The sequence below is a fragment of the Coffea arabica genome, chromosome 11c, assembly GCF_036785885.1.
Source record: "Coffea arabica cultivar ET-39 chromosome 11c, Coffea Arabica ET-39 HiFi, whole genome shotgun sequence".
NCBI classification, from domain to species: domain Eukaryota; kingdom Viridiplantae; phylum Streptophyta; class Magnoliopsida; order Gentianales; family Rubiaceae; genus Coffea; species Coffea arabica.
In genome coordinates, this window is record NC_092330.1 from 34,821,329 (window position 1) to 34,965,507 (window position 144,179).

The following is a 144,179-nucleotide window of genomic DNA, read 5'->3' on the forward strand; positions in this document are numbered from 1 at the left end:
CAGATAAGAAAGACAGTTCCGATACTTTGACCAAACTCGAGTTCTTTTTTATTTGGTGTATGGTTGCTGAGGTTAAGATCAACTTGGGTTGTTAGTTTGCTTCTCACCTCCGAACTGTCTTGAGCAAGAAAAATAAGCCGTTAATTCTGGGTTCTTTTATCATTCAATTGGCTATTAATCTTGGGGTTTTGAATTTGACTAATCATAATCTGCATTTGGCTTGTACTATAGAATCTCTTCATTAGTTTGTTTGGAAAAGATGGGTCTAGTGCAACAGGTCAATGGTGTTTTCCAGTTCGTTCTTCCGGGGCCGATCCAGCTTCCTCCTAAGCATAAAACTTCCAGATCTGCCCCTTTTGAGACTGGTGGTTCTTTTATTGACGCCTCTGGGTCTTCCTCTTCTGCACCTCCGCCATCATCCTCGACAGATAGGCAGTCTTCCGACCTTCGCTTCCAGTTACATCAGATGGATTCTCGAATGGAGCGGATCGAGCGCCAGGTTTCTTATATGGCACAGAACTTGGATCAGTATTTCATCCACATGGGCTTTCGTCCACCATTTCCTCCCGAACCTTAGTCATTTTCTACCCTCCTCCGTGTTCAGGGAAGTGTCATTGCCCCATTGCTTTTATTCTTATTCTTTATTGCTTACATTGAGAACAATGTAAGGTTTAGGTGTAGAGGAGGGTTAACTATGCTTTTAGTTGTTTGTTTTGCATTTTCCTTTTAGTAGTTCTTTATGTCAAGCAATGATGGGATTTTCTACTTTTCTTGATGATGGAATTAATTGATGAATATGCTGGATTTAATATTAATTCCTGACCACTTGTGACCACTTGAGAGATTGTTCTGCCTGATTGTGAGCATTATACTCTATTTTTGCTTTATTTTTTTCATTTTTTTCGTTTGTCAAGTGGTTGTACACATGGTTTGGACATTCTAGAACTTGCTTTATTATGCATGTTGAGATCACAATTTTGTTGAGTTGGATGCATTAAAATGATGAGGGCACCTAGGTTTGAACCATTTTTGACTTGGTAAAAAACTTACCTTTATTTTATCTATCTTTAGTGAGCCAAGTTGAGCCTTTAACCCTTTTTCTTCATTTGATACCCTAATTGTTAGCCGAAAAACCTTCTTTTTAGACTTTCTCTTTGTACCTTGTGTTAACGAAATGCTTTGATTTCATTGCATGGAAGTTTGGGATATTATTTGAAAGACAGTGAATCAGAAATGCAAAGTATGACAAGTGAAGTTGATTTCTATGGTGTCAGTATTCAAGAAAAAAGAAAAAAAAAGAGAAGCAATAAAAGAAAAAAAAAGAAAAATAGGCAAAAAAAGAAAAAAAAAGTTGAAATCAAAGTATTTGTGACAAGTACTGAATATTACTTTCACTTGTTGGGTTGTTGATATGCCTTGGTGGTACAAATTTGTAAGAACCTATGTAATGAATTTCTAGACTTTTTTTTTGACATTTTTACACCTTTAAAATCCTTTTTATCCTACCCCTTCACCCGAGTTTAATTACAACCTTGTGAAATTCCTTTGATTCATGCATTTAATTTATAGTTAAGTGGTGGAGATATGATATATAAGCAAGCTTATGGTAATGGCATTCCATTGTGTTGATTTGAGAGCCATCTTATATCCTATACACTTTGGAGTGAATGAGTGTATACTAAATGTGAGAATTGTTAGTTTGGTATATTCTGAATTTGATGGTATTGTTGGAGAATTTAGAATACCTTTATTGGTATGACCTGCTATGAATTGCTTGATATCTTAATTGCACTTCTGAGTTACGTATGTTTGAGGACAAGCATAGTTTAGGTGTAGAAAAAATTGATAGGGTGCATTTTAATGGGTTATTTTGCTAATATTTCATAGCTATTTAGACTAAATATTGCATTATTTGGTAGATTCTACTTAGATTTTGTGTTTGGTGTTAATTACAGAAATTGGTGAAAAAAAGGTGCTGAAAATCAATTTCAGAAAACTTTCTGACAGTTAGACGCGGGCACGCCTAATTCCAGCCTTCAAGTCTGGATTCTCGGGATTTATTGTATGTGAGAGGCTTCCAAAAATGCATCAAGTAGTTGGCTACAAATTAGGAAGCTAGTGGGCCACTCCCAAGAAGAAGGAAAGCTGAGGAAGTTGACTTGTAATAGAGTTTTCTTTTTAGAAGTTAATTGGTATTAGGATACCAATCAATTAGGAGTAAAAGTAGGAAACAGTGGGCAGATATTCCATCATAGTTTTTAGAGGCTAGAAACGAAAAGGAGAGAGGGTACTTTTGGTCTTTGGCTTTTCTTACCTTTTGGCAAAAATTGGGAAGAAAACAACGAAAAAGCAATAGTCTTCTTCTTGTCCTTTACTTTTCCTTTGTTGATCGAATTTTTGTGAGACAAGAAATGACAGCTTTTCCCAGTTCTTTTTCGCATGGCCTGCTCTCCAATATGGAGAACTAATTTCATACTTCTAGTCAAGAAGACAATTGAAGATTTGGTTCAACAATAACTGCGAGATCTAAATTATTTTAATTGCTTCCTTCATTCATTGGAATTTGTATGTTTTCTGTTTCTAGTGATTATAGTTATTGTGTATGATTGAATAGTTGCGCAATATTTAATTATTCACGTAGTTTATTCGCTAATTGGGGGTAGCTGAATCCTTAATTGTTCGATTACTTTTGTCACGGTAGCAACTGGCATAATTGGGTTTGTGTTAGAGAAACGTACAATCTAATTTAAATAAACCCTCGTAGCGTGTTTATTGATTAGAGTAGAGTTTCTCTAGTTTCTAATACAATTGGAGAATCAAATCCTATATCGTACCTAGGGTTATTCCTAAATTAGGGAAATAGTCAATGGTCGTACCTTGACTGTCGAAACGGTAAGGAGGGACTGACTGTCAGATCGTATCGGCAGTTGAATGTTGGATTTATTTGTGAATCGATGATCAGTTACATGAACCAACTCTGAAGTGTATCATTGGCTAGGGTTTTTCCAATTATTTCTCTCAATTAATTATTTTTCGCAGTTAATTTATTTAGTTAGCAATTCATTAGTATTTAATTCTCAAACCTCCCATTTGTCTTGACTTAAAAAAAATGAACTTTTCCCCAGTTCCCGAGGAGACGACCCTGCTTGTCACTGTCTACTAGTTAGTAATTTCGTCAGTTAGTCAATTCTGGTATATCGGATTAAGCAAACTCTTCGGAGTCAGGGTGAATCAAGTAACCCATTGCACATCTAGAGTCCCTACTCCAGTACTTGAATTGATTATTGACTACTTTGGGTGGTAGTTAGGTTTTTATTGTTATTGCACAGGCTCGGATCCTGTCATATATGAATGTTTCGGGTAGACCTGTGTATTCCTATTACTATGATAGTGAATTGTTTTTTACTAGACTAGGTCCTTTTTTTTTCTCTCAATTTGTATTTTTCATGTTAAAAATTTTGGTGTCTTGTACCTTTTATTTTTTTTGCATTTTACTATTACTGTTGACATTGTGGCTTAGTGATTTTGTTTGTTCCTATTTTAATTGATATTTGGAAAAAGAATATTTTGTTTTGGGTTAATTCTAATATTGTATGGCTGCACCAGTATCCCTTTCATAAAAAAGTGGTATCAAAATAGTCAGGATGGCCTACTCATTTGTATTGGTTAAAATAGATGATTCAGATAGTGGTTGTATGTTAAAATTAAATGCAACTAATTATTCGATTTGAAAGCCTAAAATGAAAGACTATTTGTGATACAAACCCCGCCAGAGACGAAACCCATATTTCACAAGTTCCGAATCTAGAAGAGTAATACCTATGGTTTGATAGCGAAAAAACTTAACCCTAATTAATTCTAGAAGTCACAAGTATGTTGACTCAACCCGTAACTAATTGAATTAAAGAACCAAATTTACATGATAAAAGGCGCCAAAATTCAACGTGGTTTTGAATTGATAAGCCAAAATTTGAATACTCAAGAAACTCTAAAATATTCAAGGGGTTGCTTCCAAGAAGCCAAGAGAGAACTCTCTCTTCACACCAATAGTTGGCTGGAAAATATCACTCTTATTCAAATATTGAATATCATTAGACAAGACTTTATTATAACCTTTACAAGACACAAGTATTCTAATCAAATATGGAAACAAATTACTACTTTTCTAAAACTTTAGCTCGACTCCAATATAAGTCAACATGACCTAGCCTTTATTTCCTAATCAAATGACTTAATTTAACTCTTAAACCAACTCTTAACTAATGATTAACAAAGCTGGAAATTTAACTAAGCAAATGACTAAAGCATCAAACTTGGAATAGTTTCGGGTTGCAATTCCTTCACTTGTACCAACATCACTGACTTGATGATAGCCTTTATTCCGTCAACTAATATGGCTAGAAGCTAAAGGAAACAAACGACTTCAAGAGTTTAAAATTGAAACTGGTTTGGCTCAAACTTGGAACAAGTTGGACATAACATGTTCTCGAATCTTCACTAAAAACATGATGCTTGAGAAGTCGGGTTTATATCATTCCCCTCCTCTTGAAAGAAATTTCTCCCCAAATCAATGACTTGTTTGGATAGTATCAACATTGGAAACAACTTTATGATGACTAGCCATTCCATATGTCATTTGTGCAACGGTAGGATGTATGTGAACTCAAAAGGAATATGAAACCAAGCACACAAAGGGGCTTGATTCAGCAAGTTAAGAACATCATTCGGATGGTGCTTGACACAAACATTCATGTCACCCAATATATGAGGCAGCAAAGGATCGAAGTCCACTTCATATGACTCATACGAACTAGCAAAATGTGAAGTAGACAAAAACAATTGGAAACTAGATTCTGAAAGCTGGAATAAGCTTAAAAAACAACGAGGGGAAAGCATCAAATGACATGTGATAAGGGGCAAGGCTGGAATAAGCATCAATTTGTATTGTAGAGATTTTTTTTAGCATGTTTTAGGGGATAAGAATAGACCAAGTGATATGAGTGATTAAAAGTGGGCTGCTATGCATAGAAAAATTGTTGGTAATATTAGAAAGTGGATTGATTAGAGTATTTTTCCAACACTTTGCTAATGAAATTAGAGTTGTTGTTCTGTGATAAAAGTTAAAAAGTATGTATAAATGAAAGACCACTTTAAATCTTGTCTGAAACAAATTACTTGGATCAAATACAAAGATGGTGCAGATATTACTAAGCATTTGAATAATTTTCAGGGCTTGATAAATCAAGCAACTACATTGAACTTGAACTTGGATGATGAGGTACAGGCTTTGCTGTTGTTCAGTTCACTGCCGGATAACTAGGAGAAAATGATGATTTCTATCAGTAATTTAGCTCTGAATGGTTTGTTGACCATGGATATATCAAAAGAGGTTATGATGAATGAAGAACTCAAGAAGAAGGAACAAGGAATTGTGAATGAATCTTAGACCCTGGTGATGGAAAAGAAAGAAGAAAGGGAGAGAAACAAAAGTAGAGCACCCCGCAACAGGAATGATAGTGAAAAAATAATGCATTCTTTTATTGTAAAAAGAAGAGCATTATATGAAGGAGTATAGAATTCTAAAATGGAAACAAGTTGAGAAAAAGGGCAAAGACAAGGCGAACCAAAAACATGATGAAGAGACTACAGTAATTGTGACAACTCATGATTATATGTTTGTGTTTTGTGATGATGGTCATGTGAATATTACCTGCCATGATAGTGATTGAGTAGTTGATGTGAATGCATTCTACCACGTTATCCCTCCAGGCATTTCTTCTCAACCTACATGGAAGGAAACTTCGGTTATGTTAGGATGAGAAATGAGGTCTCCTGCAAAAATTATTAGTATGAGAGACATATATTTGGACACAGATATCAGGTGCCAGTTTCAAAAATTACTCTACCTGTAAAGTTGATCAGGCAAATTGACAATAATCATTAAGCTGAATGTAATATGGTTTTGAAGTCAAAGAAGATCTTAAAAAAATTTTAACTAATTGTTAGTGTAGTATGTTCTAGTGACATGTTTTTGTGCTTAGCCTGGAAAGTGGAAACCTTGTTAAAAATCATCTAATTTCAATGTTAATGATTTTGGGGTCTCTGGAGAAGCAATTTGAACTACCATTTGATCTGCCAGCATGTTTTTTCTAGGAAGCAGGCTTTAAATGCCCTCAGAATTTTGAAAGAGTGAAACTATCAGTTCGTCATGTTGCTGGCCGGTATTTTGGTCTTGTACAAGGAATTGCGACCTTTCAATAGTGCGGAAGAACCAAGCAATTCAGGTTCCATTCTTAAATTGAACAGATCTCCTATTGTCAAGTTTATCTTGGGTAAAGCATCTTCTAGTCTCCCCTCCAGATGCACTCATGCTAGTGATGATAAAATATGTTGATAAAATTTTGTTTCCCCAAAATTCGTCTTTTGAGAGTTGAAGCAGAGCCTTGTCTAGCGTCGGCTCCTAGTTACAAGAACGTCTTATTCCTTTGAGTAAACTTGTTTCTTTCTCATGCCTGAACAATGTAAGTATTTTGCTTTCAAGTGCTATTCAGTTTCGCCTGCATGCTCTCTTCAATTTCCTTTTATTTCACGTATCTTTTTATTCATCAGCATCTCATAGAAAAATGTATAACAAGGAATTGCAAGTCTAGAAATTCATTTCAGCCGGTTGAAGGAACTCGAATTTTTTTTTTTTTAAGAACCAAGAAGATTTGTGTCAAAACAATAGATGCCAAGAACAGCAAAAGGCCTTGGACATGGAATGGATCTTAAAGTACTATTTCTGCATCCACCTGATCAAATCTGCCCATATTGGAGTTACTTGTTAATGGTTGATCCAATTTGATGTATTCATCCACTAGGTAATCGTTGGCTTAAAGAAATTGATGATGCAAAGCAAAGGCATACAGTTCCAGTAATGCTTGCAGAAAGATTAATCAGAAAAGAAGATTGCAGCCACTATGTACACACAGAAGACTAAGATCTTGAAGGCATCGAGTTTGGAATACCATCAGAAAAGAAAAATAGGATGTCAGATCCATTAATACAAGCAACGAGAATGGGAAACTGTGAGGTAGCTCTGGAAATCCTCAGAGTCTACCCTGAAGCTGCGTGTACCTTCAATGAAAAAGGAAGGAATATACTGCAAATGGCAGTGGAGTAGAAAAAAAGGTTCTTGTATGACTACTTGATGACTAGTGGTATTGACAAGGATAGGACGCTAAGTGATACTGATCACGAAGGAAATATCATTATACATCTCACAGCAAGTCTGGGATCCGCTCGCAGCACTCTCCCTGGTGTTAGGATGTCCTCTGGTTTAAGGTACCAAATTAAATTAATACCAATATTGCATTGCCTGTTGTGTATTGTTTAATTTTCTCTTCAGGACTATTTGCAACTTACAATTGAAATTTGGCTCCACAACTAGTGCAGTATGACTCTTTTCCATATCTCTGGCAACTACAAAATTCTGAAGGGAAGACAGCAGCACAAGTATTTGAGACGAACCATGCGAGTGTACGCAAAAAGGCTGAGAAAACTATGAAGGAAATGGCCAACAGTGTGTTGATTGTGTTTGTCCTCATTGGTACCATTCGAGGTGTCAAAATGGATGATTTGGGCGGGTTTGAGTTAGGTAAAATGGGCAATGGGTATAAGTGAGTCAACTCATTTATACCCATTTAATTAGATGGATATAAATGGGTAAGTCAAAAAATAAATTGGGTAACCCAATTATCCATTTATAACCCATTTATTTTAAATTTTTGTAAATTCATTTAAATTCATTTTGCAAACTAAATTATCAGTTTATACCATCCTTTGCACCTATCATTAGTTTTAAATATTTATTTATAATACTCAATAAACCTAATTATCAAAATTTTCCTATATGTACTCTAGGTCGCAAAATTGTATACTATTTAATAATTAAATAATAAGAATATAAAAATTTGAACTAAGTACTATAAAAGTTAACATAAAAACTTAATCAAAAAATTTAGAACCTCTAGTATTTTTTCGTGTGTAAATTTAAAATTTCATTTTGAAAAAATAAGAAAAGAGGCTAAAACTTGTCATAAATTGATAATGGTGAAAAATGAGCAAGTTAATGGGGTGGGGGAAGTGAGAAGGTTTGGGAGAAGACAATTCTAAATGGGTTAATTGGATTTGGTGGATTATCCAATAATACCCATTTAATAAATGGATATTATTGGGTAACCTATTTATATCCATATGCAAAAATTTAACATATCCATACCCATCTATTCATGGACGGGTATGGGTAAACTTAGTGAAATGGGTTTGTTTGATAGCTCTAGGTACCATTAACTTTGCCACAGTTTTTACTATCCCTAGAGGTTTCAATCAAGACAGTGGACACCGTTTATCTCAAGAACCGGAGCTGGGAATTTGGCTTATTGTTGTTCTACTTTGCTGGAGGGCTATTCGTACTGTTAAGAAAACATTAAATAGATATATACATGGGTTTAAAAAAACTATTCGTACACATGATCAATTAGAAATGAAAAAATTCATTTTATAAAATGTGTGGGAGGAAAAAATTTAATTTGTAAATGTGAGAGGCGAAAAAATTTATTTTATGAGATGTGAGAGATGAAAAAATATATTTTGTGAAATTTGAGAGACTATAGATTGGATTATGTAAAATTTGATTTGATAAGCTTGCCATTAGAAAATGATCACGTGTAAGGCACATAGTGAATTTTGGCAAAAAATAGTCAGAAACCTGGATAGGGACCAAATTTGACCAATGTGAATTTATAAGAGATTTAAAATTATACTTTTAAAAGTGAGAAACCGAAAAAGTCATTTTATAAAATGTGAGAAATGTTTTGAACGATTTTTTTTTTTTTGGGAACGATAGATTAAAATAGTATTCGTATTTGAATCTAGATTGATATATTAAATAAGTTGGCTTAGAAACTTGCCCATTTATCATCCATGCCTTTTGTGCACAAACATGTCTATTAAATTGACATAACTCAAAACCATTCATGTAAAGTTATACAATTTCTAATTTTGAAGATTCTCCAATATAGTTTGCCCTGATTATAATATCAATGAGTAAAGCATGAGACAGATATTTCACATATTTCGGGCATATTATTATTACTAATTTCGGTTGAAACTATGAATGATGATGACATTCATAAAGTGGCTAGTTTGTATCATGCAATTGGATTTATCAAAGTTGATAGGTTATGAGGTATCCCACATCGGTAAAAGCAAGAAGAAAGCAAGAGGAAAGGAAAGGTTTAAAGGCTTAGGTCCAATGTATGCATAATAATTTGTGTTAACTGTTTTGGGTTATTGGATTTCAAAACAAAAATTGTTTGTATCAGCCCTTGGACTCGGGTCACTAGAATCAAAGTGAATTTCGCATGATTTTTGCTTGAGTTTTGGATCAGCCCTTAGATTTGAGTCGTGACAATTGGTATCAAAACGAACATCATGATTCCTGTCTGGGATGAATCTAGACCAGCGGCGATTCTTCCTACACAAGAAAGTGCAAAGGGCTAAGTGTCCCTGTTCGACGGGGACCACCTCTAGTCCCACATCTGACATTGAAATGCAAGAGGAAAGGAATTATTTAAAGGTTTAGGTCCAATGGCTACATAGTAAATTACTTGGGTTAGTTCCAAAGGTTTAAAGACTTATGTCCAATGACAAAGGTTTAAAGACATAGATCCAATGACTACATAGTAAATTGCTTGGGTCAGGTCGAAAGGTTTAAAGGCTTAGGTCTAATGGCTACATAGTGTTGGATCAGCCCTTGGACCCGAACGTGGTCTCTGCGTGGAGTGAGTCTGGCCAATAGGTTATGGTTCTTCCTATACAACAAAGTGCAAAGGGCTAAGTGCCCTGTTTGACAGGGACCACCTCTAGTCCTGCATCCCACATCGGTAAAAGCAAGAGGAAAGGAATTGTTTAAAGGCTTAGATCCAATGGTTACATAGCAAATTGCTTGGGTCAGCCCAAAAGGTTTAAAGGCTTAGGTCCAATGGCTATATAGTAAATTGTTCGAATCAATTCTTAGACCGAGTCGTGACAGGTTAGATATATGTAGTTCATTTTAATTATAAAGAATGACAAAGGCCTAAAGGCTTAGGTCCAACTTGACAGGTTAGATGGATCTTTGGCTGTGATATCTGTGGTTATGTGTCGGGCTTTCAGATCCATTTCTGTTCTTGAGTTCGTGAATTAGTTCAGAAATTGGGGAAAGGTTGTGAAGTTTGAGGACGGAGGGAATTGAGAGAGAGGGAAAGTAGAGAGAGAAATTAGCAAAAAAGGGAAGGAAATTCTGTTATGCTTCTTTGATACCTTTCCCACCAATCAGAGCTGTACAAATAGGATGGAATAACCGACTCATTAAGTCGGCAACTAATTCTGTTATTCCTACCGCACGACGTCGTCCTAGCTTGTTCATGCTTAATGCGGCATCGTCCTACTTATTACTAAATCTATTGAATTGCAAGCAAAATGACAACGTAGGGAACTTGGGGAAAAATCAATTGGAACATTTTTACAATTAATTTCTGCGTCCTGACATGGCCACCCTCTTTTCAACAGTCTTGTCCTCAAGACTTGAACTGAGGAAACTGAGCTTGGATGAAGTCCTTGTCTTCCCACGAAGCTTCTTTCTCGCTGAGATGGCATCACTTGATCTAAATGACACGAACTCGATTCTCCAAGGACCACTCGAGAAGAAATCGAATCGACCAGGCAGCGGAAGGATCTATCTTGACCAGGTTATGGATAAATTGGATGGATTCTAGACAATCAAGGACCGCTCGAGATTGGATAGAAGGGTAGAATGGCGCCACAATTCAACATGGTCTTGAATTGATAAGCCAAAACTTGAACAAAGAAAACATGACTCACTTTGTATCAAGGAACGTTCCCAAAGAAACAAGAAAGAGAAAACTCTCAATTTTTTTTCATAATTGTCTTTTTCTCTCAAGTTCTAACTCATACTTCTTTTTGAGTTTCATTTGATTCTCATACACTTGTTTCGGGGTGAGGGGTACAAGAGTCACTTTTCGATTACAATGAGTGAAGACGTATTTGTTGACTCTTCCTTTGAACTCCACATCTCGGTCGTATTGCCAAGGTTGCCCAAGAATGATATGGCTTGCTTGCATTGGCACTACGTCACAAGTGACTTCATCTTCATACTTGTTAATTCGGAATGGCACTTTCACTTGCCGGAATACACTGACCTCCCCTTCATTGTTCAACCATTGAAGGCGATAAGGTTTAGGATGTCTGATGACTGGGAGCCCTAGCTTCTCTACCATGAGTAGACTAGCTACATTGGCACAACTCCCACTATCAATAACAATACTACAAACCTTATCCTTGATATGACATCTCGTGTAGAAAACGTTGTCACGTTGTATCTCTATGTCCTCCTCCTTGGCGCAAGTAGTGAGGACCTTTCGAACCACCAAGCATCCAATCTCCTCATGTGTAGGTATTTCCTCACTCGAATCATTCTCTTTCTCCTCAAGGGTCGGCATCCCTTGGTACTCCTCCTCCTCATCTGATACGAGCTCCCCATTCGGCAACAGTAACATAGCCCTTTGGTTGGCGCATTGCGACTCGATATGGCCAAAACCTTGACACTTAAAGTACTTAGTGTCTCGGCCTCACGGTTTGGAAGCCCTACTATTAGCCTTAAATTCAAGCTTGGCCGTTGCTTTGGATGGAAAAGCATTCGGTCTTGGGGGTTGAGAAGGAGTCATAGGCTTCTCCTTCCTTTTTGGTTGAGGTGTGTGCTAGTTTCTAGCTTGATATGTAGTGTTCGATCTAGCACTACTCCTCCTCTTGAGGCATCATTCAACTGTAACCGCCTTCTCCAACATTTCATTCATGTCGAGGTAGTGTTAGAGTTCCACTACCTCGGCAATCTCAGGTCTCAAGCCATGCAAAAATCGAGCCATTGTGGCCTCACTATTCTCATGCAAATTCGCCTTCATGATCGCCATTTCCATTTCCTTGTAATAGTTCTCGACTGACAAGAAACCTTGTGTGAACGATTGTAATTGCCGGTGCAAGTCTCAGCTATAATAGCTCGGCACGAACCTTTTCCTCGTGAAGCTTCTCATCTCATCCCAAGTCTCCACGGGCCTCTCACGATTTCTCCTTCGGCTTAGTCGTAATTGGTCCCACCAAATGGATGCATAGTCAGTGAACTCCATGACTGCAAGTTTTACCTTTTGTTCCTCCATGTAAGTGTGGCACTCGTAGACCAATTCGATTTTTCGTTCCCATTCCAAGTAAGTTTCGGGATCGGACTTGCTTTGGAAGGAAGGAATTTTGAGTTTGACACCCTTAATGGCGTCCTTTCCTTGCCTTTGTGCACGGTGATCAGTTTGGTACCTCCCCTCAAATGGATCCTCTTCATCATTGGAGTACACCGATTCTTTGCCTTTACTCGAGCTATGTAGATTCCTCGAGTTTTCCAACTGATCAATCCGGTCATGCAATGGTTCAATGGATGTTTTAAGCAATTTCTTGAACTCCCCATCATGGCATCTAGGCGTAGTTGACGGTCCATTGCTTGGTCACCAACTCTACTAGACATGCTTAGGTATACCTGCAAAAGAAAATAAAACAAAGCGACTTCCTCTTGTTTTATACAATATATAGGTCACTCACTCTCGTGTTTCATTCAAGTGTATCACTCTCTAATAATCTTACCAAGCAATTCCTTGGCTTGCTAGTTGCTTGGGTTGAACAAACTGGGCATCATCGCAAGGTTCGTTCTTGACTATTCAACGAGTGACACAAAATAGTGGCAATGAATGGAGGTGAATGAGGGCCTAGACACGACCTAAAACTCGGATTAGGACTAACAATAACGAATGACTCAAAAAGAAAGCAAGACAAATGACTTCAAGGCTGAAATTTTGAGAATCCTAGAAAACTCTACCCTTGAACCCCAATTTCTGGAATTTGGTTGAGCTGCTGGGTCGGGGCCTTTTTGGTCAGTGTTTTGTGGTATTTTGGGTGGCCTTAGGGTGTTCAAATGATGGTAATCTGCTCCCCAAAACTCAGCCCAATCGGGTGTCACAAGGGCTCCAATCGATTTGAGGAAGGTTCAAGAATTCAAGATTTGGAATTTGGAAAGTGTGATCTGATTGGGACACTTGAGGTTGCCAAGGATTGGAAACCTTAGAGTTTGGTCAGATTTGGGCATCCCAAGTTGCTCAAAATTCGAAGTCTTGGGCTGATCAGATTTGGAAGTTAAAGTTTGAAACAGATTTGGTAACTTGGAGGTTGATCAAGAATGGGAAACTTAGAGTTTCTTGGAGAGCCGATTGTTCTTTTCTTTCTTTCTTTCTTTTTTTGTTCTTTTTTTCGTTCTTTCTTTTTTTTTTTTGGCTCAATCAGATCCTTTCAACCATGCAATTCCAGTCCCAAATTCGGTTCTCAAATCACAGCTTGCCAAGGCAATATGGCCGAATGTCTTAAGGGTCAAGAGACCCCAAAAGCTGAAACAAGGCTTCAAGAACTTCCAAGATCAGCCTTTGGTGATCCAAGAACTTCAAGAAATTTGTTCAAAAAGCTCAAGAACTACTCCAAATATGTTTTGGCAATCAAGATTTGTAAGAAACAACACGGCGACAATTCTGGAAACAAGGGCAAAACAGATTCGGCAGCCACACCTAAAGCAGATTCCAGCAATATGTTTCAAGAGCAAGGTATGCAATCACCTCCATTTTTTTTATATTTTTGCTGGGTTGTTTTGCAACCCCAACGACACAAGACAGCAACTAGAATAGACCACAATATCACAGCAAATAACGGAACAAACAAGCTGGACAGATTTGCGATACAAGGACAACCCACGCAAGATGCAATAAGAGGAAACCCTAGCCGCCGCAAAAAAAATATTTTTTTTTCTGGTCAAGACACAAAACACGACTAACCCACAGAGTTATGGACACCAAACAGAAATTCAAGCACCAAAACAAACGACAAGGTTGGGCAGAAGTTTCGGATAGCAACTATCACAACAAACGAACGCGAAGATAAACAAGAACAGATTTCGGACTTGGACAAACAAACCCTAACACGTAAAGGACAGATTTGAAGACAATAAAAAGAAGGATATACGTGATACCTCTACTAGCTCTGATACTAGATGATACGAGATGCGGAAGCTACTTAGGATCTTAGAGGACACGTTGCGGAATTGACGGAGTTGAATCTGAACTTGGACCACTCAAGAACGACTTCAACGGTAGAGGATGCCACAATCAAGTATGTTTGCTTGATTGATAAGTCAAGAAACAACCTAGGAACCACGCTAGGAGGTTCAACTTAGCTTTCACAAGCTAAAGAAATTTGCCCTAATGGAAGACGAAATTCTAGAATTTTATTAATAATATTGCAAAACTGAATGTAAAACATCACTTAAGGCTATTTATAGCCTTGACTAAACCCTAGTAAAGTTTGGAAAACATGAAGAAAATTCGGCCAGCCCTTGGGCTTCTCTCTTGGCCGAAAATTGGCCCAACAATATATATACCGACAGCTCAGCGGAGGGACTTAACTACGGTCCAATCCGCTGTTTAAAACTTGAACACTTGCATCTTCAATTGTAAGCAACACTTTAGTAGTCTTGCAAGGATCTTCTAACTCAATCCCTTCAATGGACGGTTTCTCTTGGGCTTGGACGGCATGAACCAAGACTTGAAGTGACTCCTTGAATCTCTTAATTCGTGTTTGTGTCATTGGGCCTTGGGGCACATTCATAGGGTCCATTTGAGCACCATGGGTCTCGTGCTCAACCGCATCACACCTTCTTTTCAACAGTATTGTCCTCAAGACTTGAATTGAGGAAACTAAGCTTGGATGAAGTCTTTGTCTTCCCACGAAGCTTCTTTCTTGCTGAGATGGCACCACTTGATCAAGTACTGAATGACTGACTGTCCATTCCTCATAATCGCCCTTTTCCTAAGCACCAGTTCAGGTAGTAAGGGGCATTGATAATCCAAGTCAGGTTCAGGTACAGTGGTAGCAACTGACTGTAGGGGATCTATCTTATTTTTGAGTAGCGAGACATGGAATACTGGATGAACGCGTGCTCCAGCAGGTAACTTGAGACAATAAGCTACTGGCCCAATCCTAGCTTCTATCTGGAAAGGACCATAGAATCTGGCAGATAACTTGAGACATTTCTTGATGGCCACTGATTGCTGTCTATAAGGTTGCAGTTTCAAGAAAACCCAGTCACCCACTTCAAAGGTTCTTTCCGTGCATTTCTGGTCAGCAAATGCCTTATTCATTGCTGTGCCTTGATGAGATGATCCTTGATACTACCGGAAATCCTTAACCTCTCCTAGAGTAGCTGAGAGGCTGCTGGAATTATGGTGTCAAGGTGAGGACCAAGGGATAGGGGAGGAGACTTGTAGCCATATAATGCCTCAAAAGGGGTCATTTGCAAGTTGGAGTGGTAAGAGGAGTTGTACCACCATTCTGCCAGGGGCAGCCACTTGCTCTAGTTATGAGGGAACTCCCTAGTCATGCACCTGAGGTAAGTTTCCACACACTGGTTGAGCCTCTTGCTCTGCCTATTTGATTGAGAATGATAAGCAGAGCTATACCTCAATTCTGTCCCAGCCATCTTGAAAAGCTCTTGCCAAAATGTACTAGTGAAGATTCTATCCCTGTCAGTGACAATGGATTCTGGAAGTCCATGCAGTCTAAAGATATTATCCAGGAAGAGCTGAGCCACTTGCTTGGCTGTGAAAGGATGAGCTAGCACTAGGAAATGTCCCACTTTGGTCAGCCTATCAATGATGACCATCACAGTATCATACCCCTGAGATTCTGGTAGGCTCTCTATGAAGTCCATAGTGATGTGAGTCCAGGTTAATCTAGGCACAGGTAGTGGTTGCAGCAGACCAGGATAAAGGACATGTTCAGATTTAAACCTCTGACATGTATCACAGACTTGATCATAGTTAATGACATCCTGCTTCATATTAGGCCAGTAGAATAAAGCTTTCAACCTTTGCCAGCACCCTCTTTGTCCAGAGTGTCCCCCAATGGCAGATGCATGGAGAGCCTGGATCAATGTACCCCTTAGTCCCGTGTTAGACCCCACATACAACTTGCCATTGTACTTTAATAAACCATGATTTCACTCGTACTGAGACTGAGCAGCAGGATCCAGTAATAGTTGGGAAATAATACTTTAGCATTGAGGGTCAGCATTATAACTCCTTTGAAGTTCTTGGATCCATAGGGGTGTAACAGAAGAGATAGCTAAGCAGGACCCTTGCTGAGTTATTTCATCTGCATTCTTATCATACAGTCTGGACAGTGCATCAGCCACTTTATTTGTTGTCCCCTTTTTGTACTAAATCTCATAATCTAGTCCCAACAACTTAGCCAACCATTTGTGCTGCAATGTGGTAGTAGGTTTCTGGTCTAACAAGTACTTCAGAGACTGGTGGTCTATTTTGATAACAAAGTGATATCCTAGTAGGAAGTGTCTCCACTTAGTCACTGCCATCACCAATGCCAACAACTCCTTTTCATAAGCTGACAATCCCACATTCCTAGGTGATAAAGCCTTACTCAGGAATGCTATGGGGTGGCCTTCCTGCATCAGCACTGCTCCAATACCTCCCCCACTAGCATCAGTTTCAATAGTGAAAGTTTTCTTGAAGTCTGGCAGTCTAAGTACAGGAGCCTTACACATAATGTTCTTTAGTGAATCAAATGCTTGCTGTGCCTCTGCTTCCAGACAAAGTTGTCTTTCCTAAGCAAATCTATAAGTGGCCTGCAGATGACTCCATAGTACCTGATGAACCTCCTATAATACCCAGTCAACCCCAGAAAGCCCCTTAACTCCTTGATAGTCTTAGGAGTAGGCCAGTTCATAATCCTTTCTATTTTTGACTGGTCCATAGATACTTCATTTTCAGTGATGGTGTGCCCAAGGTACTCCACCCTCTGCTGGGCAAAGGAGCATTTAGATCTCTTTGCAAATAGACTATGTTTCCTCAAGACAGATAGTATTGTTCTCAAATGTTCCACATGCAACTCAAGTGTAGCACTGTAAACTAAGATGTCATCAAAAAAATACCAGAACAAACTTCCTTAAGTATGGCTGAAAGATCTGGTTCATCAGGGACTGGAATGTTGCTGGTGCGTTGGTCAGCCCAAAGGGCATAACTAGAAACTCATGGTGCCCACAGTGAGTTTGAAAAGCAGTTTTATGAGTATCCTTGGGTTTGACTCTGATTTGGTGGTAACCAGAGGTGAGATCCAACTTGGTTTTATACCTGGATCCTGCTAACTCATTGATCAGTTCATCTACATTTGGGATGGGATATCTATCCTCAATGGTCATTTCATTCAAACGTCTGTAATCTATACAAAACGCCATGTCCCTTCCTTCTTCTTAACCAGTAACACTGGTGAAGCAAATGGACTATTACTGTTAATGATTATCCCATGTTGCAGCATCTCCTTCACCTGCCTTTCAATCTCCTCTTTCTGTGAATGAGGATATCTATAAGGCCTCATTTTAAAAGCCTGAGATCCCTATTTCAAGGGAATCTCATGGTCTATCTCCCTAGTGGGAGGTAACTCAGTAGTGGTTGAAACACATCAGTGAAGTCCTTAAGGACCTGCTGAACCTCAGTAGGCACCTCAGAATTTTCTGGTAACGTTTCTTGTCCCATCCTCAGGGCCAGGCATATTTGCTTCTTATATTCAATGAAGTGTCTCAGGTCACTTCCTTTAATGAGATCCAAATCACATTTTTCTGCTTGTCCCCTTAGTTGCACTACTTCCCCTTGATTATGCAAGGAGATTGTCAACTGATGGATATCAAATGTAATGGGACTAAAATGAGTCATCCAATCTACGCCTAGTATCATGTCCCATCCACTTATGTCCATCACCTTAAGATCAAAACAAAATTTACGCTGGTTAATCTCCCATGTCACCTTGGGACAGACAGCCTTGCCAGTCACACAGGCTTCATTTCCTACAATCACAGAAAATGGTTCTACCAATTGATAAGGGATGTCATATGCAATCACTTTCTCACTACTGATGTAACTATTTGAACTTCCTGTGTCAACTAATATGAGCATGTCCTCTCCATCCCACTTTCCTACCAATGTAATTGTTTTTCTTTTTATGGCTTCTGACAGAGCATGCAGGGACATTTCTATGACTTGTCCTAGATTCCCTGTGGACTCATCTTGCTCTCCTATAGCATCTTCAAACTCAATTTCCTCCTCTTCATCATTAATCAACAGGTTCAACTGGCCAGATTTGCATTGATGAAACTGTCCAAACTTCTCTCCACACTTGAAACAAAGTCCATGGTTCTTTCTGTATTGAAGCTCCTCTGCTGAGAGTCTCCTAGATTCAGCACCTGGAGTAGTCATTGTTTTGCCTTTGAATGGAGTATTCCTGAAGGTGCTAGTGGAAGGTATCTTATAATGAGAACTAATGATCTGGTGTTGGCAAGAGTTCCTAGAGATTCCAAATTTCTCATCAGATGCAGCCTTTCCTCCCTCCTTGAGGGACCTTGTTTGAAGCCTTAATGCCTCTTCCTGTAGTGCAGCCAATTCAAATGCTTCTGACAGGTTTGCAGGTTTTAGCATTCTTATCATGGTTTTGATCTCATCCTCAAGGCCACTGATAAAGTTTGATACAAAATACTCCTCATCCAGATGTGGATTTCTAATCATCATTAAAATTTTAAGCTCCTCAAATCTTTCCTAGTACTTCTCCACCTTACCAGCCTGTCTCAATTTATTAAATTCCTCCATCACATCTCTCCCATTTCTACTGTCAAATCTCCTATACAGCAATTCCTCAAATTTTTTCCAAGACATTCTTGGTTTTTCCAACTTAATTCCTTGGAACTAGATATCTGCCTTTCCTTCCAAATACATTTCTATAACTTCCACTTTCTGATCCTCAGGAATCTAGTAATTTGGACAATATTTGTTGCATTTCCGGATCCATTCCCTCGGATTCTCACTAGTAAACATAGGTAAATCAATTCTAGGAGGATTTGGCACTAGAATCTTACTTGTGTCTTTCCTTGCGGTCCTGTTGTTGTCCGATCCAATCTGCAACCTCTGGTTCAATGGTGGAGTTGGTAAGAGTGGTGCTTGTTCCACTCTTTGCCTGTCATCGTCTGGAACCGCTTTGTCCTTGCTTATCACTACTCTCACGAAGGCACTGAGCTCCTGCTTCATTTCAGCTACCAAATTCTCTACTCTCTTGCCATTTTCTTCTAATTCCATATGGAATTCCCTCTGCATTTGCTGTTGCTATAGTTGCGAGGACTGCAGACCTTCAATTACCTCTTGGATTCTGATCTCTTGCTTCTTGATCTGCTCCTCCAAAGTCTTGAATCTGGTACTTTCTGCAATTAAATTTCCTTCCTTTTAATACTGTTCCGAGGATTCAGCCTGCTCTGACACCACTTGTCAGGCTTTCAGATCCATTTCTGTTCTTGAGTTCGTGAATTAGTTCTGAAATTGGGGAAAGGTTGTTAAGTTTGAGGACGGAGGGAAACAAGGAAGGGAAGGGAATTGAGAGAGAGGGAAAGTAGAGAGAGAAATTAGCAAAAAAGGGAAGGAAATTCTGTTATGCTTCTTTGATACCTTTCCCACCAATCAGAGCTGTACAAATAGGATGGAATAACCGACTCATTAAGTCGGCAACTAATTTTGTTATTCCTACCGTACGACGTCGTCCTAGCTTGTTCATGCTTAATGCGGCGTCATCCTACTTATTACTGAATCTACTGAATTGTAAGCAAAACAACAACATATGGAACTTGGGGAAAAATCAATTGGAACATTTTTACAATTAATTTCTGTGTCCTGACATTATGGTTCACTTGTTCTAATCAGAAGAAAAGAAGAAGAGAAACCAAAAGAAAAAAAAAAGAAAGATGGAAAGGATTTAAGTTTTTACTTGCAATGAGCTCTTAGATACTCTTCCTATAATGGTATGCATTTACAGATTCCCCAGCAAGAAAAACAATAAGAAAAGGACAAAAAACAGCAAATGGTTGATTCAGGCTAGATAGGATGGAGAAAAGTTTCTACTGAATTTTTCCTCACATCTGCTAGAAAACTGTTTTGAACGACTCTCTGGTACCTCTTTTTCCAGGTTCGTGATGGATACGGCTTTCTGTTCAGTCAAGCAGATATTTGTTTAGTTGTTCATTTACATATTACTATAATATTCATTTCTTATATTGTAGAAAATCTCCAGATTCAGGAAGTACAAGAGAGTTGTCCTACAAGAAAAAAGAGAGAGCATGGAAGAGGCGCTGCTGCCAGAAAATGATAAGGAGACAGGATCAACAAGGGTGGCAACTTGGAAGATTTATGTGGAAGAGTTGAAAAGGGTAAATGGCATAGCACTTCTGATGATGGTAGCAGCAGTGAGACAATATCTCTTGAGAGTTTCTCCAATCTTTATGTTAGGCCACCTTGGCCAACTCCAACTCTCTGGTGCCTCCATTGCCACATCTTTTTCCAATGTTACTGGCTTCAGTGTTCTTGTAAGTCCTTTCCCATAATAGATAATACCCCAAAATGTTCATATGATACATGCTGTTGAGATTATCATTTAATTATCCACAAAATTATAGTAAGTCAAATCTTCGTCTTGGACTAGAATATATACTCTGAGATGTATATGCTATATTTTCGATAACCAAAGCAAGGGAAAATTAATTAATATGAGAAAATGTAGTGTATTAGGGAACTGTATGATATAAATCCACCCTACAAGAACTGTGTCTCACAGAAATTGGCTCTTCTTCTTTCTTCTTTTTTTTTTTGTCAACTATCACTGTCTACTCTACTCCTGCTCCTACTCTTGCCTATTCTAGGGAGAAATCCAATTGGACTCAATTGAAGAACCGACAGGATTGAATCATCATCGGACTATATGGGTGCACTATATATCCGTATAGATTTGGAGAAGCCACATATACTGGTAAAGCGATGGGAGGCAAGGTTTGAACCCTTGACCTCCCACCCTACCAAGAAATTGGCTCTTCTTGACTCTGCACTGTTTATGTAGAATGGCCAATGCGGACCAGGGTCTCTAACACCAGATCCAATCATACATAAATTATTAGGTGATGCAGAACCTGTACCACTAAGTTATCACAAGGTATGACTCACTATCATTACTTGGTGAGGTACTGATGCATGCCACATGGTGCACATATAGTATGTCATGCCTTCTCGTTGTTCTACTAGAAAGGTTGAAGTAGTCAAATTAGATACATTGTTGAACACAGGTAACATAGCCTTTTGCATATTTACTTGCAGAAAATACAAGAGAAATGGCTTATTCATAATAGAATTGTCATTAAGATAAAAAAAAATCTAGTAACATTAACAATGATGCTGATGATGATGATGAATACTTACACTGCACATTACAAAGCTTGATTCCATTTATAATCTGTGATTATACTAGATATGTGCTCTTGAAACATGTTTATTAAGAGATGAAACAAATTAACTATCTTGCAATTTGGGATGTCAAGTGCACTGGAGACCTTGTGTGGTTAGGCTTTCGGAGCAGAACAATACCAGAGACTTGGAACCTATACTTTTGGGGCCATCATATGTCTCTTTATAGTTTGTATACCAATATCCCTTCTGTGGATGTTCACTAACAAGCTGTTAATACTCACTGGCCAAGATCCTGCAATTGCAACTGAGGCTGGCAAATACTTGATCTGGCTCATACCTACACTATTCCCTTCTGCCATTCTCCAGTCACTTGTTCGCTTTCTCCAAACTCAGAGTTTAGGCTCCGTTTAATAACACTGAATCTGAATTCTGAATTCTGAATGCTGAAATAATTAATTTGCTGAATTTTAAGTACTGAAAAGGGATTTATGAATGTCTGAATCTTAATGCTGAATCTATTTATACTGTTTGATAAATATTCATAACTTAATACTTAATAAGCTAAATTGTACAATTTTGCCTTTCTATCTTTTAATCCAAAAAGGAATAGAACTTATGATTTAATTAGCTTAAAATTGTTAGGTATGAAAAAGACAATATTTATTTTTAAATCAAATTAATATAAAAGAAGAAATATATTATGCAAAACATTAAAAGAAACATTACAATCCAATAATTCATATAACATATAAATTCGACCTAAAAAATTTAGAAATGATTGTTTGAATAGAGAATATCATATTGTTTTGTTTAATTAGATAAGGATTTTGAATAGAGAATATTATGTTGTTTAATTAGATAAGGATTTTGAATGTAATTAACAAACAGGGATAGATTTGGTAGATAAGATAAAGTAGTTGAAGTAAATCTCTTAATTCTTATCAAATTAAGCATTCAGTTACGATTCTTGTGTTGAAAAAAATACATACAAATTCAGCACCACTTAATAAGTTTAGCAGGAGAATTTTTATTTATCAAACACCTAAAACCTCTTAATGTCTGAATGAATTCAGTTTCAGCACTTTTTTATATTATCAAACAGGCACTTAGTCTTTCCAATGCTGCTTAGTACAGTGCATCGGTATCCTTAGAGCTACCTCTTTGTTGGGTTCTTGTATTCAAGTCAAAGCTAGGGAATGCTGGAGCAGCTTTGTCAATTGGTATATCATATTGGTTAAACTCCATCTTACTTGTGCTGTATGTGAAGTATTCTTCTTCTAGTAGAAAGACTAGCGTTCCTTTCTCAATGGATGCTCTTCAAACAATGGGGGGATTCTTCCGTTTTGCCATCCCTTCCACTGTAATGACTTGGTAAGTTTTAATCCTTAAGCCTTTCCATTTGTCCAGATAGTTCTTGTCCTCTAGTTCTTTTGTTAGGTTTGACCCCAGGAAATTAACAAAAGGATTTATAGCAACCCCAAAGACAAATAACAAAGCAGAAATAAGTAAAACATGAACACAAGAATTTACGTGGTTCGGTCAAATTGACCTACGTCCACGGGCGAAGGAGTAGCAGATTTACTATAACAGAAAAAGAGTACAAAAGAGAGAGTACACGATCTTAGGAAATAATTCTCAGGTCCAAAAGGCACCAAAACTGAAAACACAAAAGAACTTAAATAGCACTAAATGCTTAATGACCCAAGGGCCCATGACTTGCTATTTTGGTTTGATGCCAAACCAAAACCTCTCTTAGACTGGGGCGTGGGCCTCCTAAAACTCTCTTGGACTGGTGCATATGGCACTTGGACTAGTGCCCTTAACACACTTAAACTCACTTAAGTCCACTATATTTATAACCACTAAAAGGAGATACTTCTTTATAAAAGTTCCGATGTGGGATATAAAGACACACTCAACAAATCTCCACATTGGCGTGTATCCAACATCGGTAAATAGTAGAGCAATAGCAAACAAGCTCCACCTTATCCATAAAAGTCCCAACGGATCTCAACGAACCACAAAAGTCCCAAAGAACCAGAACGAGCCACCAACGAACCAAGATGCAAAAGGCTCAACAGGTTCCAACGGGTCAAAACTCACAAATAATTCAATAGATCCCAACGGGTTAAAAGCCACGAACATAGTAATCTTGCTCCACCATCTTCTCAAAACCCTTGACGAGTTCCAACGGGTCAAATAACTCTTCTTCAAAATCCAACTGAACTCCAACAAAATTTTTCTTTCTTTCACTCTCTGTAGCACCCAAAATATGTTATTATCATCAAGAACCCAAAATCTGACCATGATCCAAAACCTAAAGCTGAATCTGGAACCTGAAGCTCTGATACCAATTTGTTAGGTCTGGTCTCAGGAAATTGACCAACGAGAACAATAGAGTTCTTGCCAACTCAATAATGACAATAACAGAACAAATAAATCAAACAGAGAAACATAAAATTTACGTGATTCAGTCCAATTGACCTACGTCCACGGGCGGAGGAGGAGCAATATTTTACTATGAAAAAGAGAGTATAAAAGATGCCTTAGGAAAGTGTTTCTAGGCCCAAAACACCTAATACTAAAATATAAGAGAGCCCAAAAGTATTTAACTAAACAAAAGACTTAATGACCCAAAGGCCCAAATAGCCCACTAATACTCTCTTGGTCTTGGTGCACTTAACCCCATCACAGGTCCACTATATTTATAGGCAACCAAGGAAAAGGTTTCCTTATACAAAAGTCGATGTGGGACAACGCCACACTAACAAATCTCCACCTTGGCGTGTCCCTAATATCAACAGTAGCAAAACTACTCCACCTTCTCCACATAAGCCCCAATGGGCTCACCAACAACGAATACCAACCCAATTCAAGCATTGTTTGAACTGGTAAACTGGAAGAGGTTTCGTGAACATGTCAGCAGGATTCTCCTTGGTACTCATTTTCTGAACAAGGACTTTTCCCTCAGCAATAGTATCTCGAATGAAATGCAATTTCACATCAATGTGCTTCGTCCTCTCATGATACATCTCGTTTTTAGTCAAATGAATAGCAATTTGACTATCATAGTAAATAGTAGTAACACCTTGATACAAACTAAGTTCGCCAAACAGACTCTTCAATCAGAAGATTTCTTTGATTGCCTCAGTCATGGCCATATATTCTGCTTCCGTAGTAGATAAAGCTACAACGGATTGTAAAGTAGCTTTCCAACTAACTGCACAACCACCAATGCAAAATACGTAACCTGAAAGTGGTCTTCTCCTATCAAGATCCCCAGCATAGTTAGAGTCTACAAAACCAACCAAAGTGTCATTATTTCTTTCAAACTCCAAACTACAATTTGAAGTTCATCGCAAGTATCTGAGAATCCACTTCACAGCCTGCCAATGTGCTTTTCCGGGACACGACATATACCTGCTAACCACACTGACTGCTTGTGTAATATCTGAACGAATACAAACCATTGCATACATAATGCTGCCAACTGCGTTGGAATAAGGAACCCGTGCCATATACTCTTCCTCTTCAACTGATTGTGATAACTGAGCAGCAGATAGTCGAACATGACTAGCAAGAGGAGTAGTCACAGGTTTAGCATATTTCATGCCAAACTTCTCCAAAACCTTTTCAAGATAATTTTCTTGAGTCAAGAATAATTTTCCAGCTCCACGGTCTCTTTTGATCTCCATGCCAAGAATTTTTTTAGCTGCTCCCAAATGTTTCATGTCAAATTCACTACTTAACTGCAACTTCAAAGTGTGAATTTCTGACAAATTCTTGGCAGCAATGAGCATGTCATCAACATAAAGCAGCAAATGAATAAAAGAACCATCATCTAACTTCCAGAAGTAAACATAACTATCACACATGCTCCTTGAATAACCATGACTCAACATAAAAGTGTCGAATCTCTTATACCACTATGTTGGAGACTGTTTCAATCCATATAAGGATTTTTTTAACAAACAAACATGATTTTCCTTTCCTTCAATTTCAAATCCCTAAGATTGTTTCATATAAATTTTTTCTTCAAGTTCACCATGAAAAAAAGTTGTCTTAACATCAAGTTGCTCCAACTCCAAATCATACATGGCAACTAAAGTAAGCAAAACATGAATAGAGCTATGCTCAACAACATGTGAAAATACTTCATTAAAATCAACATCTTGTACCTGACTATAGCCCTTTGCAACCAAATGTGCTTTACACCTTGCATCTTCAACTCCTAGAATATCTTTTTTCTTCTTAAAGACCCATTTGCATCTAATAATTTTTTTACCTGGAGGCGGCTTCACAAGAACCCAAGTTCCATTTCGATGGAGAGACTCAATTTCTTCATTCATCGCAACCATCCACTTAGCAGAATCATCACAAGAAATCGCATCTGAATAAGTAGTAGGATCATCAACTACATCAGTTTCTTCTGCGACAGACAAAGTATATGCAACCAAATTTGCGTATCTTTGTGGTGGTCGAATATCCGGTCTATCTCTGGCAATGGAATATTCTTCCTCTTCTGAATTATTTTCATCAGTAGATTCAAATGCATCTACTAGCACTTGTTGAATAGAAGGACCAGAACTACCAATCTCAAGCTCCACCTGCTTCTGCATACTATCATCTGTTTGACAAAAACTAGAAGACTCCTTCTTGTAAGATAACATAGAGAATTCATCAAAAGTAACGTCTCTACTGATTATAAATTTTGGAGATTTAGGATCAAAACACCATAATCTGTATCCTTTCACCCCAGAAGCATACCCAAGGAAAATACACTTTTTAGCACGAGGTTCCAATTTTCTATCATTTACATGCATGTATGCTGGACACCCAAAAATTTTAAAATCAGAATAATCAGCAGGAGTACCTGACCAAATTTCCTCAGGAGTTTTGAAATTAAGAGCAGCAGAAGGAGCACGGTTGACAATATAACAGGCCATAGAAATTGCTTCAGCCCAAAAATCCTTGGCCAACCATGCGTTAGAGATCATGCACCTCGCTCTCTCCAAAAGTGTTCTGTTCATACGTTCGTCCACACCATTTTGCTGAGGCGTCATCCTGACAGTGTGATGCCGAACAATTCCTTCATTCTTGCAAAATTCATCAAATTCTCTTTCACAAAATTTCATACCATTATCTGTTCTAAGCCGCTTGATCTGTTTACCTGTCTATTTCTCAATCAAAACTTTTCATTGCTTGAAAGTGAGGTAAACATCATTCTTATGTTTAAGAAAATAAACTCAAACTTTTCTTGAATAATCATCAATGAAAGTCAACATATATCTGGCACCACCCTTAGACGAAACACGAGATGGACCCCATAAATCTGAATGAATATAATCAAGAATACCTTTCGTTTTATGGATTGCTTGAGAACTGAAGCTAACTCTTTTTTGCTTTCCAAAGATACAACGTTCACAAAACTCCAGTGACCCAGTACTCTGACTGCAAAGAAGTCCCCTTTTGCTTAGTATGCCCAAGTCTTTCTCGCTCATATGTCCTAAACGCATATGCCACAATTTAGTGATGTTAGAATCAGACAAAGATGATGATGACGAAACTGCAACCGAGCCTGTGACAGTAGATCCCTGCAAAACATATAAACTACCAATCCTGCAAGCTTTCATTACAACGAGAGCACCTTTAAAAACCTTTATAATGCCATTTTCTCCTGTGTATTTGCACCCAAGAGCCTCTAGAGTGCCCAAAGAGATGAAATTCTTTTTTAAATCAGGAACATGTCTAACATTAGTGAGCGTTCTCACAATACCATCATGCATTTTAATTCAAATTGTACCCTTACCAACAACCTTACAAGCGGCATTATTACCCATCAAAACAATTCCACCATTGTAAGATTCATAAGTGGAAAATAAATATCTATTGGGACACATGTGATAAGAGCACCCCGAATCTAAAATCCATTCATTTTTAGACCTTGTCCTATCATCAGTCACAAAGAAAATACTTCCTTCATTCTCATCAGCTGCAACACTAGTTTCGGCAATCTCAAAATTTTTCTCACTAGGTTTCCCCTTTTGTTTCAATTTATTTTTCAATTTGAAACAATCTGTCTTAATGTGCCCCATTTTATGACAATAATTGCACTCCATATTTCTATGTCTGGATTTAGATCTAGATTTAGATCTACTTTTATCAAATTCTCTTCTCTCAGTTCTACCCCTAACAACCAGACCTTCTGCATGGCCTCCACTAAATTTCCCAGTAATATCCCTGTCTATCTGCTCCTTAGATTTTAATGAAGATTTAATTTTCGATACGAAATTGTTTCTTTTCCATAAATCATAGTATCGCGAAAATGTTTAAAAGATTGGGGAAGGTAACACAAAAGTAACAGGGTCTGATCCTCATCATCAATTTTTGAATCTATATTTCCCAAATCCATAATAATGGAATCAAATTTATCAAGATGTGAGAGTATAGATGTACCTTCAGTCATGCGAAGCATATACAAACTTTGCTTTAAATAAAGCCGATTCTCAATTGTCTTTTTCATGTACAAGACCTTAAGTTTGTCCCACATGGCCTTTGCCGAAATCTCAGTGGCTAGCTTCCGTAAAACCTCGTCAGAGAGATTTAAGATAATACTGGATCTTGCCTTCTTATTCATCTCAGCAAAATTTGCTTCTGTCACACTCTCTGGCTTTTTCTCAATTCAGTGTATCGCTAGATCAACTCCGTTTTGAACCAAAATGGCCTCCATCTTGAACTGCCACATCCCGAAGTTGACATTCCTGTCGAATTTCTCGACAACAGTCTTTGTTATTGTCATTATTGCCACAAAATTCAAAACTTTCGAAAAAGCTCTGATACCAGTTTGTTAGGTCTAACCCCAGGAAATTGACAAAAGACAAATAACAAAGCAGAAATAAGTACAACAAGAACACAAGAATTTACGTGGTTCGGTCAAATTGACTTACGTCCACGGACGAAGGGGTAGCAGATTTACTATAACAGAAAGAGAGTACAAAAGAGAGAGTACACGACCTTAGGAAATAATTCCCAAGTCCAAAAGGCACCTAAATTGAAAACACAAAATAGTCTAAATAGCACTAAATGCTTAATGGCCCAAGAGCCCATGACTTGCTCTCTTGGTTTGATGCCAAACCAAAACCTCTCTTAGACTGGGGCGTGGGCTTCCTAAAATTCTCTTGGACTGGTGCATATGGCACTTGGGCTGATGCCCTCAGCACACTTAAATTCACTTAAGTCCACTATATTTATAACCACTAAAAGGAGATACTTCTTTATAAAAGTTCCGATATGGGATACAAAGACACACTCAACATCTTTACTATCTGTTAATCTTCCTGATGATGGTAGTTTGGAGTGGTAGGCATATGAGCTAGTTGTGTTGCTGTCTGGCCTGTCACCAAATCCTAAGCTAGAGACCTCTGTGCTATCTATATGGTAAGCTTATTTGTCAGCATTTTCATACTGCGATTAGAACCTGAAAACTAATTCTTACTGATTCTGTATTTCCCTTGAGCAGCTTAACCAATACTTCGCTGCACTACCCCATAGCATCCTCTTTTGGTGTTGCTGCAAGGTTTGCCCTTACACTAAGATGCATTTATAAATTGAATATGGTGCTTTTGCTTATACAACAGAAAAGTGTCATGATTTCAAGCAAGTAAGATTTGTCTAAAATGAATATCTTTTGTATTTTATAGTACACGGATATTAAATGAGCTAGGAGCTGGGAATCCAGTGGCAGCAAGAATTGCTCTTTGTACAGTACTATTGTATTCTGTGTCAGAATTTTTTCTGGCAAGCATAACTTTATTTCTCTGCCGTTCCATACTTGGATATGCCTTCAGTGACGAGAAAGAGTTATTAACTATGTCAAACACATGACTTCTCTTCTATGCATGTCCATCATCATGGATAGCACACAAGCAGTATTATTAGGTATTTTGTTGCCTTGGCTTTAAGCTTTCTTAATCTTTTGACTAGTTGGAAAGACATCCGAGGTGGTATTGCAATTTGGGAAGAACTAACATTATACATATAATGTAAATCTCCCTGACATCATTCAGTAAAGGAAATAGAGTTTGACTTGCAAAATTCATCTCGCTCGTAGTTTTTACTCTTTATCCAGGGAAATTTGGCAGCATAGTTTGAGCCCTGAGAACCCGATATATAATGCATCCCATGTGGACTGAAAATGATAATGGTCCTCTTTGGTCAGGCATAAGTATTGACAGATATACACGTTTCACCATGAAGATGGAACAAAGACAACAGAAGTTGTCAAGGACACAATAATCATATCACTGAACCTAATGAAACGTTCTGAACTGATAAACTTTTTTCACCCGATTGTCTGTTTTCTATTAGCTTAAGGTCTGATTTCATGTTGGCTGATATATAAACAGAATTTCTTCACTATAAAACATATGAATGTTTCCATAGGCAAAAATCCACCATTTTTGGAATTCAGAACTTTAAACGGTAAGCTGAGGACATCATAGAAGAATGTCAAAGTAGGCAAAGACATTGGACATTTTATTTCCTATCATCTTCTAAGGCAATGCCATCTTTTGGCACCAGGGGTAGCAAGAGGAAGTGGATGGCAGCACTTAGGTGCTTATGTAAATCTTGGGGCATATTATCTGGTTGGAATTCCTGTGGCTTTAATACTGGGATTTGCACTACATGTAGGAGGAATGGGTCTCTGGAGTGGACTGGTAGCTGGAGCCACGGTGCAAAGTCTTCTCTTGTCCATCATCACAGGCCTGACAAACTGGGAAAATCAGGTTGGAATGCTAAGTCCACTATATTACTTGAATTTTCTTTCACATTATTTCACTTCAGTTAATTCTAGAACTTAATTCATTAGTGATTGGTAAAATCTTGTTGATACTAAATCAGCTAGCTGCCTCACTTTTACTCGTGTGGATTGATTTATCTGTAACAGGTAATTGAAGCTAGACGCAGAATATATGAAGGGGAAGAAGAAAAGGCCACTCCAGTGTGAGTCAATTGGATGGACAAACTAGCAATTACAGGGCACAAATGAGCTTTCTCATGTGCTTCAACTGCACTACAGTACAACTCTTCAAATGATAACGTTATGTCGAGAAAGTTTAATTGCACGAGGTGTAAGAGATTCAAAGATATGCTATAATTCATTAATGCCTTTTAAATATAGGAGCATAATTTTATCTTTTAAATATAGTATGAACTGCATTCATTCTTTGCAGTTAATTAACTTGAAGGTTTTGGCTCCCTGCTTTTTGGATTTCACTCTTCCCTACTAAAAAAAACTTAAAAAAAAAAAAAAAGATTTGGATGATAACATGAGTTAATTTAATAGTGAAAGTGTCGAAACTCGTTTTACGTAACAAACTATTGCGCCATTAAAGTTACTTGCACCTCTTGTAAGTTTACTCTTTCATTGGCGCCTTTTTGGACTTTTTCCTCCCTGGCAATATTTTTGTTGCACTTTGCCTCCTGTTATTAAGTCACACTAGCTTTTACAGATAAACTCTATAAAGTTTAAATTTTACCTTATCTCCATTTTCCTCTATTCTTCTTTTCCTACCCAACTTTTTCATGTCACCCATTTCTAATGATATTCATTTGTTTTAGAAAATCAAGAATTGAGTTCCCAAAAAAAAAAACCTAATCATATTAAGTAAATTCAAAACTTTGCTATTGTTAAACATATTCTTTCTAAAATTGTGAAATCAATAAATGGAGGTACGACACAACTTTTGGTAAGAAATCTCTTTTGCACGTATCATGAAAATTTGAATTTCAATCGAAAATTTTGTTGTAAAACTTGGATGGTATTCTTTTTTTGCTAATTATTTTATGACTTTTTTATGTATGAAATGATTTGATTTTAGATTATAAAATATATTTCAAGAGCATGTGATTTTCTGAAGTGGTTGGATTCCATTTGTAAGGAGTACGAACATCATCCCGAAATAAAAAAAATGAATATTGTCCACTAATTATTATTTTGAAGTCATTAGTATCTTTTTTGCTCAATCGTTAGTGTTGATCGTTAATCAATGGGTAAAAATGCAACAAAAATATGACACCAAACTTTAGTCGGAGGAGGAGGAGGAGGAGGAGGGGGAGTGGGTGGGCACAATTTAAGTTTATTCTTGGCATTGTTCTTTCCTTGTGTTTGAACGTCAATACAGTAAAAGCAGGCTTGGCAGTTGGTGCGGTCTGAGACTAAGAGCTTCCATTATCACATTTTGGAGGGGCCAATGTTCAAGCTTTTATAGGATTCTTCCAAATCGTGGTAATCTTTTTAGTGTTCGTGGTAATCATTTTAGTGTTTGGCACTAGAGCAATTCCTTGCTTGTCATTTCCTTGCTTGTCATTTCCTTCAAACTTTTCTTTTGTTGAGTGGTACATTATCACTTTGGCATTTCGCATACACGAAATTCTGAAGAATCAGAATTTCGTGTATGCGACATGCCAAATGCTATATATGGATGCTATTTATAACCACCAGCCGCCAAATGCTGTATATGGATGCTATATATAACCACCAGCCTTTGGGCTGGTAACCACTACCAATGCATTAAAATTTAGTAGGTAGGAGGTAAAGATTCAAATCTTGTCTCCCACCAATTTTGCATCATCTTAACCACAAATTTGTGCTTAAAAAATCTAGGCGGGTGCGTAGTACACCTGTCTGGTCCGGTGGTGGTTCAGTCCCCTTCGAATTATCCTAGAACTTCTTCAGACCCTCTCTCTTCCCAAAGTGTAGGAAGGTATCATATCGACAAAATATATATATATATATATATATATATATGTATATATATGGATGATTTACTTGATACAGAAATCTCATAAGAATTTTTTTCTGTGCCTTCAAAAAATGGCAAGCTCAAGAATCAACGAGGATAGGAGCAACCGATCTGCTGCTTATAGAGCAGTCTTAGAGGGAAAAAAACAGTCAGTAGAAACCTTTCGCAGTTTCTGGAGGGAAGAAGGTGTGAAACCACTTGATAAATGTGGTGATACTGTTCTCCATTTTCTGGCCATTTACGGAAATGTGGATGCCTTCAGATTACTTCTCCAGGATGGTCTTGTGACCAGTGAAAATCTGAAGGCAAAGAATGTCAATGGCGACACTGCATTGCATGGAGCTGCAAGATTTGGCCACAAGGATGTTGCAGAGTTCATGTTAAGGACAGAAAAGGATTTAGTGTGTGAGAGAAACAAACTGGGTGAAACCCCTCTTTTTGTGGCTGCTGCATGTGGGAAAAAGGAAGTTTTCTCACTTCTGGAAAAGTACATCAGTGATTGCATGATGAGGAGGAATGATGGATGCACAATCCTTCATGCTGCTGTAATTGGAGGATATTACAGTAAGCTTCTGTATCAAGTAAAATTTTGATTGTCTCTGCAAAAGTAATCAAGTTTGTTGCTGAATTTGAACTCTATGCTTGTTCAGTTTATCAGATTATGCTATCTTATCTTTTGTCTAGGTCTATGCTGGTGGAATATGATGTGCAATGTTGTTGCATTAAATGTTAGTCCTTTTCAAGTTTTCGCTCTATTGTATCAAACAGGTTTGGCAATTGGCATATTGGAGTCGTATCCTGATCTTGCTGGCAAACGTAATGAAAAAGGAAAAACTGCTTTACATCTTTTGGCTGCAAAACCAGAGTCCTTCAGGAGTGTTTCTGCCTACACGCTCAACGATCTTGGCAGGAAGTCCCTCATTCCTCTGCATATACTCCGAGCTATAATCTATTGGTGTAAGTGCTGTATTGTTACCCACATGGAAGTTGCAACATAGTTCTTTTCAAGTACTTGAGTACTCTACCCGCATAGCTGATTAGGCAAATTGACAATAATCATTGGGCTGAATGTGATATGGTTTTGAAGTCAATGCAGATCCTATCAAGCATATGATTATTCCCCTCTTGTAGTATGTTCAGGTGACATGAATTTGTGCTTAGCCTGGAGACCTTGCTAAAAATCATCTAATTTAGTGTTTAATGGTTTTGGGATCCATGGAGAAGCAATTTGAACTACCATTTTATCTGCCAGCTGGTTTTTTTGAGGATGCCCTCAAAATTTTGAAAGAGTGATACTATGAGTTCGTTGTGTTGCTGGCAGGTATTCCGGTCTTGAACAAGGAATCGCAACCTGTCAACAGTGCAGAAGAACCAAGCAATTCAGCTTCCATTCATAAATTGGACAGATCCTCTTCTGTCAATTATATCTTGGGTAAAGCATCTTCTTGATAAAGCAATTCAGGTTCCATTCATAAGCACTCATGCTAGTGATGATAGAATATGTTGATAAAATTTTGTTTTCCCAAACTCTTCTTTTGAGAGTTGAAGCATAGTCTTGTCTAGCCTACCTTCGCAGTTACAAGAACGTCTTATTTCCTTTGAGTAAATTAGTTTCTTTATCATGCCTAACCCATGTAAGAATTTAGTTTTCAAGTGGTATTAAGCTGGGCCTGCATGCTCTCTTCAATTTCCTTTTATTTCACATATCTTTTATTCGTTCGCGAGCTGTAGAAAAAATGTATAAACAAGCAATTGCAACTCTAGAAATTCATTTCAGCCAATTGAACCTCCTCAAACTGTTTCTTTTTAAGAACCGAATAGATTTGTGCCAAAATAATAGATGCTAAGAATAACAAAAAGCCTAGGACATGTAATGGATCTTGAAGTACTCATTAATGGAGTTACTCATTAATGGTTTATCCAATTTGATGTATTTGCTCCCTAGGTTTTCCTTGGCTTAAAGAAATTGATGATGCAAAGCAAAGCCATGCAGTTGCACTAATGCTTGCAGAAAGGTTAATCAGAAGAGAAGATTGGAGCCACTATGTGCATACAGGGAGCAAAGATCTTGCAGGCAGCCAGTTTGGGATATCATCAGAAAAGAAAAATAGGATGCCAGATCCACTAATACAAGCAACGAGACTGGGCATCATTGAGGTAGTTCAGGAAATCCTCCGTGTCAACCCTGAAGCTGCATATACCTTCGATGGAAAAGGAAGGAATATACTGCAAATTGCAGTGGAGGAGAAAAAATGGTTCTTGTACGACTACTTGATGACTAGTGGTGCTAACATGGACATGATGCTAAGTGCTATTGATCACGAAGGAAATAGCATTATACATCTCGCAGCACGCCTGGAATCCCCTCCCAGCACTCCCCCTGGAGTTTTTCAGCAAATGATGTGGGAAGTCCTCTGGTTTAAGGTACCAAATTAAATTAATACCAGTATTGCATTGCCTGTTGTATATTGTTTTATTTTTTTTTCCGGACTATTTGCAACTTATGATTGATCTTTGGCTCAACAGCGGGTTCAATATGACTGTTATCCATATCTCTGGGAACTACAAAATTCTGATGGGAAGACAGCAAAACAAGTATTCGAGACGAAACATGCAAGCCTACGTGAAAGTGCTGAGAAAACTGTGAGAGAATTGGCCAACGCTGTGTTGATTGTGTCTACCCTCATTGGTACCATAAACTTTGCTGCAATTTTTACTGTACCTGGAGGTTTCGATCAAACGACTGGAGAGGCCATTTTTCTCAAGAACCGGCACTGGGAATTCGGCTTGTTGATGTTCTACTTATTTGGAGGACTGTTCTGCGCTCTGTTCACCATGGGGACTCTGCTTGTGATTATCTTTATGCGATTTGAAACTGATGATTTTTATGTTTCCCTGCCCTTCTACTATGTGACGGACATGATTTCCATCTTCTACTCGGCGGTCTTCACAATCGTAGCATGTTGCCAAGCATTAATAGTGCAGAAAGTTGTGATTACCGACTTCACACCCCTTGTGGTGTTCTTCTTTATCTATGGTCTCCTGGCCGTTGTGCTCATGGAAACATCATACGTGATATTCGACTATGTGTATCACCTAATTCGTTATTGCCTTTGTTATAGAGGGCTAGAATTTTAAGCATTGCCCTTGCTTATTCATGTCAATTTCGTGCAGACTGAAAAAGTTTTGAGCAAGTTTGTGAAGAACTTTTGCTCGTCATCAGTATTAATTTAGGTGTCATCCGTTCTCATTGTTTAAACAATGAAATCAGAAAAGCCTGTTAGTTGACCTTTTCTCAAATCAATACTCAGCACATAATTGATTATGACCTGGCGTAGGTGAAATTTTTCGAGGCAAAATTTTGTGAATGAAAGGTTCATAGCAGACTTCTTCAAGGCCTAGCAAATTACTTTTAACATTCAACTGCTGGTAGGTGTTGTTTCCTCTCACACCACCGCAAAGTAATGACGCCTTTAGTTCTGCCATTTGTAAACTGACCATTTACTCAACCTAGCAATCAACAGTGTGTTGATTGTGTCTGTCCTCATTGGTACCATAAACTTCGCTGCATTTTTTACTGTACCTGGAGGTTTCGATCAAGACAATGGAGACCCCGTTTATCTCAAGACCGGGCATTGGGAATTCGGCTTGTTGATGTACTACTTAGCTGGAGGGCTGTTCTCCCCTCTGTTTGCCATGGGTACTCTGATTGGGATTATGTTTTTGCAATTTGAAACTGAGGATTTTTATGCTGCCCTGCCCTTAAAGTGTGTAGTCACCACAATTTCCATCATCTTCTCCACGGGCTCCACAATCCTGGCATGTGGCCAAGCATATATAGTGGAGACAGTTGCGGTTAGCAGCTTCCAAATCCTTCTGGTGCTCTTACTTTCTTACGTTATGATGGCCCTTGTGTTCCTGGACACATCATATCTGATGTTCGACCAAGTATTATGTGATTCGTTATTCACTTTCTTATAGAGGGCAAGACCCTTAAGCACGGGCCTTGTTTATTCATGTCAATTGGATGCACACTGGAAAAGTTTGTGCTAAGTTTGTAAAGAACTTTTGCTTGTCATCTACTTATTTAGTTTAGGGTGAATTTCGATTTGGCCCTCCAAAGCTGACCAAGGTGTCGAGTAAGCACGTACTTGAAAGTGATTGCATCTCAATTAAGCCCTTCAAACACAGAACTATGTTCCAAACCAGCCCTTTGGTCAACTCAAGTTACATGATTAACGTTTCGTTGAGCTCTAAGAGATGAGTTGATGATAATAGGTGCAGCTTAAAAAAAATTAAACTAATTAAGATTTTCAAGATTGAGATTATTGAGTTTTTTTTTTTTTTTATTAATCAGTTTTTGAAGTTGGTGAATAGAGATTGGAAGAGTAGGAGCTTAGAAGTAAAGTAGCAGGAGCATTTAGTAATTGACACTTTTTTTCGTAATTTTTTTTCCCTTGTTCAGCCAAGATGTTAATTGCTTCAAAGTCCCTAACAGTTTGATAAATTTTCATTTATCTCTCAAGCCCACTAAAATTTTAATCACTTGACTTGAGTTGACCAAAAGAATGGTTTGGAATGTAATTCTAGGTATGAAGGGCTTAATTGAGATGTAATAATTTTCGAGGGCTCAATTGACACTTTCGAGGGCCATATCAAAATTCGCCCACTTACCTATTCCTATATACTATTATTCAGTGTTATTCACTGTTACGGGTTGCTCCGGAAGGAAGGAAGGAAGGAAGGAAGGAAAAATGGAGTTCCTTGTTCTCAAATTACTTCTCCATCATGTTCAAGCGCTGCGCCACCTTTTCAGTTGCAGAAGCATAGGGATCATAAACAAATGTTGAGCTAGAAGAAGCAGTCCGGCCCATCTGATCACACTCCAGCGGCTTAGTGATTGATCTGTATGCAGAACAAAAAGGACAGGAATTAAAGTGGAAGACAACAAAGTCAAAAGAAGCTCGAGTTTTTCTATATATTACGACAGAAGGCACCAGATAGAACATGGTTTTTCTTTTTGTTTTGGATTCCATGGTAGTCTGAAGCACCAAATTCTAATCTACGCAGTAGCTCCCCCCACTCAATTGTTCGTGTATTAGCTGGGTTAAGATTGAAGTTTGAACACGAATAATTTACACCATCTAATACACAATTATCAGCCAGCAGCTTATTTCATCAATTCATTCCACCTCCATGATGAAGGTGTAAACTAAATAATCTAAGCCTTAAAATCTCAAATTAAGTAAATCACAACCATCAACCATTCCTTCCCTGACTCAAAAAATAATCATCCCATTAATTCAATTTAAAAGTTCAGGTAGACTTTGAATGCATTGGCTTTGAAAAGGAGGTTCTGTAGTCAAATGAACTCCCAGTTGATTATTCATAAAGAATATCAGTCCACTTTTTGTAATAAAAAAGACACGGTTTTTTCATCAAGAAAGGGTAAATTACTACATATCTCTATGTGGTTTTGTCTATTACTACAAGACTTTCCTAAAGTTTAAAATGTCCACATGAACCCTAGTAATTTTAAGTAAAGTGAAAACTGGATGGAAAATAGCATTTATAATGTCCGTTATTTGATATTTCAGTATTATCCTTAAATACTAAACATATAATAGGAGGTTGACCACATTGCACCAAGCCATACCATAAAAGAATTATGTAGACACATGAGAATAACAGTTAGATTAAGAGGATGTTATAGTTTAAGTACATATGTTTCAAGAGTGTATCTGGGTCAATTAACTAGAGTTACTTTTCACTTTATATAAAAAGTAAAGGAAAATTATGTCGATATTTTAAAACGTTAAAGTGATCGTATGAGAATAGATATAGTTTCAACTTAGTCCTATTCAATAGTCCAACCAATCAAGTTGGCCAATCCACTAGATTTGGAAAAACCTGTTGAGCTTAACAGTGTTCTACTCGCAAATTTAACGAGTGAAAATCAAAATTTCTGTCAATATTTAAAAAAGCTCACAATATTGGGCTAGAAAGTTTGAATGTGCAACCTCTTCCCTAAATGGTATGCTGGAGCTAATAAAGCAAGTAGCAACTACAAAAACACAAGGCTTTTTGGTGTTTAACGGAAAATTTTAATATTTTAAAGGGCAAATTCCACTTTACCCCCCTGTGATTTAACTTTTTTTACAAAATCCTCATATAGTTTCAAAAGCTATACATAACCCCCTTATGGTTTGGATTAAAGTGTCAAAGTAATGGGAATGACCATTCGTAACGAAATCATCTAAAATATCAAAAATACCCTTATGTAAAGTTTATTAACCAGGGGGGTTTATGTATATATTTTGAAAACCATAAGGGGGTTATATGGTAAAGTATTAAACCATAAGGGGGTTATTTAGTAAAATATAAAAATCATATGGGTTAATGTGTCATGTATTTATAAGGGTAATTTCGACATTTTTAGAAGTTCCATTACGAGTGACTATTTTCGTCACTTTGACATTTTAATCCAAACCATGAGGAGGTTATGTATAGATTTTAAAATCATATGGGGGTTATGTAAAAAAATACTAAATTACAGGGGGGTAAAATGTAATTTGCCCTATTTTAAAACATTTGTAATAGCTTATGTATATTGTTTTATTATATTATGGTATCTACTGGTTCAACCAATCGGACCCATAGTTGAACTGCTAGCGTACTATATTGGTCACTTTATGATGTTGATAGCTGTTTTGGATTTAAGAACTAGGGCAATATATGAACTATATGGTCTAAATAGTCATTTACCCAAAAAAAAAACGCACGTTTTTGTGTTTTGCTAACTTTTCTGCTTTGAGGTATCTCCAATGTATGTCTGCAGTAATTCAAAAGAGGTTTCCAAGTAGTGATTAGGTAGGGGTGATAATTTTTAGTACAACATGACAACACAAATCAAACATGACTCAAAATTAACAAGTTTCACATGATTCGTAACTAACAAGTTTAACATGACTTGGATTTATATGAGCTATTGTTTGGTCAACCTGTTAACTGCACAAATGTAATGGGTTGGGTTGACTTAACCTGTAGATTGACTTGCTAACCCTATAGTAATTTAACATTACTAAATCATCCTAGTTCTTGCTATTTTTTTAATCATTTTTTGGTGATAAGTTCTTGCTTTTCTTTGACAAATCCAAAAAATAAAGAGAGAAATGAAGGTATGTAAAATGCATGGTTGCACGGGCTTGCAAGTTTAGTTTAAAATTTTAAATTTGAAAATTTAGAAACTTATAAGTTTTTTGTTTTATTGTGTATGACAATATTAGACTTTTTTTTAAACCTTTAAATATTGAGAATTTTTTTGCTTTAAATATTGAAAATTGGTTTATACTTAGAAGACTTTATTACGTATTACAACTTTATAAACTTTGAAGACTCTTAAGTTTTGTATTTATTCTTACGTATTGTGCCTTTAGAACTTGATTTGTTAGCAAGTTGGTAGCTTGAACTTTGAACGTTCTGTGTCTTTTTTCTTTCCGCCACCAATTATCTGCAAGAAGTAGCATTAAGACAAAACAAACTCTTAGATGCTAAGGAGGTCTTGGTCTAGTGAGATTGCAACATTAGGATTTAGAAATTTTGGATTCAAATCTCTTTACTCCCACCCTACTTAAATCTTACCCCTCCTTTGCTTAAAAAATGGGTAAATTATATTTTACCCCCTGTGATTTGCCCTTTTTTATATAACCCCTCTATAGTTTCAAAAGTTATACATAACCCCTCATGGTTTAGATTAAAGTGTGAAAGTAACGGAAATAGTCACTCGTAATGGAACTTCTAAAAATGTCGAAATTACCCTTATAAATACATGACACATTAACCCGGTATGATTTTTATATTTTACCATATAACTCTCTTATGATTTTCAAAATATACACATAACCCCCCTTGGTTAATACATAAATTTCAACTTTACATAAGGCTATTTTTGACATTTTAGGTGATGCCATTATGAATGATCATTCCCGTCACTTTGACATTTTAATCCAAATCATAAGGGGGTTATGTATAGCTTTTGAAACCATATGGGGTTATGTAAAAAATGCTAAATCACAGGGGGTAAAGTGGAATTTGCCCTTAAAAAATTTTGTTAGAAAAAATCTTGGATGAAAAGTTCCATTTCAAGGGATGAAAATTACTTCCACCAGAAAAGTCGAGAAAAAAGAAACCATAGGACTCTTAAATTAGATTGTTACATTCGATTAACTAAAAAAAAAAAAATCACGACTGAATTTGAAGTTGATTTAGTGAATTACATTGAGTACAAAGCCACATGAAACGTGAAAGAATTCCAGAAAGAAACAGCACCAGTAATTTTCCTTACAACCTAGCAGCACGCATGCAACAAGTCCGGATACCTAGCTTTACAATCTTTCTGAGGTATGCAATGTTATCACATAACTCTCCTACCATTTTTAAATATCTATACAACCTCCTGCAGTTTTAGACAAAGTGAAAGCTTAACTAGAAAGTAGCCTTTGTAATGTTGTTAGTTGAAATGTCAACAAAACATTTACTTAAGTACTAAAAAAAGAGGTTCCATAAATCCACAAGGGGAATACAAATATATGCAAAATTATGGGGAGCTAGGTGAATATTTATGTGAAACGATAGGGGGTTAAGTGGATATTAAAATTTCATAACACGTGTTTCTGTTTTAACATCAAACCATAAGCTAATCTCCCTTTCTTCACCTCGTTGCTCAAATTTCATCCATCCTCGGCTAGGAAAAAGAATTTAAAAAAAAAAACTATAACGGAAATATGGATATAAGGAAAATTGCAGGAGGTTAAGTGACTATTTATGCAAAACAATAGTGGTTAAGTGGATGCTATAAATTCATGATCTGTGATTTTGGAGAGTGAGTTGCTTTACATCCAATTTTTTACTTTATACCAAATTATAGAGAAATTACGTGGATATTTTGAAATGTTAGAAAAGTCGCTGGCAATATGCAACACTACATGAACTTTATTAGCAATTTACCCCTTATATTGAGTTTGCTTGGGCTTGTGCAATGCTGGACAATTGGAATTGGATCCTCTCCTTGACCCTTTTCTCTTTAATTAACCTCCCTCAAAAAAAGTAGTTCCGAGAGTTCAGTTAGCGTAGTTCGAATCAAGGGAGATGGTGATGCATTGAGATCGGACATGAATAAAGTTCAGGACATGAAGAGGTCCTCCATTGGTCACATTCTGACATGGGAGAGACTGGAGCTGTTGTTCAGGAATCGACGATGATGTTGAAATTGATAACGTTTCCGCCCCAGCCTTGGTTGGTTACATCAGAGAAGAAGCCATCTCCTCCCCTCCCTCAGGAAAGTCTATTTCACTTGCACAAAACTACTAAGCTTGGTCGGTTGAATAGCAAAACAATTGGAACATCTTTCTTTTTCACATACGCAACAATATGGCCCAGTCCAACGTCACATCTAGGGGTGTTTCGCGAATCGAGCCACTCGCGAGTCGATTGCGAGCGGCTCGAATACGAGCTCGACTCGAGCTCGAGGCAATTAAGTCGATCTCGAGCTCAAAAACATTAAATTCGTTGTCAATTATATATATATTTTTTATTTTTTATTTTAATAGTAAAATTACATATATATCCCTAATATTTTATTATTTGTTAAAAAAATTATTGTTTTATTCATTTTTAAAAATAAATATTTATTTTTTATTTTTTAAAAATAAAATAATAATAATTATTTTTTTTATTTTTTAAGCTCGAGCTCGAGCTTGATATTTTGAGCTCGTCGAGCTCGAGCTCAAGTTCGAGCTTCACAAAATTAACTCGAGTTTGACTCGATTAGCCAAAACTCGACTCGACCTCGGCTCGTTTGCACCCCTAGTCACATCCAAAGAAGGAACCAAAACTTATATTTGAATTTTGAAACCATGGCTGGACCGGCCGGTTTGCAATCCACGGTCTGTGGTTTGACTGTTCAGACTATAAATCGGCTCCGATTCATATTTTTAGTTGATTGAAATTAAAACCAGTGAGAACCGTATGAAATGGTTCATACCATTGAACTAACTTTTTTTTTTTTCGTCCATTAAATTGAAAAAGAAGAAAAAAAGAATGGGTTCTCCTCAATCTTAAAGGCTAATCACTAAGTGCCATATCCACTTACCCTCTTATCAAGTTTTCATCTCTACTCTCCAATTTTCTTACTTTCTCCAAGCTCCAAGTTTCTTTTTTTCTTTTAATTTAATAAATTTGCAATCTGTAAGTCACAAAAACATAGTTTAAAGTTTAAAGTCAAAGTGTCAAATTCCTAACGACGTGAATTTTGTTTAATTTCAGAATATTGTGGTATTTTTTGGGTAGGATTTAAGATTATTTTTTACAACTGAGATAAAATTTATTTTTTTGAACTTATCATTTAAAAAGTTGATTTGTGAAAGTCCAAGTTCTTTAAAAATATTAAACTTTTTATTTGATGAAGTCTTGAATTAGTTCATTGGATATCTTATTTTGTGCACATATATTTATATAATCTATTTTTAAAAAAATTCATTGAGTTGGAGTTGAATCAGTCCCAGTGATTGAATCGTGATTCAAACACCTCATTGGTTCAATTAATGATCCGAGTTTCAAAACATTAATTGTCTTTGAACAAGATCCACAGTCAAAGGCTGAAGTTGGTTTACGCCAGCATATTGTATACTTAACTCTACTAGACTTAACTCTAGTTGAGCAACACAGAATTTAAGATTATCCAGCCATAGAGGAAACTTCCTTTTTTCTGCTTTAAAACCCCGCAGTTGTTATCACAATTGGGAGGTGACATTCAATACCGAAAGTTTGGAAGAATAGCCCAAATGAAAACAAGGATAAAAAAAGCTTTAATTCTTGTTGAACGTCACATCCAAAGAAGGAACCGAAACTTATCTTTGAACGAGAGCCACAGGCAAAAGCTGAAATTGGTTCACGCTAACATATTATATACTTTAAATCTAGTTCTGCAACGCGTTGCAGAGTTTAAGATTATCCAACCATGGCGGCCTCTTTTGCCCTTTTGAAACCCCGCAGTTGTTATCACAATTGGGAGGTGATATTCAATGCTGAAAATTTGGAAGAGTAACCCAATTGGAAGCAAAGATTGATTAAAAACGAAAAAGCTATAATTATTGTTGCAACCTTCTATTTACGAGATAAAACAATTTATTCTTTTTCATTAACTTCATTCATGCCAGCTAAGTAAGTTTAATTATTTGCACTGATAATCTTTTTAAATTCAAAAGCTTCTCCATTGACTAAATCTACAAATATATATATATATATATATATATATATATATATATATATATATATATATATATGTTTAATTATACCAATTTACCTACTCTCCCAAATAGTCCAATAGTATAATTGTATTGTTGTAATTTTTATATATTACAGATGCTAAACTGAAAAAAAAAAAAGAAAAAAAAACGTTTTTACTAGCTGAATTAGAATTTTATAATTTTATTCAAAAAACTGGGGAACTTTTCATGACTCAATTATTTTTATTCACCGATCAATCTGAGTAAAAAAGTTTTTTTTTTTTTAGCATACTTAGTTTTGAGATGATGGTGCGTGTGGCCCAGGAGTCAGCTGGCTGGTTTATCTTCTACTAGATGAAATTAAATATGCCTTTAGATGATGAAACTTGAGGGACCAATCTCAGTTAACCTTGGTCAATAAACAATTACAAGGGCTGTTGAGCAAAATTGGTTATATAATATGTACCGGATAGGAGGTCGGTCCAGGACAATTTGACAATTATACCAACAATTTTTTTTTTCTCTATCCTGCTACCAAAACTTTGCTTGCAACAATGTCAAACACAGGGAATGACCAGTTTGATCTTAAAGTTGTTAAAGCTCGTAGGATAATCGAATTCCTACAGGACGACCTGAATTGGCTGATGCAAGACCAAAGATCCATTGATCAATTTTTTGGTTTTAACAAAACGAAAATGATATCCCTTCGCAAAGATCTTACATTCCTGATGTCTTTCCTGGAAAGGGTTCAAGAAAATTCCGTTGGTGACCATCCAATTGTTGCAGGTTTGCTCAATGAGATTACTTCTTTGGTTGATCAACTATTAGATGGGGTTTACTCTTATATACACTATAGATATGGAACCATAAAAAATGATGGCATCTTTGGCTATTTTTACTTCAGATTTTTAAAAGAGGTCTACGTCCTTCGGTTGGCTTCGGGCTCTTTTCTCATATGTATATTCAGAAATTTGGCTGAGTTTTCTGGGATGGGCATCCTCCAATATTCTAGAATTAGGACCGCCTTCCATCTGCTGGCTTCTTTCTATCTATTCATCTTTTTTTTCAAATGTATTGATAGAAATTTGATTCAGTATGCTGGGACAGTCTTCCTCCACTATTCTAGAAAATTCCTTCAGAATGCTGGGATGGGCTTCCTCCAATCTTTTATAAATTTCCCTCAGAATTCTGGTTATTACCTTCTGCATGCTCTTTTGTTTATTACGCTTCAGTTTTTTTTCATTCTATTCCCTTTGGTTTTCAATTCCGTGATGCCCTTCCACCAATATTATCGGAAGATTGGTCCTTTGTTGAAGAAGATCAAGTCTGTGAAGCAAAAGGTTTTGGTTACTTTCAACGGCAATGATGCACCTGATAAAGCTGGAAAGCCTTCTGTCAAAATTTCATTGATACACAATCCCAGTTCTTTTATAAAGGAAAAGATAGTGGTTGGACTTCATGAGGAGGCAAGAGAACTGCTACACAAGCTTATTGGTGGGAGAAAACAATTGGAAGTGATTTGCATCACTGGGATGGGAGGAATCGGTAAGACAACTTTGGCACGTAGATTGTACGATGATCCAGCTGTTGTTAATCATTTTCATTTGCGTGCATGGACATCGGTTTCTCAGTTCTGTGAAAAAAGAGAGTTATTCTCTAATATTTTAAGTTCCATCTTGAATGAAAGTGATCCAATATTTTCCATGAGTGATGAGCACATGGGAGAGAAGTTGTATAAGTGCCTAAAGGGAAACAGATATTTGATTGTGGTAGATGACATTTGGGACATTGAAGTGTGGAATGAGATAAAGGTATGTTTTCCAGAGGATGACAATTGTAGCAGAATTTTGATGACTACTCGAAATGAGGATGTGGCTTCAAAAGTTAGAATTAGTAGTAGTCCCCCTCACCGTTTGAGGTTTTTAACTCGTGATGAAAGTTGGGACCTTTTCAAGCAGAAGGTATTTCCTGATAAGAGCTTCCCTGCTGAGTTGGTTGAAATAGGGAATCAAATCGTTGCAGACTGTAAGGGCCTGCCTCTTGCAATTGTTGTTATCGGTGGACTTCTTGTGAAGGAGGTCAAGACACAAGAATGGTGGAGACAGGTTGCTCAAAATATAGGATCTGCTATTAGTAATGGCCCAGAGAATATCATGGATATACTAGCATTGAGTTACGAACACTTGCCGTCTTCACTGAAATCTTGTTTTCTTTATGCTGGATCATTCCCTGAAGATTATGAAATCCCTGTGAAGAGGCTGATAAGGTCTTGGATTGCTGAAGGGTTTATTCAGCACACTGATGAACAGCAGTTGGAGGATGTGTTACCTGAAGAAGGCAAAAAGAATAAGAAGTTGGAAGATACGGCAGAGGATCATCTGATAGATCTCATCAGCAGGAGCCTTCTCATAGCTGCAAAGAAAAGACCTGATGGTGGAATAAAGTCTTGTCGTATGCATGATCTGTTGAGAGATTTATGCCACAGGAGGGGTAAGGAAAAGAAGTTTCTGCAGCCCATTTGCAAGTGTAGACAAAATGATGCTCACAGTCTTCGTACTTTTTCTGATTGTCAATATTTCCACTTCCATAATTCTCATTTTGTCAATCAAGGCAAAGTATTTAACAAAGATACATTGCCAGTATACAAACTTCTCAAAACACTGGATATGAGGCATATCAATCTAAAATCATTTCCTGAGATGGTAGCACGGTTACTTCATTTGAAGTACTTGGCACTTCGGGTTGACCGCATTGAGAAGTTACCACCATCAATATTTGAACTCTGGAGGCTTGAGACTTTCATCCTTGATGGAGATAAAGGAGGCAGAGTTACCTTAACTACTGACATTCTGAAGATGGTGAACTTGAGACATTTTCAAATTTCACAGGAATTGGTACTTCACCAATTTTGGAGGGCATTATCACCCATACTGGGTAAGTTGCAAACCATTTCTCAACTATGTCCTTTAAATTCTGTAGAAAACTTGCTTGCAAGCACTCCCAACCTCAGAAAATTGGGATTTCATTTCACATTATCTGAGAGAAATGAATCCTTTACATTTCCCAATCTTTCTGGTTTAAATCAGCTTGAGGCACTGAAATTTGAATATCAAATTTTGGGCATGATGCCTCTAAGCATTCCTCATCCAAAGATGTTCCCTCCAAGTTTGAAGAAGATGACACTAATAGGTAGTCATTTGAACTGGAAAGAAATGGCAATTATAGGGGAGCTACCTAACTTGGAGGTTCTCAAGATAAAAGACAATTTCTTCAGAGGACCATTGTGGGAAACAAGCGACGATGGATTTTGCAGCCTCAAGTTCTTGAAACTCTCGCATTTGGATCTTCAAAACTGGATTTCCTCAAGCAGTCATTTCCCTAGACTTGAGTGGTTAGTGATAAATGGATGTCTAGATTTGGAGGTTATTCCATTTGAGATGGGAGAGATCCCTACACTGCAGAAAATCGAGGTGTACAAATCATCTGAATCAGCAGTGGAATCAGCAAGGCAAATCCAAGAATCACAGAGATGCTTCGGTAATGATGATTTCAAGGTCTTTATATACCAGCATTTTCAAGAGTACTCTTAAGAATCTGGAGGGTTTCCTAGATTTAGTTACATGTATATATCATGCAAAGCCTCTTATGTATTGGCTGTATTTTTTGTCTTTTTCCTTTTTCCAGATGTGTAGTAACCTGATTCATAGTGTTTCTTACAATAAGAAGTGATTCTGATTCATCTGACTATTACCTGGCTTCTCATTATCAATCTATACTGCTGGTTGTAGCTGGTGCTTTTGCTCACAGTTTATCACAGGCAGTCTATCAGTCCGTGATATGATTTCTCCGAGCCCAATACTGTCCCTGGTCACATTTTTGTTGTTATCCGGGTAGAGCTTAATTGAAGGCAAAAGCTCTGCTGCAGGCATCAAGAATCATGATATTAAATTTTTGAACAAATGTAAATGGCATGCAGATCAGATTAAAAAGATTGCCGTACTTCATTTTTTAAATTTATTAATGCATGCGAGTTGGATGATCAAGAAGTTTAAACATGGATCATTTGTTTTATGATTGCTGATGCTTACTGTACAGGCTTTACTGTTTTAGTTGTGAAATAGCTAGAGATGGAGATCTCATCTTTCACTTCCAATGTGGTTATCTGCTCATATCATATTTTGGTTCTTTTTTATTTCATAAAATCTAGAATTTAGAATAATTCAACAATTACATATAGGCGCAATTGGCACCTAGATGGGCTCCTGTTTCTCTATCACTGCATATAGATGGTATAACAAAACTACTACTTATGGAAATATCTTGCTTCACAAATAACAAAAAGAAAGAAAAAAGAGAATAATGGGAAGGATTTTGCATCATTGCACAGAATTAGATATTTGCTTGAAACATGTAAAGTTAACGTGCAGTAAAACAGAATATAACAAGAATATTTTGCCAAAAGATCATGGTAAATCTGAAAAATTATATATAGACAGGATCAAAGTAAATCAGGAGTAAATTCACCAACTTATGGGTATTTGATCTTTTTTTAAGTCAAGTTTAGAGAAATTCACCTCTACATTACCATGTATTTAACTTCCACTGTCTTTGAATATACTAAGTATTTGAATACCTCGTATAGGCAAAATTAACCTTAACTTGAGATATAGTCATGGCCTAATTCCTTAGGATCATGTGTTTTCTCATTACTAGGATTGATGTTTAAGTTCAACCTACAAGGCAAATGTCATCAAGATGAAATAGTCTTACAAGGAAATATTCAAGTTACATGTGCACTATAACCTCAAAAATCTATAAAAATTCAGTTAGCAGCCATAAAAAATTGACTAATTTATGATGATTAGGTACTATGTAATTATCCATGGCCCCATTGTGGACGAAAGTTCAACCACTCTGTAATGACTCGCACAGAGTGGAATGGTAAGAATCAGAGAAAAGGAAAGAGATTGAGGGAGATAAGGAGATGATCACAGAATAGGGTAGAAAGGAGAGGAAGAGTAGAGAATAGGAGAAAGACTGAGATATTACTGAGGAAGAAGATCTGAATTACAATCAAGCTACTTCTCTGTTAGACAGACCCCTTATTTATACAGATTTCAGTACAAGAATTGATCTGCAATTGGTTAACTAACTTTCCCGCCAAATAACTAACTTTCCAATTCTGTTGTAACAAAGCTCAGTCACGTGACCCTTCCTCTGTTATTCCATTTACTCTGCACAATTCCTTGCTGACTCATCTTGGACGCTTGTACCTGAAGTCTGAACTGATAATGGCCATAACAATACCTCCCCCTAAAAACAATCCTAGTCTCTAGGATTGACTGATTGTGAAGGCAGGAAATTGAGCATGAATGAACGACAGATCCTCCCAAGTAGCCTCCTCAGGTCCCATGTTTTCCCACTGCACCAACACCTGATCAATCTCTTGACTCTTCCTAGAAATAGTTCTCCTATCCAATACTGCTGAGGGCGCTACCTCAAACTCACCATCTGCATTCAAGGTAGGTAAGGTAGTGCTAACTGGAGCCTCCTTAGTGGACTTTTTAAGCAATGAAACATGAAAGACAAGATGGATGTTAGATCCTGCAGGTAGCTACAGCCTATAGGCTACAGTTCCCACTCTCTGCTCCACCTGATAGGGTCCAAAGTACTTGGCAGCCAGTTTTAAATTCCTTCTCACGGCCACAGAAGTTTGTTTGTACGGCTGGAGCTTCAGATAAGCCCACTCCCCCACTTCGAATTCCCTGTCACTCCTCCCCTTATCAGCCAACTGCTTCATTCTATTCTGAGCCTTTAGCAGGTTTTCTCTGAGCAAGGCATTCCACCCCAATCTCTCCTGTGCCCAATCTTCCACTGCAGCGACTAATGTGTCATCAGGCCTCAGATTTAGCTGAACAGGTTTGTAACCATACAAGGCCTGGAAAGGAGACATTTGCAGGCTGCTATGATAGTTGGTGTTATACCACCAATCAGCTGCAGGAAGCCATTTCCTCCACTTCCCTGGTTGATCCATGCATACCCCTCTCAGATAGTTCTCCACACACCTATTAACCCTCTCAGTCTGCCCATCAGTTTGAGGGTGGTAAGCAGAGGAGAGGTTGAGCTCTGTGCCCAATATTTTGAAAAGTTCCTGCCAGAATAAGCTAGTAAAAGCCCTGTCCCTATCAGAGACAATGTGTGTGGGTAATCCATGCAACCTAAAATTTTGATCAAAGAATGCCTCTGCTACACTTTTAGCTGTGTAATGTGTGGTCATAGGAATAAAATGTGCAAATTTAGTAAGCCTATCCACTACCACATAGATGACATTGCAACCAAACGACTTAGGTAACCCCTCAATGAAATCCATAGAAATCTGCTGCCAAGCTTGCTCAGGTATAGCTAGTGGCTGCAGTAGTCCTGGATAAGAACAATTTTCAATCTTACTCCTTTTGCATATATCACAACTCTGTACATATTGTTCCACTTCCTTCTTCATCCCCGGCCAATATACATAACTCTTGATCCTCTGATAAGTTCCATGATTTCCAGAATGCCCTCCCAAGCAAGAGTCATGGAAGCAGGAGATTAACTTTTGTCTTAACTCAGTGCCTGCTCCTATCCATATCCTACCTTTAAACCTCAGAATCCCTTGGTGATAAGAGTAATCAGGCAGTGCATCAGTTCCCATAGCCAACTTCAACAGTACCTCTTTAGCTGTATCATCACCAGCGTAGCTCTCAGCCACCATGGACAGCCATTGGGGCGTAATGGTAGTGAGAGAAAGTGCAGTTGCTTCTGCTGGACCCTCCTGTTCACCTCTTCTGGACAATGCATCTGCAACCACATTGTCCTTACCCTTCTTATACTGAATCTCATAATCCATTCCCATCAATTTAACCAGCCATTTCTGCTGAAGGGAAGTATTTATTTTCTGATCCAGCAAGTATTTGAGGTTCTCATGGTCAGTCTTTATAATGAAATGGTTACCTATCAAGTAATGTTTCCATTTTTGAACTGCAGTGATGAGTGATAGCAGCTCCTTCTCATAAGTGGATCTGGTCTGATTTTTCTGTCCCAACGCTTGACTGTGGTATGCTATAGGCCTCCCTTGTAGCATCAAAACTGCCCCAATAGCTACCTGACTCGCATCAGTTTCCAACAGAAATGGTTTTGAAAAATCAGGTAAAGCTAATACTGGTGTCCTGCTCATGGTCATTTTCAACTGCTGGAATGCAGATTCTGCAGTCGTACTCCATACAAATTGATCCTTCTTCAGCAGCTCAGTGAGAGGTTTGGCAATTTCCCCATACCCCTTAACAAACCTCCTGTAATACCCTGTCAAGCCCAAAAATCCTCTGAGGCCCTTCAAATAGGTAGGGGTTGGCCAGGACATCATAGCCTCTACCTTGGATGGATCAGTTGCCACCCCTTCACTGGTAATTATATGTCCCAGATATTCTACCTGATTCTGGCCAAATGAACACTTTGACATTTTTGCATACAAGGAGTGTTTTCTCAAGGTCTCTAAGATAATGGATAAGTGGTGTAGGTGAGTTTTGTGGTCTGGACTATAGATCAGGATGTCATCAAAGAATACAAGGACAAATTTTCTGATGTAAGGTTCAAAAACTGAATTCATTAGTGCCTGAAAGGTGGCGGGTGCATTGGTGAGTCCAAAAGGCATTACAAGAAACTCATATAGTCCAGAATGAGTCCTGAAGGCAGTTTTGGAAATGTCATCAGAGTTCATTCTGATTTGGTGATAACCTGATCGCAGGTCAATCTTAGAAAAAACCTTGGCTCCATGTAATTCATCTAGCAGGTCATCTATAATAGGAATTGGAAATTTATCTTTTATTGTAAGATTGTTTAGCTGCCTGTAATCAATACAAAGTCTCCAACTCCTATCCTTTTTTTTGACTAATAGAGCAGGGGATGCAAAGGGGCTATGGCTAATTTGTATAAGGCCAGAAGCTAGCATATCCTTCACTTGCCTGTCAATTTCATTTTTTTGAAAATGAGGGTATCTGTATGGGGGAATTTTGAAAGGTTTGGCATCTGGTTTAAGGGGAATATGGTGGTCATGGCATCTGTTAGGAGGGAGAGTTTTAGGTTCTGTAAAAATGTCATCATATTTGGCCAACAATTCAGTGAGAGAATCTGGTACATACATTACCTGTGAGTTGTGGATTTTCACCATGCAAGACTGCTACAGAGCCCTCCTGATCTTATGCCTGACATACTTGTGAGCTGATGAGCCTTGCTGCATCCTGACGTTGGCAGTGCTGGAGTCTCCTCTTAGCACCACCTGCTCACCTTCCTTTTCAAAAGACAGGTGTAATTTCTTGAAGTCGAAAGTGATAGGACTGTAGGATTTCATCCAATCCACTCCCAATATCAAATCATAAGGTTCCAGGTCCAAGACAAACACATCATGAGTAAAGGTGTGGCCCTGCATATCCCACTGCATCCCAGGAATCCAGTGGTCACAATGCAACTCCTTGCCATCAGCTATCTTAACCATAAAAGGCCTATGCCCCTGCACCATCTCTGGATACATCTGAGCCACAGAGCTCTTGATAAAGCAGTTAGTACTGCCCCCATCAAGGAGGATGGTCAGTTGACGTCCTCTATACTGCCCCAGCATTTTGATGATGCTAGATGATAATTCTCCTGACATTGCATGCAAGGTCAGCTCCACCTCATGTTCAGGCTGGTTCCCCTTGTACTCAATAATTTCCTCCTCTTCTGCTATCTGATCTGCCTCACCTTTTTCCCCATCGTCTGCTAACAACATGTGGATTCCCTTACTTTTGCAGTTATGCCCTGGACTAAATTTTTCCCCACATCTAAAACACAGGTTATGGTCCTTCCTGTATTGAAATTCAGTAGGGGAGATCCTCTTGAAAACCTGTTGTGAGTTGGATCTCCTACTGTAATCTGGGGACAGAGTACCAGTCTGCCTAACTCCAGGATCCTGCACTCCCTTGGTAGAACCATAAGAATTTGACTGGGGGGCACTTTTGAGTGAAATTCTGTTGGACTTGTGTAGTAGCTCCAGGTGGTGTTCCTGCCATCTAGCCATTTCAAATGCAGCTTGCAGACTAAGAGGCCTATGCATCTTTACAGCAGATTTGATTTCCCCCCTCAATCCACTTAGAAAACTAGCAATGTAATAAGATTCTGTCAGTTCAGGTATCTGGAGCATTACAATTGACCTCAATTCACTACAAGAAAAAAGGTCATTAGTGACAACATTTCTTTGTGACGACAAAAAGTCGTCACAAAATGAGGTTGTTTAGTCACGACTTTGAAGGTTGTCACAATTGACTCAAAGCAACTCAGTTTTCAGTGACAACTTTTAATTGTCGTCACAAAACTACTTCGCGCCATGGGACTTGGAAGGCGCGAGTTTTGCGATAGTGACGACTTGATAAAAGTTGTCAGTAATTCTACCACTTTCTTTGACAACTTTTCGTTGTTGTCACTGTTTATGTTTATTGACGACCAATTTTTGTCAATAAAACTATAGTGTAGTTAGTGACAACATAAGTATCATCACTAACTTGAACATCTCTAATGCATTTATTTAATTGTGAGCCTCAATATTAATTTATTTTTTTTAAATTTGATGATTTATTAACTATGACTTTATTTAATTGTGAGCCTCAATATTAATTTAATTTTTTTTTTAAAATTTGATGATTTATTAAACTAGTCATAGTTACTTAAATATTAATTTAAGTTATTTACGGACGACTTTTTGTTGTCGTCACTGATCACTAAAAAAAAAGTTATTAGTGATGACAATAAGTCGTCACAAAAGGAGCTTCTTTAGTCGCGACACCTAAAGTTGTCACAATTGTATCAAAGCAACTAAATGTTTAGTGACGACCCATTATTTTCGTCACAAACTACACTGCAAGAAATATGGTCATTAGTGACAACATTTTTTTGTGACGACAAAAGTCGTCACAAAACGTGGTTGTTTAGTGACGACAAGGAAAGTTGTCATAATTCCTCAAAGCAACTAAGTCTTCAGTGACGACCTTGAAAAAGTTGTCACTAAAATGATCTCTATAGTGACAACTTCTAATATCATCACTGTCACTCTACCGATTCGGATTTAGTGACAAGAATTAATTGTCACTGTTTAAAGTAATTATTTTTAAGTCACTTTCATTAATTCTACTGTGTCACCCTAACTTTTGCGATTTAGCCCCAAATGTTGTAAAAAATTCCATTAATTCCATTATGATACCTTAACTTTTACAATTTAGCTCCATATGTAGTACACCATTTTCTTTAATTCTATTATTACTCCCTAACTTTTGTAATTTAGCCCCATATGTAATTCATCAATTTCATTAATTATATTATGGCACTCTAACTTTTGCAATTTAACCCCATTATGTAATACACCAATTTTATTATTTCTATTATGGCACCCTAGCTTTTACAATTTAGCCCCTATTTTTTATTATTTCTATTATTGCGAATGGTATCTTGATAAACTATGCATAAATATTTTATAATTTTCTCAAAGTTAAGTAATAATTTGTTATAAACTCTAAAGATATATCTTTCATTACAATAGTTATAAGGCAGGTAGGTCTTTTTATCAATGGAATAAGAAATTTATGCCAGATTTATCTTTTGTACTACATGCCAAGTAGTATTAGCAAAGGAATAACAAAGTACTACAAAGTAATTAACAAAATAGCCTTCAGGGAGTGTAGTTTATGGGCAAATGAGCATTATCTATTCAAAGTACCAACTTTTTATGGGTATTTTACTTTCAAACATATAATTTATGATAAATTTATAAATGTTTGTAAGTAAAATTCAAAAAGTGTTACACTGATTTCTTACAAAACGAAAACTGGCAGGTTATCTTTTCAACATAAATTAAATTTTTTTAAAAAAAGAAATGACCCATAAAGTACCAACTCTTCGTGGGTTTCCTCCATTACATGAACAAATATTCTGCTCTTTATGGGCATTTCACTCTGAATCATTTAATTTATGTTAAATACATAAATGTTTGTAAGTAAAATTCAAAAAGTGTTGCACTAATATTTTTATGAAAGGGAAACTGGTAGGTTTTGTATTTAACATAAATTAAATATGTGAAAGCAAAAAAAAAAAAAAGAAATTACCCATAAATCTATGTCTTGCAAATCTAAACTAGTAAAATAGTTTCAAACAAAATTAAACATTAAAATAAACTGTAATTTATACACATTAAAATATCTGTAATTAATACACATTTTGCAACTACTACTTTGTGTTTTCTCTGTAATGAATTTTTTAACTATTGAGAACTTAAGTTTTGTCTTGCAAATCTATACTAGTACAATAGTTTTAAACAAAATTAAACATTAAAATAAATGTTTGAAAAAGAACAAAAGCACATTTATTACTTGCAGTAATGTACCAAAATTTTCTCAACCATTATCAATATTTTCACAAAACTATTAAAAACTAGCAATTGACAATATTAAAAACTAGCAATTTAATTAGTGACGACTTTTCTTGTCATTATAATCTTGAATAAATTAGTGATAACATTATGTCATCACTAAATTTTCTTTGATTTTGACTTAACAATAATGTCTTATTAATAGCATTTGATTATTTTTAATGAAAGTCTGTTATAACCATATGTAGACACCAAATTTTTGGTGTAATTTTATTTTTCATGTTAGTTTTATTTATTACTTTTATTTTCTTTAGTCTTTTATTATTTTTATTTATTTTATTTAAGTCATTTTAGCATAAAACTTGAAAAAAGAAGAAAAAGATGAAAATGAAAGAAAAAGAAATGACAAAAAGGAATTTTTGGAAAAAGAAAATGAGAGGAAAAGGCTTGCGGCAAGCCGCGGATAAAAAAAAGGAAAGACGGGAAAATTTGAAAAAAAAGAGGTAAGGAAGCAAAAACAGAAAAATCTGAGAGAAGGGCAAGAGGGGAGACGGATGGAAGAGAAAAGGGGGCTACGGCAAGCTGGAAATTTGGGGGTTACGAGAAAAGAAACAAGGGGGGGCTCGGCTGAGAAAAAACCAGGGAGGATTACGGCTGGAAAATCTGATGAGGAAGGAACCGAACAAAGGAAAACTGAGAAGGAACCCGCGGCTGAAGATCTGAAATTAGGAGGAGGAGCTTCTCGGCAAAGGCTGAACCAAAAACAGAAAAAAAGAGAGGACAAGAGTGGCAGCGGCTAGAGAAAAATCTGGGAGGAGGGGGAGACAACGAAAAACAGAGCAAGGAAGGGAACAAGGAAAAACAGAGAGGAGCTCTCGGTTGCGGCTGAAAGAAAAAAAACAGAGAGAAAGGCAGGGGCTCGTCAATAAAGGGGGGTCGGCTAAAAAACAAGAAAAGGGAGGAAATGGGGAGCTGGGGCCGAACAGAGGAAAATCTGAGAAGGGAAATAGCGAAGGGAAGAAACAGAAAAAAAGAGCAAGGCAGCCAAGGACTGGAGGGGCCTTCGCGTCGCCATTGAGTTCACCGTTCAGAACCGCCAGGCCAAAGTGGCGGTGGTTCCCTCCGTTGCCGCTCTGGTCATCAAGGCCCTGAAGGAGCCCAAGACGACAGCGACGACGAAGAACCTAATAGAAAATCCAAAGCAGAGGCGCAAAGCTGCAATAACAATCGAGCAAGGAAGATACGTCCGTAGAGTTGCCGGAACCACCAGTCCGCATCCGCCGCTGTTTGCTCCCTCCGTCGACCACCACCAGCGCTGCCATCATCCAGATTCGATTCAACCTCAGAAATTGAAAGCACTGTAAGTTTCCTCCTTAAGTTTCAGCCCTTTTCAATCTTGTGAAGCATGTCTGCCGTGACTTCACTCGTGGCTATGTTTCTGAATTTGAAGTATCTGCTTCTTATGATTTTGGTTGGGTTAAATTGTCTTGGGTTGCTGATAAAGTTCTGGGCTAGTTATAGTTTCAATTTGAGCAAAAATCTAGTAAAATGTTAATGCCCGTTTGTTGCTCGATAGAATGCCTAGCCGAAAGTCCTGCTTGGGAAAAATGATTTTGCCGCACTTTGTTAGAACAGCCCACCGTTTGGAGTTTTCATACGACTCATTACTTGATGTTTGTTTATGGGGGACAAAGCCAAGAGATGTTGGAGTCTTTTGTTTCTATTTTGCTGTCTTGCAATGTTTAGTGTGTGTTTGTACGTATGGGATGAAAAGAAAAATTCCAGTCAGTCCAACGTCGGCTGAAGTGATGATTTCTAGTCTTGTTGAAGTCTCGTTGAAGTGATAATTTCCAGTCCAGCCTTTCTTGTCATTTTAGTTGCTAGAATCTGTTTAGGATCTGTTTTCTCTCCGTATGGTATGATAACTTTTTGGATGGCTTGAAAGGTTGCTGTTTATTTGGGGTTTTGTTACCTGCGTCTGACCTGAAATGTTCCGTTGCAAAGTTGCAGATGTTTGAATAAGAAAGCTCCTTCGAATTAGATTTGCATGCTCCTTTGTGAATAAGTTTTCCAGTTTTGCATGTTACTCTTTTCGGAATTTTTGTGCTTAAGTCCAAGGATTTCTATGTCGAAAATTATGAGAAATATTTGATGATCCTGTCGCTTGGATTTAGTTTGCCTTGCACTTAGTTTGGCACACAAGAATCTGGACAGACCCTTTTCTTTCCTTTACTTGTTGAAGTTCAGGCTTTGTTTGAACTGTTTGGTCCGTTTGTGGCTTGATAGGTATACCACCTATGCATTCACCCCAAGCTGTCTTCTTGTTGTCTAGTCGTATGGTTGGGTCTTTTGGGTAGAGGCTGTTGCATTTGGGCAGCCTTTCTTCTTTTTTTATTCGCTGGTGTTTTGATCAATCGAGATTGTGATTTGCTAGTCATTTTTAGAACACCATGTTATAGTTTCATTGTCCTGTGTGATGCTGAAATTTCTTGACTTGTTAGAAGTGTTCATGTTGGCTTGATATTTGACTGCAATGAACTATCCAAACTTCCTGCAAGTTTCACTTCTTCTGGGCTGCATTTTTTTCGGCTGCTGAATTTTTGCGTGTTGCTTGGCACGTTTGTTTTGTCCGTCATTTGGGCTGAGATGTCGTGAGAATGTTTGGGAATTTAATAGTAGAGGCCAACAGTTTGCTTGATTTGTAGTTACCGAAAGGAAAAATCTGCTGCAATAAGTCTGAAGTTTTTTTTAGTTTTGTCGCAGCAGAGGAACAAATAACCTCTTTTCGTATGTTCTCATGCTTTGGTTTTGGGTTGGAGTAGTTCAGGATCTTTTATGTCATTTAGTTGAGCTGTTTTTTCCTTTTTACCTCTCCTTAATTCCATGCTCCTATGGTGGGTAATTGAACGAATAAACTAGAATTCGTTTGAGTTGGAATGCATGAATGTAGCTAAGCTGGAAGAGCAGAGACGGTCTTAATTTGGTTTATTTTCTTTTTCTTTCGGCTCATGTTTGTCTTCCTGCGCATATATAGAAGCTGAGACATCACAGAAATAGACCCATGAATGATTGCTAACTTGCTCGCTTTTCATAGTTTTTCCCTCCTCTCTTTGTTTGCATGTCACGGCTATGTCTCATTTGAGCTGTGTGGGCTGCTAAATGGTTTGAGTTGCAGGAAGTTCTCTTTAGTTGCTACATTTGTTTCGGCAAAAGGCTTCGCCTGAATTCCGTTTGCATGAAGATTTTCAGCATTTCTGATTTTTGTCATTCATTTGCAATGCATGATTAAGAATTTGAGTTCGGGTTTTGGTTTGAGAAATCTGTGAACCTGCCAATGCAAAAAATAGCAGAATCTTAGCATGAGAAACAATGTAAAGGACTTGGCTGCATTTTTTTGTTTTCTTTTCGGTCAGTTCAAGTGATTTATGGGAACACCCTTTTGCACAATAAAAGTATTTGGATGACCGGAGAGATTTTTGTCTACTTTTTCAGTGTCTCCGGTTCAATGCATAACATAATTAGGAAAATACCCATGTTTTTGGTTGATAGGAATGTGGAATCGTTTGTTGCTGTCCTTTGACATCTTATTAAAATAAAGAAGTGGAACAATTCTGCCCATATAATCCTTGGCTCTTAATGAATGTTATTAAACTTCCATCCTCTAGTAGACTCTATTTCCGAACTACCCATATAATGTCTCTTTTTCTACTCTTTGTATAGCCACTATCTAGATGAGACTTAAAACAAATGATTCACTTTATTTTTTGGTGACTCCTTAACTAATTTTCCTTGTTTTAATTTTTCTATCATCTACTAATAACTTTACTATTTTATTGCAGATATATTGCTCATTTTAGAGGTTTGGAAGATTAGCAGTACGGCTTACGTGTCGACTCAAAAACTATGGTTATAGTGCTATCTTAAGTTTAGAAAATGTTTCGGTAGCACGGAAAATGTTTTGGGACTTGGAATTGTTTTTTAGTGTAGCCTTGACTTATATGGCAAATTTTGCTCTATTGAAACTTATCAAACTATTTGTAGTGTGATGTTGCACTTATTTATGACATTTGAATATTTAATATGTTATTATGGCATTTCCTATTGTAACGGGTGTCTACGTTTGTTATTTATTAAACATTGCTGATGTTTTCATTTTTTAGATATTATTGTAGTAGGAAAATCATCAAACTACACATTGCAAGGTGTTGTAAATGAGTAGCATTTCTCAAGCAGGCTGTCTTTATTGACAATTGTTGTTGTCACTGAATCAAAACTATTCATTGATAAGAAGTTGTTGTCACAGTTGATAAGGGGTTTATTGACAACAAAGTTGTCACTAATTAATAGATACACTGACTATGTTGCTTCATGCATCATTGACAAGAAAGCATGTCGTCACTAAATTTGTAGCTTTTATTGACAACATATCTTGTCATAAAAAAGTTTTTATTCACTGACGACTTTAAAGTCGTCACTGTATTTGTAGCTTTTATTGACAACATATCTTGTCATAAAAAAGTTTTTATTCACTGACGACTTTAAAGTCGTCACTGTATACTTTTACCGACGGAGATTCAGTGACGACTCTGTGACAACCGAAATGTTGTCAATAAAAGTCATCAGTGACGACTTTTTGTTTTTTTGTGACGAAAAGTAGTTGTCATTGAAGACCAAAATTCTTGTAGTGATTCTTCGAACTTTTCTTGATAAGCCAGCACAGAGGAGGATTGGCTAAGCTTGCTGAATTCCTCTACTGCGTCTGCTTCACCTACATTGCTGAATCTTCTACACACCTCCAAACCAAAATCCTTCCATTGAACCACTCCTCTGTCTTTTTTAAAATTTTGATACCAGAGATTTGCCTTGCCATCTAAGTGTAATTCCACCAGATCCATCTGCTGATCCTCAGGAGTGTGGAATAGGTGAAAAAATTTTTCACACTTCCTGATTCATTCCTTGGGACTGTGGCCTTCAAACCTGGGAAAATCTAACCTGGGAACCCCCATTGGCCAATGCTGACCATCTCCTCTGGTCGAATGACCAAATTCACCTTGTCGAACACCTTGTGCTCCAATACTTCTATTATTAGGAGTTCTCTCTGCTGAGCTTGTAGGATTCCCCAAAATGCCCCTATCACCTTGTAGACTTCTCAAAATGGAACTGAGTTGAGTACTCATGAAGCTTTTCAGCTCTGTGCTATTGGTTTCCATCAGAGCTCGCATCTCTCTTTGATTACCTTCCAACCGCTCCTCCATAGCCTGTTTGTCAGCAACCAAGGAATCAATGACCGCTTGAATCCTGGCCTCTTGTTTCCTGAGTTGCTCTTCGAAGCTCTTCATTCTAGTACCTTCTGCCATAATCTTCAGCAGTGCGAAGCTTGCAATCCAAGGATCGCAAGCTCTGATACCACTGTAATGACTCGCACAGAGTGGAATGGTAAGAATCAGAGAAAAGGAAAGAGATTGAGGGAGATAAGGAGATGATCACAGAATAGGGTAGAAAGGAGAGGAAGAGTAGAGAATAGGAGAAAGACTGAGATATTACTGAGGAAGAAGATCTGAATTACAATCAAGCTACTTCTCTGTTAGACAGACCCCTTATTTATACAGATTTCAGTACAAGAATTGATCTGCAATTGGTTAACTAACTTTCCCGCCAAATAACTAACTTTCCAATTCTGTTGTAACAAAGCTCAGTCACGTGACCCTTCCTCTGTTATCCCATTTACTCTGCACAATTCCTTGCTGACTCATCTTGGACGCTTGTACCTGAAGTCTGAACTGATAATGGCCATAACACACTCAGCAGATTGTTATTACTTCTTCAAAGAAGCGAATTAACAAAGGAAGAAGAAAAGTCAATTTTGATTGGATTTCGAATCTCCATGAATGCAAAAATATGGCCTGAATGAGAATACAACTATTTCATTCCAACACTTGCTTAAAGAAACTAGTCATCTCAACTCCACCACTGAAGTCAGATGGATGAAGCTAAGATTCTTGTGGACTTGCTACTTGAGGACCTTGAATTGGCACTGAGAGATAACTCATATTCGGTCCTTTCTGGAGAGAGTCCAATGGTGATTTCACTCTATGAAGATCTCAAAATCATAAAATCTTTTCTGGAAAGAATTCAACATGCCCCCATTGATCAAAAGCAACTCCAATCTTTCTTTGTCACAGAGATTAGAGATGTGGTCTTGAAGATGTTGGTGGATGTTGACTCTTATATCGTCAATACTTTCACAAAGAATGAAGGAAATTTTGGAACGGAGATTGGCAGTCTCTTTCAGCTTTCACCTGAGCTTTCCTTTCGAGCAAAACAGATTGACTTGTACAAGAAAGAGATTTTGGAAATTCACAATGATGCCTTAATTGGTCCCTCTGTGACAACAATCAAAGATGTTGGAGAAGTTTCATTGAAAACCAGGAGCAGAACTCTCAGCTTTCTAATGGATGAAAAGATGGTAGGCTTTCAGGATGAGGCAACTGCACTGCTGGACAGGCTTACTGGCGGGGAACAGATGCAGCTTGAAGTGATTTCCATTGTTGGGATGGCAGGAATTGGCAAGACAAAATTGGCAAAAACATTGTACAATGATCCAGTTGTTGTTCATCACTTCCATGTACGTGGATGGGCAACCACTAGTGATAGTGGTCTACTTGAGGTAAACAATATATTGCAGGACATCTTAAGTTGCATTATCAATGCCAAAGAAAACGTAAATAAAATGACTTACAAGCAAATGGAAGAGAAGTTAATGAACTGTTTAAAGGGGAAGAGATATTTGGTTGTGATTGATGGTTTAAGGAACTGGGATCCATTTTCTCTGAGGGGCTTTGGTAGATTCTTCCCAAATGATTGTGCTGGTAGTAAAATTTTGTTGACTAGCAGGACCAAAGAAGTAGCTTTGAGATTGAACCCAAGCAGCCCCCTTCATTTTTTGCGCTATTTAAGCCATAGTGAGAGTTGGAGATTATTTGAGAGTAAAGTATTTACCAATACGAGATGCCCCCTTGAGTTGATGGAAGTTGGAAAGGAAATTCTTTCAAAGTGCTGTGGACTCCCACTTTCAATTGTTGTTTTAGCTGGAGTTCTACAGAAAGATATCTCGCGAGAGTGGTGGATGCATATTGCTGAAGATATGACTTCGGCTGTTGGGGGTGAAGAAGAACAACTCATGCATATTTTAGCCATTGGTTATGAGCACTTGCCTGACTGGTTGAAACCATGCTTTCTTCATCCAGGATCATTTCCTAAAGGCTATGAAATCCCTGTCAAGAAATTAGTCCGGTCATGGACTGCTGGGAGATTCATAAAGCATAATGGTGAAAACAAAACGGAAGATGTAGCCGACGATTATCTGTCGTATCTAGTTGACAGAAGTCTAGTTATAGTTTCCAAGAGAAGATCCAATGGTGGGATAAAGACTTGCTATATCCATGATTTCTTGTGGGATTTATGTCTCAAGAAAGCTAAGGATAACATGCTGCTGAGGCCAATTTGTATTTATGAACAAACTTCTCTTTTCTCAACTGCTCAGTTAACTTTTCTTCTCTACTATGCTCAAGGTGTACCAGATCTAGATCCACCTTATCATTTCTTTGATTCTCTGAAAGACTTGAGGATAAGTTTTCCTAAGACGGAATCATTAGTGACAAAACTTCTCATAGTGTTGGATTTAGAAAACATCATCCTACAAGTCTTTCCTCAAGAGATATTAGTGATGGTTCATTTGAAGTACTTGTCACTTAATATTCCTTCCCTGAGGAAGCTTCCACTCCTGTGTAACTTTTGGAACCTGGAAACCTTCATTCTTGTCACAGAAAAGGGGGCAACTGTCACCTTACCACATGACATTTGGAAAATGGTAAACCTAAGGCATTTGCACATTTCAGGGGAGCTGGAATTTGAAAGAGCCTGTTCAAGTTCTTCAAGTCCCTTTATGCTGGACAATCTGCAAACCATTTCTCAGTTATGTCCTTCAAGTTGTATCAAGGATATATTGGCAAAGATGCCCAACCTAGTAAACTTAGGATGCAATCTATCTTTTTCAAACACTGCTAAAGATTTTCTGTTCCCTGATCTTTCCATTTTAAAACTACTGGAAACATTAAAATTTGATATTCAAACTTGGGGAACACTACAGTTCTGTTACAGTAGTCCTCAGCCAACTTCATTTCCTCCAAGCTTGAAGAAGCTGACTCTGATAGGTAGTCTGGATTGGAAAGAGATGTCAACCATTGGGAGGTTGCCAAACTTAGAAGTTCTAAAAGTGAAAAACAATTTCTTCAATGGACAGCAATGGGAAACTAGTGATGAGGGGTTTCATCATCTCAAATTCTTGAAACTTTCACATACAAATCTTCAACGCTGGATTGCCTCGAGTAGCAGCTTCCCTTGCCTCGAGCACTTGGTGCTGCATAGATGTCTCGTACTGGAGGAAATACCACCTAGCATTGGAGATATCCAAACTCTGCAGGTGATTGAGGTCAGTCATTCATCACCAGCTGCAGCAGATTCTGTTTGGCAAATTCAAGAATCACAGAAGTATATGGGTAATTTTGAACTCAAGGTCTTTACTCAACCCCTTTGTGAAGTGGAATAGAGGGATCTTTCAGTCTTTGATGTCTGAGCATTTATGGAAATAGAAAAGAATTTTCAGAAAGTTTGAAATGGCTTCTTAGGTTTCAATCATTCGCTGCATAAATTGTTGTTAGGGGTGTGATATGATATTTAAAGTTCAGCAATTCCAGTTTTGGTTTCATTTTAATGACAGGAATTGAATCAAACTGTTGTCAACATTTTGCCTGGTTTCTCAGCTCTGCAAGTTTTGGTCTTACTTCGACCAATGCCATCTGCCAATAGCATGTAAATAAATAACTACAATTTTCAGCTGCTGTTAAAATTTTTTGTACGGTGTTTCTCCATATGTTCATTCCCTCATGATTCTTGTAAAAAAATTTCATAATTGTTAAACCAAGTTTATTAGTTTAGAAGGCACCGTATATATTTTTTCAGCATTTCATTCTCAAGCAAAGTTTTCAGTTGCTTTCTGGTTTTAATAGTTTGAATGTAATATATTGTGTTTTTTTTCCCATGTGATAACATCTATACTATTTCTAATCCATTCCAAATTAGAAGGAAGAACACAATTGAGTCATGTAAGGGGCTAAAGGGAAAATTTTATCCAACTCATATGAATGCACTATCCTACCTTCTACGGATTTTTTCATCAATAGGTGCTGGATTTTTAACATTCGACCGATAGGCCAAAGACAAGTTGGTTTGTCTCATCATTAATTTATTGGGTTTAATTTGTTTCTTACTCACCGAATCGTGGGGTGTAAGTAGGATACTTTTTGTTGGTATATTCAATTGACAAAGTTGAAGAGCATCTTGTTCCAATGGTTCAACAAAGCGCCATATATTATTACATTCCTAGTTTCCTCCATTGAAAGGGGGAAAACGGAGGGAAAACTTTGGGAAGCAAAGGTGCAAAAAGATAGTTTTTTTGGGGGGTAAAATACATTTTATCTTCTTGTGATTTGGTGACTTTTCACATAATCTCCATATAGTTTTAAAATCTGTACATGATCTCTTATGATTTGGATAAAAGTGTCAAATAACGGAAATGATTCTCTGTAACGAAATCCAAGAAAATGTCAAGATTACCTTTGTTTAAACTAAAATGGTTGAAGTGACTAAAATATATAAACATAATATACATGACACTTTAACCCCCTTTATAATTTTATAGTTTATCACATAACTCTCTTATAGTTTAGTGTTTTTCTATATAATTCTCTTATAATTTTCAAAATATATACATAACCATAACCCCTTATGGTTAACAAAATATTTTCAACTTTATATAGGGGTACTTTTGATATTTGAGTTGATTTCATTATGAAATGTAAATTCTATCACTTTAACGTTTTAGTTCAAACTATGAGACTATGAGAAGATTGTATATAACTTTTGAAATCATAGGAGAATTAAGTGGAAAAGTGCTAAACCACATGGAGGTAAACGGAAGTAAAGTGTGACTTACCTTTTTTTTTTTTTTTTTGGATAACTCTCTCATGTTGGAGGAAGACAAGATGGTAGGTTTTGATGATGAAGCAATCACACTGCTGAACAGGCTTACAGGGGATCAGAAACAACTGGAAGTGATTTCCCTTGTTGGGATGGCAGGAATTGGGAAGACGACTTTGGCTAAAAGATTGTACAATGATCCCCGAGTTGTTTATCACTTCCATGTTCGCGGATGGGCTTGTCTAGCAGAAGGACAGAAGGTAAAGAATGTGCTTTATAACCTATTAAGTTCAGTTATCCTTGACAAAGCCTCTCTGCATAAAATGACTAATCAGGAAATGGGAGATAAATTATACGAGTATTTAAAAGGGAAGAAATACTTTATTGTCCTTGATGCTATATGGGGTTCATTCATTTGGAATTCATGGTTGAAACAGTATCTTCCAGATGATAATACTGGTTGCAAAATTCTTGTTACTTGTCGTATGCAAAATGTGGTTTTAGAAATAAGTGCTCCTGTTTCCATCCATAATTTGCAGTTTCTTGGTCAGAATGAAAGTTGGAATTTATTTGTGTGTAAAGTTTTTGCTCCCAATGAAAGCTGTCCTAGAGAGCTAATGGAATTAGGCAGTGAAATTGTTGGAAGAAGCAAGGGACTGCCCCTTGCAATTGTAGTTTTGGCTGGAATAGCAAAGAAAGATAAGACGACAGAGTGGTGGACTTATATTGTCCAAAATATTGGTTCATGTATGCATGGTGAAGAGGGACAGTTCATAGATATTTTAGCATCAAGTTATGAGCACTTGCCTAATCACCTAAAATCCTGCTTTCTTCATATTGCATCATTTCCACAAAACTATGAAATCCCTGTGAAGAAGTTAGTGTGGTCGTGGATTGCAGAGGGGTTTATAAAGGACACTAGAGAAGAGAAACTAGAAGATGTGGCAGAGGATTATCTGAGAGATCTTGTTGATAGAAGTTTAGTTGTTGTATCCAAGAGAAGGTTCGATGGTGGGATAAAGACGTGCTATATCCACGATCTGTTGAGATATTTATGTTTCAAGAAAGGCAAAGATAGCAAATTGTTGTGGCCAATTTGCAGATATCGACAACTTTCTCTCTTCTCACCTTCCCATCCTACCTTGTATAACTACTTTTTTGCATGTGCTGCAGAAAATAAATTGATCCATTGCCGCAAGAAGCAAGAGCCAACTTCTGAATGCTTCCATTCTTACAGTTTCCACCATGTCCAGTCAAATCATGTCAATACCACCCACTTAAATATATATCTTGATGAACAAAAGTCCCTTGTATATAAGCTTCTCAGAGTGCTGGATTTAGAGTACATCATCCTAGAAAACTTCCCCATGGAGATACTGCAGCTAGTTCACCTAAAGTACTTGGCACTCTGGATTTTTTGCCTCAGATATCTATCCCTGCTGTCAAACATTTGGAACTTAGAAACTTTCATTCTTTGTACTGAAAAAGGAAGTGTGACTTTGCAACAAGATATTTGGAAACTGGTAAAACTAAGGCACTTGCATATCTCAAGTGAGCTGGAATTTGAAGATGCTGGTTCGAGCTCCTCAAGTCCTTTGATGTTGTATAATCTGCAAACAATTTCCCAAGTATGTCCTTCAGGTGGTTCTTTCCAGAACATATTGGCGAGAATGCCAAACCTTATAAGGATGGGATTGCATCAAACTTTGTCAAACAATGCCAAAGATTTTGAGTCCCCTGATCTTTCTAGTCTAAATTTGTTAAAGAGCTTAAAATTTGAGTATCAAACTTTAGGTATGATAAAATTCTGCCTTCCTCAGCCAAGTAAATTTCCTCCTAACCTAAAGAAGCTGACTCTGGTAGGTAGTCACTTAGATTGGAAAGAAATGTCAATCATTGCAATGCTACCAAACTTGGAGATTCTGAAAATAAAGGACAATTTCTTTAGTGGACCACTATGGGAAGGAAGCGACAAGGAATTTTGTCGTCTCAAGTTCTTGAAACTTTCACACATAAATCTTCAACAGTGGATTGCCTCAAGTAGCAGCTTCCCTTACCTCGAGCAATTGGTGCTTAATGGATGTCTAGCTCTGGAGGAAATTCCATCCAGATTTAGAGAGAACCGTACACTGGACAGAATTGAGGTGTATCGTTCATCACAGTCTGCAGTAGATTCGGCTTGGCAAATTCGAGAATCACAGAAATACATGGGGAATGACAAATTGAAGGTCATCATTCACCCATACTTCAAAGAAAACTAGAGAAACTTTCTAGTTAAAGATGTTTTCATCCAAGCATCGTAAGATAGCAAGTAGAAGTGCATTGCATTTCATTTCGAGATCCATCTTTCTTTTGATGTATGGCATTTAAAAGTTCAGCTTTCAGCTATTTGAATGGAAGAGTCATCAACTTGTAATCTGGCTTCTCAATCAGCTCTACTGGATCCTCCTCAATGCGTCAAGATCTTGTGATGTCATGAGCCAACTACATTTAAACATTCATCAGTTGTTGCCGAAGTCTCTTGCTCAATACATTGCATGCTCATCACCTCATGATCATTTCCCAATATGTAATTCAGAAAACTGAATCGAAAACCTTGGTAGTTTCACTTCTTTATTATTCTGCTTTTTGTTTATCCTTGGCCTTTGTCTATACCATATTTTGATTTGCTTCACTTAATTCTTTATCTTATTTCAATTTATCTTTTCTAACATGTCAAGAGCGTAAAATCATACCAATTTAAAGAAAAGGACATAAATAACAAAGTTTGAAGGCTAACTTTAGCACGTACCTGTATCTATATTCATCGATACTCCTAAAGAAATGCATGCTATGTCTAGCAGCTTTGGTCTTAGTTTGTTATTCTGAATTTTACCTTAATCGCAACATCTTTCCAGGCTGCTCCAGTTCTGATCATTCATATGATGTCTTTCTCTACTACTTAGAAGGAGAATTGTGGCTCCATCTAGTACAAGTGGGAGAGTAGTGAATCTTCATAAAATCTGAGGTTCTTTCAGGCTTTACAGGAGTTCACAAGTCAATGAATTATTTCACACATGTAATCTTATTCATATCTCCTGTTTTTTAGTCTTGTAAACTGCAAGCCCTAGCTAGACAGCGTGTGCTACACTAGCTCATGTAGTGGAAAGTAGAAACTACTATAGAGCTGCAGAAGTTTAGCCAACTTTCTGCATCCAGAAACAAAAACAGAAGAATCAGAATGTTCGACCGCAGAATTTTAAGGAAATATAAGCACTATAGAGCTGATAAATGAAATCACTGAAACATACAATTGCGTCATATAAAATAGCAGGAAAAATCAATCGTAATCAGACACATTAAACTTGCAGAACTTGTCTGAATAATTGGCCAATTTGTTTTCAGATTATTTATATTATGTTGGAGTATTTTAATAAAATAGTCAAACTCCCAATTAAAGGTGTAAGTTACAAGGAAATAAATTGGTCTTTGAATGTTTTTTTTTTTACTAAAGATTTATTATATGAAATTATGGCTTTTCAATTACCATAAGTTTTTGTAACCTACAATACAAATTTCAATGTGTTTTGAATGGCCAATAATTTCAGTATTTACTTTGTGTCTTATTAGTAGTAAAGGTTATCTTTGTCTAATTTTTCTTCACCTATAAATATGCATAGTTGGGTATGTCTTGTGAGCTACAATTCATAAGAGAAAACTATCCACTCCTTTGTTATTTTCTATCTCAGAGTTAGGCAAGAAAAACCAGTGTTAGTGGAGCTATACTCTCTTACTTGTGCAGACTAATGAGAGTGACAGCAAGTGTGGCTAAGCTGTTGTATCCTAGAGGTGACAAGCCGGAGATTCTGATGTACCTGAGTTGATTCTTCCGCAGAGGCTTGAATCACCTTAAAGAAAGGGAGATATCTATGCCTCAACCCTCCACATTGCACATTATTATATTTTAACTATTTTATTATAAGTAATTTTATTATTGTTATAATTATTACTATAACTATTGTTGATTTTGTTATTTAACAATTGTAACTTTGTTCTAGCGGAACAACATATTATTACTCGTGGCTTAGAAATATATCAACTACACTGACCATTCAGAGAAGTTTGGCTATGAGATGTGATCCGTGTTCGACAATGTGAACTGATATTCCTAAGATTTCTCCAAATTGACATACATTTTGTATATGCAATCAGGATTATTTTTCTGACAGGTTCTGCTTATGGCTTCTATGATACTTGCAGTTCAACTGCCAACAGAGAAAGGATCACTTTTCCTGTTGTTTTTAATGTATTCTGGCATACTTGACAAAGGCTACCTATTGAGTTGAGAAAGTCATGGAATAATCCTTTTGAATTATCTAGCACATATAGTAGGATTAATATCTTAGGATTAATCAATCCCTTACATCTTATTCTGTAAGTACAACCGGGGAGATTAATATGATCAGATGAACTAGTCTTACAAGGAAAATTACCAAAGTCAACCATGTACCATAATTTACCAAAAGTAAGTTAGCATTTATTAAGAATTCATCTCAGAGTATAAACTGATTGTTCCCTTGCTTAAATATAGTGATTAGATTGTGGTAATTTTCCATGATCTGATGGCTATCCAATCAGTCATTTTAGCTTCAAGAAGAAATCTTGTGGCATTTTAGCATCTGAAGTAGCAGGTCATTGGGTTTTTCTCATAACAGACTTAGTACAAATATAGCTAAATCAGAGTAACAAATTGCCCTTTGATCTTGGAACGTTTCCTCAAAACCATGAAATCCCTGTGAAGAAATTAATCTGATCATGGATGGCAAAGGGATTTACCTTGTCTAATGAAGAAAAGAAAGTGGAAAATGCAGAAGAAGGTAATTTGAAAGATCTTGTTGACAGAACACTAGTGATTTGCTATTTTTACAAACGCACTGAGTCATCATGGAATATTCTAAGGGTCGAATCGGGACAAGTCAATTTTTTCTACTTTAATTATTTTAGAAAATAATAAAACTCACATTCAAATATAACTAAAAAGTATAAATAAATAATCATGACAAATTAAATAGAGTTGAGAAAACAGTTGACAAAAATTAAGGTTTCATATTTTGATCTAGAGTTTTAATTAATTATCTAATTATTTTTCTTAACATGGCAAGAATGTATCACGCATAGATACTTTCAATTATCTCTCTATACATCTAAATTGTGTTCAATTAAATCTCACATCTCTCTTGAGATCATAAGTATTTAATTAAACCCTTTAAGATCTTATATGATTTAATTACAGCATACAAATCCTAATCTACTCTCATTATTGCGTTAAGTATGTTTATTTATCTAGTACACGATTGTATATCTCTTCTTAGTTGAATACAAATCTTAAGAGCACGTGTATGGTGGCTAAATACAAGCATGTAATTAAAATAAAACGGATAAATCAAGACAAAAGTAAAGAATTTAACTAAAATAATTAACCAATACTCTTTCACAAAATCCTAACCCTAGTAACAAAGTAGTTCAACATAAACATGATTTGAATTCAAGAAAGAAATACAATTTAAAAAATAAAGTAAGAAAAACTTCTCAATTTTTGATTCTCTAGTCCCCGTGTTGATTGCTCATTGATTCCTGCTTGTGTTCTCTTGATCTTGATCTCTCTAACATACTTTCTCATCTTAAGAACATTCTAAGTAAACCAAATCTAATGTTTTTTCATCCTAAAAGCGTTCTAGCTAATTCTAATTTTTTAAAGTTCTAACCAAATATGATAGGACTGGGCGTCTTGGAACCAAAACTAGTCGCATTTGTGCCAAATTCCAATGAAGTCCAGCCCAATGGCGGTCCTGCTGTTTGGCGCCTGCCATTGGGCGAAGCTGAAACTAGAACAAGATTGGCCTGATGTCCAATTTCACGTCTGGCGTTGGTTATGGTGAATCGGCCCACGGATCCAAATGAAACTAGCAGCCCTCGTTTGTTTATTGTTCCATCTTGCACTACTGCTTCTTCACCAAATTGAGTTCAAATTGGGTCCAAGATTGGTTCATTTTCTCTCAAATTGGGCTCTCCTCCTTTTTTTTTTTTAAAAAAAAATATATATCCTATACTATTACAAGGAGGGATTTTGGAGAAGGGGAAATCCCATTCTATTACAAAGGGAACGTCTTTTGCTACTCCTACCTACCGACCTAATAAGTTGCAATAAATTTTGTAAACTTGGGATCGTCTCCTACTACTCCTGCTTGTCGACCTAGCAAGTTGTAATAAAATTTGTAAATTTGAGGAAGGTAATAATCGAACCCGTGACCACTAGGAATGAGCCACAAAGGACAAATGGCTCGATCCACTATTTGTTCCTAACTCTCCTCTTATTAGAACAATATAATAACAAAATTTAAGTAGTTTCTATTCAAATTGTAGCTCAACTATCACCATTAACTAGCAATTTATACATATAAAGATAAAGGAAAATCGTTCAAAACTTTTTTCATATTTTGTAAAATGACTTTTTTCGTCTCTCACTTTTAAATATATATGTTTACATCCTTTACAAATTCACATTAGTTAAATTTGGTCCCTACCTAACTTTTTGACTAATTTTTATTCAAAATTCTTCACGTACCTTACATGTGATCATTTTTTATGGGCAAAATGTAAGGAACTATAGATCGGAGGAATGAAAAAAGTCATTTTTCAAAATGATCACGTTCATTTTTTTTCACTATGTCAGCCCAAGAGGAGGAATTTTCCTGCAAACTCCTGCTTCACTGAAATTGGACCACATTGGCCTTGCTATAATTACCAGTTAATTGGACTGTAAGATGCCATCCCTTTGTAGATCCACAATGGCCAAATTTCCAGAGGCGTATGTTAGCAGAGTAACTTCCTTTGCGCACGTTAGCATATGTCACACATGTTATGACATGACCCTGTAAAGCTTTGACAAACTGATTTAAATGACCAAAACTATCTGAGGAAAATCCAGCTTGAACAGAGCGTCTCCAGAAGTAATCACAAATTTTGGTGAACTTTGGGGTCAAATAACAAACTCACAGGCAGCGATAAAATTCTTTCCCATCTCATGATATTCAGCGTCAATTTTGCCCAATTCGGATTGCATTTCCTCCCTGCCGATGAAGCGCAACTTGTAGAAAGAGTATATGAATATTGTGAGGAAATCATACTCCAATTTGAACCTCTTGATCCTGGACATTGCTAAATATGTCACGGATGGGTTGCTCTGAAAGGAAGAAAAGATTGAATTCCTTCTTGTTAAATTGCTTCTTGAGTACGTTTAATCACTTTTCCACCTCCTCAATTGCAGAAACATAGGGGTCATAATCAGATTTGACCAAACTGACGAATTGGAATTCACCAGGTCACCAAATAGCATGTATCAAGAACCAAAGCACCAGCTTTCCAATCCAGCTGCATCAGCACATGGTTGATGATTCCATAGTTAGCAGTAATCTACCATCCCACTTGATTGCAAACTCACCCCCAACCACAATCCTCCTGGATTAGGTGGAAGTTTGAATTTTGAATACACAATTTACAGCCCACAAGCTTCTTTTCTGATGATCAATAAAATTAGAGTTTTTCGCTCAAAAAAGAAAAACCAAATTCGTCCTGAGTTCAAATTCTTCATTCCCTATTTTTGCTTCTTAAATTTCATCCCTCCCATGTTGAAAAGAATTTATAGAAAAAAGGAAAACATCAAGTTCATCTATTAAATTTGAATGTTTAATTATTTCGGGTAATTGATTTTCTAGAGGTTGTCTTTGGTTGGGAAGGTAGTGAAATGTAGTTGAGAAAATGATAGTGGAAGAGAATCTATAGTGGGCTTGTTGCGATAAAAATGATGGACAAAAGGGAGTAACAATTGAGACTAAGGGATTAGGCAGTGGCGATGTGGAGTTGCCTTGCCTTGAGGGTGATTTTGGGCAGGGCAGTTTCAGGGAGATGAAGTTGAAAGTTATAGACCAAGGTGATAGACAAGGATATTGATGGTGGGCTACGTCGGCAAGATGGAGAAGCCATAAGGGGAATGGCAAAGAGAGGCTGGAGAGAGAGAGAGAATTATAAATGGCGAGAACAAAATTTTGATTTACCTTCATAAGGGTAGTTTGAACATAAGGACAGAAATTATTTCGATCGAAAAATTTCTGCACTGATAGGCCGTTTCAGATTGCGAAAATTTATTGATCAGATTTTGGTGTTGCCATTGACTCTGACATGCACAAACATCATAAATGAAGAATGAAGTTGTAACTTTTCTTTGAAGCCTTTTGGGTGAAAGAATAGGAATTGGAAATTGCTTAAAAAAAAAAAGGGAATTGCTAACCTTTGACGATACTCTCTGAAAGCTTGTTATACAGTCAAACTGAATGCCAAATTGGTACTACCATTTAAAAAAAAAAAAGAAAAGAAAAGGGACAAATTACACTTTACATCCTTTTTGTTTGCACTAGTTCTTTACATTTTAGACGCTTTGCACTCTCTAAAATTCATAATTATTAATTAGATATGTAATACTTAAAATCTACAAACAATTCAAAAGGTCGGGCAAAATCTTTTTCCATTCCATAACTCAGAAAAGGGTGGTAATTGACACAAATTGAATTCTCAGTTTTCTGCTCCCACAATGACTCAGTTCCATTCTTGACAAAAACAGACATGTATTATATACGTGCCCAAAATAGAAAAAGAAAAAGAAAAAAACAGAAGACAATTTAACACAATTTGCAAGTACGTAGACATATAAAATTTCTGCATACACATGCAACAGCTATTTTGCATGCATAATCGAGTTTCAGCTTTAGTCATTGTATAAGATTTAAATCTAAAATTTGATAGTGCACATTTGAACTATTATAATTTATCACAAGTTCCCAGCTGACGGCTTTTTGCATTAGAGGACCTGGAACTTTTACAGGTACATTGATCTTAGAAAGGAAAAGCACTTTCTGAAAATCTAAAATTCCTGAGCTCTTTCCTCAAAAGGGGTCATTTAGATTCGATCCATGAGAACCTTCCAATTGCGACAGATTCGATCATTTAGATTGTATGGGTGCTTGATCAGATTTTGGTGTTGCCATTGACTCTGACATGCACAAACATCATAAATGAAGAATGAAATTGTAACTTTTCTTTGAAGCCTTTTGGGTGAAAGAATAGGAATTGGAAATTGTAAAAAAAAAAAAAAAAAAAAAAAAGGGAATTGCTAACCTTTGACGATACTCTCTGAAAGGCTTGTTATACAGTCAAACTGAATGCCAAATTGGTACTACCATTTAAAAAAAAAAAAAAAAAAAGAAAAGGGACAAATTACACTTTACATCCTTTTTGTTTGCACTAGTTCTTTACATTTTAGACGCTTTGCACTCTCTAAAATTCATAATTTTTCCAAATCACGCCAGCCATTCATATTGGAAATGAAAATACAATAATTTATGTACACTTTGCACTCTCTATAATTCATAATTTTTCCAAATCACGCCAGCCATTCATATTGCGAATGAAAATACCATAATTTATGTACTCTAAGATGAAAGTTTTTCATCATAAGAATTTGATAGTGCACAAGATTATAATAATTAACTTGGAATGTGCTAGTAACTTTAAGTGCAATGTTTCAAAAATAATAATTAGAGGTGTACTGATGCAGCACTTGGTAAATTCACCGTGTATGTCCAAAATAAAAATTCAGGGGGCACAAACTAGAATTAGTCCCAGACTTAAGACCCTTATTTTAGCACAAAAAAGATTAATTTTTTGTGCCCCACCCCCCCAAAAAAAAAACGCATCAATTTTTTCATACACGAGTAACTTGTAACAAACAAATGAATACATGTATATTGAGGAGTTTTAATGTATAATGCTACTGATTGAGGAGTTTTCAAGCCAACATGGACGAATTACAAGAAAATGAAATTTTGATTGGGTAGCAAGTCATACCTTGATTAATTCCGAGAAGGACAATATGAGTAATAATATATTGGTAGAAGTATCAAATTTGGATCCCAACATTATGGGTTCATTCAGTGACGGAACTAATACTGCAAGATCAAGAAAACCATATATTATGCTAGACCTATACTTAAAAATTCCACAATGTTTTCCTTTATTGTCTGATAGTACTATTTTTGAATTACCAAAATGATCATGATCCGGCAATTAGAAGCAGTAATTAAAACTGCAACCAATCGGCAAACACTAAAAGAATAATTATTGCTTCACATTTCGCTAGACTTAGCTTTGTTCTTTGGGTGCTTGTGTTTGATTCCTTAACATAGACCACATATTATCAGATTCTATCATGCCACCTCTGCTTTACTCTTTACCAGTAGCATATGTGACGTACTTCTCTGATAGATATAGTAGGAGAAAGATTAGTATCATCGATGCACAGATCTACTGACTAGTAACTAAAAGGTGTGAGTAGGTTCTCAATGTTCAAGCCGGATCTGTCCACGGATTCATTGTTTCCGAGTCCATTTTGACACTATTTACATGTCTTGTTTGTACATTCTTCAAGACTTACTTGTACATTTAAGTCAGAACTGTATATATACAGGTTTCATGACGAACTAATCCAACAATCAAACCAATCACCACTTTTGCTGGAGTATTATCCACGTTCATAACTGAGAATAATCCTTTGATGCTGGTTCCTATATATTTCAAAGACTCGATCAGACACGTCTGAGAGTACTCCGTAGCCTTCGACTCCAAAGCGCATGTAGCAAGACAACCAGCTTTCTTATCTGGGGCCAAAGGAGGCCGTAAGGTGCAAAACCAAAAGCTGCCTTGTTATAGGCTATAACTTATAGCCAAGATATGTTACATAACTGCAGGTATCCAAGGGAGTAGCATAGACTTTGTTGATGGTTGTGAAGCATTCTTTGACGGCTTTCCAACTGCTTACCACCAGGGTTTGGGTTCATTCCCACCATGACGCAAAATGACTGGGCCATATTCATCCTTCCAGTCGATCCTAAGACCCGAGCAATAGCAGGATGGCTGCCCAATTGGCGAAGATGGCCAATGACAGGCCGCTAAAATTCAATCACCACCATTAAATTGAGACGCAGACAACATAGCACATTTTTGCAATATCAAGCAAATAACCTGGCGGCCCTACTATGAACCACCAACCAAACCACCATGCCCTTAATTGCAATCCTGGATGTATATTACTAAGACAAGCTATTTGTACTAACTATTATTATTATTAGCTTTTATTCCTCCCCCTTTCTTTTTTGATCCATTTTGGATTGTACGTTTGATCTACCACTCAACTTTCACGTAAATTAAACGTAAAGGTATAATTAAGCAGTGACCCTAAACCTACGGTTGCAAGGCTTTTCCCATCGTTGTAAGGCTTTTCCTTTTCCCCTTTCTTTTTCAATAAAAAGAAAAAAGGACTGGTTTTATGATAAGATTGATTGCTAAAACCGTAATAAATATTGCTTGCTCCAAGGGGAAGATCATAGCGGTTCTGTTTTCCTACGGTTGGTTTGCAGATATAAGCACTACAACTACAAGAAAATTATCAATTAATGACACTCAAAAGCAGGGGCGGAGCCAAGATCCCATGGTAAGTGGGGTCAAATTTTAATATAGTAAACCTTGGAACCCGTTTTGATTGTTATTTTCTAGAGTTTTCATAGAAAAATATGTTACAGGGATTTGATATATTCGATATAAAATAGGAATTAAAAAATATGTTCATGAAAAATATAAAACTTTTTTTTGAAGAAAATCCAAAAATTTTTGGCAGTACATTAAAACTTTTATAAGGAAAAAATTAGAATATGAAAATAAAAAAGTAAAAACTACTAGCACTATATACATATTATTTTTTTAATAGAACATATTATAGCCATTAATACTGGTGCCGCGCTTGTACAGTAACACTTAAAAAATCTACAAACAATTATTAGAGTGACATTTTAGCATGCCATTGTAATCCATGTCATGAGAAGGTGTCACTAAATCATTTTTTAATGGAACTTGCAAATGCAATTAATTTGAGCTCTCCTATCATTTTAAATATCATTATTTTCCATGGCACTTTCAAGGGCCACTAAAAAATTGCCAAAATTTGAAAAAATTAAAAGATTAACAATCAAATTAATCATATTGATATCTGTAACTGTTACAACTTAAAAAAGACCATCAAAAGAAATTCACAACTAACTAATGTATCAAGTAAGAAATAATTTGGATATGCTTGGATAGGAGACTATTTGGGATAATATTTCGAAACAAATACTATAGCATTTTTTGGATTTGATATATGTGAGATAAAAAAAATAGTTGAAAATATGTGTATGATACAAGCAAATAAATTTGACAAATAATAAACTATCCAGAGAAACCAAGTATATCAACTACAATGTTGCTGTACACAAATTCACATACTTTTGTACATGAACCATGTGTAAAAACATTAACTTTTTAAGGTAACAATTTGAATAAGGTGATGTATTCCTTGCTTTGTTAACCCTTTGAGATGATCTATTTGCAATCTGCATTTAAATAATAAAGTAAACATATTAGCTCTACTTAAGGATTGTAAAACTACTAACTGAAGATATATCCAACAATATCTGAAAGTTTAACGACAACCAAAGTAGAAAGCATAAAGGACTACTTTGAACCTCCCATGTAGCAATTGAAGGCATTCCGACAAAGAAACCGCAGCATTCTCCAATATTCTTTCTAAAATGAAAAGAAATAAGGTATCGATAGGTTAAGATTTGATCCCAAAACTCGAGCAAAAAAATGAATAATCCAATAATTCCTAACGCCCGACTATATCTTTTGAATTTAACACCAGATTTTTAGATTTGCTTGTAGAAGTCATGCATCTCAAAATCAGGCTCTTCCAATGTTAGGGAGATGTTGGCACGTTTGACCAAACAACGCTGTAATTAAATGAAGACAACATGCATTGCAGCTTTTAACCTTTTGGGTATTGAGCTAGGCAAAATGGTTAGGAATAGATGACAGGTGTCGAACCTGTGTAATAATAATAAAAAAAATTTAATTATCACAAAAAGCAGTCAATAATCAATTCTAGGTACTGGAGTAGGGATTCTAGGTGTGCAATGGATTACTTGACTCACCCTGTTTCCGAAAAATTTGTTTAATCCAATTTATCAGAATTAATTAACTGACTAAAGTTACTAACTAGTAGACAGTGATAAGCAGGATCGTCTCCTCAGGGACTGGGGAGAGATTTGTTTTTTTTTTAGGCAAGACAAATGGAGGGTTTTAGAATCAAATGCTAATGAATTGATAACTAAATAAATCAAATGCGAAAAGTAATTAATTGACAGAAATAAATGGAAAAACTCTAGCCAAAGGTACATTTCAGATATAATTTATGCACTGATCATCGATTCATAAATAATTCCAATATTTATTAATAGATTGGTTATAGCTGTCGTGATAAACAACCAACTTTTCCTTACTTATCCGATAGTCAAGTAGGACCGTTAACTGTTTCTCTAACCAACTCTGAGCAGCCTCTTTCCTTCATCATCACATTCAGCAAGTTGTTGAACTTCTGCTCAATTGAGCTGAACCTTTGATCTAAGTTACCCACTAGTGCTTCCAGTCGCGAGCTTTTTTGCTCTAGTTCCTCCTGAAACCTCTGTTGACAAGAGGCCTGCATACTAGCCTTCGATTCCACCATCTCCTGCAAACGGCTGTCTTGCTTCTTGATCTGTTCTTCCTAGGTGCGGTACCGAGTGTTTTCTGCCATTTTCGTATCAATTGCAGCCAAGGATCGGCTGCACTGATACTAGATGTCAGGCTCCTGGGTTTGAGCTCGTGAGATACAGAGAAGGGAAGTGACAGGCGAGGGGAGATTTGGGGGAGAGAATGAGAAAGGATAGGAAGGAGGAGATAGACAAAGCAAAAGAGAGAAAGTAATACAAGTCGTATTAAGTCTGATGCCTTTCATTCTGTTACACTCAATGTTTTAAAAACCGGACCGTTAATCGAACCGGTGAAGTGAAAGGGTCGAGGTTCAACCGGTCGGACCGGTTCAACCTCGGTTCAATGAATTTTTTAAAAATAATTTATATAAATATATATGTGCACAAAATAAGACATGTAATGGATAATTTAATACTTTATATGATGAAAAGTTTACTATTTTTGAATAACTTGGATTTTTAAAAATAAATTTTTTAAATTATAAGTTAAAACAAATAAATTTCATCTCAATTTCAATTATATCTACCAAAAAATTCTTAAATATAATCCAAAAATATCACAATATTTGAAATTATACAAAATTCACGTCTATGAGAATTTAGACATTGTGAACTTAAATTTTAATTTACATTTTGGAATTTAAATTTACAATTTAAAAAAGGAAGTTTGGAGTTCGAAGAAAATCAAGAGAATTGAAAATAGAAATGCAAATTTGATAAGAAACAAAAAATGAGATAAAAGTGAGTGGTTGTGGTATTAAATAAATTGGGTTAAAGAAAAATAATTCTTTTTTAACTTTTTTAAATTTAATGGACAAAAACAAAATTAAAATATGGAAGAAAACATCAATAAATTAAAAATAAAGAGGTTTGATTAAAAATGAGTGGCAAAAGAAAAGATGATAGAGAGAGAGAGTGTGTGTGTGTGTGTGTATTGAAGATTAAAAAGAAAGAGTCATGAAAGGATGATATTTTGTAAAAAAAATGGAACAAAAGAAATATGAGTGTTTGTTTTATATAAATAAGTTACCAAAAAAAACTAATAAGATGTGATAGTGCAACGGTTACTACATTGGTCTTCTATTACAAAGGTCTTGAGTTCGAATCTTGGTAACTACATTTTGCAAAAAAAAAAAAAAAAAAAGGAAAACTCAAAAACCGGAAATAACCGGTTCACATCCGGTTCAGCGGTTTGGCGGTCCGACCGGTTTTTGACCGGTTTCTTGACAAAGTCAAACCTGGCATTGAACCGGACCGGAGCCATGGCCGGTTCGCGGTTCAACCGGTCGAACCGGCCGGTCCGGTCCGGTTTTCAAAACACTGGTTACACTTGCTATTTATAATGGAAGCTAATAGTAGGAAACTAAACAAACGTGAGGTCTTGAGTTCGAATCTTGGTAACTACATTTTGCAAAAAAAAAAAAAAAAAGGAAAACTCAAAAACCGGAAATAACCGGTTCACATCCGGTTCAGCGGTTTGGCGGTCCGACCGGTTTTTGACCGGTTTCTTGACAAAGTCAAACCTGGCATTGAACCGGACCGGAGCCATGGCCGGTTCGCGGTTCAACCGGTCGAACCGGCCGGTCCGGTCCGGTTTTCAAAACACTGGTTACACTTGCTATTTATAATGGAAGCTAATAGTAGGAAACTAAACAAACGTGAGCTAACAGAAAAACTAATTCTAACTAATGACCAGAATTAGTCCAACGGTACCGTTTCATGTCCCAGCCCTTATTTTGTTTTATCACTGAAACGCGTACACTAGAGAATAAAATGACAAATTCCATCTTAAGTTCCTGACACACAGTGCACAAATAGTAAAACTTGACTGCTTGTGGGCCAGGGATGTGACAAGGCACAGTGCACAAATAGCCGCACTTGGTTTCTGAGACTCATGTAGCATCAAGAGACAAAAAGAATAAACATAGAAAAATAAATAAAAAAACAATAAAAGTTACACAAATCCTATGCTATTCTTCGGCTCATACAAATTCTAAGGGAATTATAAAGAAAACAAGGAAAAAGGAAAAGAAAAAAAATAGGTAGTCCTATGTCCCAAATAGGCTCACATGAATACAAAGAATTAAATAAATATATTAAAAATTAATTACTAATTAATTAAAAAATTAAAGACTAATTCAACTTAATCTTTAACTTTTCCAATACCAACTTACCAAGAACATAAACAAAAACACAGGGTAAAATCTGTAAAGGCCTAAAATTTGTGGGTCAACTTATGAGCGAAAATGAAGTTTTGGGGTCTTATTGTGATTTTCAAAATTCTATTTTCAATCAGAGAAATGAGCAAATACGAGCATTAGGATCAAAATGGATTATAATTTAAATGTTAGGGACAATTCTGGCTAATTTTAAATGTTAGGGGCTAAAAAAGTTTTTTTGGCAAATGTTAGGGACCAATTTGGAAGATTTTCTTTTTCCTTTTATTTTGGTAAAATATGGTGTTAATTATTAGATTCTACTGATATTTGGCTTTTGATGTTGTTTTTAGAAACTTATGGTGAATACGGAGTAAAAAATATATTAAAGGCCGAATTTCCAGAAAATAACACTTTAAAAGGCGTGGCCATGTTTTAACTTGCTGTGAAGTCCTAATGTTGCTAGTTGTAAAGTGGAGGAAAAATACTTTAGAAGGCGGTTCTAACTTGCCGTGAAGTCCTAACATCACTAGTTGTAGAGTGAACCCAGCTTGAAACGTCTGCGGATACGTTTTTAATTTCCTAAAAGGGTTGTGCTTGATTAGTTATTTAGGTGCATGAGCAAGAATATCTTAAGTTTTAATTTGGTAATATTAGTATTAGAGTTGAAAAAGGACTCTTATCCTTTAGAGAAGAAGCAGACGTTTGGAGGAGGTCCGTTGGGCATTAAACTAGTCTTGTGGGGAATAAAAACAAGGACCGAGCCGTTCCTCTCTCGCTGGTTCCTTTTCTTATTTTCCTATTCAAGAACAAATAAATCCTAGCTTAGGCTGATTCGATAACCACAAGAAGTAAGTTATTTGTGATTATTTCCCTTGTCACAACAATTAGGCTGATTAGCTGTTTCCTGCAAGAGCTCAAGGAAATAAGAGGGATTTGTCATCCCAATCCGAAGGTTGGTTGCATAATTGAGTAACCTTTTGTTTTAGTTTTTTCCCACCCATTATTGGTTGGATGCTTGTATTGGCAGACTGAAGAAGATCATTACATGCAGGCAAGTTTTTTTTTTAATTAATTGTACATGATTATATTTTAACTTAATAAGAATGGTTGAAAATAGGTGCTTTATCCCAATTACTCTAAAACCAGATTGAGACATATACAGCATCATTTTTGGTCCTTTGAGTGTAAAATTTTAGGTATTGGCGAGCAATGAGAACATCCAAATGATAATTGAACGCTTTTAAAAACACAACATTAAATTTCCACAAAAAAAAAAAAAACTTCTTTTAATGAACATCCGTTTTGTACTTAAGAGGAATACCAGAAAATAGCATGAATTTTGATCATTCTTCTCAGCATAAGAAGTTACGTGAAGTCATGAACATGCTACCAACTATGAAATTTGACAAAGTAGACTAACTCTGTGATTTTTTGAGAATGCTAATGAATATATTATCACTAATTTCATACATAATTAACGAGAGAAAAATGTACTTCTCATTGCAAATTAAGCAAGTCAGAAATCTAAAGGATCATTCCTTTCAGCCATTCATTTGTTTTCCTTTAGCTGTCATCTGTTGAACTGCCAGATATAGACCGAGTTATATCCGTTACCAACATAATATCCAAAACATTCCACAAGAAGAATTGATGCATCGTTAAAAATTATAATGTATAGTTTTCCTAAGTAACAAAATCACCACAATTCAGGATTCATTACGTACGCATTCGACACAATATGGATGCACATTTGATAACAATATTAAATGCTTAAATTCTAATAAAATTGAAAGGAAAAAGACTAAATTCCAGAATGGAGTACTAGTTCTTACCAAACTAGGCCAACTCAACTCAGAGCTAAATACCAAAGTCTTATTGCTTGTTTTTGCTGCATAATGACCTGAGCTTCTCTATTGCTTCATGCAACTCTTCTCCACCTTCTTCTCTTAACTTTTTACTCAATTCTATAGCTTTTTGTCCCTGTAGTTTTCCCTCTGTCTTCTTGACAACCACCTCGTTTATGACTCTAGCAATCTCTTCCCTCTTTATCTGTCCATCTTCATCCTTGAGAATCTCAATACCAACACCAATCTCTACTGCAAGTCTTGCATGAAGAGGCTGATCAAGATGCATTGGCAAGGCCAACAACGGGACCCCATAATATATGCTTTCGATCACAGAACCCCATCCACAGTGACTCACAAAACCACCCGTGCTTCGATGCCCAAGAATTTTAGCCTGTGGTGCCCATCCATTCACCACCATCCCTCTTCCTTTCACCCTCTCAAGAAACCCTTCTGGTAAAGCTTCTTCGAGGCCAATGGCATGCCCAACTGGAAATCTAACTACCCATATGAAGTTAGCATTGCTCAGCTCCAGCCCTACTGCTATCTCTTCCCTTTCTTCCTTCGACAGGAAATATTCGCTCCCAAAAGAAACATAAACCACTGATGCTTCATCTTTACTATTCAGAAATTCAATGATAAGGGAATAGCTGTCCGCCTCCTTGCCGTTATCTTCTTGATTACTAAGAGGTCCTACAGCAACCAGTTTCTTCCCGCAAGAGGAAGATAAGTGATCAATATATTTCCCCTCAATTCCTCTCCAGCTTTTCACCAAAACAATATCAGAAGATAGTTCAATGCTCTTAAAAACATCTAATGCGTCACCTTCTTTTGCTTTGGATTCTTGTAGCTTGGCTAATATCTTCTTTATCTCATAGTCCCTATAAAAAATTTCGGGGAAAGGGTAAGTCTCACTAGCACCAGAGACTCTGCATCTAAGGCTATGATAAACGAAAGACAAGTTCACTGCTCCCACAACTAGGAAAAGAACAGAAGGGATATGATTCAGTGCAGCTAGCTCTGAGGCCCATGGTTGGAAACCATCGTAGACTAGCAAATCAGGTTTCAAATTGTTGAGTATGTTTTGGAAGTTGGTTTTTGCCATATGGAACGCACGCTTGAGGGTTGGTTCGAGATGGGGTGGGAGGTTTTTTGTTGTGTGATAGTGTGGAGGGAGTTCAGGCAAATCTGGCAAGTCAAGTTGTACGAATTCGATTGCATGATCAGATGAGTTCTCATCAAACTTAGCACTTCTCTTCATGAAATTCAAGTTGATTTCAGTGGAGCACAAGTATACTTGGAAGTTGCTTTTGGCGAGTCTCTTGGATAGTTCCATGAAGGGAGAGATGTGACCGTGAGCTAGCCATGGAAACATCAAAATTCTGAATCTAGGAGCATTAGATTCTCTTAGTGTCCCTTCCATGGCTGATTGAAATTTTGGAAACCCCCAATGTTTCGTTTGTTCTTTGGAATGGAACGTATAAACCCGGGGTACTATATATGATGGTTTTCTTTGTTCTTGAGAATGTGACCAAAAAAATAATAATAATAAAAGGATTCTTGCTTAACAAGAATTTAAAAATAGAATTGGTCTACGACTCTATCGTCCAATAGATGACTAGTTTTCAGTCTCAAGGGAAGGCTTGGAATTTACAGAATACAGGCATAGTTTGCAATTTCGTCAGCTCACGCACATTCCTAATGCATCAATCACAAGAGAGTTTGAGAACGAAGGACTTCTTGAAAGCTTTTTCACAAGAGCTACAACAACAGAGAGTTCAAGTGGAGTTCATATATCACCCAAAGGAGAATTTCATCACATCACGCACCATTCCAAATACATCAATCAGAATAGAGCTTGAAAACAAAGTAATTGTTGAGAGCTTTTTCACAAAAGAGCTATAACAACAGAGAGCTATTATACAACTAGAGTTCATATGTCACCCAAGGATTTAAACAAAGATAGGTGTTATCACTTCACAGAGCAATAATACCTTCTTGAAAAAGAAGAAATTAAAAAGCAAAAACCATGAGTGTCGGTGGTGCGGCACCTTTTTTGTTGCATTAGTGCCTTGATGTAAATAATTACCTATTTATTTGTATATATATCATTTCCATAACATTTTTTATTTGTTTTTGAAAAATATTTGCATAGGTATCGTTAGGGCCTAGATGGCAAATTATTTTAATAATACGTTTACACAAAATAACCTTTCGAAGAATATGCTAAATTTATATTGATGATAAAGTGTTAAGTTTTTTTTATTATGTGTAATCAAGAAAATCCGATTTATTTTTGCATTTTGAGTACCATATTCTAAGTTTGATTTATTAGCATCAAATAGATTTAGTGTTGCACCCATATCAAGAAAGATAAATAGAAAAAAAAGAAATGACAGCACAAGATCCTTAAAGTTGTGAATTATACATTACAGTACGAGAAATGAAAATAATTAATACCTCAAAGATAACCCCTAAAGAAAAAAGACTAAGGATTTTGAAATGAGTAATTTCTGTATGATGGAATATGCGCAAGTAGTGAGGAAAAAAGAATTAAGGAGTGAAGTATATTTTAAATTGATCTTGTTTTAATGGTTGTGCATTTTTTTCGTTTAATTGACTTTGAGTAGTCTGAGATGCGTGCATCTCTTATATCAAGTCGAAATTAGCAACATTTTTAATAAGTGTCACTTTAACACAATTTTCACTTATTTTAGTAGTAAATTATAGGGCAAATTCGACTTTACCCCCTTGTGGTTTAGCCTTTTTTTATATAACCCCCATATGGTTTCAAAAACTATATATAATCCCTTCATAGTTTGGATTAAAGTGTCAAAGTAACGGAAATGATCATTCGTAACGGAGTCACCTAAAATGTCAAAAATACCCTTATGTAAAGTTAAAAATTATTTATTAATTAAGAGGGATTATGTGTATATTTTGAAAACTATAAGGGGGTTATATGATAAAGTATTAAACCATAAGGGGGTTATATGGTAATCTATAAAAATCATATGGGGTAAGTGTATCATGTATTTATAAGGGTAATTTTGACATTTTCAGAAGTTCCGTTACGAATGACTATTTCCGTCACTTTAACACTTTAATCCAAACCATGAGGGGGTTATGTATAGTTTTTGAAACTATAGGGAGATTATGTAAAAAAAACTAAACAACAAGAGGGTAAAATGTAATTTGCCCTAAATTATATCTAGGCAAATTCTATGACATCAAGCATTATATGTCACAAAATGTAATACATATTTGTATCATGACTTTGATATTATGATTAATTTGATTTTAGGTGAATTATAAACATATTAGTTGAGTTTAGGATATCAAATTTGATTTTGTATTGTATTTTTTTTAATTTAAAAGGAATATATGTTGATCGGGACATTGGATAAAGAATATATACTAATTTCTTACCAATAAGATGATCTTCATACCGAGCGGAAGCTGAACTATTAAAAAAAAGAACCGTCAAAATTCGTACTGACTCGAAATATTAAAAAAAAGAAAAAAAGAAAAACTACACGTGGCAGGTTGAATATTTTTTCATCTTTAATGAGCCCATTTCTCTTTCTCATTTCAATTTTTTTTTCCCCTTGCATGACCGTATCAGCTGGTATTTTATCCCCTCCATCCTGTCACATCAACTAGTTGCAACCTATATTTTCAGACTCAGACCGGGCATCGATTCGGTCTCGAGTTCAGGGATCAGAGGTCAATAGGTTCTGACTGTATTCGATCGGAGTTGCATCGGATGACGTCATAAATAAAAATTATTTAAAAATAAAAATATTATATGTAAAATACTTAAAAGCATGTTAATATTAATAAATATACATTCAAATATATTTGATGTTTCAAATATATGTAATAAGAAAATACAAAAAAATTAAAATGATCAAGTAGCAATTTATATTATTAAATGAACATTAACAAATTTAGAATTAAAATTTTGGATTTGATTGAAAAATAACACCAAACTTTAGGACAACATTTATAAAGTATAAAATATTTGAGATATATTAATAATTTTTAACAACCTTGGGACCAAAACATAAAATTGAAAATGCTTTGACCTTAAAAAAAAAAAAAAGCTTGACATCAAACCGGTTCATCCGGTTTTGCCGGTCAAACCCGATTTTTGACCAGGTTTAACCGAGTTTTTATACACCCGATTTTTTAGAGTAACTCGGACCGTCACTTGGCCGGTTCTTGGTTTGACCAACCGGTCCGGTCCGAGTTTAAAAACACAGGTTGCAACGGAGGTAGTCCTTCGCGACTTTTGTGATAGTCTGTACAACTTAGCAACCGGAAATTGGTGTCCTACACTATCTATCCTTCTACTGTCCAATTTTTTCTTTCTTTTTATTTTTTGTGTTTTATGATAAGTGACTAGTTTGAGTTATATTTGAATGACAGTTTATATTATTTTTAGTCACTTTTGCAATGCTATAAGAAGGAAATGGATTATTTTGGCTATAATTAGTTTAAAATGCTCTTAAGTGATTAAATGAGATTTATGTTCCTTATACTTGCATTTTGTCCATAATTTTTATAGGAGTTGGAAGTAGATTTCATTTGGATGAAAAAAGAAAGTTAGCAGCTTTGACACATCTTTGTATTTTGACTATAACTTGAGTTACAATGATCAGATTTAGATGATTCTTGAACTATTTTGAAAATAAGATATGGATCTACAATTCCTGTGAAAACATCGAAATCTAATTTAAAGGTTTTCTAGGCTAAAAAGCCGAATTACAGTAACTAATTTCTATGGTCGAAGCTGAAATAAAGCATTAAGCAGTTAAGGGTATTTCATTCATTTTTCAGCCTTCACAAATCCAAATAAAGTGATTTTTGATACATTGGAAAGCTAACTCAAAGGTAGGGATGGCAATTTCCGACACGACTTGAAAACACGACACGACTTGAAAACACGATACGAACCTAATACGAAATTAATGGATTTGGGTTGAGATTTCAGGAGTTCGGGTCAGAATCGGATTGAACTCGATGAACCCGAAAAGAAAACAAATCGATTTCAAGTCAACTCGTGGGTGACCCGATATGACCCGTTTACGAATTAAAAATAATTTAATAAATATAAAAATTATTTTATCTAACTAAACTAAGTTAATCCTTTTTTTCAAAGGGATTAATTACTTAATCCAAAATGAATTTATTTAACTTGTGTGAAGTTGAAATTATTATATTTGGACAAATAATAAATTATATTATTTTTTACTTTTATACTGATTTAATTTAATTTATATTTGGTTTAGGATAAAACACTTTTACAGTGTTTAATTTATTTTAGATTTGGTTTGGGATTATTTATTTAAATTTTTATTATTTGATTATGTAATTAGTTTTGTGAGAAATTGATTTTATTAAAAATTATAGTGATAAATTAATAAATTAAAATTAAATTTCGGGTCATTTCAGGTCGACCCGCCAACCCGAAATTTTCGAGTTCGTGTCAGGTATCCTGATCCGTTTCAGATTGGCGGGTCAGGTTCGGGTTAGCGGGTTTTCTGTTATACATGGGTTTCAACCCGATCCATCAACCCGAATTCGACTCGATTGCCACCCCTACTCAAAGGGTTACAAGTCTTATGTTTTGGTCAAGAGTTAGTTCAACTTCTATCGTTGAGAAAAGTTCAATTGAAATTGATGTAAAATTGGAACAACATTGAAGACTAAACAGAAATTGAGAAGCAAAGCAGGGGAGCAATCCAACAGACAATTCGGCCAGTTTTTGGACGGATCCTTGGCCAGATTCTGGTCAGAAATAGCTGTTCTCCACTTGCACAACTTGTTTCCTCCTTCAATAATTCGCAGCTATTGATGAACGTATAACAACTATTTTGCAGGTGTAAAAGTGATGTTTGAAACCTCATTTCTTGACTAATTTCATCTATAAATAGGCATAAAGTTGCAAGAATTAAGAGAGTTTGGAGAATGCAAGAAATACCACTAAAACGTAGTTTTTACATTTTCTTAGTGTTATGTTAGTATAGTATAGGATAGTTTAATTAGTTCGTTCATCCTTCTTGTTTATTAGTTAGACAAGATGAAGAAGGAGATGAACTTATGTGACAAGGATTACATTTCTTTCCAAATTCTTTATCTTTTGTACTTGATCTTACTGTTTTGTTAATATATAAGTTTGGATTCTATTGTGTTTCTAAAATTTATACCTTAGGTTTGGTTGAACTTTCTATGATTATTAATTTTTATTATTTGGCTATTTGATGCTATTATTTTGAGCAAATTATTTAGCATTTTAGTTCTTTAAATCATGATTAACTTGGTACCATTAATTGTGATTATATAAAAGTGTTGTTTTTTCAATGAAAATTGAGATTTAACACTAGTTCAAGAAGTGTCAAACTTAGGGAGTATACTCACGAGAGTAGAGGTACACCTTTGCGGCTTTAGTGATTCATTTCATGTAATTTTATAAAAAAAATGAACTTGTAACTAATTTTATAATCACAAGAGTAAGTATGGATTAGTTATAAGTATAGTTGATTTATTACGAGAATAGGTTTCACATGTATAAGGACATTACGTTATCTCTAACCAAAATAATAGTACTCTACGATCCAAAAATAGCACTTATATGAGTAGTTAGGGATACCATAACCTAAGGAGCTTTCATTTGTTATTTTATTGTATAAATTTAGCATAAGTTTGTTTATTTTAATTCATTGATCGTCTAAATAATAGAGAAACTTTAATAGTGTCAATAATTGTCCAATCTTTCTCGTAGAATTGACTCGGTATATGCCCTAAACTACTAATTTGATATGTATACTTGCAGTCAAAATGGATATAAATTGGATTTAAATTTATACACATATCAAACACCCGTCATTTTACATCATCGTAAATTATTATTTTTTTCGTTTTACTCCAGGAGTGCCATTCTTCCGCTTCAGTTTTAAAATTCCAACTCTCCCCTTTTTTGAGTTTACTGACGATTGTGTCTACTCTTTAGATATGTACAAACGCATAAAATTTTCAACCATTTATTTGTAAATAAATATAGATTTTATGGAAGCACACCCAAAAATTGCGCCAAAAATACAAACGATTGGACATTGCATGGACCCAAACCCTTTCCACGTATTTGAACATGTTGTTTGTAGCAAGCATTATCTCTTTATCAATATTTTCACGATTGTTTGTTTTTCTTTTTTTTTTCTTTAAATTTTTTGCCGACTTAATTATTTTCTGTTGGATGGGGAAGAATTTTTTGTATTCTTCTTAATGTTTAACTGATTCATTTGATTCTTGATTTTTATTGAACATTTGATGAGATGTTAGACAGAATTGACCACTCCAATTTCAAATGAAATACACCAATTATGTGTATCAATACAAATACAAATACACACATTTCAAATTGTTTCTCCAAAATCATATAGTGTATGTGCATATATATTTTGAATAGTAATTAGATGATAGATGTTGTAACTTGTAACTTTTACATAGACGTATATGACATTCTCTCTAATCACTTGTATCGCTTGAAATTTTAAATAATCATGAAGTATCTACAAATAAGGTGGGAATACCTTTATTTAGGGATAAAGATATAAAATAATGATACAAAAATTAGTGGTTGAGAGTGATATATAACTTTCAAAGTTACAGAGTTTGTCATCTTCAAATTTTTTGTTCTTTCTTTTATTTTTTTTCGTTGGTCATGCACGAACAACTTTTCGAATTGTCCCCCAACTCACTGCTCTCATCAACCATACAGTTCGACAAATTTACCATGTGAATATATATATATATATATATAGCATAACTGATAATTGATACTATCTTGTAAGCAAAGTTGAGACTTTCAAGAAGAAAAGCTCGAGATAAATGAATCAAAGCTCGAGATTCATCACATAAATGCAAGAAATCCTCACATCAATACTACCTGCCTAAAATGCACAATTTCAATTAAAGTTTTGGTGGATAGAGTACACATTGAAAACAAAACTAAACGAATCATCAAAATATAGAAAAGGATCAATTGAAGGAAAGAAAAGAGAGTAGCAGGGCAAACTAAGCAAAACTCCAACAAAATCCTCCGGCAACAAGGAAAAAGCATGATCACCTGATCATAAAATGAGACAGTAGCCTATCAGATATTGCTCTGCCTATACAATAAAAGCTTTTGTACCATCAATGTTTCGAGATTAAAACAATGTTTAAGTTATTACTCAGCCTTAAATAGAGAACTCGCCTTCTTTCATCCTTCCTCTTATAGGGAATAGATAAATTTCAGTTTAAAGGCGAAAGACCATGTAGTCTTTTTTTTATTTTAAAATTTTCCAGCGGATTTGAATTTATGTGTAAAATTTGAAGTTCAAACTCAAGTCAAGAAGATGTGGCATGGGTCTTGGCCTATTTTTGTATTCATTATTGGTGTAAAAAAGATTACTATTTTATTGTTACATCACTAAAACAAATGACAAAATATCAAGTTTACAGACGTTTTAACTTCGAGACAGAATTGATAGCATTTAATATAAATCAATCTGTCAATCCTAACCTTGTTCCTATATTTTAGATATAACTCCAAGAACGCACTCCAATTTCTTAAAACCTCAAGCGTTTGTTGATATGATTTTGAGAATCTGTAATATTGTCCAAACAAATTTAGTATTAGAGGGGAGAAAATGGGAGAAAAAATTCCACCTATTGTCATCCCAAAATCGTGAATTTTGCAATGGTGCATTGGTGCTGGCCAAATTAGACTGGGAAGCTGAAAATTGTGCTGACCAGAGGTGCCTCGCTTTGCAGCCGATTGGATCAGACAAGAATTTTTTTTTTTTTTTTTGAAAAACCCAGACAAGAAATTTTGAAGTCACAAAAGTTAGAGGGCAGCCCTTTGTGTATGTTACTGCGTTAGGTCACTACTAATATGGGAAACAGAACAGGCTCCATGATGCCATTCCTTGTATCCCAATTTAGACCATTTCGTTTCCCTATTGTCGTAGAATGGCTTTTTCCAAGTGATTTGTCACCATGGTATTTTTGTTTCCACAAATATTTCGTTTCTATCACACACACCCTAGGCACTGTTTGGTGAATTGGGAATTGGGAATTGGGGTTGGTATGGTTGAGTTAGACATGATTATTATGAGATTAACTCTTATTATAATTCGTCCATAACTTTGTGTACTAATTTCTGTCAAAAGGACTTTTTGCTTGGGCAAAGTTTGTAATTGACAATTGTACATCAACCAAAATGACAATCGCAAAGGTTGGTAGCATAATTACTGTACATGAATTATTTATCTTAATAATAGTTGTTAAAAACAGGTTCTTCACCCAAAAAAAATATATCTTCTTTCTCGGTAATAATCAAATCTTGCACAAGCCTAGTAATCCATTTGGAACTTTACAAGAACAATAGAAAATCTTAGGAACATTAATTATTAATGATATATAACATGTTAATGTGTGTTAGGGTATCAGGCCAATTATTTGAAAAAGGAAAAGACCAACAATTTAATAGAAAACTATATCTAGTACGAACGATGAGTAACGCACAAGAATTAACGTGGTTCGGTTTAATCACCAAACCTACGTCCACGGAGATAAATACTTGTTCTTACTATGAGAGGAAAAATACCACAAGATTACAACTTGATTCCCAAGTCCCAACTCTTGTATAACTCTCTCACCCACTAAGAACTCTTTCACTCTTTTCTTGTGTATCTTTGTAATATGCCAACTTATCTATTTATAGAGAACATTACTGCCAAAAAATCAAATAACAATGGGAAACCAATACTATTTCCTAAATTCATATAGAGTAGGAAATAGTATCTAACTAAATAGGGATTTACTTGACTACTACTTCAAGTAACTAAAATCAATTAGGAAACTAGTTACTTCCACACAAAACAAGAATTCTACCTAAAAGAAATTAAGCCAATTTCCTAGCAAATCTCCACCTTGACGAAAATTTCTTTTAGCAAACACAGCAAACCATCCAACAAAACTCCATTTGCCTTTTCCCACCAAGCACCTTGGTGCCTAACTACACACCCGAATCAAGACGGTCTTGTTTTCGACTGATTCAATTGACAAATAAACGTGTGTAGCTAACCGAGTCCAACATCTAGTTGACTCGTGAGAAGAGTTTCAATTCACCCTCTCCCATAGCAGGACTTTTCCTCTCACCACCATTTGTAATTTGAGAGCATTTCTGGATCCTCTTCCGCTCCTAATCCATTGAGGCATTCAAATGGTACAAATTACCATACTTCTTCCTCATCAACAAGACCGTCTCGCCATATGTGATTTTCAAGACTCCACTTGCAGCGGAAAAATGGTAACTCTCAGAGTCTAACTGGCTCAAAGAAATTAGATTCTTTCGTAACTTTGGGACATAAGCCACACCACCTAAAGAATGAATCTCTCCATTCAACATTTTGATTTTCACCACTTCAACACCTTTGACTTGACAAGTAGTTCCATCACCCAAGCACATAAAACCTGCCTTCTTTCTTTGGAGAGTATCAAAATAGTCTAATCTAGAGCAAACATGTGAAACACATTCAGAATCTAAAATCCAACCATCACGAAAAGAAATATTATTACCTTTGGAGATTGTGAGAATATCTCCACCCGATGCATATCCAGCAACACCATCATAGTCATTCTCATCATTTTTCTTTTGATGAGGGCAATATATTTTGATATGGCCAAACTCATGACAACCAAAGCACTGAATTCCACTCTTTCTATTGGCCTTTGAACCACTTGCCTTAGATTCACTGTCAAATTGTTTTCCTCTTTTATTCTCACCTCGAGCAATTAACGCAGCTTCTTGTGTCACATCCTGATTTGCCTTCCTTTGTTTTCATGATCTAACAAAGAAGACTGCACATTCTCGAACTCTAAAGTGTCCTTCCCATACAACAGGGTTGTCACGACACTTTCGTAAGAATCAGAGACTGAGGTAAGAAGTAAAAGGGTCTTATCTTCTTCCACAATATCTACGCCAACCTTTTAGAGTTGATCCAAAATTCCGTTGAACGTATTCATGTGATCCATGAGGCTGCCACCCTCCACCATCTTTAGTGCATAAAGTTGCCGCTTTAGATGCAACTTATTGGATAAACTTTTAGCCAGATAAACCTTTTCCAATTTTTTCCAAAGGTCTGCTGCAGAATCTTTCTTATCTATCACATTATTTATGATATTGTCCGCCACATAGAGCCGAATCGTGCTCGCATACCTTGCATCCAACTCCTTAAACTCATCATCCTTCATGCTCTCTGGCTTCTTGTTCTTTCCATTCAATGCTTTTGCCAAGCCTTGTCAAACTAGAAATTCCTTCACTCTACTTTGTCTAAGAGTGAAACTTATAGTTCCATTAAACCGTTGAATTGGAAACTGTATAGTTCCAAACCCCATAGTATACAACAATTCACTCAATTTCAAATAATTAACCAAAACCCTAAAGAAGCTCTGATACCACTTGTTAGGGTATCAGGCCAATTATTTGAAAAAGAAAAAGACCAACAATTTAATAAAAAACTATATCTAGCACGAATGATGAGCAACACACAAGAATTAACGTGGTTCGGTTTAATCATCAAACCTACGTCCATAGAGAGAAATACTTGTTCTTACTATGAGAGGAAAAATACCACAAGATTACAACTTAATTCCTAAGCCCCAACTCTTGTATAACTCTCTCACCCACTAAGAACTCTCTCACTCTTTCCTTGTGTATCTTTATAGTATGCCAACCTACCTATTTATAGAGAACATTACTGCCAAAAAATCAAATAATAATTGAAAATCAATACTATTTCCTAAACTCATATAGAGTAGGAAATAGCATCTAGCTAAATAGGGCTTTACTTGACTACTAATTCAAGTAACTAAAACCAATTAGAAAACTAGTTACTTCCACACAAAACAAGAATTCTACCTAAAAGAAATTAAGCCAATTTCCTAACAATGTGTTATGTATTTATTGCTGTAGGAAGGATAATTTTGTGTTACCGTGTATTGGTAATTGTCATTTTCATCTTGTTAATCATTAATTTAACTAAATAAATGAGAAGAATGATCATGATGAATTATGATAATTTTCTTTGAGATAAAAGTTACATGAACTTGCTACCAACCATGAAATTTGACAAAGGCGACGAACCCTATGACTTTTTAAGAATGCTATCTGATCACAAATTTCAACATAGGATTGAAAAGAGAAAATATACTTCCCATTGAATGTAGAAGTTGAGTTACTACAATCTTGTTTTGATGTTATTCAAGTTTGATATCTCCTTGGTGAATAACCTGTAAAAATGGGCGTGGTTTGGTCTCGCAATAAACTCCAACGATCAAGTTAGAAAGGAGAATTCTAGGCTTTATAGTTTTGTATCAAGGAGATATGTAAGCATACCTCTTTTTCTGGTATCACACCTTTCTTTTATACTCTGTAAACGCTTCGCACCGCTTGACCTGGCATCCTATGTGTTCTCAAGACCTCAAGGTGAAGCAAGGAGCCTGCCTAGCATGCTATGTTTATTCTTTTTATGGCATCACACCTTTCTTTTATTCTTTGTTGTATCACTTTATGACTTTTTTTTTTCGAAACGATAGAAATTTTTATTTCTACTAATAGAGAAATTACAATTTGTATCACTTTATGACTTGGTTTTGAACTTTTCTACTCTTGTAACACTTGTAAGACACATGTCAATAACTGGCAATAATATACTTGTAAGACACGTGTTAATGGCAAGTGAATTTATGACTTCGAATTTTTTTTTATTATTGTGACACTTATAAAACACATGTCAATGACCGGTGTAATGATGGGTGACTTTATGATTTGGTTTCGAGTTTTTTAATTGTTGTAACACTTGTAAGACATGTATCAGTGATTGATAATGTATTTGTAAGACATGCGTAAATGACGTGTCAATAATGGGTGATAATATTCAACATCTGTCTGTTTGGTATTTTCCCTATTCTCCATTGCAAATTAAACAAGTTAGAAATCTAAAGGATCATTCTTTTCGGCCATTATCTTTATTTTTCCTGCTGATAGCAAGTAGTATAGCACCAGTTGTATCCCTTACCAACATATCTATCAAGATCCAAAATATTCCAGCACAAAAATTCATACACGGTCAAATATTATACTGTATAATTATCCCTTAAGTTGAGTATTACATTTCCCAGTTTGTTTTTCATGTTCGTGTCCGTTATTCATACATATATATAATTTGTGTACTTAAAATCACCACGCTTAAGGATTCAATATGCTCTCTAAACATTATAGACGTCTATTTAAGACCGATTTGTACATGCTTAGAAAATCTAATAATTTCAAAGGAAAAAAACTGAATTCTATGTAATTCTTATCAAATTAGGCCTACTCAACTCAAAGCTGAATACCAAAAGTCTTGTTACTTGTTTTTGCTGCACAATGTCCTGAGCTTCTCCATTGCTTCATGTAACTCTTCTTCGCCTTCTTCTCTTAACTTTTTACTCAATTCTATAGCTTTTTGTCTCTGTAGTTGTCCCTCTTTCTTCTTGACAACCACCTCGTTTATGACTCTAGCAATCTCTTGCCTCTTTATCCGTCCATCTTCATCCTTGGGAATCTCAATACCAATACCAATCTCTACTGCATGTCTTGCATGAAGAGGCTGATCAAGATGCATTGGCAAGGCCAACAACGGAACCCCAAAATGTATGGTTTCGATCACAGAACACCATCCACAATGACTCACAAAACCACCCATGTTTCGATGCCCAAGAATTTTAGCTTGTGGTGCCCATCCATTCACCACTATCCCTCTTCCTTTCACCCTCTCAAGAAACCCTTCTGGTAAAGCTTCTTCAAGGCCAATGGCATGTCCAACTAGAAATTGTTAGTTTCAAGCCAACATTGTTGACATTTTCAAAGCCAACATTGTTGAATTTTGGCACAATTGCAAATCCCACATCGGTGAGATTAGTGGTAGGAGCATGGTTTGAGAGTTATAAATTAACTCTCAAGCCATCCCAATTAGATGTACCAAAACATTGAAAAGAATTACAAATAAGAGTAGGCTGTTTGAGCGGTGTTCGGAGATTAGGCAAAATTGGCCGAACTCCGTTATCAATTTTTCGAGTGCATTATTTTCTTATCTCTTTTATTTATTCCACTTTTATTTAGTAGTTTCTTTTCTATTGTAGTATAGTATTCAATATATTTGTCGGGTTTACTTGTAGTGTTTTATACGATTCATTTTGATGTATTTTCTTATTCGTGTGTACGTAATATTTATATATACATGGGTCTAATTGTGATAATACACCGTGCATGTAAATTTTATTTAGGAGACTGAGTTTTAAATGGGACTGCTTGTGACGCCTCCAGCCTTTTCTGAGAATTTATTTGGAATGGTAATTCTGTCTAAAGGAGATTGTTTGACGATTTTTCCTGGAAATTACTGAATCGATTTAAATCACTAGTTGAATTTTTGAGTGAAAAATTATCCGATTTTCCCAACAAGTGGTATTAGAGCCGAATGTTCGTGCTTTGGCCTTGTTTGTAATTTGTTATATTGAATACTATTATTTGAATCTATAATGGCATCAAACGATTCCACGTCAAGAATTACATCTGGGGCATCGGATTCCTCGTTTACATGGTCGAGAACTCCAATGTCAAGTTCGAAACTGGCGGTGGAGATATTTAACGGTACTGTCCATTTCGGCATGTGGCAAGGTGAGGTCATAGACTCCCTTTTTCAACAAGGTCTTGACATTGTCATTGAAAAAAAGAAACCAAATGATATAGAAGAGAAAGAATGGAGTACCATATATCGGTTGACATGCGAAACTATTCGATCGTGTTTGTCCAGAAAGCAAAAGTATGCTTTCAAAAATGAGACCTCTGCATAGAAATTGTGGAGGGCATTGGAGGAGAAATTTCTGAAGAAGAATGGTCAGAATAAACTCCTTATGAAGAAGAGATTGTTCCTATTGGATTACTAATCAGGTACTACTATGAATGAACACATCACTATGTTTAATCAGTTAGTAGCAGACCTGTTAAATTTAGATGTGAAATTTGAAAATGAAGATTTGGCTTTGATATTGTTGTCATCCCTTCATGATGAATTTGAACATTTGAAAACTACGTTACTTCATGGGAAGGAGAATGTGTCTTTAGATGCTGTATATTCTGCTTTGTATAGTCATGAATTGAGAAAGTAAAATAAAATGAAAAAGAAAGTAGCTACAGCAGATGAAGCATTAGTGGCAAGAAGTCGTCAACAAAACCAGTCAAAGGGGAGAAGAGGAAAGTCCAAATCGAAAAGCAGAGTTGCCAAAGATGAGTGTGTTTTCTGTCGTGAGAAAGGACACTAGAAGAAAGACTGTCCAAATTTAAAGAATAAAGGGAAAGCTCCGCAAGACGTGAATGTTGCAGAATACAAAAATGATGCGGAATCAGATTTCTCTTTGGCTTTATCACCTTTAACATCCCATATAGATAAGTAAATTTTGGATTCAGCGTGTACCTACCATATGTCTCCCATGCGGGAGTGGTTCTTTGAATTTGAAGAACTTGATGATGGAGTTGTGTACATGAAAAATGACAATCCATGTAAAGCAAGTGGGATAGGTTCAATCAAACTGCATAATCATGATGGAACCACCAGAATCTTGAAGGATGTTCAGTACGTGCCGAATTTGAAGAAGAATTTATCTCCTTGAGGCTCTTGGAGTCAAAAGGCCTGGAAGTAAAGATGCGAGATGAAATTTTTAAAGTAATTTCGGGAGCACTTGTAATGCTAAAAGGTGTGAGGAAGAATAATCTGTATTACTACCAAGGTAGTACAGTTGTTGGGACAGCAGCAGCAGCAACATCTTCCAATAGCAAGAAGGATGCGGAGGTAACAAAATTATGGTACATGCGATTAGGACATGCTGGTGAAAAATCTTTGCAAAATCTTGCCAAGCAAGGATTGTTGAAAGATACGAAAGCTTGTAAATTAGAGTTTTGTGAGCATTGTGTTCTGGAAAAACAAAGAAGAGTGAAATTTGGCACAGGCGTCTATAATACCAAGGGTATTTTGGATTATGTACATTCAAATGTGTGGTGACCTGCCAAGACTCCATCCCTTGCAGGCAGGTACTATTTTGTCACTTTTGTTAATGATTTTTTCAGAAGAGTTTAGGTGTTTACTATGAAGAACAATGATGAAGTGTTAAGGATTTTCTTTAAATGAAAAGTTCAAGTTGAAAATCAGACGGGAAGAAAGATCAAGATTCTCCGAATAGACAATGGTGGAGAATACAAGAATGATCCCTTCTAGAAGATATGCCAAGAGTGTGGCATAATTCAGCACTTCACAGTTAGAAGAACACCACAGCAGAATGGGGTGTCAGAGCTTATGAACAAAACACTAGTGGAGAAAGTACATTGCATATTGTCTAATGCTAGATTAGACAAAAAGTTTTGGGTTGAGACTGTGACATAACTCAACATCTCGTCAATCGCTTGCCATTATCTGCAATAGGTGGCAAGACTCCATTAGAGGTATGGTCTGTAAAACCTGCAGCAGATTATGATTTTTTGCTTATTTTTTGTTCTACTACATATTATCATGTAAATAAATCAAAATTGGATCCACGAACAAAGAAGTCTCTCTTTATGGGTTTTAATGATGGAGTTAAGGGATACTGTTTGTGATGTCTAGAAACAAAGAAGACCATAATCACCAGAGATGTTACCTTTGACGAATCTGTCACGTTGAATAAAGTAACACAAGATGGGACCAGTGGTACTCCGCAACAGGTGGAGTGTATGCCAAAACAAGTGGAGTTTGAACAAATAATGGTGAGCCCAACAAATAGCACCATCAGTGACTCTCCCATAGCAGAAGAGGAGTCAGATGATGAAGAGATTTCAACCCAAGAACCTCAACAACAGCAAGAGTCAATTGCCGTCAATAGGCCAAGACGAGAAATTCAAAAACCTGCTCGTTTTGCTGATATGATAGCTTATGCACTTCCAGTTGTTGATGATGTTCCATCCACCTTTTCTGAAGCAGTTCGAAGTACAGAAAATGATAAATGGAAAAATGTTATGGAAGAAAAGATGCAATCTCTTCAGAAGAACGAGACGTGGAAGTTGACACAACTATCGAAGGGCAAAACGGCAATTGGATGCAAATGGATATTTGCAAAGAAAGAAGAATTTTCTTACAAAAATGATGTTCGCTACAAGGCAAGATTGGTGGTTAAAAACTACGCTCAGAAGGAGAGAGTTAATTATAATGAGATATTTTCTCCAGTTATTAAATATTCCTTTATTAGAATTTTGTTGCTTTTGGTAGCACAGTTGAATTTGAAACTAGCTCAACTTAATGTGAAAACCATGTTCATGAGCAAATCGTTGTATGGATTGAAACAATCAACGAGGCAATGGTACAAACGATCTGATCAGTTCATGATGGGCCAGAAGTATACAAGAAACAAATACGATCATTGTGTGTATTTGCGCAGGTTACAAGATGAGTCCTATATTTACTTACTCGTATATATTGATGATATGTTGATAGGGTCAAAAAGTCAAGTTGAAATTGTCAAATTGAAGGCTTAGTTGAGTAAAGAGTTCGAGATGAAGGATTTGAAAGAAACCAAGAAGATTCTCGACATGGAGATAAGTAGAGATAGAACGGGAAGCAAGTTTTGTCTGATACAAAAGCAGTATTTGAACAAGGTACTACAACGTTTTGGTATGAATGGAGATTCAAAATTTGTAAGTAGTCTGTTTGCTCCTCATTTGAAACTTAGTAGTCTATTATCTCCGAAAACGGATGAAGAGCGAGCATACATGACAAAAGTCCCGTATACTAATGCAGTTGGTAGGTTGATGTATGCAATGGTGTGTACGAGACCCGACATTTCATAGGCAGTTAGTGTGGTAAACAGGTTTATGCATGATCCGGGCAAGGGTCATTGGCAAGTTGTGAAATGGATTCTACGGTATATCCAAAATACTGTAGATGTTAGATTAGTATTTGATCAGGATAAATCATGTGGTCAATGTATAGTTGGATATTGTGATTTTGACTATGCAGGTGATTTGGATAAGCGACCTTCTACACTGGCTACTTGTTCACATTTGCCAAGGCGCCAGTTAGTTGGAAGTCTATTTTGCAGTCAACAGTGACTTTGTCTACAACAGAGGCAGAGTATATGGCGATTACTGAAACTGTGAAGGAGGCAATTTGACTTCAAGGATTGCTTGAAGAATTGAGAGTTGGTCAAAAACACATTGACATATTTTGTGATAGTCAGAGTGCTATTCACTTAGTGAAGAACTAGTTCTTGCACACAAGAACGAAGCACATTGATGTTTGCTATCATTTTGTGTGAAAAATTCTGGAAGAAAAGGAGATTTTTTTCCAAAAAATTTGAACTACGGAGAATCCTGCAGATATGCTGACCAAGGTGGTTACAAGAGCCAAGTTTGAACATTGTCTAAACTTGATTCACATCCTGCATGTTTGAGTTGGTGCCTGAGGGCGTAAATTTGGAAGCACCGCAAGGACCGTTTGTTATTTTTGTGAGAAGATTTGTATTTTTTTGTGAGATTAGAAATTATGCCAAGGTGGAGATTTGTTATTTTCAAGCTAGCATTGTTGAATTTTGGCACAATTGCAAATCCCACATCGGTGAGATTAGTGGTAGGAGCATGGTTTGAGAGTTATAAATTAACTCTCAAGCCCTCCCAATTAGATGTACCGAAACATTGAAAAGAATTATTTTATAATTCTTTTTCTTCTCTCAAAATTTATAAGAGCAGGCTGTTTGAGCGGTGCTCTGAGATTAGGCAAAATTGGCCGAACTCCATTATCAATTTTTTGGGGTGCGTTTTTTCCTTATCTCTTTTATTTATTTCGCATTTATTTAGTAGTTTCTTTTCTATTGTAGTATAGTATTCAATATATTTGTCGAGTTTATTTGTAGTGTTTTATACGGTTGATTTGGGTATATTTTCTTATTCGGGTATACGTAATATTTATGTATACACGGGTCTAGTTATGATAATACACCTTGCACGTAAATTCTGTCTAGGAGACTGGATTTTAAGTGGGACCGCTTGTGACCCCTCTAGGTTTTCTTGAAAATTTATTTGGAATGGTAATTCTGTAAAAGGAGATTGTTTGACAATCTTTCTTGAAAATTACTAAATCGGTTTAAATCACTAATTGAATTTTTAAGTGAGAAATTATCCGATTTCCTCAACAAAAATCTAACCACCCATACGAAGTTGGCATTGCTCAGCTCCACACCCTAGGCACTGTTTGGTGAATTGGGAATTGGGAATTGGGGTTGGTATGGTTGAGTTATTGCACGTGTGGATCGGTATACATATGACAGGTAATTGAAGCTAGGCGCAGAACATATGAAGAGGAAGAAGAAAATGTCACTTCAGTGTATGAGTCAATTAGACGAAAAACTAGCATTTTGGCTTAAAGTTGCAGGGCACAACTAAGTTTTTTCATGTACTTCTGCTGCACTAGAGTACAACTTATCAAATGGGAACTGCATGCCCAGACAGCTTAATTGCATGAGGTGTAAGAGATTCAAAGATATGCTAAACTTCACTACTAGATTATTCATTTCCTAAAAACTATTACTAGATTTTGTATCTTAACATTGGAAAAGGAATTCCTAGTAAGACCACAAATGGGATAGCTAGTAGAATTTGTAGGGGTAACATTTGCAAATTTGTCAAATCTGCCTGACATAAGTTGGAAAAGGAAAAAGAGTTCACTTGCAAAGATAGCTCCTACTGCTACTCATTATCCTAATCTGATATGGCGGCATGATAATGGCTGCCATTATATGGACTGTGGACTGTCACCATTGATCAAGCTAATGTTAGCAGACTATTGGCCTTATCCATAGTTAAGATTCCATACCAATTTGTTTTTTTTTTTTAATTTTATATAATCCGTCTATGATGTCCGTTCTCTAACTTGTAAAATTAAAGGTACTATATATTTTTTTCCTAATAATTAATTATTTATAAATGTATATAATACTAATTATTTTCTATCCATTCTCCAACATGAAAAAAGGAAAAAATACAAAAATAAAAAAGGAAAAGATGCATTCAAAACCCAATTTGTAAGCATCTATTTGTTCTTTTACCTTTAAAGAATTTTTTTATTAATTTCTTTTTTTTTATATTTTTAAAAATGGTTTTCTAACAAGTGCCTATTAAGCACCCATGAAACCTAAATTGTACCTAATTTACTAAATTGTTAAATTTGTTATTTTGATTCTTTTGTATCCATGTTCATCTGGAGATAAAAAATTTCAAAGATAAAAAAAAAATTCCTGTGTAAATGCACAAGTAAATAACTGGTTGTACCCTATGGCTTTTGATGGGGACTTTATTTAATTGTTCCTGCCCTATGGAAATGGAGCCTCACAAGTTCCATTTTGCTGTAAATTAACAATTTACTTTTAATTTATGTTAAATTGCCTTCAAATTAAACTAAATAATAATAATCAACTTATATCAAACTGTACCCGATTTACACCAAGCAATAACAAATTAACATACATTGAACTACACCTAATTTACATTAAATTGGACCTGATTCACACCAAAATCTTACTAATTTACATCAAAGGTCAATTTGTGCGAAATGGTACGAAATACAAATTGTGAGACCCTGATCCCCTACCCCATCAACCTTTCCTCCTAGGCAACTTAGTCAACTACTAGGAAAGTCATTAACCACAAATTAAATGGCCTCACCTAGACAACTATGCAAAATCTCCGCGTCATTCCTTCCCTGAAATTCGATATCCATGGCAATGTACACTCAGGCTAACTTATTTTCTGGCATTCCATCTGTTGCTATTTGTTATTACAAAAAGCACAAAAAGAGATTGTGTGCCATTAATAATAGAGTAAATCTTATATACACTGACAGTATATATACTATTATCATTTGATTTCTGATATGTGTGCAAAAGTTAAATTTCAAATTCAAATTTACCATTTGATTTCTGACACTATTACCATTTGAATTTGAAATTCAACTTTTGCATAGTTATCATTCATCCAACACTGATAGTATATACACTGTCAGTGTAGGAAAGATTAATCCTTAACAACATTCATATATTTTCAATGGTTAGAAAAGAGTTCTTAAAGTTCTCTTTACTATCATGATTCGAATTTTGGGCTCGGTAGTTTGGGTTAGAAAGTGTGTAGAAAGGGGTGGGAGTAGGGGTGGCAATTTTCGACACGACCTGAAAACACGACACGAACCTAACACGAAATTAATGGGTTTGGGTTGAGGTTTCGGGAATTCGGGGCAGAATCGGGTTGAACCCGATGAACCCGAAAAGAAAACAGGTCGATTTCGGGTCAACCTGTGGTGACCTGATATGACCCGATATGACCCGTTTACAAATTAAAAATAATTTAATAAACATAAAAATAATTTTATCTAACTAAACTAAGTTATTCTTTTTTTCAAAGGCATTAAGTACTTAATCCTAAATGAATTTATTTAATTTGTGTGAAGTTGAAATTATTATATTTGGACAAATAATATATTATATTATTTTTTACTTTTATACTGTTTTAATTTATTTTATATTTTGTTTGGGATAAAATACTTTTACGGTGTTTAATTTATTTTAGATTTGGTTTGGAATTATTTATTTAAATTTTTATTACGTGATTATGTAATTAGTTTTGTGAGAAATTAATTTTATTAGAAATTACAGTGATAAATTAATAAATTAAAATTAAATTTCGGGTCATTTCGGATCGACCCGCCAACCCGTCAACCTAAAATTTTCGAATTTGGGTCAATATACCTGATCCGTCACAGGTTGACGGGTCGGGTTCGGGTCAATAGATTTTCTGACGGGCCGGATCAGACCCGACCCGCCAACCTGATTTGGACCCGAATTGCCACCCCTAGGTGGGAGGTAAAAGAAAATGTCTATACATTCAAAAAAAAAAGTGTTAATCAAAAAAATCATTGCCGATTAACAAATGAAGTCATTACTCCAACTCTACTCTCAACCCAATTGGGATTCTACTGCACAATCACTGGCGGAACAAGATATTGAGAATAGGTAGAGCAATTTTAGTAACTATCTATACTTAAAGGCGAGCCTTTATAATTTTGTAAAAATTTTGGGGGACAAAGTCTAATATTTTAAAAATAGTAGTGAAACCTTTTAATAATTTAAGGGGATTAAAAAGGATTTCTAATTTGGGGGGGGGGGGGGGTGGGGGTGCGGATGTACATAAAAACTTCTAATTTAAGCAAAGATTTTGGCTGCAACTCTCTTTACATCATCTAGTGCATGCAAGTTCTTGGTTTTGGGTAGAAATTTGCAATTACATTCTCAAACCCATAGACGAAACCAGAATTTTAATTAGAAGGGATAAGTTTTAATATATCCAAAATTATTCATATACCGTATAGTATTTTTCTGAATTTTCATAGGGATGAAATTTTGAATTTACAAAAAATATATTTAAAATTTCTTAAATTTTCAAGGAGGGAAACCTCATCTTCAGGTACTGGGGGAGGGGAATATGACCTCTCCTCGCCCCTCCCTAGTTTCGTCCTTGCAGTCAACCAAATATTTTAAGACAAGTTTATTATTAAGCAAAGATTTAAGCTGTTGATAGTGAATAAGGAATATAAATATGCCTAAAAAACAATGTTTATAAATAAGTGTATCTCCAATAGAAAATTTAAACAGTGAATTTATTCCAAAAAATAGAAATTAATTTATACCCTGGTATTACATAGTCATGTGAACCATATGATGAACTTGAAAAATTAAAAATTTTTAAGGTAATTGATGCAAGATATAGACTTCTGATTTACCCCCTCAAGTGCAAGGTTAAGTAGGTACATGGTTAACAATCACATAAAATCAAGCCATCAACAGTGAAATTGGAACCTTCACAAATGCAAGCTAAATATGGGTTTTTAGGTCAAAGTAAACTACACAACAACAGAGTACGTCAACTGACCAAAGACAACCAGAGGGACTAAACTAATAGAGGCACTAAAAGCTAAGTTCTCTGTATTTAAAAACCTTAAAGTAGTATTCTTTTTTTTTTGGAAAAATTGTTCAAAACATCCTTCATATATTGCATAAATGACTTTTTTCATCCCTCACTTTTAAAAGTATAATTTTACATCCCTTATAAATTTATATTGATCAAATTTGTTCCCTACCTAGGTTTCCGACTAGTTTTTGGTCGGAATTCACCATGTATCTAGCATGTGATCATTTTATAAGGGCAAAATTATCAAATCAAATTTTACATAATCCAATCTATAGTCCCTTTATATTTCGCAAAATAAATTTTTTTCATCCCTCATATTTCACAAATTAAATTTTTTCGTCCTTCACATTCACAAATTAAATTTTTTTGTCCCACACATTTTATAAAATGAATGTTTTCATCTATAATTGATCGTGTGTACGAATAGTTTTTTTAAACTCATGTATATATCTATTTAATTTCCCCTTAACAATACAAATAACATATAATATATCTCTATTTGATTTTTCATGGTAGTTATATCGAATTAAATTTGCACAGAAAAATAAAAAAAGAAAAGTATGGCAAAAAGAAATAAGTGATTAGCACTTTCAAATTTTAAGACAATCACAATGCAAGTAATTCAATTATTGGTCATAAAAGTGGTGAGTAAAAATTTCAAATTTAAACTGCAAATTTTTATCACGACTTTAGAATTCGAGTTAGAAGCCATTAATTAGATGCCTGGTGTTTAACTACAATTAGCCTGTTTAGGTGAAATCAAATAAAGATATATGACATGCTATTCGTACTGTTCAGATGAAATCAAACAAATTTATACATGAGTTTAAAAAAAAACTATTCGTATACATGGTCAATGAGATTTTTTCTTTTTTTTTTTCGGGAACAATAGATTAAAATAGTATTCGTATTTGAATCTTCAAGATTGATATATTAAATAAGTTGGCTTAGAAACTTACCCATTTATCATCCATGCCTTTTGTGCATAAACATGTCTATTAAATTGATATAACTCAAAACCATTCATGTAAAGTTATACAATTTCTTATTTTGAAGATTCTCCAATATAGTTTGCCCTGATAATAATATCAATCAGTAAAGCATGAGACACATATTTCAGATATTTCGGGCATATTATTATTACTAATTTCGGTTGAAACTGTGAATGATTATGACATTCTTGAAGTGGCTAGTTTGTATCATGCAATTGGAATTGTCAAAGTTGACAGGTTATGAGCTATCCCGCATCGGTAAAAGCAAGAGGAAAGGAAAGGTTTAAAGGCTTAGGTCCAATGGTTATATCGTAATTTGTGTTAATTATTTTGGATTTTTGGATTTCTATCCAAAATTGTTTGGATCAGTTCTTGGACTCGGGTTGTTGGTATCAAAATAAATCTCACGTGGTTTCTGCAGAGTTTTGGATCAACTCTTGGATCCGAGTTGAGACAGTTGGTATCAGAAAAAACGGTGCGTGGGGTAAGTTTGGACCAACGGATTATGGTTCTTCCTACATAAGAAAGTGCAAGAGGCTAAGTGCCCCATTTGACAGGGACCACCTTGTCACGAACTCAAGGTTAATTCTAGAATTGTTAGGATTGAAATTGGATTAACAAGAAGAAATCAGAAGAATTAGAGGAATTGGGGAAGAATCAGAGGAGGGAGAGCAGGAGAGAGAGAGAGAGAGAGAGAGGAAGAAGGTAAGAATGCAAGAGGAAAGGAAATGTGATTAATGATCGTATCTGTTGTTTTCCTTACATGTGGGTCCCACTTATATAACCATCTCTAACAGATTTGTCAAATAGCTAACAACCGACTTAACTACCTAATGACCTCATTAATTGGAACGGCATCGTATTACTAGTACTTAAGTAAGACCAAAACTGCACCGTTTTGCTAATCTATTGAGCTAACTGACTATTGCTCAAATTGAGCCATTATTACGTTTAAGGACCTATAGTTTGCAGCCTGACAATCCTTTCCCCTTAAGAACAGACTTGTCCTCAAGTCTGGAATGTAGGAAATTGGCGTTCAATGAAGGACCTATCCTCCCAAGAAGCTTCTTCGGGCTCCAATTGATTCCATTTGATCAGGAACTGAATGATAGGTTGCTCATTGCGCAAAATGACCCTTCTGCTCAGGATTGCCTCTGGTTGTAATGGACATTGATCCTGTGTGTCCAATTCTGGCAGTTTGGTAGAACTCCCTTGCACTGTGCCAACCTTCTTCTTGAGCAATGAGACATGGAACACAGGGTGCAATCTAGTGCCTGCTGGCAACTTCAGTTTGTAGGCCACTGAACCAACTTTCTCCTCCACCTGGAAAGGTCCATAGTATTTGGCAGACAACTTGAGACACTTCCGTACTGCCACTGTTTGTTGTCTATAAGGTTGAAGCTTCAGAAACACCCAATCTCCCACAGCAAATTCCCTCTCAGTGCTGTGTTGATCAGCAAAGTACTTCATCCTTTGCTGAGTCTTGATTAAGTTGTCCTTTATGCAATTTGAGATCCTGTTTCTTTCCTGGAGCATGTTGGCAGCTGCAGGTACCACAGAATCTAAGTAAGGCCCCAGTGGCAAAGGTACTGGCTTATATCCAAATAGTGCTTCAAAAGGTGTCATATTGAGGCTGGAGTGATAGGTAGAATTATACCACCACTTATCCATGGGTAGCCATTTGCTCCACTGTGATGGCATTTCTCCTATCATGCATCTCAAGTAGTTCTTTACACACTGATTGACCCTTTCACTCTGACCATCGGGTTGGGGATGATAAGAGGATGTGTAGTGTAGTTTTGTCCCCATCACCTTGAATAGTTCCTTCCAGAACCCACTAGTGAAGACCTTATCTCTATCAGTGATGATGGACTCAGGTAGCTCATGCATCCTATATATGTTGTCCAGAAAAACTTGTGCAACCACCTTGGCAATGAAGGGATGAGTGAGCCTAATAAAGTGACCAAACTTAGTGAATCTATCAATTACCACTAGTATGGTGTCATACCCTTGAGACTTAGGCAGCCTTTCAATGAAATCCATGGAAATGTGAGTCCAAGCCTGGGTGGGAATGGGAATTGGTTGCAACAGGCCAGGATAAGGCACATTCTCAGATTTATTCCTTTGGCATTATCACAGTTCCGTATGAATGTTATCACTTCCTGTTTCATCCCTGGCCAGTAAAACGGTGACTTAATCTTCTACCAACAGCTCTTCTGTCCTGAATGCCCTCCTACTGCTGAAGCATGAAGCATTTGAAGGATCTGATTTCTAGTGTTATTGGCACTCCCCACATATATCTTCCCTTGATATCTCAGCACTCCATCCACCAAATTATAGTCAATGTGAGCAGTAGGATCCAGAAGTAGCTGAGTCAGGATGTTTTGGCAGTGATCATCCATGTCATAGCTTTTCTGCAACTCTTCCAACCAACCTGGCCTCACAGCAGTAATAGCTAGGCAGGAGTTGTGTGTATTGACTGAAGCAGCTTCATGTCTCCTAGATAAGGCATCTACAACCTGATTTTCAGATCCCTTTTTATACTGTATCTCATAATCCAGCCCTATTAGTTTTGTCATCCACTTATGCTGGAGAGCAGTGTTCAATTTCTGATCCAGCAAATATTTTAATGATTGATAGTCTGTCCTGATAACAAAGTGGCTCCCCACCAGGTAGTGCCTCCATTTTGTGATTGCCATCACCAGAGCAAGAAATTCCTTTTCATAGACTGATAGTCCTAAGTTCTTAGGTGACAGTGCCTTACTCAAAAAAGCAATAGGGTGCCCCTCTTGCATTAGAACTGCCCCAATGCCTCCTCCATTGGCGTTTGTTTCTACCACAAATGCCTTCTTAAAGTCTGGTAAACTAAGAACTGGAGCTGAACACATCAACTCCTTCAAGTGCTCAAAAGCTGCTTGTGCTTGTGTATTCCATTTGAAGCTATCTTTCTTGAGCAGTTCAGTCAAAGGCTTGCACACCTGTCCATATTGTTTTACAAACCTCCTCAGATGCTGGAGGTGATCCTCTTGTGTGGGGCTTTACACTAAAATGTCATCAAAGAGAACTAGAACAAACTTCCTCAGATAAGGTTAAAATACCTGATTCATTAATGACTGAAAGGTGGCATGAGCATTTGTAAGGTCAAAGGGCATCACCAGGAATTCAAAGTGTCCATAATGGGTCTGAAAGGCTGTCTTGAAGGTGTCCTATGGCTTGACCTTGATCTGATGGTAACCTGCAGTCAAATCTAGTTTGGTTTTGAACACTGCTCCTACTAGTTCATCCAGCAACTCATCTACATTGGGTATTGGAAATCTATCCTTGACAGTGAGTTCATTCAGCTTCCTATAGTCCACACAGAATCTCCAAGTCCCTTTCTTCTTCTTGACCAACAACACAGGAGAAGCAAAGGGGCTGTTGCTGTGCTTGACAATGCCTCTATGTAACATTTTAGTCACCTGCCTCTCTATTTCCTCCTTGTGGCAGTGAGGGTACCTGTAAGGTTTGAGTTTGAATGGTTGAGCATCTGATTTAAGTGGTATCTCATGATCCACACTTCTGGTTAGGGGTAATGAGTTGGGGGTTTGGAAGACATCTTCAAACTCCTGCCGTAGTTCCTGAACTTCCTATGGTGTGGAGTCCAATATGCTCTTTTTACTCTGTCGAGAGCTTACGGCCATGCACATCTGCCTTTTGTATTCAATGAATGTCCTCAAGTCCTTTCCCCTGATCAGGTCCATGTCACAATTGTTAGCTTGGCCATGCAGGTGAATCTCCCCTCTTTCATGGTGTAATGAGATTCTAAGCTGTTGAAAGTCAAAGGTGATGGGACTGAAGTGTGTTATCCAGTCCACTCCTAATATGATATCCCATCCTCCCAGCTCCATTGCCTTGAGATTGAACTTGAATTGATGCTGGTTGATACTCCACTGCACCCCAGGACAGACGACATTTCTAGTAACACAGGTTCCATTCCCCATGACAACAGAGAAAGGCTGATCCATCCACTGATATTTGAGATCCATCCCAATAACCAACTCACTACAGATAAAGCTGTCAGAACTCCCAGTATCAACTAAGATGAGAACCTCTTCTCCATCCAGAACTCCTGTCAGTGTAATGGTTTTTCTTTTAATGCCTCAGATAAGGCATGCAAAGACATTTCCGTCATTTGGCCAGGATTCCCAGTCTGTTCATCTTGTTCCCCAAGAGCATCCTCAAATGCAGCTTCCTCCTCCTCCTTTAATGTTAAGCAGTTCATGTGGCCACTCTTACACTGATGCCCCACTCCATATTTTTCCCCACATTTGAAGCACAATCCGTTACTTTTTCTGTACTGCATTTCTTGTGCAGAAAGCCTCCTAGGATCCTTAGTGCCTTCCTGCAAACTCCCCAACTTAGAAGGTCTATGGCTGCTGTAGAACGGAATCTTATATGAAGCAGTTCCTAGAGTAATAGTAGTGGTTCTGGACAACCCAAGCCTATTTTCTCCTAGAGGTTTGACTTTCTTCTTAGAACTCTTATGCTGCAATTTCAAGGAGTACTCTTGCCATTGAGACAATTCAAATGCTTCAACCAGGGTCACAGGTTTCAACATCTTGATCATAGGCTTGATTTCCTCTTTCAGTCCACTTATAAAACTAGAAACGAAGTAATTCTCATCCAGATTTCGATTTTTTATCATCATCAAGGCCTTCAATTCTTCGAATCTCTCCTGGTATTCTTCCACACTCCCTATTTGTTGCAGTTTATTAAATTCTTCTACTATGTCTCTACAAGTCCTATCATTGAATCTGAGACAAAGCAATTCTTTAAATTCCTCCCAACTAAGTTTAGGTTTCTCAATTTTGATCCCTTGGAACCATCTATCAGCCTTGCCCTCTAAGTACATTTCAATTACATCAACTTTGTGCTCCTTAGGAACTTGATAGTTCAGGAAATATTTGTTGCATTTACGTAGCCACTCCCTAGGATTCTCTCAAGTAAACATTTGCAAATCAATCTTAGGAGGATTTGGAATCTAAAACTTACTCCAATCCCTCTTGAAGATCCTCTGAGCCTCGCAATCCACTAGTAGCCTTTGATGAGCCGGTGGAGTTGGTAGAATTGGCGACTGATCTATCATTCTGCTATATCCTTCGGTTGTCTTCTCTTTCTCTATCATTCTGCTACATCCTTCGGTTGTCTTCTCTTTCTCATAGGATATCTTAAGCAGTAGGTCGCTGAATTTCTGTTCAAGGACTTGATTGAAGTTCTGCTCCATTCCTGTTAGCAGACTCTCCATTCGCCTGTTGTTTTCTTCAAGCTCCATCTTCAAGTCTTTCTTGGTCTGCTGGTGCTCCGATTTAGACGCCTGTATGGCTTCCACTAGCTCTTGGAGCTTAGCTTCTTGTTTCCTCACCTGTTCTTCTATGGTGCGGAATGTGGTACTTTCTATCATTGATTGTGGTTTAGATTCCGAGGATCAACTGCTCTGATGCCACTTTGTCACGGACTCGAGGTTAATTCTGGAATTGTTAGGATTGAAATTGGATTAATAAGAAGAAATCAGAAGAATTAGAGGAATTGGGGAAGAATCAGAGGAGGGAGAGCAGGAGAGAGAGAGAGGAAGAAGGCAAGAATGCAAGAGGAAAGGAAATGTCATTAATGATCGTATCTGTTGTTTTCCTTACATGTGGGTCCCACTTATATAACCAACTCTAACAGATTTGTCAGATAGCTAACAACCGACTTAACTATCTAATGACCTCATTAATTGGAACGGCATCGTATCACGAGTACTTAAGTAAGACCAAAACTGCACCGTTTTGCTAATCTATTGAGCTAACTGACTATTGCTCAAATTGAGCCATTATTATGTTTAAGGACCTATAGTCTGCAGCCTGACACACCTCCAATCCCGTATCCCACATCAGTAAAAGCAAGAGGAAAGGAATTATTTAAAGGTTTAGATCCAATGGCTACATAGCAAATTACTTGGATCAGCCCGAAAGGTTCGAAGACTTATGTCCAATGGCAAAGGTTCAAAGGCATAAGGCCAATGGCTACACAGTAAATTGCTTGGGTCAACCTAAAAGGTTTAAAGGCTTAGGTCCAATGGCTATATAGTATTGGATCAGCATCAACCCTTGGACCTGAGCGTGGTCTCTGCATGGGATGAATTTGAGTCAGTGGATTATGAGAAACCAAAAAAAAAAATGATAAAGGTCTAAAAGCTTAGGTCCAATGTCTACATAATAAATTGCTTGGGTCAGCCCTTGGTCACGACCTAACTCTTAGACCTGGAGTGATGACAGGTTAGATGGATCTGTGGCTATGGTTCGCTTGTTCTAAAAAGAATAAGAGAAACCAAAAAAAATAAAAAAAGATGGAAAGGATTTAAGTTTTTACTTTCAATGAACTGTCCGATATTCTTCCTATAATGGTGTGCATTTACAGATTCCCCAGCTAGGAAAACAATAACAAAAGGACAAAAAACAGCAAATGGTTGATTCAGGCTGGATAGGATGGAGAGTAGTTTCTACTGAACTTTTTCTCACATCTTCTAGAAAACTGTTTCGAGTGGCTCTCTGGTACCTCTTTTTCCAGGTTCGTGATGGATACGGCTTTCTGTACAGTCAAGCAGATATTTGTTTAGTTGTTCATTTACATATTACTATAATATTCTTTTCTTATATTGTAGAAAACCTCCAGATTCAGGAAGTACAAGGGAGTTGTCCAGCAAGAAAAAAGAGAGAGCATGGAACACTGGCGGAGCCAGAAAAAAAATCTTAGTGGAAGCAAAAATAACACTAAAATTTTTTATCTACTCTTTTTTTAATTTTTAAGCAAAAAAATAAATTCACCAACAAGTACAAATGATATGTATATTCCATGAAAAACATAAAAAGATAAATCATTAATATATGTCAAATCATTAAAGTTATTTATTAAATGACTCATTTATTCATTACTATATCAAATCATTAATCACTACATATGAACCTAATCAAGTTAATTAGACAAAAGGATCCATACAAGAATAATTTAAAAATTAAAATATATGTCAAATGGTCCTCTATTCATCATTACATTAACTCCAATATAAGAAACTAATCAAGGAAAATAAAAAATAAATTATAAATCCATAAAATCACCATTTCACAAGTTAAAATATTTATCAAATAACCCATTTATTAGTTATTACGTTAACTAATCAATTTTCAAATTTCTTTAAAATAGTAATAGTCTCATGCTCTAGAAATATATTTGCAAACAAATTTAAAATAATAATAATAAAAAGTAATTGTTTAGAACCTAATTTTGATGGTCTCTTAAAGTTGGTAAAAAGAGCTGCAAATCAATGGCGGACCCAGGTCCCAGAAGATCAATTGATTCTGGTGCAATCTCTAAATCAATGAAGTGATCAAGAAAAAGAGTAACAAGCTTTGGTTGTGGAAGAAAAAGTGGCTCTCGTATGTTGGCGAGTGGGGACAACCAAGAGCCAGAGGAGGAAAGAGAAATTGAGAAGTGGGGACAAAGGAAGTAAATGATTAATGATGATTGGATGAAGTGATAAATAAAAAGAGTTGTTAGTTGGGGTGTGGAAGAAGAGGGTCATTGGTTGTGAAAGGAAATGGGGGACCGGAGGAGTAAATGGAACTTGGGGAGTGGGGACCAAAAGTAATGACTGATAAAATTGGTACTTGGCCCTATTGGGGGGAAAATGGGGATCAGAGGAGGAAAGTGAATGATATAAATTTTGTGACCCATTCTTTCACATTTTTTCTAAAAAGAATTCAGGGGCACCTTTAAAATTATGTCAAAATTACAGAACTATTATACAACTTTAAGGGCCCCCAGTGCCCCCTTTAAATCCGCCCCTGGCATGGAAGAGGTGCTACTGCCAGAAAATGATAAGGAGACAGGATCAACAAGGGTGGCAACTTGGAAGATTTATGTGAAAGAGTTGAAAAGGGTAAATGGAATAGCACTTCCGATGATGGTAGCAACAGTGGGACAATATCTCTTGAGAGTTTCTCCAATGTTTATGTTAGGCCACCTTGGCCAACTCCAACTATTTGGTGCCTCCATTGCCACATCTTTTTCCAATGTTACTGGCTTCAGTGTTCTTGCAAGTCCTTTCCCATAATAGATAATTCCCCAAAATGTTCATCTGATACATGCTGTTGAGATTATCATTCAATTATCCACAAAATTATTGCAAGTCAAATCTGTGTCTAGGACTAGAATATATACTCTGAGATGCATATGCTATATTTTCGATAACCAAAGCAAGGGAAAATTAATTAATATGAGAAAATGTAGTGTACTAGGGAACTGTTTGATATAAATCCACCCTACAAGAACTATGTCTCACAGAAATTGGCTCTTCTTCTTTCTTCTTCTTTTTTTTTTAATCAACTATTATCATCTACTCTACTTCTGCTCTTACTCTTGCCTATTCTAGGGGGAAATCCAACTGGACCAATTGAAGAACTGACGGGATTGAATCACCATCGGACTATACGGGTGCACTATGCACCCGTATAGATTTGGAAAAGCCACATATATTGGTAAAGCGATGGGAGGTAAGGTTTGAACGCTTGACCTCCCATCCTACCAAGAAATTGGCTCTTCTTGACTCTACACTGTTTATGTAGAATGGCCAATGCGGACCAGGGTCTCTAACACCAGATCCAATCATACATAAATTATTAGGTGGTGCAAAACCTGTACCACTAAGTTATCACAAGGTATGACTCACTATCATTACTTGGCGAGGTACTTATGCATGCCACATGGTGCACATATAGTGTGTCATGCCTTCACGCTGTTCTACTAGAAAGGTTGAAGTAGTCAAATTAGATACATTGTTGAACACAGGTAACATAGCCTTCTGCATAGTTACTTGCAGAAAATACAAGAGAAATGGCATATTCATAGTAGAGTTGTCATTGTGATAAAAAAACAATCTAGTAACGTTAACAATGATCTCGATGATGATTAATACTTACACTGCACATTACAAAGTTTGATTCCAATTATAATCGGTGATTATACTACTTATTAAATTCACTATCAACTAGATATGTGCTCTTGAAATATGTTTATTAAGAAATGAAACAAATTAACTACCTTGCAGTTTGGGATGTCAAGTGCACTGGAGACCATGGTTCAAAGTCGCGGTCGCGGTCATGGTCGCGACCCGGAACGTTTCACATCGGTTTCGGCATATCGGTCGTGGTTTTGGTGAGACGCAAATTTTAAAGTATTTAATATTCTAAAAATTGTTAATAATATTAAAAAAGTATGCTAAACAAAAATAATAAAAAATAGCAAAAGAAATGGCCGAGTCAATCCGTCACGGTGTAACTTGACCGAATTAATCTGTCGCGGTGACGTCTCGGCCGATTTCTCGGCGAGTCAAGTATCTCGGTATCGTTTCGTCATGGTATTGTATCGGTAGGGGCCGAGACGGTGACGACTCGGCCGAGACTTCGAACCAAGTGGAGACCTTGTGTGGTCAGGCTTTCGGAGCAGAACAATACCAGAGACTTGGAACCTATACTTATGGGGCCATCATATGTCTCTTTTATAGTTTGTATACCAATATCCCTTCTGTGGATCTTCACTGACAAGCTGTTAATACTCACTGGCCAAGATCCTGCAATTGCAACTGAGGTTGGCAAATACTTGATCTGGCTGATACCTACACTATTCCCTTATGTCATTCTCCAGTCACTTGGTTGCTTTCTCCAGACTCAGAGTTTAGTCTTTCCAATGCTGCTTAGTACAGTTGCATCGGTATCCTTACAACTACCTCTTTGTTGGGTTCTTGTATTCAAGTTGAAGCTTGGGAATGCTGGAGCAGCTTTGTCAATTGGTATATCATATTGGTTAAACGCCATCTTGCTTGTGCTGTATGTGAAGTATTCTTCTTCCTGTAAAAAGACTCGTGTTCCTTTCTTAATGGATGCTCTTCAAACAATGGGGGGATTCTTCCGTTTTGCTATCCCTTCTGCTGTAATGATTTGGTAAGTTTTAATCCTTAAGCCTCTCCTGTTGTCCAGATATTTCTTGGACTCTGGTTCTTTACTATCTTTTAATCTTCCTGATGATGGTAGTTTGGAGTGGTGGGCATTTGAGATAGTTGTGCTGCTGTCTGGCCTGTCACCAAATCCTAAGCTAGAGACCTCTGTGCTATCCTTATGGTCAGCTTATTTGTCAGCATTTTCGTACTGCAATTAGAAGCTGAAAACTAATTCTTACTGATTCTGTATTTCCCTTGAGCTGCTTAACCATTACTTCACTGCACTACCTCATACCGTACTCTTTTAGTGTTTCTGCAAGGTTTGCCCTTACTAAAGTACACTATGACGCGTCGACAAAATGAATATGGTGGTTTTACTTATACAACAGAAAAGTGTTATGATTTCATGCAAGTAAGATTTGTCTAAAAAGAATATCTTTTGTATTTTATAGTACACGGATATCAAATGAGCTAGGAGCTGGGAATCCAGTGGCAGCAAGAATTGCTCTTTGTACGGTACTATTAGAATCTGTATCAGAATTTTTTCTGGCAAGCATAACTTTATATCTCTGCCGTTCCATACTTGGATATGCCTTTAGCGACGAGAAAGAAGTTATTGACTATGTCAAACGCATGACTTCTCTTCTATGCATGTCCATCATCATGGATGGCACACAAGCAGTATTATCAGGTATTTTGCTGTCTTGGCTTTAAGCTTTCTTAATCTTTTGACTAGTTGGAAAGACATCCGAGGTGGTATTGCAATTTGGGAAGAACTAACATTATACATATAATGTAAATCTCCCTGACATCATTCAGCAAAGGAAATAGAGTTTGACTTGCAAAATTCATCTCGCTCGTAGTCTTTACTCTTTATCCAGAGTAATTTGGCAGCATAGTTTGAGCCCTGAGAACCTGATATATAATGCATCCCATGTGGATTGAAAATGATAATGGTCCTCTTTGGTCAGGCATAAGTATTGACAGATATACACGTATGACCATGAAGATGGAACAAAGAAAATTGAAGTTGTCAAGAACACAATTATCATATCACTGAAGCTAATGAAACGTTCTGAACTGATAAACTTTTTTCACCGGATTGTCTGCTTTCTATTAGCTTAAGGTCTGATTTCATGTTGGCTGATATATAAACAGAATTTCTTCACTATAAAACATATGAATGTTCCATAGGCAAAAAATCCACCATTTTTCGAATTCAGAACTTTAAACGGTAAGCTCAGGACATCATAGAAGAATGTCAAAGTAGGCAAGACATTGAACCTTTATTTCCTATCATCTTCTAAGCCAATGCCATCTTTTGGCACCAGGGGTAGCAAGAGGAAGTGGATGGCAGCACTTAGGAGCTTATGTAAATCTTGGGGCATATTATCTGGTTGGAATTCCGGTGGCTTTAATCCTGGGATTTGCACTGCATTTAAGAGGAATGGGTCTCTGGAGTGGACTGGTCGCTGGAGCCACGGTGCAAAGTCTTCTCTTGTCCATCATCACAGGCCTGACAAACTGGGAAAATCAGGTTGGAATTTTCTTTCACATTATTTCACTTCAGTTAATTCTAGAACGCAATTCGTTAGTGATTAGTAAAATCTTGTTGTACTACTACTAAATCAGCTAGCTGCCTGACTTTTACTCGTGTGGATTGATATATCTGTAACAGGTAATTGAAGCTAGACGCAGAATATATGAAGGGGAAGAAGAAAAGGCCACTCCAGTGTGAGACCGTGAGTCAATTGGATGGAAAAACTAGCAATTGCAGGGCACAAATGAGCTTTTTCATGTGCTTGAACTGCACTAAAGTACAACTCTTCAAATGATAACGTAATGTCGAGAAAGTTTAATTGCATAATTCAAAGATATGCTATAATTCATTAGTGCCTTTCAATTAACTGCATTCATTCTTTGCAGTTAATGAAATATTTGGTAAGTATTAATAAGTAAGATAAAGATGATTAAAAGGTTTTGGTCTAGTGGTAAAAGTTAAATTTACTCCCTACTAGAAAAAACTAAAAAAAAAAAAAAGATTTGGATGATAACATGAGTTAATTTAATAGTGAAAGCGTCGAAACTAGTGTTATTAAGTCACACTAGCTTTTACAGATAAACTCTACAAAGTTTCATATTTACCTTATCTCCATTTTCATGTCACCCATTTCTAATGATATTCATTTGTTTTAGAAAATCATGAATTGAGTTCCCAAAAAAAAATCTAATCATATTAAGTAAATTGAAAACCTTGCTATTGTTAAACATATTCTTTCTAAAATTGTGAAATCAATAAATGGAGGTACGACACAACTTTTGGTAAGATATCTCTTTTGCACGTGTCATGAAAATTTGAATATTTCAATCGAAAATTTTGTTGTAAAACTTGGATGGTATTCTTTTTTTGCTAATTATTTTATGACTTTTTAATGTATGAAATGATTTGATTTTAGATTATAAAATATATTTCAAGAGCATGTGATTTTATCAAGTGGTTGGATTCCATTTGTAAGGAGTACAAACATCATCCCGAAATAAAAAAAAATGAATTCTCCAACATTGTTTCCACTAATTATTATTTTGAAGTCATTAGTATCTTTTTTGCTCAATCGTTAGTGTTGATCGTTAATCAATGGGTAAAAATGCAACAAAAATATGACACCAAACTTTAGTCGGAGGAGTCGGAAGGGGGGTGGGTGGGCATTGCTCTTTCCTTGTGTTTGAACTTTGAAGGTCAATACAGTAAAAGCAGGCTTGGCAGTTGGTGCGGTCTGAGACTAAGAGCTTCCATTATCACATTTTGGAGGGGCCAATGTTCAAGCTTTTAAACCATTTTATAACATTCTTCCAAATCGTGGTAATCTTTTTAGTGTTTGTTAATGTCCACCTTTGGCACTAAACCATTTTATAAGATTCTTCCAAATCGTGGTAATCTTTTTAGTGTTTGTTAATGTCCACCTTTGGCACTAAAGCAATTCCTTGCTTGTCATTTCCTCCAAGCTTTTCTTTTGTTGAGTGGTACATTACCAATTTGGCATTTCGCATACACGAAATTCTGATGCTATATGTGGATGATTTACTTGATACAGCACTCTCATAAGAATTTTTTTCTGTGCCTGTCCAAAAATGGCAAGCTCAAGAATCAACGAGGATAAGAGCAACCGATCTGCTGCTTATAGAGCAGTCTTAGAGGGAAAAAAACAGTCAGTAGAAACCTTTCGCAGTTTCTGGAGGGAAGAAGGTGTGAAACCACTTGATAAACGTGGTGATACTGTTCTCCATTTTCTGGCCGTTTACGGAAATGTGGATGCCTTCAGATTACTTCTCCAGGATGGTCTTGTGACAATTGAAAATCTGAAGGCAAAGAATGTCAATGGCCACACTGCATTGCATGAAGCTGCAAGATTTGGCCACAAGGATGTTGCAGAGATCATGTTAAGGACAGAAAAGGATTTAGTGTCTGAGAGAAACAAACTGGGTGAAACCCCTCTTTTTGTGGCTGCTGCATGTGGGAAAAAGGAAGTTTTCTCACTTCTGGAAAAGTACATCGGTGATTGCATGATGAGGAGGAATGATGGATGCACAATCCTTCATGCTGCTGTAATTGGAGGATATTACAGTAAGCTTCTCTATCAAGTAAAATTTTGATTGTCTCTGCAAAAGTAATCAAGTTTGTTGCTGAATTTGAACTCTATGCTTGTTCAGTTTATCAGATTATGCTATCTTATCTTTTGTCTAGGTCTATGCTGGTGGAATATGATGTGGGATGTTGTTGCATTAAATGTTAGTCCTTTTCAAGTTTTCGCTCTATTGTATCAAACAGGTTTGGCAATTGGCATATTGGAGTCGTATCCTGATCTTGCTGGCAAACGTAATGAAAAAGGAAAAACTGCTTTACATCTTTTGGCTGCAAAACCAGAGTCCTTCAGGAGTGTTTCTGCCTACACGCTCAACGATCTTGGCAGGAAGTCCCTCATTCCTCTGCATATACTCCGAGCTATAATCTATTGGTGTAAGTGCTGTATTGTTACCCACATGGAAGTTGCAACATAGTTCTTTTCAAGTACTTAAGTACTCTACCCGCATAGCTGATTAGGCAAATTGACAATAATCATTGGGCTGAATGTGATTGGTTTTGAAGTCAATGCAGATCCTATCAAGCATATGATTATTCCCCTCTTGTAGTATGTTCAGGTGACATGAATTTGTGCTTAGCCTGGAGACCTTGCTAAAAATCATCTAATTTAGTGTTTAATGGTTTTGGGATCCATGGAGAAGCAATTTGAACTACCATTTTATCTGCCAGCTGGTTTTTTTGAGGATGCCCTCAAAATTTTGAAAGAGTGATACTATGAGTTCGTTGTGTTGCTGGCAGGTATTCCGGTCTTGAACAAGGAATCGCAACCTGTCAACAGTGCAGAAGAACCAAGCAATTCAGCTTCCATTCATAAATTGGACAGATCCTCTTCTGTCAATTATATCTTGGGTAAAGCATCTTCTTGATAAAGCAATTCAGGTTCCATTCATAAGCACTCATGCTAGTGATGATAGAATATGTTGATAAAATTTTGTTTTCCCAAACTCTTCTTTTGAGAGTTGAAGCATAGTCTTGTCTAGCCTACCTTCGCAGTTACAAGAACGTCTTATTTCCTTTGAGTAAATTAGTTTCTTTATCATGCCTAACCCATGTAAGAATTTAGTTTTCAAGTGGTATTAAGCTGGGCCTGCATGCTCTCTTCAATTTCCTTTTATTTCACATATCTTTTATTCGTTCGCGAGCTGTAGAAAAAATGTATAAACAAGCAATTGCAAGTCTAGAAATTCATTTCGGCCAATTGAACCTCCTCAAACTGTTTCTTTTTAAGAACCAAATAGATTTGTGCCAAAATAATAGATGCTAAAAATAACAAAAAAGCCTAGGACATGTAATGGATCTTGAAGTACTCATTAATGGAGTTACTCATTAATGGCTTACCCAATTTGATGTATTTGCCCTATAGGTTGTCCTTGGCTTAAAGAAATTGATGATGCAAAGCAAAGCCATGCAGTTGCACTAATGCTTGCAGAAAGGTTAATCAGAAGAGAAGATTGGAGCCACTATGTGCATACAGAGGACAAAGATCATGAAGGCAGCCAGTTCGGGATATCATCAGAAAAGAAAAGTAGGATGCCAGATCCACTAATACAAGCAACGAGACTGGGCATCATTGAGGTAGTTCAGGAAATCCTCAGTGTCTACCCTGAAGCTGCATATACCATCGATGGAAAAGGAAGGAATATACTGCAAATTGCAGTGCAGGAGAAAAAATGGTTCTTGTACGACTACTTGATGACTAGTAGTACTAACATGGAGATGATGTTAAGTGATATTGATCACGAAGGAAATAGCATTATACATCTCGCAGCACGCCTGGAATCCCCTCCCAGCACTCCCCCTGGAGTTTTTCAGCAAATGATGTGGGAAGTCCTCTGGTTTAAGGTACCAAATTAAATTAATACCAGTATTGCATTGCCTGTTGTATATTGTTTTATTTTCTTTTCCGGACTATTTGCAACTTATGATTGATCTTTGGCTCAACAGCGGGTTCAATATGACTGTTATCCATATCTCTGGGAACTACAAAATTCTGATGGGAGGACAGCAAAACAAGTATTCGAGACGAAACATGCAAGCCTACGTGAAAGTGCTGAGAAAACTGTGAAAGAATTGGCCAACGCTGCGTTGATTGTGTCTGTCCTCATTGGTACCGTAAACTTTGCTGCAATTTTTACTGTACCTGGAGGTTTCGATCAAACGACTGGAGAGGCCATTCTTCTCAAGAATCGGCGCTGGGAATTCGGCTTGTTGATGTTCTACTTAGCTTCAGGGCTGTTCTCCGCCCTGTTCACCATGGGGCCTCTGCTTGCGATCGTCAATATGCGATTCGAAACTGAGGATTTTTATGTTCCCCTGCCCTTCTACTATGTGACGGTCGTCATTGCCTTCTTCTACTCTGCGGTCTTCACAATCGTAGCAGCTGGTCAAGCATTACTAGTGCAGAAAGTCGTGATTACCGACGACAGGCTCCTCGCGGTGACGAGCTTCTTTATCTGTTGTCTGTTGGCCCTTGTGCTCATGGACACATCATATCTGATGTTCGACTATGTGTATTACCTAATTCGATATTCACTTTCTTATAGAGGGCAAGAATCCTAAGCACTGCCCTTGCTTATTCATGTCAATTTCGTGCAGACTGAAAAAGTTTGAGCAAGTTTGTGATGAACTTTTGCATGTCATCTATTGATTTAGGTGAATTTCATGTGGGGAAAAAGCCCAGTGAAGAATGTAACAATAAACATCTTCACGAATAAAAGCTGAAATCTAACCCGAATACCACCATAAAGAATTTTGATATTCATCTTGAAAACCAATTAGCAATAAATTAACTAACTCAGGATCTTAATTGACAGGTGCCGAACCTGTGCAATAATAAGTACCTACTCGAGAAAAATACAGATTTTGTATATAGCGATGAGTAGGGTCGAATCCACAGGGACTGGGAATAATTCGTTTCTTCTAGAGTCCAAAGTATGGGGGGTTTTGGATTAAATGCTAACTAAATAAATTAATTGCAGAAAATAATTAATTAAAAGAAATAACTAAGAGAAACTCTAGCCAAGGGTATACTTCAGAAATGGTTCATGCACTGATCATTGATGCAAAACTAATCCCAACATTTATTAATAGATTAGTTATAGTTGTCATGCATGCGATAAACAACCAACCTTTCCTTAATTTATCGATAGTTAAGGTACGACCGTTAACTATTTCTCTAACCCAAAAACAATCCTAGGTACGACCGTAGGATTTAATTTCTAGATTGCATTAATAATTAGAAAGGCCCAATCCTAACTAACAAACACGCTATGAGGGTTTGTTTAAATTAGATCGTATGTTCCCCTGACATAAACCTAATTACGCCAGTTGCTACTGAGATAAAGATAACGAACAATTACGGATTCAATTATCCCTATTTAGCAAAATAGCCTATGTGAATAATTAAATATTGCGCATCTATTCAATCACTCACACGAGCTATAGCAATTAAAAGCAGGAAACATATGAATACCAATAAATGTAGGAGACAATTAAAATAAATTCGATCTCACAGTAATTGTTGAACCAAATCTTCAGTTGTCCCCTTGACTAGAAAAGCTTAACCACGCCTCATGAGAAAATCTCCCCGTTGGGGAATATTGTCGAATACTTGGCGTGTGTCAGAGGCCAGTCTCAGGAAAGAAAGAAAAAGAAACTAAAACTAAACTAAAACTAGAGATATCCCTCCTACTCTACGTTATCCTTATTTAAGCAATAAAAGAAAGATGATTAAAGGCTATCTAGGTGGTCCCCACACATGTGGACAAAGCCTTCAAAGTACTTCTTGCCCCAAGTCTCTTTCCGTAGCTTTCTTTTAAGAGCCCAAATGACTAGATGCCTTCCACTAGCTTGTGGTCCCCACCAATTCAAGGGCCCAAGCATTGAAGCCCTTAGAAATCTCCATATTTTCCATAAAGTCCCTCCTTTTTGGTAGTTTTCTGCTTTATTCCTGAAATTAAGTCCAAATACCAAATATGATTAAATATCAGCAATTAACACAATATTTGTCAGGGATAGAAGGGGAAATCAATAATAAAATTACTAACAAATTATACCCTATCAATTCCCCCCACACCTGAATCATGCTTGCCCTCAAGCATGAGAACAACAATTGAACACCAAAATTCGACCATGGCCGTTACTCCAACTACCGTATTGCCAAGACACCAAGAAAATCATATATCAAGCGACACAGGTCAAGATCCAAGAAAAATCACTCCGGTTAGCATCTAAACTACCAACTCCTCCAATTTCAAGCAAACTAATCTAAGAAAAAGGAATGGTTGCTCACATTTATCAGCAAATGGTCCAACTATTAATCCAAATCTCAACATTAACGTATAGATCGGTAAGCTGACTTTAGACACACACTTACACAACCTTCACCTTTTTTTATCACGTTTTTCTATTTTTCTCTTTTTTTTTCTTTCTTTTTTTTTTTTTTTTACTATTTTTTTTTTTCCTTTTTCAATAATAACAAAAGACTTAGTTTCTAGCCATTAGAGCCTTTTGACGCGAACTCCAACATTTGATAGATGGAGGAGCCCGGTTACTCAGCTCCAATCGCTACGAGACCATGCACTCATAGCAACTACTACCTTTTGACGCGAAAATCAACACTTTAGGTGAAGATCCCCGGTTACTCAGTAGTAATTACTAGCGGAGTACAGTCAACTCTTATTTACAATCATATAACACAACAACTAAAAATAACAGCAGCCAGCCTCAAATTCCAAACATGGAGAACTAAAATTAATAATTGGACCAATTCACATAAAGAATGCCAACAATCATTCCCTATGCCTAGAAGAGTTAACCAAAAATTGGAAAAGTCAAGCAAGTATTGATATTCACCAAAGAGATGTTCCTGAACTCAACTACATCAACTTGATATCCTTTTATTACTAAAATTTGGCAATAGCAGAATTAGAAACAGCAATCCAGTATCAAAACTTGGTATTCATATAAAACTGATCACTAGTAAAAGTAAAAAAAAAAAAGAAAATAAACGAAAAAATAACAACGAAAATAAAGGAAAAAAAAAACTAAAAACTAAACACCAGAAATACCAGCTGTACCACAGCTCTCCCCCCACACCTAAATCCGACATTGTCCTCAATGGAGGTAATATAGCAATTAAAGCGAAGAGAAAAACGAAACTTCCCTCTCAAGCGGCTACGGGATAGGCGGGAACGGGGGAGTGAAGCAGACATGGTGGAAGTACGCGGCCAGGTTCTTAGAGATTGGAGCCATCTGGTTGGCGATATGCATTACTTGCTCATCCGCGTGGTGAACCTGATCTCGGAAGTGGCGCCACTTAGCATCAGAGGCCATCGGTGGGAGAGGCCACTTAGCAAATTCAAAACAATAACAATTTAATAGCCACTGGTGCCTCCCTCGTAGACAACCCAATCAACAAACTGCACAACCTAGGCACCTAGAGACTATACAAATATCCCAACAATACAGCAATTTCAATCAATACTCACTGGTGGCCCCAATTCAGTCAGATGTAGAAACAAAGCAGTCCGAGATTACCAACACAACCAGTACCATTGGTGCACATAAGACGAATAAATTATACGCCAAACACCACAACCAGTACCACTGGTGCACATGTAGAAAAGAAGTAAATCACACGGCCAAACTAAACAATAAAATGCACCCCTAAGGCACCCAAAAGGCTAGAAAAGTACCCTAACAACACAGCAAATTGAATGAATATGCACTGGGTCTCCCATTCAGTCAAAATAAGATCAAGGGGCACGATACAGAAACTAACAAAGCAGAACTCAAGTGATACCAACAGGGACCCCAATAGAGCAAAGAATTTAACCAAACGGAGCAAGTGAAACTCAACAAATGTCACCATTTGGACATTCAATTACCCACTTTAAGCGACCAAACTTAGCAATTGGGCCAAGCAATAGGCAATTCTAGCAACCACCGTTTAGAATTTGAGAAACAATTTAAGCACTAAAACCCAAGAATCAAGTAGGCAGCCAATCATAAAGGAATAAGAAATTTTAGTCAACACCACAACCAGTACCTCCGTTGCAGGTACAGGGAAAAAAAATTAAATCAAATGGCCAACCCACTGCACCTGATAAATCCGAACACACCAAGTAGCACAAAAAATGAGCAGAAATCAAAACGACAAGCAATTGGAAACTACCTCCCAAATCAACCCCAACAATTCCCAAACAAATGAACTGGCACAAGAGCCGGCAAATTTTATCTCCCAGATGCAATAGAAATCTCAAGTAGTCAAAACCCAAATAATATTCAACAATATACTCAATACCAGAGAGCACCCCAAACAATGTAACAGTTAAACTCCACGGGCAAGGGACGTCCAACCACTTTCACTCGAGCAAACTAGGAGCAGTGTGAGTAACTAAACAAAGCAACAAATTTCAGCAATTGGACACATATCCACCCAAAATCTCAACAACTGTCTCCAATTGGACAGTTAAATACCCAGTTAAACCCACCAAAATTAGCAAATGACCCAAGAAACCAGCAATTCCAGCAACTAATGGTAAGAATCGAGAGACAGTTCAGGCACCAAAACTCAAGAATCGAATAGGCAGTCCAGCACAGAGGATTAAGAAATGGAAAGCAACACTGCAACCAGTACCACTGGTGCACAGACAGGAAAGAATTAAATTCAATGGCAGCAACACAACCGCAAGAACTTAAACTTTAAAATTAATCAACCAGTACCACTGGTGAGTCACAGGGAAAAATTAATCAACCAGCCAAAAATTCAAATAATAGCAGAAAATATCCCCACTATGTCAGCAATTAAACCCAACTCTGTTCAAAATTTACCCTAGAAAATGCCCAAATTATCACCTTCGTTTATCCATCAAGAAATTCAACCACAACTTTCAGAGAGTGAAACTAATTTGGGGAAGAATTCAATACCTCCACCTGTCAAAGAAATTTGACAGGTGGCTTGCGCTGTGTGGACTGGCGGTGGAGCTTGGAGGTGCAGAGGTGGAGCTGGCTGGAGGGCGGCGCGGGGTGAAGCTGGGGCGCGACGGAGGAGGTGCACGCGAGGCGGATGAGCTGGGGTGGAGGTGACGTGCGGCAGAGAGAGGGAGAAATAGGCGGGGCTCGTGGGCTGTCGCGATGGCAGCGGCGGAGTGGCGAGCTGAGGCGGCGGCTTCTCGCGCAGGTGAAGGGCTGAAGAGCTGGTGGTGCGGCGCAGCTGGTCAGTGAAGAGAGGCGCAGCGAGCTCCTGGTGGTGGTGGAGGCGCGCGAGCGCAGGAGGAGCTGCGCGCGATGGGAAAGGGAGCCGCGGCGTGCGGCGGACGAAGCTGGAAGAGGCGCACGGTGATGGAGCAGGCCGTGGGTGGGGTGCGGCGAGCTAAGCTAAGGGGGCGGCGCTCCTGGAAGGTGAGAGTGGAGGAGAGGCGCGGCTTGGCCGCGAGCTGATGGCGTGCGATCTGATGGCATGGAGCATGGAGGCTGCGGCTGAAGTAGAAAAGGACAGGGGGAAGGGGAAAGCAGCGGGGAAGAAGGAAGAAAGAAAAAAAGAAGAAAGAAAGAAAGAAAAGAAAAAGAAGGAAAGAAAAAAGAAAAGAAAAAAAATAGTTTTTGGGATTTTTTTTTTTTTTTTTAGTTTAGAATTTGAATTTTCCAAAATAAAATCGCAGGTTACAATGGAAAGTTTTTTTTTTTTTTTTATTTTTCTAAAAAAATTTTCCAATAAAGAGAAATATAAAGATATAAAAATTTTTCTTTTGTCTTTGGGTCGTCAAACACCGCGTGGGCACGCCAAGATTGACAAACGTCCACTGACCTCAGGAGTCACAAACACCGCGTGGGCACGCCAAGATTGCACTTCCTGCCACAGTGGAGAAAAATATGAAGATCGATTACTACTCAACTGAGAAACGAAAAACGAAAGAAATGAACAACGAAAAATAATAAAATCAATATTTGGGTTGCCTCCCAAAAAGCGCCTTTCTTTAATGTCTTTGGCTAGACATTATTATGTTTTTTTCATGGAGGATAAAATCGTGTGGCTCGTCTCAATGCTTCATCTTCAATGTGATCCTGATAGCCCTCGTAAATAGAGTAATCCTTGAGCTCACGAGCTACGGTCTTCCCTGGACTAGTAAATGGCACCAAACACGTCGATGATAATTTGCATTCTCCATTCTCTCCTCCCTCACTTGCATTTATTGGTACAAGATATCTTGCCATCGCCACTCTTAATTTATTCCTGTCATGGAATTCAAAATTGTCTGGTATAATAAAGTCAATTTCATTAACAGGAATTGAAGAGTAAGAGTCAGGAGAATAGTGATGAAGGAGTGGAGGGGATGTCACCGCATTTGGAGATTGTTCACTGGATTTATTCACTTGAATGAGTTGATCCTGGAGTCTCATTTTTTGCACTTCAACTTCCTTTTCAACTGCATCTTTAAATCCGTTTCCTTGAAACTCTTGCAGTTCCATGTCATTTGGCCAGATAATTGCACTCTCATCTCCTTCAAGATTGATATTGGTTTGTGAGGCCAATTCTTCACGGTGAGAAGCTAATCGCTCTATCCTGGATGTCAATTGATGCATTTGATCCTTCAGGTCGCGAAGGTTCGCTTGTGTCTCCTGATGAAATCGAGATACATTAGCAGCTAGTAATTCCATCATCTCTTCAAGAGACATACCTGACACGGATGATGGTTGTTGAGGTTCTTGCTGTTGAAAATCCATTGGCCCGGTCGCATAATTAAAATTGGAATCATCCCACCATCCCTAGTCATACCTGTTTGGGTAAGGATCATACCATGTTTGAAATCGAGGTGGAAAATCTCCAAAAGTATCAATTGGCACACTTAGATTATCTTGAAATGCGGGGCATGTATCTATTGAATAACTTGAGTCAAAATAAGTTTCACAATTTGCAACAGCCCATTGATCATCAGGAAAAACATGAGTCTCATAACCCCATTCAGGAATAAAATCCAGTCTATCATCAAAATACGGAATGTTAGCAGCCATAAACTATATTAAAAAAAAGAAAAATAAATTAAAAAAATGAAGACAAGATGAACTGAAAAAGAAACAAATTAATCAGGCACCAGTCCCCAGCAACGGCGCCAAAAATTGACAGGTGCCGAACCTGTGCAATAATAAGTACCTACTCGAGAAAAATACAGATTTTGTATATAGCGATGAGTAGGGTCGAATCCACAGGGACTGGGAATAATTCGTTTCTTCTAGAGTCCAAAGTATGGGGGGTTTTGGATTAAATGCTAACTAAATAAATTAATTGCAGAAAATAATTAATTAAAAGAAATAATTAAGAGAAACTCTAGCCAAGGGTATACTTCAGAAATGGTTCATGCACTGATCATTGATGCAAAAATAATCCCAACATTTATTAATAGATTAGTTATAGTTGTCATGCATGCGATAAACAACCAACCTTTCCTTAATTTATCGATAGTTAAGGTACGACCGTTAACTATTTCTCTAACCCAAAAACAATCCTAGGTACGACCGTAGGATTTAATTTCTAGATTGCATTAATAATTAGAAAGGCCCAATCCTAACTAACAAACACGCTACGAGGGTTTGTTTAAATTAGATCGTATGTTCCCCTGACATAAACCTAATTACGCCAGTTGCTACTGAGATAAAGATAACGAACAATTACGGATTCAATTATCCCTATTTAGCAAAATAGCCTATGTGAATAATTAAATATTGCACATCTATTCAATCACTCACACGAGCTATAGCAATTAAAAGCAGGAAACATATGAATACCAATAAATGTAGGAGACAATTAAAATAAATTCGATCTCACAGTAATTGTTGAACCAAATCTTCAGTTGTCCCCTTGACTAGAAAAGCTTAACCACGCCTCATGAGAAAATCTCCCCGTTGGGGAATATTGTCGAACACTTGGCGTGTGTCAGAGGCCAGTCTCAGGAAAGAAAGAAAAAGAAACTAAAACTAAACTAAAACTAGAGATATCCCTCCTACTCTACGTTATCCTTATTTAAGCAATAAAAGAAAGATGATTAAAGGCTATCTAGGTGGTCCCCACACATGTGGACAAAGCCTTCAAAGTACTTCTTGCCCCAAGTCTCTTTCCGTAGCTTTCTTTTAAGAGCCCAAATGACTAGATGCCTTCCACTAGCTTGTGGTCCTCACCAATTCAAGGGCCCAAGCATTGAAGCCCTTAGAAATCTCCATATTTTCCATAAAGTCCCTCCTTTTTGATAGTTTTCTGCTTTATTCCTGAAATTAAGTTCAAATACCAAATATGATTAAATATCAGCAATTAACACAATATTTGTCAGGGATAGAAGGGGAAATCAATAATAAAATTACTAACAAATTATACCCTATCATGTCAATTTCGTGCAGACTGAAAAAGTTTGAGCAAGTTTGTGATGAACTTTTGCATGTCATCTATTGATTTAGGTGAATTTCATGTGGGGAAAAAGCCCAGTGAAGAATGTAACAATAAACATCTTCACGAATAAAAGCTGAAATCTAACCCGAATACCACCATAAAGAATTTTGATATTCATCTTGAAAACCAATTAGCAATAAATTAACTAACTCAGGATCTTAATAAAAGAAAAAAAAACTCAAAATCTTCTAAATTCGACTAAAAGTTCTTGGGAAGCCAGTGCCTTTGCATCTGTCAAAGGTCAATATGTTTTAAAGTTTACTGTTATGCTATTCTAAATTTGATAATCAATTTTGTGGAGCAGTTCTCAAAGCCTTTAAAGAACGAATTTTCCTTTTAAAATATTTAACAAATCACTTTCCTTAAAGAATTTTACCAAAAGAAAAATAGACGAAAACAAGAAAGCTCAGCTCCTTTCTGTTGAAGTAACTTGCATCAAGTTCATTGCAAAGTCAACTGCAAAATGCAAGCCAAAAATAAAAAAGAATAAATCACTAGTGACCTCCCCTGACTTTGCAGTGTTTGCACACTATTGCAGGACTGTCTAATATTTTAAAATATCCACGTAATTTTCTGTGATTTTATGTAAAGTGGATATTTAATTATTACTATATAAAATGTATGATAAGTCTTAGCAGTAGAAAGTGTAAGTATAAGCATATTTTGATTTTAGTTTTTGTTATGCCTAAATTACCCTCATGTCTTTTAATTAGAATTATTGCATTTCAATCATAATACTAATAAAAAATAAAAAGTTTTAATAAATTACATCTCAAAAATGTTGGTAATTAAAATTAAAAGCTATCCACTTACAACTATATTTAACAATCATTTTCTTCATCTCAAATTATTGTATGTGTTAAATTTATTTGCAATTATTATATCCTTATGCATGATAATTAAAGCTAACTATTTTATATATGTATTGGTTTAGAAGAAAGTCACAATTAATAAGAAGACAAAAGGTTATAAACAATTAATGAGAAAACAAAAGGTTAAATTGATAATTAAATTCACTATATTATGACATATTGAATAAGAAAATTTCAAAAAAATTATTGATAATTATAAAAATATATAACAAAAAGGCTTTCAACTACTGAATTTGATAAAAATTTGTTGTATCCAAATCATAATGTTTTAGTATATATTTTGGTCAGGTTTTGTTGTATACACTAGTTTGATAGAACATAGAAAATTTCCTCTTCTTATTGTCATAATCCAAATAAAATATGTAACAATTTAGTTTAGACGTGATAATCATCCATCTTCAGAGTTTAATAAACTTTTAATTGCTTTGTATAAAATAAACATTTTTTACAACTAACAATTGCTTAATTTTTTATATGGTTTCTTAGTCAATATTATATTAACAACTTAGCTTAAATATGATAATCTACCATCTTTAGAGATTTTATAACTGTAAAATGTACAATAAAATTTTAATTGTTTTGTACACAATAAACATTTTCTACAATTACCAATTACTTAATTTTTTTCAACATATAGTATCTTAATTTATTTTATGCCAATAGTCAAATTTTTACACAAAAACTTAATATGTTAAAGATTTTATATCTTGAAAAAAAATATTCACGTGCATAAAGGAAAATACTACACATACTTTGCATGTAAGTATAATAACCTAAATATGATATTTTTGTAGCTACTAAAATTTGGATTGATCTTTATAACAATTGTTAATATTATCATGTTTTACCAAAGGTGTTGTGATTACCCTTAAATTATAAATTGTACTTTTTTGCACAGTTCAAAATAATGTTTTTGAGAAGAAAATATATATGCACACATCAAGTATGCATATGAGAAACAAATCTAATTTGCAAGTGCTACTAAAATTTTAAAAGGGGCATTAGAATACAACATAAATTGACTTGTTAGAACTTTATCATTTCGATTATTGTACCATGCATCTACTTTCCTCCCCCTATGACTTTGCATGCTCATTTATCTGTTGGGGTTGAGATATGTCTTTTTCCTATTGAAAAAAATATGTGATGTACTTTCTAGTAAAATTATCAGATTTTAATAATTAAAAACTAAGATTTGAATAAATTATTAATCACTTCATGAATAGTATTTGCAATATCAATACTGACTATTTAATTGTAAAATTACAATCGGTTAATTATTTAAGAATAAAGTATGTGAATGGTATTTCTTTTTTCTTTTGATTCAGGTTTTCCATAATTTTAATTTCACATAAAACCTAATTATTTGTAGAGAAGACAAGTATTATTTATCATGTAATATGAGTTGAATGAGGTAGCTTTTTGATGAAGTCCTTTAGTATGAAGTTAGCTGCACTATTATTTTAATTTTTTGGTACCACTTTTTAATTTGTTTATGTACATACTTTTAGTATATAAACTCTCTGTAATTATATAACTCACAAGGGAATTTTTATCCATTATATTTAATTATTTCTATGTAAATGTTCATTATCATCAATTAAGATTTTATTGACAAAGTGGTTAAGTATTCTCTTTTTCATTTTTCTTCTATTGTTTTTATAATTTTATTTGAAGACAATGCAGCATAAAGCACAAATAACAACTATTCCTTTTTCATACTAATTTTATAATGGCATGTTCAATATGGATACATTTAAATTAATCCATGAATTTTTTTCCCTTTTTGTCTTAGAAGAAAAAAATCTAATTATGATATGAAAATTAGTTAGTTGATTATAGGTGAAATATAAGAAAATCTTTTGTTTTTTGCTTGGGTTTGGGTGACATTTACTGTCATTTCAATTAAAACTAAATTGTTTGCATATTTGTTAGTTGCATGAATGTTTTAAGTGCTCTCTTTTATGACTTGTTAGTTGTTCAATTTTACAATTTTATATGAATTTGAATAAGATAAAATGAAGTATAATATTCATTGATTTTGGAAATAAATCTACGTAATGTGTTAGTTGAAATGCCAGTGCTAACCTACTCAAAGTACTAGACAGAATAAGGATCTGACCACTTTGCACAAAATCATAGAAAAATCATGTGAATATATATAAGTGATGTGTTAGTTGAACTGCCAGTATTAACTTAGTCAAAGTACTAAACAGAATAAGGTTCTGACCACTTTGCATAAAATCATAGAAAAATCATGTAGACATGCAAAACCATCACTTTACATGAAATTCTAGATTTAGTAGGAATCATGTAACAACATGCAAAATCACAATCGGTGCTTGGAAATTTAACAAAAAAAAAAAAAAAAAAAAGAGTGAACCGTTCTGACTGTTTAAACATTGAAAACTAAAAAGTCTGTTAGTTGCCCTTTTCTCAAATCAATATTCAGCACTAAGTTATGGACTATGAAGTACCAACAATAATTGACTGCTGTTATGTGTGGCTTTGTCCCATATCAATTTTTGTAAATGAGTTTTTTTCCTTAGTTGACTAAGTAGAGTGGGCCTATGATAGGATTAAGTGCACCAATCCAAGAAAGTTTTAGTGGATTATTTGAGCTTTTGGGTCATTAAATCTTTTATTAAGTAAAATATTTTAGACTCTCTTGTGTTTTGAGTATTAGGTATTTTGGGTCTAAAAACACCTTTCTAAAACATTTTTGTACTCACTTCTTCATAGTAAAATTTTGCTCCTCCTCCGCCTGTGGACGTAGGTTAATTTGATCGAAACACGTAAATTACTGTGTTTCTATTTTATTTATTTCTACTTTGTTATTTGTCTTTTGAGATTGTCAAAAACACTTTTGTTAATTTCTTGGGGTCAGACTTAACAAACTGGTATCAGAGTTTCTTTGAAAGTTTTGAGTTTTGTGTCAACAATGATAATAACAAAGACTGTTGCTGAGAAATTTGACAGGAATGTCAATTTTGCGATATGGCAGCTTAAGATGTAGGCTATTTTGATTCAAAACGAAGTTGATTTAGTGATACAAAGAGTGTGACAGATGTATACTTTGCTAAGATGAATAATGACAAGTGACTAATTTACGTTAAATTTGAATGACATTTTATGTTATTTTTAGCCACTTTGGCAATATTGTATGAAAAAAATGAATTATTTTGGCTATAATTAGATTAAAATTCTCTCAAGTGATTAAATGATATTTTTGTCACTTTGTACTTGAATTTTGTTCATAATTTGTATAGGAGTTAGAAATATACTTCGTTTGGATAAAAAGGAAAGTTGACAGCTTTGACACATTTTCATATTTCGGCTACTTAAGCTACAATGATCAGATTGAGATGATTCTTGAATCATTTTGAAGATAAGAGATAGATCTACAATTCATGTGAAGATATCAAAATGCAGTTTGAAGGTTTTCCAGGTCAAAAAGCCAAATTACAGTAGCTAATTTTCGATGATCGAAGCTGAAACAAAGCAGTGAGCAGTCAAGAGTATTTCTATCATTTCTCTGCCTACACAAATCCAAATGAGATGATTCTTGATGCATTGGAAAGATACTCAAAGGGTTACAAGTTTCATGTTTTGGTCAAAAGTTATTTCAGCTTCTGTCATCAAGAAAAATTCAGTTGAAGTTGAGGCAAAATTGGAGCAACATTGAAGACTAAACAGAAATTGCTGAGAATGGCAAGGGAGTAATTCTTGGCCGGATTCTGGTCAGAAATGGCTGCCTCCAATTGCACAACTTGTTTCCTTCTCTAATAATTCACAGCTATTGATGGACATTGACAACCACTTTGCAACTATAAAAAGGGATGTTTGAAGCCTCATTTCTTGACTATATTCATTTATAACTAGCCATGGACTTGCCAAGATAAAGGGAGCTTAGAGAGTGCAAGAAATACCACAAAAATGTAGTTCTTACATTTTCTTAGTGTTAGGTTAGTATAGTATAGGATAGTTTAACTAGCAGTTCATCCTTCTTGTTTATTAGTTAGGCAAAGATGAAGATGGAGATGAAGAAGGCAAGGAGAGAGCTCATGTGACAAGGGTTACTTTACCTTTCCAACTCTTTGTCTTTTGTATTGGATTCTAAGTTTAGTTAATATGCAAGTTTTGGATTTTATGGTTATTATTGTCTTTAAAAGCTTATGCCTTGGGTTTGGTTGAACTTTCAATGATTGTTAGTATTTATTATTTGGCTATTTGATACTATTATTTTGAGCAAGTTATTTAGCACTTTAACTCTTTAAATCATGATTAACTTGGTACCATTAATTGTGATTATCTAAAGGTATTGCTTCTTCAATAAAAATTGAGATTCAACACTAGTTCAAAAAGTGCTAAACCTAGGGAGTACACTCACGAGAGTAGAAATGCACCTATGTAGTTTTAGTGATTCATTTCATATAATTTCATAGAAGAAATAAACTTGTAACTAATTTCATAATCACGAGAATATGTATGGATTAGTTATAAGTATAGTTGATTCACTACGAAAGTAGGTTTCATATACATAAGAAAATTATGCCATAACTAGTCAAGATAGTAGTACTCAATGATCCAAAAGTAGCAATTACATGAGTAGTTAGGGATACCATAGCCTAGCCTAAAGAGCTTTTATTTACTATTTTTCTGCATAAGTTTAGCATAGTTTTATCTCTTTTAATTCATTGATCATCTAAATAATAGAGAAGTTTTCGTAGTGTTGGTAATTGTCCAATTTTCCTCATGGGATCGACCCGATATATGCGCTAAACTACTAGTTGACCTGTATACTTGCAGTCAAAATGGATATAAATTGGATTTATACTTGTACTTATCTAAAACTAAACTATCCTACACTGCTCTATACTAAAGAACCAAGAAACTACATTTTTGAGTTGTTTCTTGCACTCCCCAAGCTTCCTTTATCCTTGCAAGTCCATGGCTATTTATAGATGAATGTAGTTAAGAAATGAGGCTTCAAACATCCTATTTTACAGTTGTAAAGCGGTTGTCAACGTCCATCAATAGCTGTGAATTACTGAAAAAGGAAACAAGTTGTGCAATTGGAGAGCAGCTACTTCTGACCAGAATCCGGCCTTATTGTTGTCCGGATTACTCCCCCGCCATTCTTAGCAATTTCTGTTCAGTCTTCAATATTGCTCCAATTTTACCTCAATTTCAACTGAACTTTTCTTGATGATAGAAGGTAAATTAACTTTTGACCAAAACATAAAACTTGTAACCCTTTGATTAGCTTTCTAATGCATCAAGAATCACCTCATTTGGATTTGTGTAGGCAGAGAGATGATAGAAATACCCTTGACTGCTCACTGCCTTGTCTCAGCTTCGACCATAGAAAATTAGCTACTGTAATTCGGCTTTTTGACCTAGAAAACCTTAAAATTGGATTTTGATGTCTTCACATGAATTGTAGATCTATCTCTTATCTTCAAAATGGTTCAAGAATCATTTCAATTCGATTATTGTAACTCAAGTTATAGCCAAAATACAAAGATGTGTCAAAGCTGACAACTTTCCTTTTTATCCAAATGAAGTATATTTCCAACTCTTGTACAAATTATGGACAAAATGCAAGTATAAAGTAACAAAAACCTCATTTAATAACTTGAGAGCATTTTAAACTAATTATAGCCAAAATAATCTATTTTCTTCCTACAATATTACCAAAGTGACTAAAAATAACATAAAATGTCATTCAAATATAACGTAAATTAGTCACTTGTCAATTCCCCTACACTTGAATTATTGCTTGTTCTCAAACAATTTACACATAATCAACTACAATGACTCAAATAAAGAAAACATAAATTTAACTCCTCATGTCTTGGCAAACAATTATTATACAATTGTTCAATTTACACTAAATACTTATAATATCAAGTAAAGGAAAGATAATTATGCCCTAAATTCAACAAGTTAAACTTAATCTCTCACCCTAATCTAATTTCACAAGTAAGCAAATCACATAGTCAATTTATACCTATCCTCCTCCAAAAATCATATTTTCCTCAATTTTCACGACTAAGAGGGACTTATTCATACTTGATTTTTACTCAAATACCTTTGGACGCGAAAATCGATACTTTTAGGTGAAGATCCCCGGTTACTCAACATTTCACGTATTCAAGTGGCAATGCATACTCTTAATTCAAGTACTTTTTTACACGAATGTCGACATTTGTAGATGTTAACCCCTGGTTGCTCGGTATAAGAATCATTGGAGTAGACGAAAAACTCTTATTCTTCTTTTTTTTCTTTTTCTTTTCTCCCTTTTTTTCTTTTTCTTTTCTTTTAAAATATAATACAATAACTAAATATTCCCTCGGAGAAAATATATAAGAATAATCAAAGAAAGAGTATAGCTTTTATTGACTATATCAATCACTTACATGCAAAATTAAATAAAAAGGAGAAATCTCATTGAATATGCAAAATTATAGACATAATTCTCCATACTTTACTGGATATACTTTCTAAAATGCAAAAATTCTAATTGCATAATAACCATTTCCAAGTCAAATGAGGACTCAATCTTCCAAAATACATATAAAGTTTCAACAAGTGGAAGAATTAGACACCTAAAGTTGAAACAATTTGGCCCTTTTCAAATAAAAGTGCAAAAATTTGAAGAACTTTTGGGCCATAGTGAAATATTGGAAAAGATTTTAGAAAAATTTTGACAGAGTTTCCTCTTATAAATGGACAAAAGTCCCTGCCAACAAGCCCAATTTCAAGAAAATTATCTACATGACAATATTTCCAAGCACAATTCCAACATTTCTAATGCATTTAAATCCTCAAAATATCATTACATGGCAAGTGAATGCAAGCCAATTATTCCCCTGAAGATGGAGCTGAAAAATGCAAGGGGAGAGCTCATGTGACAAGGGTTACTTTACCTTTCCAACTCTTTATCTTTTGTATTGGATTCTAAGTTTAGTTAATATACAAGTTTTGGATTTTATGGTTATTATGTGTCTTTAAAAGTTTATGCCTTGGGTTTGGTTAAACTTTCTATGATTGTTAGTGTTTATTATTTGGCTATTTAATACTATTATTTTGAGCAAGTTATTTAGCACTTTAACTCTTTAAATCATGATTAATTTGGTACCATTATTTGTGATCATTTAAAGTGTTGTTTCTTCAATGAAAATTGAGATTCAACACTTGTTCAAGAAGTGCTAAACCTAAGGAATACACTCACGAGAGTAGAGGTGCACCTATATGATTTTAGTGATTCATTTCATGTAATTTAATAGAAAATGAACTTATAACTAATTTCATAATCACGAGAGAAGATATAGATTAGTTATAAGTGCAGTTGATTCACTACGAAAGTAGGTTTCACATACATAAGGAAATTACGCCATAACTAACCAAGATAGTAGTACTCAACGATCTAAAAGTAGCACTTGCATGAGTAGTTAGGGATACCATAGTCTAAGGAGCTTTCATTTACTATTTTCTTACATAAGTTTAGTATAGTTTTATCTCTTTTAATTCATTGATCGTCTAAATAATAGAGAAACTTTAGTAGTGCTTGTAATTGTCCAATTTTTCTCGTGGGATTGACCTGATATATGTGCTAAACTACTAGTTGACCTGTATACTTGCAGTCAAATGGATATAAATTGGATTTAAACTTGTACTTATATTAAAATCCCGTCAAATAAGAAGGCTTGGTCCAATATTATCTTAAATTTCTCTAATGAGATTTTGCAGGAGATAGTCACCGAGATTTCAACAAAGGTCATGTGTGACAAGTTTCAAACTTTGTATATGAGGAAGACAATTGAGAATCGACTCTATTTAAAATAAAGTCTATATATGCTTCGTATGACTGAAGGTAAATCTATCCTCTCACATCTTGACAAATTTGATTCAATTATTATGGATTTGGAAATATAAATTCAAAAATTGATGATGAGAATCAGACTCTTTTACTTTATGCTCCCTTTCCCAATTCTTTAAATATTTTCACGATACTAAAATTTATAGAAAAGAAATAATTTTGTATAAAAATTTTAATCTGCATTAAAATCTTAGAAGCAGATAGACACGAATATTATTGAAAAAATTAATGGAGGTCAGGCGGGAGGTCTTGTTGTTAGGGGCAGAATAAAAAAAAATAAAGAATTTGACAATCATAGATTTAAATCTAAACATAAAAATTTGGAGTGCAATTATTATCATAAAATGTGGCACATTAAGGTAAATTGTTTTAAATTAAAAAAATTAAAGCAAAAGGGGAAATCTGGTGAGAAAAATACTAAAACTGCTGAAACTCGTGTTGCAACTAATGAGAATGAAGGAAATAATTTCTTCATGATTGACGATAGGACAAGGTCTAAACATGAATGAATATTAGATTTTGAGTGCTCTTATCACATACATGTGTCTCAATAGAGATTTTTTTCCATTTATGAATCTTGTAATGGTAGAATTATTTTGATAGGCAATATGTCATTTGTGATGTTATTGGTAAGGGTACAATGCAAATTAAAATATATGATGGTATTTTAAGGACGCTCAATAATGCTAGACATGTTTTGGATTTGAAAAAGAATCCCATCTCTTTGGACACTTGGGAGGCTCTTGAGTGCAAATACACAATTGAAAATGATGTTATGAAGGTTTTTGAAGGTGCTCTTGTTATTATGAAAACTTGCAGGTCTAGTAGTTTATTTTTTTTTGTAAGGATCTACTGTCACAATTCGTTTGCAGTTTCATCATCATTTTTATCTAATTCTAATATTATCAAATTATAGCATATGCATTTGGGATATATGAGCGAGAAAAATTTGGGCATACTAAGTAAAAGGAGACTTATTTGCAGTTAGAGTATTGGGCCATTGAAATGCTGTGAACATTATATCTTTGGGAAGTAGAAAAAAGTTAGTTTCAATTTACCAATAATTCATAAGATGAAAAGTACTTTTGATTATTTTCATTCAGATTTATGGGGTCTATCTCGTATTCTGTCTAAAGGTAATGTCGGGTATATGTTGATTTTCATTGATAATTATTCAAGAAAGTTTGGATTTATTTTCTTAAATATAAAAATGATATTTACCTCACTTTCAAGCAATAAAAAAAGGTTCTTGACAGGTCGTCAGCCTGTGCAATAATAGTAATAAGTATAGAACCTAACTACCACTATAAGCAGTCAATAATTAATCCTAGGTACTGGAGCAGGGACTCTAGGTGTGCAATGGGTTACTTGATTCACCCTGTTCCCGAAGAGTTTGCTTAACCCGATATACCAGAATTAATTAATTGACAAAAATTACTAAATAGTAGACAGTGGCAAGTAGGGTCGTCTCCTCAGGGACTGGGGATATCTGTCTCTTTTTAAAGTCCAATCGATAAGGGGGGATTTCACCGGAATGAAACTAAAAATAATTAAACAATTTAATTAAAAATAAATAAATCACCAGCACAAGTGAAACAGGAATTAAATCAAGAATAAATAAATTCTAGCCAAGGATGCAACTACTCAGGCACAGTCCATTTATCTGATCATTGATGCAGGAGAGGTTCACTTAATTTATTAATAGGCTAGTTATAGTCTGATGACCAATTTTTCCTTAAATTATAGATAACCAAGGTACGACCGTTGATTACCCCTAATCAGCAAATACTCCTAGGTACGACCATAGGAATTAATTTCCCAATTGCATTAATATTAGAAAAACCTAGCCCTAACCAATAACACGCTACGAGGGTTATTTAAATTAGATTGCACGTTCCCCTAATGTGTAAACACACCAGTTGCCACTAATATTAATCAATCAAACAATTACGGATTTAATTGACTAAATTGGCACGAGATTAATAAATCACATTGAACATCGGGCCCTTGACATCCAATTAATAAAATAATCCCATGAAAATACAAGCAGGCAATGTGCAAATATGAATAAATTAAGGAACGCGTGAAAACTAATTAGATCTCACAGATTTTCGGGACTGCGCCGTCGAGTTGACCCTTGACTAGATGGAAGACTTAGCCACGCCGCATAATTAAATCATCACACGAGTTAATAAATTGCGAAGGCATTGTTTTGTACTAAAAAGTAAGGAATGGAGGATGTTTTCCCCGTTGGGGAATATTGTCAAACACCTGGCGTGTGTCAGAGGCCAGTCCTAGGAAAAGAAAGGAAAACTGAAAACTGAACTAAAGTAAAAGAACTAAAAGCTGGCCCCCGGACTGCTTCTGTCCGTTTCCTACTTATAGAGAAACATAAAGGAAGTTGACTCCCAGCTACCTAGGTCGCGGTCCCACCACCATTCGGGAGCAAGCAAAAGATTGCAAGGAAAAAGCTTCTCCTCGTCCGTTTCTCTCAAGAGCCCAATTGAAGAAAAGGCTTTTTTTTTTCTCGTAGTCCCCGCTGATGTCCTTCTTGAAAGCCAAAGGAGATTACTCCTCCTTTCTCCCGTAGGACTTGAGCCAATGAAGTACACAAGGTGGGCCCTCAGCCCAATTGTCTTTTGTTCCCTTCCTTTATGGTAGTTTTCTGCTCTGCTCCTGAAATTGATTCCAAATACCAAATGTAAGTAAATATCCGCAATTAACACAATATTTGTCAGGAATAAAAGGAGAAATTAATAATAAAATTGCTAACAAATTGTACCCTATCAGTTCTTGTGTGACTACTTGATGACTAGTGGTATTGACAAGGATGGGACGCTAAGTGATACTGATCACGAAGGAAATATCATTATACATCTCGCAGCAAGTCTGGGATCCCCTCGCAGCACTCCCCCTGGTGTTAGGATGTCCTCTTGTTTAAGGTACCAAATTAAATTAATACCAATATTGCATTGCCTGTTGTATATTGTTTAATTTTCTCTTCAGGACTATTTGCAACTTACAATTGAAATTTGGCTCCACAGCTAGTGCAGTATGACTCTTTTCCATATCTCTGGCAACTACAAAATTCTGAAGGGAAGACAGCAGCACAAGTATTTGAGACGAACCATGCGAGTGTACGCAAAAAGGCTGAGAAAACTATGAAGGAAATGGCCAACAGTGTGTTGATTGTGTTTGTCCTCATTGGTACCATTAACTTTGCTACAGTTTTTACTGTCCCTGGAGGTTTCAATCAAGACAGTGGAGACCCCGTTTATCTCATGTTGGCTGATACATAAACAGAATTTCTTCACTATAAAACATATGAATGTTCCATAGGCCAAAAAATCCACCCTTTTTCGAATTCAGAACTTTAAACGGTAAGCTCAGGACATCATAGAAGAATGTCAAAGTAGGCAAGACATTGGACCTTTTATTTCCTATCATCTTCTAAACCAATGCCATCTTTTGGCACCAGGGGTAGCAAGAGGAAGTGGATGGCAGCACTTAGGAGCTTATGTAAATCTTGGGGCATATTATCTGGTTGGAATTCCTGTGGCTTTAATACTGGGATTTGCACTACTTGTAGGAGGAATGGGTCTCTGGAGTGGACTGGTAGCTGGAGCCACGGTGCAAAGTCTTCTCTTGTCCATCATCACAGGCCTGACAAACTGGGAAAATCAGGTTGGAATGCTAAGTCCACTAAATTACTTGAATTTTCTTTCGCATTATTTCACTTCAGTTGATTCTAGAACTTAATTCATTAGTGATTGGTAAAATCTTGTTGATACGAAGTCAGCTAGCTGCCTGACTTTTACTCGTGTGGATTGATATATCTGTAACAGGTGGTTGAAGCTAGACGCAGAATATATGAAGGGGAAGAAGAAAAGGCCACTCCAGTGTGAGTCAATTGGATGGAAAAACTAGCAATTGCAGGGCACAAATGAGCTTTTTCATGTGCTCCATCTGCAGTAAAGTACAACTCATGAAGTGAAAACTGCATTTTGAGAAAGCTTAATTGCACGAGGTGTAAGGGATTCAAAGATATGCTATAATTCATTACCAAATTATTCTTTTCCTGTAAACTATTGCTAGAATTTGTATCCCAACATTGGAAACGGGATTCCTCATAAGACCACAAATGGGATAGCTAGCAGAATTTATTGGAGTAACATTCGCAAATTTGTCAAATCTGCCCGACATAAATTGGAGAAGGAAAAAGGAGTTCACTTGGAAAATAAAGTCCTACTTCCAGACATTATCCACTGTAATTTGGCATGGCAGCAATGGTAATGGCTGCCATTAAGGACTTTGAACTGTCAATTGATTAAGAATAATGCTAGTAGATTATTGCCATTATCCTACTCTAATTTTAAAATTATTAAATGAAATATAATAATGGCACTTGATGACAATTTATCTCATTAAAATATACCTTGATTCTCACTTTACCCTCTAACATTTATTTTTGTCACTTAAC

General features: G+C 36.2%; 8 protein-coding genes, 2 long non-coding RNA genes and 1 pseudogene across 11 annotated transcripts; 8 read left to right on the forward strand and 3 right to left on the reverse strand.

Annotated features, from left to right (window-relative positions):
- Nucleotides 1-16,749: 16,749 nt before the first annotated feature.
- LOC113718450 (uncharacterized mitochondrial protein AtMg00860-like) lies at nucleotides 16,750-17,431 on the reverse strand. The gene is made up of 2 exons (XM_027243354.1): nucleotides 17,328-17,431; nucleotides 16,750-17,098 (listed from the first exon to the last, which is right to left on the reverse strand). The coding sequence occupies exons 1-2, from the start codon at nucleotides 17,429-17,431 to the stop codon at nucleotides 16,750-16,752; spliced, it is 453 nt and encodes a 150-aa protein (XP_027099155.1).
- Nucleotides 17,432-20,291: 2,860 nt separating this feature from the next.
- LOC113718449 (protein DETOXIFICATION 9-like) lies at nucleotides 20,292-30,468 on the forward strand (annotated as a pseudogene).
- Nucleotides 30,469-32,337: 1,869 nt separating this feature from the next.
- LOC113719324 (uncharacterized) lies at nucleotides 32,338-36,283 on the forward strand. The gene is made up of 5 exons (XM_027244536.2): nucleotides 32,338-32,830; nucleotides 33,035-33,223; nucleotides 33,588-33,698; nucleotides 34,212-34,690; nucleotides 34,793-36,283. Exons 1-5 carry the CDS (start codon nucleotides 32,338-32,340, stop codon nucleotides 35,402-35,404), a joined length of 1,884 nt encoding a protein of 627 aa, XP_027100337.1. The 3' UTR covers nucleotides 35,405-36,283.
- A 7,822-nt stretch (nucleotides 36,284-44,105) lies between these two features.
- LOC113718448 (putative late blight resistance protein homolog R1A-3) lies at nucleotides 44,106-47,141 on the forward strand. Its single transcript, XM_027243353.1, has one exon. The coding sequence runs from the start codon at nucleotides 44,106-44,108 to the stop codon at nucleotides 47,139-47,141; it is 3,036 nt and encodes a 1,011-aa protein (XP_027099154.1).
- Nucleotides 47,142-55,427: 8,286 nt separating this feature from the next.
- On the forward strand, nucleotides 55,428-59,083 carry LOC113719327 (uncharacterized). The gene is made up of 2 exons (XR_003454854.2): nucleotides 55,428-56,336; nucleotides 58,816-59,083. It is a non-coding gene; the product is annotated as an uncharacterized lncRNA (long non-coding RNA).
- A 1,873-nt stretch (nucleotides 59,084-60,956) lies between these two features.
- On the forward strand, nucleotides 60,957-63,584 carry LOC113718447 (putative late blight resistance protein homolog R1B-17). Its single transcript, XM_027243352.1, has one exon. The coding sequence runs from the start codon at nucleotides 60,957-60,959 to the stop codon at nucleotides 63,582-63,584; it is 2,628 nt and encodes an 875-aa protein (XP_027099153.1).
- A 1,495-nt stretch (nucleotides 63,585-65,079) lies between these two features.
- LOC113718446 (putative disease resistance RPP13-like protein 3) lies at nucleotides 65,080-66,746 on the forward strand. The gene is made up of 3 exons (XM_072070111.1): nucleotides 65,080-66,410; nucleotides 66,503-66,565; nucleotides 66,656-66,746. Exons 1-3 carry the CDS (start codon nucleotides 65,080-65,082, stop codon nucleotides 66,744-66,746), a joined length of 1,485 nt encoding a protein of 494 aa, XP_071926212.1.
- Nucleotides 66,747-66,871: 125 nt separating this feature from the next.
- On the reverse strand, nucleotides 66,872-70,762 carry LOC140016395 (uncharacterized). The gene is made up of 2 exons (XR_011822788.1): nucleotides 67,806-70,762; nucleotides 66,872-67,498 (listed from the first exon to the last, which is right to left on the reverse strand). It is a non-coding gene; the product is annotated as an uncharacterized lncRNA (long non-coding RNA).
- An 11,801-nt stretch (nucleotides 70,763-82,563) lies between these two features.
- On the reverse strand, nucleotides 82,564-84,312 carry LOC113719325 (UDP-glucosyltransferase 29-like). The gene has a single exon (XM_027244537.2). The coding sequence runs from the start codon at nucleotides 84,150-84,152 to the stop codon at nucleotides 82,758-82,760; it is 1,395 nt and encodes a 464-aa protein (XP_027100338.1). The 5' UTR covers nucleotides 84,153-84,312; the 3' UTR covers nucleotides 82,564-82,757.
- A 32,062-nt stretch (nucleotides 84,313-116,374) lies between these two features.
- LOC113718444 (protein DETOXIFICATION 12-like) lies at nucleotides 116,375-118,719 on the forward strand. The gene is made up of 6 exons (XM_072071048.1): nucleotides 116,375-116,865; nucleotides 116,956-117,042; nucleotides 117,122-117,181; nucleotides 117,314-117,552; nucleotides 118,193-118,398; nucleotides 118,540-118,719. Exons 1-6 carry the CDS (start codon nucleotides 116,402-116,404, stop codon nucleotides 118,597-118,599), a joined length of 1,116 nt encoding a protein of 371 aa, XP_071927149.1. The 5' UTR covers nucleotides 116,375-116,401; the 3' UTR covers nucleotides 118,600-118,719.
- A 1,099-nt stretch (nucleotides 118,720-119,818) lies between these two features.
- Nucleotides 119,819-123,173, forward strand: LOC113718733 (uncharacterized). Of its 2 annotated transcripts, none has more exons than XM_027243640.2 (5): nucleotides 119,819-120,483; nucleotides 120,604-120,876; nucleotides 121,240-121,350; nucleotides 121,865-122,343; nucleotides 122,446-123,173. In XM_027243640.2, exons 1-5 carry the CDS (start codon nucleotides 119,991-119,993, stop codon nucleotides 123,058-123,060), a joined length of 1,971 nt encoding a protein of 656 aa, XP_027099441.1. In that variant the 5' UTR covers nucleotides 119,819-119,990; the 3' UTR covers nucleotides 123,061-123,173. The 2 variants fall into 2 exon arrangements, with proteins under 2 accessions (XP_027099441.1, XP_027099442.1); XM_027243641.2 differs by having other exon boundaries at nucleotides 120,688-120,876.
- The last annotated feature ends 21,006 nt before the right edge of the window (nucleotides 123,174-144,179 follow it).

Coding starts and splice junctions, on each gene's coding strand:
- LOC113719324 (XM_027244536.2), top strand. CDS start 32,338: ATGGCAAGCTCAAGAATCAACGAGGATAGGAGCAACCGATCTGCTGCT. Junction 33,699..34,211: donor TTCTGTCAATTATATCTTGG/GTAAAGCATCTT, acceptor TTTGCTCCCTAG/GTTTTCCTTGGCTTAAAGAA. Junction 34,691..34,792: donor GGGAAGTCCTCTGGTTTAAG/GTACCAAATTAA, acceptor TTGGCTCAACAG/CGGGTTCAATATGACTGTTA.
- LOC113718444 (XM_072071048.1), top strand. CDS start 116,402: ATGGGGCCATCATATGTCTCTTTTATAGTTTGTATACCAATATCCCTT. Junction 116,866..116,955: donor CCTTCTGCTGTAATGATTTG/GTAAGTTTTAAT, acceptor TGATGATGGTAG/TTTGGAGTGGTGGGCATTTG. Junction 117,043..117,121: donor ACCTCTGTGCTATCCTTATG/GTCAGCTTATTT, acceptor ATTTCCCTTGAG/CTGCTTAACCATTACTTCAC.
- LOC113718733 (XM_027243640.2), top strand. CDS start 119,991: ATGGCAAGCTCAAGAATCAACGAGGATAAGAGCAACCGATCTGCTGCT. Junction 121,351..121,864: donor TTCTGTCAATTATATCTTGG/GTAAAGCATCTT, acceptor TTTGCCCTATAG/GTTGTCCTTGGCTTAAAGAA. Junction 122,344..122,445: donor GGGAAGTCCTCTGGTTTAAG/GTACCAAATTAA, acceptor TTGGCTCAACAG/CGGGTTCAATATGACTGTTA.
- LOC113718447 (XM_027243352.1), top strand. CDS start 60,957: ATGGATGAAGCTAAGATTCTTGTGGACTTGCTACTTGAGGACCTTGAA.
- LOC113718446 (XM_072070111.1), top strand. CDS start 65,080: ATGGTAGGTTTTGATGATGAAGCAATCACACTGCTGAACAGGCTTACA. Junction 66,411..66,502: donor CTGCAGCTAGTTCACCTAAA/GTACTTGGCACT, acceptor GTACTGAAAAAG/GAAGTGTGACTTTGCAACAA. Junction 66,566..66,655: donor AAGGCACTTGCATATCTCAA/GTGAGCTGGAAT, acceptor TATGTCCTTCAG/GTGGTTCTTTCCAGAACATA.
- LOC113719325 (XM_027244537.2), bottom strand. CDS start 84,152: ATGGAAGGGACACTAAGAGAATCTAATGCTCCTAGATTCAGAATTTTG.
- LOC113718448 (XM_027243353.1), top strand. CDS start 44,106: ATGTCAAACACAGGGAATGACCAGTTTGATCTTAAAGTTGTTAAAGCT.
- LOC113718450 (XM_027243354.1), bottom strand. CDS start 17,431: ATGGCGTTTTGTATAGATTACAGACGTTTGAATGAAATGACCATTGAG. Junction 17,099..17,327: donor AATGAGTTAGCAGGATCCAG/GTATAAAACCAA, acceptor CTTAGTTTACAG/TGCTACACTTGAGTTGCATG.